General features: G+C 37.8%; 8 protein-coding genes across 12 annotated transcripts; 5 read left to right on the plus strand and 3 right to left on the minus strand.

Annotated features, from left to right (window-relative positions):
* Positions 1–1,656: 1,656 nt before the first annotated feature.
* On the plus strand, positions 1,657–11,365 carry LOC148311708 (uncharacterized). Of its 3 annotated transcripts, none has more exons than XM_088256215.1 (5): positions 1,657–1,980; positions 2,770–4,159; positions 5,587–5,979; positions 8,366–8,535; positions 10,439–11,365. In XM_088256215.1, exons 2-5 carry the CDS (start codon positions 2,804–2,806, stop codon positions 10,740–10,742), a joined length of 2,223 nt encoding a protein of 740 aa, XP_088112341.1. In that variant the 5' UTR covers positions 1,657–1,980; positions 2,770–2,803; the 3' UTR covers positions 10,743–11,365. The 3 variants fall into 3 exon arrangements, with proteins under 3 accessions (XP_088112341.1, XP_088112343.1, XP_088112342.1); XM_088256217.1 differs by having other exon boundaries at positions 1,665–1,829; XM_088256216.1 differs by having other exon boundaries at positions 1,665–1,820.
* A 4,109-nt stretch (positions 11,366–15,474) lies between these two features.
* On the plus strand, positions 15,475–18,630 carry LOC148311709 (uncharacterized). Its single transcript, XM_088256231.1, has 2 exons — positions 15,475–16,038; positions 17,440–18,630. Exons 1-2 carry the CDS (start codon positions 15,618–15,620, stop codon positions 18,480–18,482), a joined length of 1,464 nt encoding a protein of 487 aa, XP_088112357.1. The 5' UTR covers positions 15,475–15,617; the 3' UTR covers positions 18,483–18,630.
* A 3,917-nt stretch (positions 18,631–22,547) lies between these two features.
* Positions 22,548–36,790, plus strand: Pdcd4 (Programmed cell death 4). Its single transcript, XM_088256233.1, has 10 exons — positions 22,548–22,967; positions 25,773–25,930; positions 27,245–27,346; positions 28,139–28,256; positions 28,718–28,880; positions 29,792–29,881; positions 32,383–32,515; positions 33,255–33,365; positions 34,480–34,619; positions 36,542–36,790. Exons 1-10 carry the CDS (start codon positions 22,733–22,735, stop codon positions 36,612–36,614), a joined length of 1,323 nt encoding a protein of 440 aa, XP_088112359.1. The 5' UTR covers positions 22,548–22,732; the 3' UTR covers positions 36,615–36,790.
* Positions 36,791–49,801: 13,011 nt separating this feature from the next.
* Positions 49,802–51,770, plus strand: Nop60B (dyskerin pseudouridine synthase 1 Nop60B). The gene has a single exon (XM_088256185.1). It carries the CDS (start codon positions 49,996–49,998, stop codon positions 51,490–51,492), a length of 1,497 nt encoding a protein of 498 aa, XP_088112311.1. The 5' UTR covers positions 49,802–49,995; the 3' UTR covers positions 51,493–51,770.
* Positions 51,771–58,088: 6,318 nt separating this feature from the next.
* Positions 58,089–65,374, minus strand: LOC148311712 (uncharacterized). The gene is made up of 3 exons (XM_088256187.1): positions 65,171–65,374; positions 62,812–63,000; positions 58,089–59,842 (listed from the first exon to the last, which is right to left on the minus strand). The coding sequence occupies exons 1-3, from the start codon at positions 65,316–65,318 to the stop codon at positions 58,104–58,106; spliced, it is 2,076 nt and encodes a 691-aa protein (XP_088112313.1). The 5' UTR covers positions 65,319–65,374; the 3' UTR covers positions 58,089–58,103.
* A 3,047-nt stretch (positions 65,375–68,421) lies between these two features.
* On the plus strand, positions 68,422–86,518 carry LOC148311713 (trypsin 5G1-like). The gene is made up of 9 exons (XM_088256188.1): positions 68,422–68,573; positions 70,285–70,385; positions 71,366–71,489; positions 72,417–72,538; positions 76,045–76,178; positions 79,036–79,185; positions 80,285–80,414; positions 84,561–84,701; positions 86,027–86,518. The coding sequence occupies exons 1-9, from the start codon at positions 68,489–68,491 to the stop codon at positions 86,195–86,197; spliced, it is 1,158 nt and encodes a 385-aa protein (XP_088112314.1). The 5' UTR covers positions 68,422–68,488; the 3' UTR covers positions 86,198–86,518.
* A 4,248-nt stretch (positions 86,519–90,766) lies between these two features.
* LOC148311714 (uncharacterized) lies at positions 90,767–104,019 on the minus strand. Of its 3 annotated transcripts, XM_088256267.1 has the most exons (6): positions 103,033–103,405; positions 97,954–98,050; positions 95,667–95,843; positions 94,116–94,230; positions 91,386–92,266; positions 90,767–91,345 (listed from the first exon to the last, which is right to left on the minus strand). In XM_088256267.1, exons 2-6 carry the CDS (start codon positions 98,033–98,035, stop codon positions 91,317–91,319), a joined length of 1,284 nt encoding a protein of 427 aa, XP_088112393.1. In that variant the 5' UTR covers positions 98,036–98,050; positions 103,033–103,405; the 3' UTR covers positions 90,767–91,316. The 3 variants fall into 3 exon arrangements, with proteins under 3 accessions (XP_088112393.1, XP_088112392.1, XP_088112390.1); XM_088256266.1 differs by lacking the exon at positions 103,033–103,405 and adding an exon at positions 103,891–104,019 and having other exon boundaries at positions 90,882–92,266; XM_088256264.1 differs by having other exon boundaries at positions 90,882–92,266.
* Positions 104,020–105,252: 1,233 nt separating this feature from the next.
* Positions 105,253–121,459, minus strand: LOC148311715 (serine protease snk-like). Its single transcript, XM_088256238.1, has 9 exons — positions 121,311–121,459; positions 120,339–120,442; positions 117,012–117,171; positions 116,271–116,386; positions 112,042–112,151; positions 110,806–110,955; positions 107,208–107,346; positions 105,769–105,903; positions 105,253–105,532 (listed from the first exon to the last, which is right to left on the minus strand). Exons 1-9 carry the CDS (start codon positions 121,393–121,395, stop codon positions 105,362–105,364), a joined length of 1,170 nt encoding a protein of 389 aa, XP_088112364.1. The 5' UTR covers positions 121,396–121,459; the 3' UTR covers positions 105,253–105,361.
* Between the last annotated feature and the right edge of the window lie 437 nt (positions 121,460–121,896).

The raw sequence follows: 121,896 nt of genomic DNA on the forward strand, positions 1-121,896 counted from the left end.
TTCCCATTCCTATATACAGGAGCAACCTGCCGATGGTTATGCCTGTAGGAAGAGCTACCAGTTCCTCCAGGGTATGCTCGGCTACAACAGTCTAGAGACTAGAAGGAATGTGTATTTGATGAGGCATTTCTATCCATTGTTGCGCGGTATGATGGATAATCCTGAAACTATCTGGAGCATTGGTTTGTATGTTCCCGATAGTTAGCTAAGGACAGCGTGGGCATAGATAGTTTCCCATTCCTATATACAGGAGCAACCTGCCGATGGTTATGCCTGTAGGAAGATATGCTGGACAATACCTGTTCCATGTGCCTGAGGGGGTATTCCCATAAGGGATTCTTCTACATCTTTAACAAGAGTCTTCTTACTTACTTTTGAATTTTTCTTAATGTTTACCTTAAACTTTAGTTTCTAATGTATGTGTTAATTAAAATTGAATAAATTGAATTGAAATTGAAAACTAAAGCCAAGAGAAGTGTGTACTTGTTTATAGAATTCTTTGGGTGCCTATCTGAAATACATCTGATTTTGTAGCTGCTCATATAAACATAAATATCAGAAACTAAAATAAGAAACTGTCCGCCTCCGTAGTGTAATGGTCAGCATGCTCGCCTACCGTTCTGGAGGTCCCGGGTTCGATTCCCAGGGGGGTTCAATAAATATAAATGATTTTTTCACTCTAATATTTATTCAATATTACACTGGACTGGTACCTGAAGTGGAGGGCTAATCACCTTTCCTTCATGTGTAATCGATCGAGATAACACTGCGTTTATATGAAGCAGTGCCCTATGCACCATTGGGGTAAGGGATTTATTATTATTATTATTAAAATAAGAAACTAAAATCATACACCGATCAGTGACAAGAACTAAAATTATACACCTAAGTAACTTCACTGCTGACTTAAAATAAACTCATGCCTCTAGCGAGATAGCGAGTGTTTTTGCCTTCAATTTACCACTCATGAATTACATGAAATTAAAGTAACTTTAAACATAAAGAGTAAATCCACTCACGAGAAGGCATATGCTTTAAAACTTAAAAAGTTGAAGCCTGAGTAGGGTCATGATAAGCGGTATTGCATAAGCCATAGATAGATTTCAGAGTCACTTGGACGTTAGGTAATTCAAATGCACTCAAATATTCAAATACATACATAAAAGCCAAATCGCTCACTCCTTTCAAGAACGTCATAAATCAAAAATCGTCAATTTTCAGTTGTGCATGTTTTCGGAATGCCCAGAAAATGTACTATATCCCAGCGAAAGCGGCATATTTTTAACTTAATATTTACCCGCTACAGGGCAGAAAGTGTCGTTTTTGCATTTTGAAGAAAAGGTATTGTTTAATTGTTTTTTTAAATATCCTAAATGTTTTTCAAATGGTGAAAAAACCTTCAGGTTTTACCTAAAAAGATCTGTTGCACAGTAAAAAGTTCAATAAGTAGCTTGATATTTATTTTTAGTACATTGTTTTATATTTTTAAACCTTAAAAACGTTCTGCTGAAAAATCACGTTTTTTGATTTATGACGTTCTTGAAAGGAGTGAGCGAAATGTCCGCAGACAAACTGTGCTACCTACCTCGCTTAAACATTTTGTAACTGGCTGAGAAAAAAATACACAGATCAGCCTAATACAGAATTGAAAAAAACACTCGTTCGCCATTTTGCTTGCGTCCAGCTACTGTCGGCCGCTTTCTTATTTGAAGTTTGATTTTAAATCGTTTAAAATGGGTTTTTGCTTTTTAAAGATGTATAAGGGTCGCAGTTATTTATTGAAGTGAAAGTGTTTTATTACTTCTGAATGCAAACAAGGGGTATTTATGGTTATTTTCATTGATAATTTTACCTATTATTTCTGATGTTGCTTCTCTGTTGCCTCGAATGTACGCTAGTTGTCAAAAATGACAAACAAAATTGTAAATACACATTCGAATATCGTCGACTGGAGTTGTCCGTAAATATAATAATTTAAAGGTTAGTTTTTAAAACTGTAAGACATGTCGTCTTAATGGTTTTCATTGTTTTTTCCATGTTTTATTCACGAAAGGGAAGATTTTGTAAAGCTTATGGCCTAACCAGGCAAGGCCGGAGAGGGTGTAATCCAGTGGTTCTCAAACTTATTTCGTCTATCGCCCACTTTGAAAATCAATTATTTTTCAGCGCTCCCCATTTTTTTTACTCTACCACATTACTTCAGTTCTAAACGACACTTTTTTACCAGTGGGAGCAATTAAAACGCAACTTTATAATACTAAGAGTATCTTTTATTCAAATTAAACCATTTTTTACCGCAATGGCAGCGCCATCTATTGAACGTAACGGCAACTAACGTAATACTTAACATTTTCAATTCAATTCAATTCAATTTATTCAATAAAAAAATAATATATACATAATAAATAATATATACATTTCTCATGGCGGACAGCGTGCTTCTTGACGGCTGTTTATTTCACAGATTTTTCAATATTTTCATTGCTTCGCAAGATTGTGAAATGAAATATATCAGAAATGTGAGCTTTCTATTCGTTTCTTTTTCATTTAACCCGACTGGGCCACAGCAACGCGTATCCTATCACAGATTAAAACACCTGTTACATCTTATTCTTCTGTTTTTAAGAGGGATTAGCCTCCTATATATAAAAATAAAAATAAAAACGGGCATATTCGAATACAAGATTGTGTCAAAATTTCCATGTGAGCTGTAAAAAACTTTAGGAGATTTTAGACTTTGAATAAATGAACATTTTTATGCTATTTTAGATGTTGGAATCCTAGGAAAATTTGATCAAGAGAGATGGAATCGAATTTCAAAGACGTATTTTACGACAAAAGTTTTAATATAAAGAAGGAAGATGTTGTTTCTGATAATGTATTACATGTTAAGGACCTTCTTCACATTATAAAAGACACCAACAATTCAGACGATGACATTAGTATAGCAGCTTTAAAAAAGAGCAAGAGTTTCCAGAAGCAAATAAAGAATGAACTGGAAGATCAGGCAAACGATGAAATGTGCGTTAAAGTCAAGAAAAAACGGAAAAAATTGCGTAAAAAAAAGTGCAAAGAAGCAGAGGACAGTGTAAGTAATGATAAAGAAATAAACGAAGATCAGAATTTCAAACGAAAACGGAAAAAGAAATCAAAAAAGGTGAAGAAAGATAAAAGGGATGATGCTCAGGAAGTCTGGACGTGCGATATGTGCAGTAAGCCCTACAAAAATAAGCACGCTCTCAAGTTGCACATACGGATGCACACAGGCTGCGATCTCTTCGACTGTCCGCACTGCGATAAAAAATTCTCGGTCCGATCGAAGCTCAATTCTCATCTGAAGACTCACACCGGCGAGCGGCCGTTCCCCTGCGAGTATTGCGGCAAGCGATTCGCCGACCGCAGCACGCTCGTGAAACACGTGCGGATACACACGCAAGAGTTCCCGTACACGTGCGACTACTGCCAAAAACGCTTCATCCAAAAGTCCGGGTATCTGGCCCATGTGAAAATCCACACGGGGGAAGATCTGTTCCACTGCGAATACTGCGAGAAGAGGTTTAATAGAAAGTCCAGTCTGGTTTCGCATACAAAGATGCACACAGGGGAGAAGTTGTTCCATTGCACGATATGCGACAAGATGTTCGCGGTCCAAAGCAAGCTAGACTCGCACATGAAGATACACACGGGCGTAAAACCTTTCCAATGCGATATCTGCGACCGCCGATACACGGAAAGGCATTCTCTCATAAGCCATTATCGCTTGCACACCGAAGGCAAGCCGTTTTCCTGCGGCGTCTGCTCGAAAACCTTCAGCCGCAAGGTCTCTCTGAACCGCCACGTTTTGATCCACAGCGGGTTCAAGCCGTACCAGTGCGCGGAGTGCGATAAAAAATTCACTCAAAAAAGCCAGATGCAGGCGCACGCCAAAACTCACACCAGCGAGCGGCCGTTCCTGTGCGACGTTTGCGGGAAGCGGTTCCCGAGAAAGGACGCGTTGCTGGCCCACAGGAAGACGCACACGCTGGGAGACATTGTCAAGGGGAACAAGCAATTGGACACGAAGAGCGGCCAGTGCCAACTGCTCATCTGCGATTATAACGGAAAGCCGTTGTACCCAGACATTCCGGGAAAAGAAACTTCCAATAATGCAATGATCGATGTGAGTCATATCATAGTCACACAGGAGAAAGTGACCAAGTGCATTTTTTACAAAAACGTGATCATTGACTATTTGATATCTTACTAGCTTAATATTGCCCTGAAAACATCCCAAAGGATTTTAAACTTGGAAGTATAATATACGGACTTGTTAAAAATGACTAACTGCATTGATGTTTATTTTGTTGCCAAGCAAAAGTGACTTAAATGTCCCTCCTGAACATTTTACGTTTTGTCAGTTGGTCACTTTCTTCTGCACGACTATGATATATTCTTTTAAAACCAACTCCTATGCTACAACATTTTGAAATTTAACAGAACATTAACATCTTGTTAATTAAATTAAGTTAAATTAAAATTAACATTGTCCGCCTCCGTATTGTAATGGTCATCACGCTCGGCTACCGGTCTGGAGGTCCTGGGTTCCATTCCCAGGGGGGGTCAAATAAATATAAGTGATTTTGTCCCTCTTATTTTCACCCCGCCCCTGGGAATCGAACCTGGGACCTCCAGCATGGTAGCTAAACACGCTGACCATTACACCACGGAGGCGGACAAAATATCATTAACTCACAGACATTCTGGCCCGTATGATTCTAGTAGGCAGCTCCGTGGGCCACAATGTCTGGCCCACAGCAGGTATAACTTTAATCACTGATTTCTCTATCACCCGAGTATATTCTACCAACAAATATTTCAGATAAATGCGGTTAATCTTAATTGACATGGTCATACGAATTGCCAGACAGTGTCCCAAAATTAGGGACCAAAATATTTATTTTAATGGTAGAAAAACATTGCATTTTTTTTGATCAGAGTAGCTGATCAGTTATGAGAAAAAATGGTCAGAGTGGAAAGAGTTAAACGTAATATATATAAAAACCCTTATCCGCACCCCAGATGATGCATAGGGCACTGCGTCATATAAACGCAGTGTTATCTTGATCGTTTGCACATGAAAGAAAGGTGATCAGCCCTCCGCTTCAGGTACCAGTCCAGGGTAATAATAGATTTATATTATCCACTGACACTTCGTGATGGAATTGCATTTTTAATTTATTATTAGATTAAAACCAATATTTTTAGCTTTTCCACTTTTTTATTTGACCAGCGACCGGGTTTCGTCGTTACCGACATCGTCAGACCAGTCTGATGATGTCGGTAACGACGAAACCCGGTCGCTGGTCAAATAAAAAAGTGGAAAAGCTAAAAATATTGGTTTTAATCTAATAATAAATTAAAAAAACAGGGTAATAATATCGAATAAATATTACAGTGAAAAAATCACTTATATTTATTTTACCCCCCTTGGGAATCGAACCCGGGACCTCCAGAACGGTAGCCGAGCGTGCTGACCATTACACTACGGAGGCGGACAAAATATAAGCTAACTTAAAAAATAATAAAAATTAAAACTAAAATTTTCAGGCAGACTGTGGACTAAAGTCAGAGGCAATCACGTATGAAAGAGATGTGTTCAAAACTATCGACAGATCTTCATACAGCGTGGAGATTGACACGGACGCCCGGGATTGCGAAGACTACGTGTCGGACAGGGATTCCGCTTCGTCATCATCGAGCTCCGAGTCTTCGTCGGACGAAGACAGCTCCACGTCGGAGCTGCAGAGGGACGGGCCGGAGCCGGCGGACGACGGCGCCAAGGACTTCGAGGACTCGGAGACCAGAGTCAAGGATGAAGTCAAGTCGGAGCGGTTTGTCTGCGACATTTGCGGCAAGGATTACACTAATAACTGCGGCCTGATAATGCACATGCGGCTTCACACCGGGGAGAACATCATCGAATGCGACTACTGCTCAAAGGTGAGACGGCTTCTCTTTTGCAAAAACATTAGTATAATAATAATAATAATAATATTATTTTTTGGCATCTCATCCAAGATGAAGAAGAATATGGAAGTCTGGGCATTTACGGGGCTGACGACCGTCATAGGCTGGTTTAAGCGATCACTTTACACACGTGTAACATTCACCAATTCTACCCATTATTGACAACCATACCACTCAAATTCTTGGAAGTTCTATATATATGAACCAATTTAGAAACCTTGTTCTTGAATCACTAGAACCTCACTAGAGACATCTATTGGTGAGATGTAAAGATGTAATGTGTGTGATTGAAATCCAGGATTTGGACCTCACATACTAATATAAGAGTTTCTGCTTAATAAAGAGCTTCTTTACATCTCACCAATAGATGTCTTTAGTGAAGTTCTAGTGATTCAAGAATAAGGTTTCTAAATTGGTTCATATATATAGAACTTCCAAGAATTTGAGTGGTGTGGTTGTCAATAATGGGTAGAATTGTGATCGCTTAAACCAGCCTATGACGGTCGTCAGCCCCGTAAATGCCCAGACTTCCATATTCTTCTTCATCTTTGATGAGATGTCAAAAAATAATATGAAAATAACTCCTGTAATTGGAGATAATCCAGATTTTGTGAACAAGTATTTGGACACACTCAAAATGTTATAATAATAATAAATTTGGATAACTTATATAGCGGCATTTTCGTAAAATAATACCTCAAGGGCGCTTATGTCCAAATACTTGTTACAGATTAATACAAAGACATCTATTGGTGATATGAAAAGAAGCTTTTCATTGAGCAGAAACTCTTTTATTAGTACCGTAGAACGGGGCTACTTGAACTTTGATGTGTTACTTGAGCCCAGTACAAAAAAAATATTTAGATCTGTATTTGGTCTACAATAATGAACGTATGGACATGATTCATTGTTTCCCTGACGGGTGACACTTATTGTCACCATTCGTTCATTATTGTTTTTTGACAACATTTTGAGTGTGTCCAAATACTTGTTCACAAAATCTGGATTATCTCCAATTACAGGAGTTGTTTTCATATTATTTTTTGACATCTCATCAAAGATGAACAAGAATATGGAAGTCTGGGCATTTACGGGGCTTACGACCGTCATAGGCTGGTTTAAGTGATCACTTTACACACGTGTAACATTCACCAATTCTACCCATTATTGACAACCACAAGTATTTGGACACACTCAAAATGTTGTAAATAAATTATCTGGTCAAATTATAAGCTTAATAATAAAAATGAAATTGGTATTTTCTGGCGTTTCTCATGTGTGTGATTATAATCCAGGATTCGGATCTCACATACTAATATAAGAGTTTCTGCTTAATAAAAAGCTTCTTTACATCTCACCAATAGATGTCTCTAGTGATTCATGAACAAGGTTTCTAAATTGGTTCATATATATAGAACTTCCAAGAATTTGAGTAGTGTTGTTGTCAATAATGGGTAGAATTGGTGAATGTTACACGTGTGTAAAGTGATCACTTAAACCAGCCTATGACGGTCGTAAGCCCCGTAAATGCCCAGACTTCCATATTCTTCTTCATCTTTGATGAGATGTCAAAAAATAATTGTTTTTTGAATTATTGATTTGAATTTTTTTTTGTACTGGGCTCAAGTAACACATCAAAGTTCAAGTAGCCCAGTTCTACGGTATGTGAGGTCCGAATCCCGGATTATAATCACATACATGAGAAACACCAGAAAATATCATATTTATTGTAACTGCAGACAGTTGGTAGAATTCCACATTAAATTGTTGGGTAATATTTCCAAAATAAAACAAGTTTTTGTTGGATTGAATTCTACATTTATTTATGTATATCTTAATTGAGTGTTTGATAATGTCCTAAGAAGAGGAAACGCGTCACGTATTAAGATATACATAAATAAATGTAGAATTCAATCCAACAAAAACTTGTTTTATTTTGGATATATTACCCAACAAGAAAATACCTTTTTCATTTTTATTATTTTAGCTTATAATTTGACCAGTTAATTTATCTATAACATTTTGAGTGTGTCCAAACACTTGTTCGCAAACCTGGATTATCTCCAATTACAAGAGTAATTTTTATACTATTTTTTGACATCCCATCACTAAGTAGTTTCTTTTAATTATTACTACAATGTCCAAAATCAGCACAAAATGATTCCCTCTCGTATACCTGCTGTGGGCCAGACATTGTGGCCCACGGAGCTGCCTACTAGAATCATACGGGCCAGAATGTCTGGCCTACAGAGTGGTAAGAGTTAAGAATCGATTCCCTGTTTTTAGGTTCTTTCTGCTGGTGGAGCAGTTCGAGGCGCCATAAAGATGAACTACTGATTTTTTATTGTTTAATTTCCAGGTGTTTGTTTCACCGAGCAAGTACTTATCGCATATGAAGACGCACACGGGCATAAAGCCTTTCCAGTGTCACATCTGCGATCGTCGCTTCACGGAGCGCAACTCCTTGCTGACGCACTACCGCATCCACCTCGGAGTCCGCCCCTTTGGCTGCGACGTCTGCAACAAGAGGTAAGAACCCCCGCCTTATTTTTCTCTTGACCCTCATCCGCACTAAATACACTTAGGACGGGAACTCTATTTTTGTTTGATAATGTCTTATAAGATGAAATGCGTCACATATTTTCATTATATATATCGCTCACTGCTTTCAAGAACGTCATAAATCAAAAAACTTGATTTTTCAGGAGAACGTCTTTAAAGTTTAAAAATATAATACAATGTATTAAAAATAAATATCAAGCCACTTATTGAACTTTTTACTGTGCAACAGATCTTTTTAGGTAAAAACTGAAGGTTTTTTCTCAATTTGAAAAATATTTAGTATATTTAAAAATAATAATTAAACAATACCTTTTCTTCAAAATGCAAAAACAACACTTTCTGCCCTGTAGCGGGTAAATATTGAGTTAAAAATATGCCTCTTTTGCTGGGATATAGTACATTTTCTGGGCATTCTTAAAACATGCACAACTGAAAATTGACGATTTTTGATTTATGACGTTCTTGAAAGGAGTGAGCGATATATCGTAGTCATACAGGAGAAAGTGACCAAGTGCGTATTTTCACAAAAACGTAATCATTGACTATTTGATATCTCACTAGCTTAATATTGCCCTGAAAACATCCCAAAGGATTTTAAACTTGGAAGTATAATATATTGACTTGGTAAAAATGACTAACTGCATTGATGTTTATTTTGTTGCCAAGCAAAAGTGACTTAAATGGCCCTCCTGAACATTTTACGTTTTGGTAGTTGGTCACTTTCTCCTGTACAACTACGATACATGTAAATAAAAGTAGAATTCCATCCAATATATTTTTTTAAATTTTGGATGTACTATTAATATTTAAAACATCGGCTTTGTGGTTTGTCATTTTTACTTTTATATTAAAAAAAATATATATATGTACTAGTAATATTAGTATATTACCGTTCACTGTGGGTGGTTATATACTAATATTACTAACATTGTCGACTTGTAGTCCCGTGGTTAGTGTAGCGGACTCTTAAGTCAAAGTTTCTCGGTTGGAACCCACTCTACCACAATTTGATACCTCTTCTACTTCTTCTTTTTCTAGATCCTATGGATCTGTTTGTGCCTCCGCTTGTAGCTCTGGGGATGTTGACTCCCAGCTGTCTTTCCACCTTTTTGAAGGCCTGCCTGGGGGTCTACATCCTTCAGGGATTCCTCGAAGGGCGATACGTGGAAGTCTGTCTTCTGACATTCTGTTTAAATGATCATTCCAGTATCGCCTTCGTTGTCGTCCCCACCTCACGATATCCTCTGTCTTACACATGCTTCGGATGTCGGTATTTCTTACTCGGTCTCGCAATGTGTTTCCGGTTACGGATCGGAGAGTCTTCATCTCGGAGGTTCCAAGTCGAGATTTTGTTCTGAAAGTATCTGCTCTTGCTTCAATCCCATAAGTGGCTATTGGTCCAACACATGTTTTGTATAATTTGATACCTATTAGTAATAATGAGCCGCTTAGGCTCACAGAAATAGTATGAAACTGAAAAATACATAATATTTAATGTAATATTACACATATATTTCTCTTTAAATTTTTTTTTTGTAAAAGTCTTCTTTTCCGTCTTATTCCTCATTGCTGAGGGTTGTGACCCTTGCAGAAGCAATGGTTCTTCTCCAGTTATCCCTTGACTGCGCTGCACGTAGCGCTCCAACCACCGAGGTGCCTGCTGCTGCCTTAATTTGATCGGTCCATCGTGTGGGGGATCTTCCTCTCCCTCTCTTTCCCTCCAGGCTACCGATCACAACTAGTGTTTCCAGGCTATCCGCGTTGCCACGCGCAATGTGTCCAAAGAACGTTAAAGTAAATTTATTAAATGTTGGATATATTACCCAAGTAAATAAAAAATAAAAAATAAAAATTGTGTCTTAATTTGCAGGTTCACAAAGAAGATCTCCCTGGAGCGGCACAAGCTGATCCACTCGGGGGAGAAGCCCCACGCGTGCGGCACGTGCAAGAAGCGCTTCACGCAGAAGAGCCAGCTGGTGACGCACGGGCGCATCCACACGGGCGAGAAGCCCTTCCTCTGCACCTACTGCGGGCGCGGCTTCAACCGCAAGGACGCGCTGCACACGCACTGCCGCACGCACACGCTCAAGCACCTCATGGCGGAGGAGAGGTACAAGCGGGGGGGCGGCGCCACCGTGCGCGACAGGCCGGCCATCAGCGCCCCAGATGGCTAGTCAAGTGATCGCTCTACACGTCGCTCACTCCTTTCAACAAAACCATCAAGATAACACTGCGTTTAAATGATGCAGTGCCCTATGCACCATTGGGGTGCGGAAAAGGGTTGTGAGAGAGAGAATTATTAGCCGGCCACCTGCGTCCCGGATAGCTAGTCAACACCGCCATAGGCCGGTTCGAGTGATCACTTTACACGTCGCTCACTCCTTTCAACAAAACCATCAAGATACTTACTTACAACCCTTATTCGCACCCCAATAGTGCATAGGGCACTGCATTATATAAAAGCAGTGTTATATTAATCCTAAACTCATGAAGGAAAGGTCATCAGCCCTCCACTTCAGGTACCAGTCCAGGGTAACATTGAATAATTATTAAAGTTAAAAAATCACTTATATTTATTTGACCCGCCCCCTGGGAATCGAACCCGGGACCTCCTATCAAGATAACACTGCGTATATATGATGCAGTGCCCTATGCACCATTGGGGTACGGAAAAGGGTTGTGAGAGAGAGAATATAATAATATATAATAATAATATACATTTTGAAAAACAGACAATATTATGAAAAATAATTTGTCATCGTGTACTAAATACATAATGAAAAATTGTAAAATGTCATATATCGCTCACTCCTTTCAACGTCACATTCACAACGTCAATTGTGCATGTTTTCGGAATGCCCAGAAAATGTACTATATCCCAGCAAAAGAGGCATATTTTTAACTTAATATTTACCCGCTACAGGGCTGAAAGTGTTGTTTTTTGCATTTTGAAGAAAAGATATAGTTTAATTATTTTTTAAATATCCTAAATATTTTTCAAATGGAGAAAAAAACCTTCAGGATTTACCTAAAAAGATCTGTTAAAAAGCACAGTAGAAAGTTCAATAAGTGGCTTGGTATTTATTTTTAATACATTGTATCATATTTTTAAACTTTAAAAACGTTCTCCTGAAAAATCAAGTTTTTCGATATATGTTGTTGTTGAATGGAGTGAGCGACATGTGTAACATTCACCAATTCTACCCGTGATTGACAACCACACTAGGTACTCAAATTCTTGAAACTTCTGGAATATATCGCGCTTTTCAGCCACGTCATCCAGTATTGTAAAATGTGTCCTCGGCACGGGAAATAATGAGGACACATCATTGTAAATTTAAACTGTATATATATATGTATGATAAAAAGAAATAAATACTAACAAAATACAAACAATATTTTTAATATATGATAAATATTCAAGCAAATATAAGTATACAGGTTTTACACTTCAAATTGGACGCCTAACATTAATAAAATAAAATATACTACTACTACTACTACCATCAAGCCGTTTCCCCGCAGGGGTAGGGAAAGAGGATGGAACGCCACACTCTTCTGTCCTGACATACACTCCTCGCCTCCTTCACATCCATACATCTAGTCATACACGCCCTCTGATTACGCAGACTTTTGACACCGCCAGATTTTAGGTTCTGATTGATCTGATCGTGCCAAGTCTAAATAAAATATATATATATATATATATATATATATATATATATATATATATATATATGTAATAAAATAACTAGGTACCTACCTATACATTTTATTAAGTACTTACAAATAGTACCTACATAAAACAGTTCTACCACCAGATGTCGCATGCGTCGCACAGAATTAAACAAAAGAGATCCGATAGAAAAAATATAATATTATTAACTGTCAGAATCAGATAGATATAAAAATTATTGTAAAGATTAATTAAGAATAAACCATTCCATTCCCAATTTACAAAAGAAAAATATTACCACGTTATATATATATATATATATATATATATATATATATATATATATATATATATATATATATATATATATATATAAATTTCTTTTAAATAATAAACCATGTTACATATTTAACAAATTTATTTAACAAATTTGGAACCGTTCGCACTAAATTTGTATAAGAATAATGGATTCCTTGTACGGCTTTTCGCTTTGCGGCCAATATCCGTGGAATGTGCCGTAAAGCGAGGTATGGATGTATAATCCAAAGAGATCAGTTTTAATTTTCGATAATATCAATGTTACAGACATTCACTATTATTTGCTCTAAAATGCCTTCAGAATTGGTCAATTTAAACGACACATACGGCTTAAATAATTTTATGATCCAACCACATTTAAGTGTCATTCTTTTGATAAAATAGCTATTTAAAATTAGATAATATTCGTGATTTTCTCCGGAAAATGCGTCAACTCTCTCACCGTGTATTAAAAATACTCCATTTTGTTCCGAAACATTTTTAATTTTCAAATTGAACACCTCTTCCTTTACGGCAGGCAGCTGAAAACTGGAATTCGCAGCCAGGTAATTCTCGTGTTGCCGCACTGACAAAAAAGATTTTTGTTTTCTCAATAGTTTTTGCAGCCTACTGGCAACACCGCCGGGAGCAAGTTTTCTCTTCTTCCTTTTCACAGGCGACTCTATTTTGCCGCCTTTTTTTGACATGTCAAAAGTGATGGGGTCATTTTCTGCGGCGGATTTCGGGGAAATGTCCCGCGACGTTTGCAAACTTGCTATTTCCGCAAATTCGTCGCTCCTTTCTTTAGATAAACTGAAATTGAAACTAATCTTGCTCTGAAGATCGCTGGACTGAGTGCTCGGATTTAAAATCGATTCCATCCTTTCTAAAACTGGAGAATCGCTGAAATTTATTGAGACTTGTGACAGTTCATTCTCTAAATTTTTACTTAGTAATTTATCCCGAGGGAACAGATTTTTTTTCACAGAGAACAAGTGTGATCTGTCATTTTTGGCGTCAGAATCAGCGTTTGATTTGGTTATTTTGGAATTTAAATCAGCACTCAAATGATCAAATTTAACATCTAAATTTTTTTGATAAATTTTAGCGTAAAAATTTGATTCATTAGTATTACTATTAACACTGCTTTTATCAACCAAATTAGCTTTCAATTTATCGATTTTATCATCCAAATTGGAATCCTTAATTTTGGCAATCAAATTAGCACTAGATCCTTTTAATTGCCCATCAAAATTATCACTTAATTTATCTCTTTCAGCATCCAAATAAACACAAGATTGATTTAGTTTAGAATTCAAATTTGCCATTGACTTATCAAGGTTGGCATCTAAATTTGCACTTAAATATGGATGATTGATTTTAGCACCCAACTTATCACTTGAATTTGATTGATTCACTTTAGTATCGAAATTAGCACTTGATTTAGCTTTTAAACTTGGCTGATTGATTTTAGCATCCAAATCAGTACAAAACTTAATATTTTTTGCTTCCGAAATTGAATTTTGATCTTTAAAACATCGTTTCTTGTTCCTCAATCCCAAAATTGGACTCCCTTCACTTGGAGAGTGATCGTCTTTCACATCTGGTAACTCGCAGTTTTGCATAATATCTTGTTCTTTTTTATTGTCTATTGGGAATTTAATTTTTCTTTTGCATCTTAATATAGGAGACAGCTCCGCACTTTCGCTCGCAGAAATGGGAGTTTTATTTACGTTTTCACCGTAGATTTTAAAATCGAATTTCAATTGACTTCTTGGTATGATGGGAGATATTTCTTCGTCATTTTTTTCGATCTTAACCTCACAAATGTTGAGTTTAAATCTCTTACTTTTATGCTTCTTTTTGTTACTCTTTGTGAGAGATTTAGTAGATTTTTTAGATTGATTTAAAGTTGAATACTTATTTTTCATCCAATTGTCAACTTTTTCTTTCGCGTCGACAGGAGACGTCTTATTTTTGACAGTTGACTTTGAGTTTCCAAACACATCTTCACTGCTGCTGCTCCAAGAAATGTCGTCCGCTTTGTCGTCATTAGTGACGGTTGTACACGTTTTTTTAATGGTATTTATTTTCTCTAATATTTCGAAAGAACGCTGATGTGACCTTCTACGACAAGACATGTTTACGTTTAAAAATTGAACTTGTTTTGATGTCGTTTGACATTTTGGTTCCAAAACAAAGAAATAATTTACCTGGTTCGAAAACTCAATAATAAACGACAACTTTGGAATATAATAATGTTTCCTTTTTTTAAAATTACCTAACGTCCAAGTGACTCTGAAATCTAGCTGCGTCTTATGCAACACCACTTATCATGCCCCTACTTAGGCTTCAACTTTTTAAGTTTTATAGCCTATGCCTACTCGTGATTTACTCTTTATGTTTAAAGTTGATATAATTTCATGTAATTCATGAGTGTAAATTGTAGGCAAAAACACTCGCTATCTCGCTAGAGGCATGAGTTTATATATTTCATTGATTCCAAGTTAGCAGCGAAGTTACTAAGGTGTAATATATATATGTGTATATAAATATATATATCTCCTTCTTCTTCTTCATCTTGTTGTAGGCCTTATGGCCTGTTTTTAAGAGGGATTAGCCTCCTGCGATGTCGATTCCCATCATATTTACAATACGCCTAAGAATACCATATACAGTACTTTGAATAAACATAATATGTCTAGCGCATCACTGCGGAGGAAAAAAGGATCACTGTGTAAAAGGAAAAAAAAATTTACAGCGCCGTATTTGAAGTGTGTGTATTAATACATATTGACATTTATTTTTAATATATTGTTTATGACATTGATTATTGTCTGTGGATATCGTGAAAGTCACAATTGCCGTGTGAGGTTATGTTTCCACATAATATTTACTATCGTACTGTGAACTGAGTGGGCCCTCGTCGCTGTTCCAAGTGGAGGATGTAGTTCTGTAACTTAATATCGCTTTAAGGCAAACTATTATACTTTTATAATCCAACACAAAAAAATCCAATACATGTAGCTTTCGAAGTTAGTACGCTTAATTACGCTGGCGGTTGAGAAGTAAGAGGATGGAACGGCTCGAAACAGAACCAGAAGATGTAAAAGAAGTATATCTCAAGATTGAATCAGAGTCTAACAAAGTCATCGTTAATATTCCAGCATATTCCACTGTAAAGAATGAGACTGTCTGCCCATGGGATCTTGCTATCAAGGCAGAACCAAGAAGTGACGATAAATATGGTGATTATCTCAATAAAGTGGAAATACCACTCATAAATATACAAGAGTCTGATAAAGGCAGCTTAGATTTACCAATATCCGGGAGTTCGCGTCTAATTCCGATTATCAAGACTGAAATAAAGATAGAGGATGATTTCCAAACTGCGTCGGGAACTAGTTGTAAAGTAACTAGTGAGATGCATGTCGTTCCTTTTCTGGACACTGAACAGGAATGCTTGGAATCCTTGAGTACAGCTGAAGGGGATTCCAGTAAGTAACATTTAGTGTGTCGTATGAAGAAACGGAGTATGCAAACAGTTTTTTTTTTGAATTACCTAACGTCCAAGTGACTCTGAAATCTAGCTACGGCTTATGCAACACCGTTTATCATGTCCCTACTCAGGCTTCAACTTTAAAAGTTTCATAGCCTATGCCTACTTGTGATTGGATTTACTCTTTATGTTTAAAGTTACTATAATTTCATGTAATTCATGAGTGAAAATTCTAGGCAAAAACACTCGTATGCAAACCGTTGAAAAAAGAATGACTTATATAGTACCAACTCTCAAACAATAACGGCAAATGTTACAACTTTCCGTATTGTGTGAATATGGTATAATATATGGATATGAATATGGTATAGACAGGCGCCGAGGCGTAGTTGGGTAGACGCTCGACTGCCTAACTGGCGTCGCGGGTTTGATTCCCGCCGATTGCAAAATGAATTCAAGAAAGATTTATTTTCAATTTGTCTGGTGTATTTTTCAAATTAACCTTCCCTACCCTTACTATCCTACCTGCAGACTAGCATCTAAAATAGACGCTTTGCGGGTTAAATAAAAATACCGGTTAGCGCGTTAAACTACCGTGCTGATGGTCCCGATTTCTATTCCCGCGGGGTTAAAAGTAAATATACGTGATGTTTCACTCTAATATTTATTTCATATCCCCTGGACTGGTACCTGAAGCAAAATTTTAATTAAATATTATTAATATTCAAAGCATCGACTTTGTGGCCAGATATTTCAACAAAATGTTAGTTTTGAACAACAAACCGAGGTTTTAGGATACTGATTTCGAGATGAGCCGATCTCTTCATCAGGACAATCACTACATCAGACCCACTAGACAGTTACCTCTCTCTTTTTCCTATTAACACACCAAACCAATAATACTCGCACACTGACACAAAGACAAATGATTAACAACATGAGTTGTTATTCCTAAAACTAACTAACTAACTAACCATCACGCCGCTTCCCCGCAGGGGTAGGCAGAGAGAATAGAGCGCCACACCACTCTATCCTTGCAAACAGTCTTCGCCTCTTTCAGGTTCATGCATCTCCTCATACATACCCGCCGATTGTTACGACTCCTAACCTGACCACTTTAAAGTATTTGGCATATCTGATCGTGCCAGGTTTTCCTCTTCTTCTTTACCAACTAACATTCGCCTCATAAATTTGTTTTACCGTTCTTTCCTCACTCATTCGTTCTACATGTCCAAACCATCTCAACACACCTTTCTTAAATCAACTGCATAAATGTTTGAATAATGACCAAGAAACAAGAACCTCTCGAAATCGGCAGACTTAAACATCAGTTAGTGGTTATATGCTTATATTACTAATATTTATTTAATTTTTATAATAATTTTTGTTATTATTTCAGACTTGACTGAGAACGGATTAGTACCCGCAACTTCAAAGAACCCTACTAAAAAGAACTTTACTAAAAAGAACCCCACTAAAAAGAAACGTTCTCAAAACATGAACAAAGAAGATGTCTTCTACTGTTCTCTGTGTAATTTTAGAACTCCATATGAGAGTCATCTGAAGTTACACACGCTAACTCATACGGGTGAGAAACCATTCGCTTGTACAGAATGTGAATTCAAGTGCGCGAGGAAATATAATCTAAAGAGGCATATGACAATCCACGGTGGCGAGAAGCGCTTCTCTTGTTCGGAGTGTCAATACAAGTCCTTGAGTAATGGAGAATTAATAAAACACATATTGACTCATACCGGTGAGAAACCATTCTCTTGTGACCTGTGTCAGTATAAATGCTCCAAGAAAGAAACCTTGAAATCACACACGTCCACTCACACAGGCGAAATGCCTTTCTCTTGCAATACGTGTCAATTTAAATGCTCCTGGAGATCGCAACTTAAAAACCACGTTTTATCCCATACTGGAGAAAAACCATTGACATGTGAATTGTGTCAATTTAAATTCTCGAGTAAAGAAGCCCTGAAAAGACACACTTTTGCTCATACTGGTGTAAAACCGTTCTCTTGCGCTCTGTGTCAATATCGATGCCATAGAAAAAGTCTGCTCAGACATCATATGCTAACGCATACCAAGGAGAAATCATTTTTTTGTTCTGAATGTGACTATAAATGTCCTCGGAAGTCGTATCTGATCAGGCACATCTCGAATCACACTGGTGCGAAACCATTCTCTTGCAATTTGTGTCACTTTAAATGCTTTGATAAAAGTAAGCTGAAACGACACATGGTTACCCATAGCGAGGAAAAATTATTTTCATGCCCGGAATGCCAATTCAAAAGCTCATGGAAGGACAGTTTGAAATTTCACATGTTTACTCACACTGGTGAGAAACCGTTTTCATGTTCCGAGTGTCAATTTAAATGCTCAACGAGACTAACATTGAAACGACATATTTTGACTCATGTTGGTCACGTTCCTTAATCCATATCCTCTGAAAGAGAATTCTGAAAGCTTCGGCCACATTTTTGGGTCCGGTATTTTTTTTTTAAATGAGAAATATTTGTGTTTTTATTATTTACACAAATATTTCAATTTCATACTATTTCTGTGAGCCTAAGCGGCTCATTATTAGAAATAGGTATGAAATTGTGGTAGAGTGGATTCGAACCGAGAAACTCTGACTTAAGAGTCTGCGATACTAAGCACGGGACCACTACCCGACCGGTATTGACTGGGGGAAACTAGTTTTATTTTAATCTAATAAAACTTAACTAACCTAACCTAACCTAACCAACTGAAGATGGACCTCAAGAATTTTACGATGGAGACCTCGGGAGAACAAAAAAGGTGTCGGAAGACCCCAAAAGAGATGGTCTGACGATATAGTCGCTGTGGGGGGTAGAAACTGGCTGCAAGCAGCAACCAACCGCAGGAAATGGAAAGAAGGGGAAGAGGCCTATATCCAGCGATGGAGGTCAGAGGGCTCGTGAAGAAGAATAAAACTAACTATCTCGTAGGATGATACAGGCAGAGATAATAGAATGCCATCCCAATCTGTCTAAATGCTTTGATAAGAAATACAGGTGGAATATTCCTACCGGGAACTTTTATAATATTACCGATGTATTTTTAATTGTTCGAATTCATTTTCTTCTGATTCTATTGAGCTGTAATTACCTCTTCCCAATAATTATGAGTTTCCAGTATTATTACTTTCTTTAAAATAACTTAATCTTATTGTAAGAAAATATTATTTTTATAAATACACAATTTTTTTAAAATATACGCATTTTTTTTTAACCCTTTTTATGTTATTATGGTGTTTTTTTTTTAACCTTTTAATGGATCATTCTATGATGTGTTATTATTGGCTAATAAATTAATATAAAAAATCACAAGACTATCGGTAACGTTCTTATAGAAACCTGTAGAGAACCAAGGGAGATATGAAGGTTTAAACTTTAGATATTTGAATAAAACGAAAAACGGACAGCACTATGCGTCATCAAATTTTACGTCATCGGATGTGTTATGGGGCGTATCCATTTATGTATCTGCTTTATAGAGCTGTAATAGTAGTAGTGTGGATTCGTTTCTGTGACGTCATTCGTTACCAACGTACGAAAACAACGTTTTTACGAAGGTGAATTTTGCAAAACAAAATGATGAATGAAAATATTGATTATATCAGCTGTTATAAACACAAAACAAGTATTACACAGTACTTTATAGGTTGAGTATGTTAAATTAGATATTCCTCCCGAGTGAAAATACCCTATTATGTATGCGACGACTAAATAAAAAAAACTAAGTTTACATATTTTTTAGGATGCAAAAATTACCGCCTCCGCGGTGTAATGGTTAGCGTGTTTAGCTACTATTCTGAGGGTCCCGGGTTTGATTCCCAGGGGAGGGGGGTGAAAATAAGCATTGGTGATTTTACATAATAATATTTATTACCCTGGACTGGTCATGGAAGCGCAAGAGTGATCACCTTGCTTTCATGTAAGTATGTAACTATCAAGATAACATTGCGTCATACGATGCAGTTCCCTATGCACCATTGGGTGCGAATAACGGTTAGAAGAATAATAAATTATATTGTACGTACATATAAAAGTGACTTTTATAAAAAAATATGAATATAATTTTATGAATTATTTGTATAATTGAATAAATACGTTAAAATGATATTCATCGCCATTATTTGAAATTTTTTTGAAATTCTGGTCCGCCAACGATTTTTTAAATAAAAAACTAACTAACTAACCAGCACTGTCCGCCTCCATAGTGTAGTGGTTAGTGCGCTACGCTACCATGGAGGTCCCGGGTTCAAGAGGATAAAAATAAATATTAGTGATTTTGCAGTCTAATATTTATTTGAAAAATGAGACTGGACTGTTATCTGAAGCGGAAGGCTGATCACCTCTCATTTGAGTATTTCACGATCAAGATAACACTACTACTATACGTTGCAGTGCCCTATGCACCACTGGGTGCGGATAAGGGTTAGAAGAAAAACTAACCATCATAATTTTTTCGGATCGGTGCTCTTGATGATGCGTGAACACGTTGCGCGTAAATTCGATCACGCTAAACTGTCGTAGTCGCTTTCATTTTTCAAAACCGGACTGCCGGACGGTCAAATTCCGGGTAGTGGACAATCGCCCAAAGGGTAAGTATAATTCAATATAGTATTAGAAATATCCATGAAAATACTTTGAAAAAACTATGTTCAATCTTTGCCACAAACTTTTCTTGTACCTACCCACTAGTTTTTTGAATTTTCCGCCAAAATGAAACAAGTTTTGGAATAAAAATAAAGTTGCTGCGCAGCAGAACACGCATGCGCAGAATTGAAAATTAGAAAATTGCGCAACCTTACGCACCTAACTTCGCACTCTCTTTCATACAAAGCGCCAATAGGTACTCTAAGCTTAGTATAATAATTTACTGGAATTAGGCACAGCCGATCTCTCTATCTTTGTTCATCTTATGTGAATTGCCTGAGAGAAAAAAGAGACAAAGAGAAAATATTATTATTATTCTCGGCCATGCGTAAAATGATTAGTCATAAGTTTTAAGATCCTATCTTTTGAGATCCGATTCAATTTGTCACGAACTTTGCGATGCAGATCTTTTAACCAAAAATAACAAATATGTATATTAAATATGTATTAAATTTTGCTGAAAACAAAAACACGGCTTCTGAAATCTGAATATTTACTATAATTTGCATGCCATTGAATATTATTTAAAAAAGGGAATATCTTGTGACTCGAAATCAGATATCCTATACAACCCAAGTGGTGACTTCAATCGTTAATCATTAAAAACACCAGTTTTATGCGAAATTTTAACTCAATTATCAGAGTTTTAATTTTATTTTTATATTTTTATTTACATAGATGTTGCATAAAAATGGTCCCTTGTGTTGTCATGTTTTAAGATGTCAATAAACGGACATCAAACTATTCATAAACGACATAAATTTAATTTCATACTAGCGCTTTTTGCCAGTAAAAAAATAGTCAACGATTAAAAGTTGACAAGAGTTAAATCCAGTTATTTTTTATTGTTTCATTTTGGGTTATATTTTGATATTGGTCTAGGTATATGTAATAATAAATAATAACCATATCCGCTCCCTAGGTGGAGCATATGGAGTCCACAAACTATCTCCAGGCTTTTCTGTCGGCTGCCAGTTCCCTTGCATCCTCCCCAGTCAGTCCGCGTCCCGAAGTTCTGACGAGAACTGCCGACGAATTGTCAGCAGTGGTCGTCCTGGGCGGCGCGAACCTGATGCCTTGTAAAAGAGGCAAGCTTGATTAAGGCTCTCAGGAGGCATGCGGAGTACATGGTCAAGCCAACTGAATCGCCTTTTCTTGACGACAGTTGTGACCAAGATTTGCTGCGTCCTACGCCTTATCTCTTCATTCCTCTCAAAGTCAAACCACCGCCCGCCTAAGATTCTCCGCAAACACCTATTCTCAAAGCTTAGTACACGGCTGCTCTGGGCCCTTGTAAGGTGCCATGTTTCACAGGTATATATGTACTCAGTGAATTTCGTTGAAACATCTGAAATTCTCCCACGTCATGAAATGCGTGAAAGGGAATTCTAAGGATGGGTTCACTTAAGAGCGAAAATAACTATTACCCTCAAGAATATTATACGCGATCCGTTTAGAGCAATCCGCTTCGATCTGTTATGACAGCGAATGCATGGCGAACGCATAACAACTAACAACATCTCCATTGGAAGAATACAGTTGCGCGGGACAGTCCATATTCACTCTAAAGTGGGTATACACTTAATAAATATTAACACTCTTCAGTTATTTCTGTAGTTATCAAGATGACCGAAATGAGCTAGTTCAAAAAATGTAATGAGTAATGACCGATCCAGTTCGACCGTTTACTTTTGGCACCAATTCTTGAAAATCACCTCTATGAAGGTTAAAATACGACAGAGTTAATTTTGTAGCGCGCTATCTCTCTCATACATGCAAGGACACGAACGCCCCAAGTTCCGAGCTTGCCGTCTATACTCTACGTAATCTGTGGTTCATAACAAACCTCGTTCCTCCTCTTCGCTTCCGATTGTTTTGTTAGTACACAAGTCAAATGCGTAATTGATAATTTAATCGCGATCCATTCGTCAGATTAAAGTGTTTCAAATACCGTCGCGATAGCGGATTGACGGGTGCTGACAGTTTGGAGTCGAAATAGTCATGGAGGCGGAAAGTTTGGTTGACGGCGTGGCCGACGGCTCGATGCCGCCGCCGGCGAGTGTCCCCGCCAGGGCCATGGGAGATGGGTCCGAGAGGATCAGGAGAAAAGCCAAGAAGATCGTCAGACAGGGCAGCAGGGACAACGCTGTAGTCGTGGGTCCGATCCCGCAGCATCGCAGTTGGAAAAACAGCCGCCGACCGCGCAACGGCCATGGCCGGGGCCTTCCGAAGAAAGGTAACGCAAATTGCACAAAAAAGCTGATGTCAATACCTCACAATATCACGATAACATCAATCAGTCTTCCATTTATGATTTGGCAAAATTTTAACTTCTCCGCGTGCTTTTGAGCGCTTTAATTTCAATAATTCCGGTGACCCCTGTTTTCGAATCCTCCATTTTTTTCATGCAATTGGTCGAGACCTTCTCAAAAACGGATAAATAAAATGTATTTTAAAAAGTAATGGCAAAACTTTATTTTATCATAAAACATCGTTCAATCTTCTATCTTTGACGTGATGTAAAATTTAAACTAATCCGCGTGTTTATAAACGCGTTAATTACGGCGACCCGCATGGTCGAATCCTCCATTTTTCTGTTACTAATTTAATTTTTACTAGCCTTTATTTTAACCGATCAAATGATCGCAATAAACCCTAGACTTGTTGAATTTTAATCCTGAAAATATAATGATTCCCGATATAAAATTTCAATGTCATCACATCTCATATATGAGGATTTGTTTTTAGAAATACAATACACGTCAGCGGTTCCGATTTTTATGAATTTATTTCATATCCACGACATAATTTATAATATACCCAATAATAAAATAATAATTCGTGGGTGTGTACAGTAATCTTGATAAGCTTAAAATAGATTTCTCATTATTATTTTTGTTTTACGACCGAATTTTACTTTTATCAAACCTGTTTTTAAAGATAATACAACATACAGCCGAACGTCAACAATAATAAATAATAAACCCCAATATGTTATCGTTTAACTGTTGAAAACATAGGTTAAGAATTGATTAGATTTCGCTCGATTTTATTTAAAACTAATCAAGATGGCCGAATTTAAAAATATACCTTTTTTATTGTTACAATCATATAAAAATACACCTTGTTTAGACTAGCCGCATAGCCGCATAGCCGCCGGGGCTATCGAAGTAAAAGTTGATTTTTCTTACACGCACATATAGCAATGCCGCGGTCGTTCACTTTGGATTTTAAACCAAAACACGAGGCCTCCATTTATTTATTTACGTACGCAGAGAATTGCGCAACATCTGTTTACATTTTCCAATGTTTACAAATTTGCAACGCGGCGCCTCAAGGTCGCGGGACGCCGCCATTTGCAATTTTCTACATGGCAAATTAGCGATATGTTTTGATTGATCTGGTCATATTTATTGGTTTAATTGGCTGTTTTTAGGTTATTTTAGGTTAGATTCGGTTCTTTGTCTGTATTTAAAACGTGGCCGGGGTCACGTAGGCACGTTTTACGATGTCAACAGTGCTAGTGCGCGTGGCGCCCTACCAGATTTTCCCCTACCGGCAAAACTCCTTTCGACAACTGTTTGCTACCTACCCACGTACAATACGAATATTAATAATTAAAATTATTATTTTTGAACTTTAAACAGCGCAAATGTAAAAAGGTCCATTTATTTTGTCACTTATATTCGTACAACCAGAGTAGGCATTGATAATGAACGACTTGTATAATATATAAATAAAGCTAATCGCTTTGCGTCACCGAAAAGAAACACTGTTCTCGTATTTCGCGATGAAGCCGTAGAAGAAAATATCCAAGTAACCATCGCGCCGCTGCTCCGATGGGGTAGGCAGATAAAATATAACTCCATCCGTCTTTATTCGTTTATTGGGCAATTTATACAGCGCGGTTTTCGTGAGAAAACACATTAACAGTGCTTTACAATTTACAGTAATTGAAACATTTAAAAATGACATAACTAAATAAACTGCATCCTTATACTGACTATCTGTATTCTTATACTGACTATCTGTATTCTTATACTATCTGTATTCTTATACTGAATATCTGTATTCTTTTACTGAATACCTGTATTCTCATACTGACTATCTGTATTCTTATACTGAATACCTGTATTCTCATACTGACTATCTGTATCCTCATACTGACTATCTGTATCCTTATACTGACTCTGTATCCTTATACTGACTATCTGTATTCTTATACTGAATACCTGTATTCTCATACTGACTATCTGTATCCTCATACTGACTATCTGTATCCTTATACTGACTTCCTGTATCCTTATACTGACTTTGTATTCTTATACTGACTTCCTGTATTCTTATACTGACTTCCTGTATTCTTATACTGACTTCCTGTATTCTTATACTGACTTCCTGTATTCTTATACTGACTATCTGTTATTTTATACTATCTGTATCCTTATACTGTATATCTGTATTCTTATACTGACTATCTGTATTCTTATACTTACTATCTGTATTCTTATACTGAATACCTGTATTCTTATACTGACTTCTGTATTCTTATTCTATCTGTATTCTTATACAGACTATCTGTATTCTTATACTGACTCTCTGTATTCTTATACTGACTATCTGTATCCTTATACTGACTATCTGTATTCTAATACTATCTGTATTCTTATACTGACTATCTGTATTCTTATACTGACTATCTGTATCCTTATACTGACTATCTGTTTTCTTATACTGACTCTCTGTATCCTTATACTGACTATCTGTATTCTCGTACTGACTTCTGTATCCTTAAACTGACTGTATATACATCCTTTTACTGACTTTACCTGTATCTTTATACTGACTGTATCCTTATACTGACTATATCTGCCTTCTTATACCGACAGTATCTACATCTTTATACTGACTTTATCTGCCTTCTTATACCGACAGTATCTACATCCTTATACTGACAATATCTGCTTTCTTATACTGACTGTATCTGTATCCTTATACTGACCGTATCTGTATCCTTATACTGACTCTATATGTATTCCAGGCGGAGCGGGCGGCAAGGGGGTATGGGGCAAGCTGGGCTCCGAGCTGCTGGAGGAGTATGAGGACTTCAACGACCCCAACTACGACTCGGAGAACATGAACAGCGGAGACGTGGAGCTCAAGAGAGTCATCCCGGAGCTCGCAAAGGAGGACGTGCAGGTTTGTCCCGACTTTGGCTTTCTATCCTCATAAATTATGTTTTACTGGTCTTTCCTCGCTCATTGGTTCCACACGCCCAAACCATCCCAAGCCGCCTTCCTTAGTTTGCTGGATAGTGCTCATCTCAGCCTTGCACCCTTTCCTTATATCACCATTGGAACATCTACCATACATGGTCTTGCCGCACTGAGAGATGGCATCCCGACTGCATCCAGTCTACTCTCATCCTTCCCAAACCATCCCAAGCCGCCTTCCTTAGTTTGCTGGATAGTGCTCATCTCAGCCTTGCACCCTTTCCTTATATCACCATTGGAACATCTACCATACATGGTCTTGCCGCACTGAGAGATGGCATCCCGACTGCATCCAGTCTACTCTCATCCTTCCCAAACCATCCCAAGCCGCCTTCCTTAGTTTGCTGGATAGTGCTCATCTCAGCCTTGCACCCTTTCCTTATATCACCATTGGAACATCTACCATACATGGTCTTGCCGCAATGAGAGATGGCATCCCGACTGCATCCAGTCTACTCTCATCCTTCCCAAACCATCCCAAGCCGCCTTCCTTAGTTTGCTGGATAGTGCTCATCTCAGCCTTGCACCCTTTCCTTATATCACCATTGGAACATCTACCATACATGGTCTTGCCGCACTGAGAGATGGCATCCCGACTGCATCCAGTCTACTCTCATCCTTCCCAAACCATCCCAAGCCGCCTTCCTTAGTTTGCTGGATAGTGCTCATCTCAGCCTTGCACCCTTTCCTTATATCACCTACACCTATACATGGTCTTGCCGCACTGAGAGATGTCCCTGAAAATGCTCTGGTGATAATCCAGACTTGTGAACAAGTATTTGGACGGATGTGAGTCGTGGCACCTCACCAAAGCTCAAAGCAAGAAACTAGCAAGTTTTGGAAACCTGGTGCCTGAGGCGAATACTGGGTATAAAGTGGTATGACTTGGTCAGGAATGACGATGTGAGGAGAAGAACTCAACAGCCCCTCATACTGGAAGTCCTGAAGAGGAGAAGGCGGACATGGTTGGGACATGTCCTCAGAATGCCACCTGAGAGCATCAACCCCTCGTGTCTCTTCTTCCAACCCCGAGGGTTTCGGCGCCCATTCACCGACTATACTCAGCGGGACTTGGAGACGCCGGACTGACCTGGGAGGAAGCCAAGGAGATGGCGCGTGACAGAGTGACTTGGAGACGTCTCGTGTTGGCCATACGCTCCACCTAGGGAGCGAACATGGAAAGAAGAAGAATTTGGACACACTCAAAACGTTATTTAAACTATAATTGTTTTTTTTCCAGAAAAAGGCTGAACCTATAATTTTAGAGTATTTTGAGAATGGCGACACCAACGAAGCGATGGAGAGCTTCCTGGAGTTCATCCCTCCCAGCCAGAGGCACACGGTGAGTCAAGTCATGACCTCAGCCAGCGCGGGTCACGGTTCAATATCATACACTGAATTCAATTCAATTTATAATCAAAATGTAACTTTGTTTTAAAATCACTATAAATATTTTATTATAACTTAATTATAATGTCTACCGGTTTCCAAGCTAACCGCTTCTTTATCAAGACTGATTAATACTAAAACACTATCTAATTTCTCAGGAGATCATTTTTTACTACTACTACTACCATCACGCCGTTTCTCCGCAGGGGTAGGCAGAGAGGATGGAACGCCACACTCTTCTGTCCTGACATACACTCCTCGCCTCCTTCACATCCATACATCTAGTCATACATGCCCTACGATTACGCAGACTTTTGACACCGCCAGATTTTAGGTTCTGATTGATCTGATCGTGCCAAGTCTTTTTTAAATTTTTAAAATTTTAAAAATATAATAAAATGTATTAAAAATAAATATCAAGCCACTTATTGAACTTTTTACTGTGCAACAGATCTTTTTAGGTAAAACCTGAATGTTTTTTCTCCATTTAAAAAATATTTAGTACATTTAAAAAAATAATTAAGCAATACCCTTTCTTCAAAATGCAAAAACAACACTTTCTGCCCTGTAGCGGGTAAATATTAAGTTAAAAATATGCCACCTTTGCTGGGATATAGTACAGTTTCTGGGCATTCCGAAAACATGCACAACTGAAAATTGTCAATTTTTGATATACTACGTTCTTGAAAGGAGTGAGCGATATGAGGACTGTCCGATGTTTGATTTCTATCTCGTTTGTTTCCAGATATGCGAGATTATCGTGGAGATGGGTTTGGACCACAAGCCGTCCCATAGAGAAATGTGTTCTATCCTCATCTCCGACCTCTACGGCCATATGCTCTCGGAACGGGACATCGCTCAAGGTATTTGACATACAAGTCCTATTTTAATTTTTGGAAGTAAAAAATGTTTTTTTGATCATTATTTACATGAAGGCAAGGTGATCACTCTTGCGCTTCAGGACGACGGGACGGAGAAATATCTAATTTAACATACCCAACCTATAAAGGATTGTATTAGACTCGTGAAGTGTTTATAACAGCCGATGTAATCAATATTTTCGTTCGTCATTTTCTTTTGGAAAATTCGCCTTTGAAAAAACGTTATTTTCGTAAGTTGGCAATGAATGACGTCACAAAAACGTTGGATTTATTTTAATTTTGGTGTCATTGCTAAATTATTGGCGGCTCTATTTGTCGATGAACGACGTCGCAGCACCGATGGAGTTCCGGAGTCGTACTTTCCCGACCCATTTTTGTTCCCATTCATGTTTTCCTACTGCGGTCTCGGATGGATCTGGCTTACGCTTGTGATTGGTGTTTAGCCTTTGAGAACCTGCTGGGGAACCTAGATGACCTGACGCTGGACCAGCCCTCGGCGGCCGACCTGGTGGGCTGCTTCATGGCGCGGTGCGTCGGAGACGACTGCCTGCCTCCGCGCTTCATATCCTCGCAGCTGCTGGCCCTCGACCTGCATCCGCTGGCTAGGTAACCTGATCTGAGAATAGTCATAAAAGTTTTGTTGACCAATTTTTTTTTTTTTTTTATGATATTAATGATAGAATGAGACTGCCATTGTTGAAAAAACCAAGTCACAAAATTGTTTAACCGGATCCACGCGGCTCGCATAACCGTATGTGTTTTAACAAAAAATGCCCCATACGCGGCTGACATAAGCGTATGTGTTTTTACTTTGCTCCAAGTTTCCAACCTCAGTTCAACTTGGAGGGATTTCTTCATGGTGTGGAACTTTGGATAAAATAATACGTCAATCCTCGGCCTTATGACATCTGTTGAAATATCTGACTAATAATTTGTAACATCACAAGGATAAATAAAAGAACAGATCCCTGATTTTTCTTGCGGTCGGTAATTATTCCGCGCCATAATCATGCCCTATATCTGTCTCACTCTCGACGCTACGCATCGCCCTTGGGTAAGAGTGACACACGATGCGTGCTTTGATTTATTTATGTCACGATCTTATTTGTTTATATTACGATATATTTCAAGAATAATGTGACACACGTGTATTATAGAGTACCAAAAAGGCACAATGAATCCCATTGAACGTTTTTGTTTAGGGAAATAAATCGTTTCTTAACTAAATACATGATAAAAGTAATCATTTAAGAAACGGTGAAATACCGCCGCGCACAGGCGTCTCTCAGGAACAAAGTTAACGCGGATAAAAGTTTAATGTATAAGGGTTTGAAAATGTATGATGAGATGCCTGAATGTATGGAGAATGAAAAGAGTCTGAAAGAATTTTAAAATAAATGTTTTGTTTACTGTAAGCTCTTTTTTATAGATAACCAGTTGAGTTCTTCTCTCATTTTTTCTATATTATTATATCTATTTTTCCTATTACTTGATCTGTATTTCCAATTGATTTTCAGACAAGCCCTGGGCAAGGCCAACACCCTGCTGTCCATGAAGCATGGGCTTGTACGGCTGGACAGCATCTGGGGAGTGGGAGGGAGCCTCAGGTAATTGACTGTCTTTGCCTCTTCCACATTCATTCATCTCCTCATACGTACCTGCTGATTATTATCAATCCTGACCTGACCACGCTCAAGTATTTGAAATACTTGATCATGCCAAGTTTTCCCTAGACTTCTTCTATTTCTAACTACATTTACTTCGTAAATTTGTTCAACTGTTCTTTCTTCACTCATTCCAACGAATGGGGGCGTGGCTTAAACGGCGGCTGATTTGCACATGTAAAAAGATACCTACCGCCAACGGTTGGCAGCTGATAGGCCGATGGGTTAGTAAATAATGTAAAAAATTCAAAAGCTTAAATGATATTTTGTCTGATTTTTCAAAACTTTTTATGTCCGCCATTACTGATTATAATTCGCGTAACACCATTTATCCACTGAAATACAATATTTGCCCGCAATGCATTAGCATACATAATTGCACAGCCCTGTTTAACGCACCAACTATCCACTGGTATACTACAGTATTATCCTGCAATGCTCACGTAGAGATGTCTCATGGTGTCATTGCACAGCCCTGTTTAACGCACCAACTATCTACTGATATACAGTATTATCCCGCAATGCTTCGTTAGAGATGTCTCTCGGTGACATTGCACAGCCCTGTTTAACGCACCAACTATCCACTGGTATACTACAGTATTATCCCGCAATGCTTACGTAGAGATGTCTCATGGTGTCATTGCACAGCCCTGTTTAACGCACCAACTATCCACTGGTATACTACAGTATTATCCCGCAATGCTTACGTAGAGATGTCTCATGGTGTCATTGCACAGCCCTGTTTAACGCACCAACTATCTACTGATATACAGTATTATCCCGCAATGCTTCGTTAGAGATGTCTCTCGGTGACATTGCACAGCCCTGTTTAACGCACCAACTATCCACTGGTATACTACAGTATTATCCCGCAATGCTTACGTAGAGATGTCTCATGGTGTCATTGCACAGCCCTGTTTAACGCACCAACTATCCACTGGTATACTACAGTATTATCCCGCAATGCTTACGTAGAGATGTCTCATGGTGTCATTGCACAGCCCTGTTTAACGCACCAACTATCTACTGATATACAGTATTATCCCGCAATGCTTCGTTAGAGATGTCTCTCGGTGACATTGCACAGCCCTGTTTAACGCACCAACTATCCACTGGTATACTACAGTATTATCCCGCAATGCTTACGTAGAGATGTCTCATGGTGTCATTGCACAGCCCTGTTTAACGCACCAACTATCCACTGGTATACTACAGTATTATCCCGCAATGCTTACGTAGAGATGTCTCATGGTGTCATTGCACAGCCCTGTTTAACGCACCAACTATCTACTGATATACAGTATTATCCCGCAATGCTTCGTTAGAGATGTCTCTCGGTGACATTGCACAGCCCTGTTTAACGCACCAACTATCCACTGGTATACTACAGTATTATCCCGCAATGCTTACGTAGAGATGTCTCATGGTGTCATTGCACAGCCCTGTTTAACGCACCAACTATCCACTGGTATACTACAGTATTATCCCGCAATGCTTACGTAGAGATGTCTCATGGTGTCATTGCACAGCCCTGTTTAACGCACCAACTATCCACTGGTATACTACAGTATTATCCCGCAATGCTTACGTAGAGATGTCTCATGGTGTCATTGCACAGCCCTGTTTAACGCACCAACTATCCACTGGTATACTACAGTATTATCCCGCAATGCTCACGTAGAGATGTCTCATGGTGTCATTGCACAGCCCTGTTTAACGCACCAACTATCTACTGATATACAGTATTATCCCGCAATGCTTCGTTAGAGATGTCTCTCGGTGACATTGCACAGCCCTGTTTAACGCACCAACTATCCACTGGTATACTACAGTATTATCCCGCAATGCTTACGTAGAGATGTCTCATGGTGTCATTGCACAGCCCTGTTTAACGCACCAACTATCCACTGGTATACTACAGTATTATCCCGCAATGCTCACGTAGAGATGTCTCATGGTGTCATTGCACAGCCCTGTTTAACGCACCAACTATCCACTGGTATACTACAGTATTATCCCGCAATGCTTACGTAGAGATGTCTCATGGTGTCATTGCACAGCCCTGTTTAACGCACCAACTATCCACTGGTATACTACAGTATTATCCCGCAATGCTCACGTAGAGATGTCTCATGGTGTCATTGCACAGCCCTGTTTAACGCACCAACTATCCACTGGTATACTACAGTATTATCCCGCAATGCTTACGTAGAGATGTCTCATGGTGTCATTGCACAGCCCTGTTTAACGCACCAACTATCCACTGGTATACTACAGTATTATCCCGCAATGCTCACGTAGAGATGTCTCACGGTGACATTGCACAGCCCTGTTTAACGCACCAACTATCCACTGATATACAGTAGGCAATGCTTACATAGAAATGTCTCACAGTGACATTGCACAGCCCTGTTTACCGCCCTAACTCGGAGACTGTGTTGCAGGCCTGTCAAGTCGCTGGTGCGGCAAATGAACCTACTGCTGAAGGAGTTCCTGAGCTCCGGGGACGTGCGGGAGGCGCAGAGGTGTCTCCGCGACCTCGAGGTGCCGCACTTCCACCACGAGCTGGTCTACGAGGTCGGTGACTCTTCAAACTCCGCACTTAGTGCTAAAGCTGTGGATATTCTTCCAAAAGATACATTTTTACGTGTCATTAACCCTTCCCTAACGGTGCCAAAAACTTCCGCGCTCATAGGTGATACGTCGCTCGCTCCTTTCAAGAACGTCATAAATCAAAAATCGACAATTATCAGTTGTGCATGTTTTCAGAATGCCCAGGAAATGTGCTATATTCCAGCAAAAGCGGCATATTTTTAACTTAATATTTACCCGCTACAGGGCAGAAAGTGTTGTTTTTGCATTTTGAAGAAAAGGTATTGTTTAATAATTTTTTTAAATATACTAAATATTTTTCAAATGGAGAAAAAACCTTCAGGTTTTACCTAAAAAGATCTGTTGCACAGTAAAAAGTTCAGTAAGTGGCTTAATATTTATTTTTAATACATTTTATTATATTTTTAAACTTTAAAAACATTCTCCTGAAAAATCAAGTTTTTTGATTTATGACGTTCTTGAAAGGAGTGAGCGATGTATTTTGTACGCCATATGAAAATGGAAAAGACAGAAAAGCCTGGAGACGGTTTGTGGACTCCATATGCTCCACCTAGGGAGCGGATATGGTTATTATATGAAAATGTGGTTTAAAAACGGGAAAAATGTGTGTTATATTCTTAAATGTTGCTTTTATTGACCACCCTTCAAAGTAATTGAATTGTACAGAAATTTTGACTGTCTCTTTGTTTGTAAATGCATTCAGACTGTTGTGATGGCCCTGGAAGCTGTCAGCAGCACCGTGGAGCAGCAGCTGGTGGAGCTGCTGACGTCCTTCAGCGACAGCTGCCTGATCACCATGGACATGATGGAGCGGGTAACTGTTTTGCTCCTTTCAATTCAATTTATTAACCCGTATTGCATCTATTGCCGTTTTTTATAGAACTACCGTTGACTGCGCATCGCATGCATAGTCGTTTTTCAACTTTAATATAACAAAACCCTTACCGCACTCCAATGGTGCATAGGGCACTGCTTCATATAAACGCAGTGTTATCTCGATCGATTACACATGAAGGAAAGGTGATCAGCCCCTCCGCTTCAGGTACCAGTCCAGTGTAATATTGAATAAATATTAGAGTGAAAAAATCACTTATTAATTATTAAATCCCCCTGGGAATCGAACCTGGGACCTCGGGAACGGTAGCCGAGCATGCTGACCATTACACTACGGAGGCGGACAAAAACAACTCCACTTTACGTACTCATATCAACACCTATGGATAATTATTTGCACTTAAATTTGGTTTGAGGCATGGATGAATTAGTTCCCTTTGATCTAGTGTCATAAAATATCAAAATTATTTTAATTTAGTGTCAACTTTGTCGTGAATACTTCCGGTCGGCTGGTGCTGGGCGCGTGGTCTCAGTATTGTATAGTCTGTCCAATCGGTTTAGGCGATCTAAATTATTATTAACTATACTAAATTATACAGTAAGCAAGAAGACTCTTGTTACAGATGTAGAAGCATCCCTTATGGGAATACCCCCTCAGGCACATGGAACAGGTATTGTTCAGCATATCTTCCTACAGGCATAACCATCGGCAGGTTGCTCCTGTATATAGGAATGGGAAACTATCTATGCCCACGCTGTCCTTAGCTAACTATCGGGAACATACAGACCGATGCTCCGGATAGTTTCAGGATTATCCATCATACCGCGCAACAATGGATAGAAATGCCTTATCGAATACACATTCCTTCTAGTCTCTAGACTGTTGTAGGCCGAGCATACCCTGGAGGAACTGGGTCGGGTAGAGCCGAGGATAATAGCCGTACTCTCTCATGTAGAGAAACTTCTTTTGGACTTTCTCTGCCATAAGAGAGTACTTAGCTCGTGTAGCCCCCAAATACGCCATTGATAGCTTCGTCTCTCCCTCGGTGCAGGCGCCCTATGCACGTTGCGTGACACGAGTCCACATGTTTCAGGGCTTCCTGCGGGTGTTTGACGACATGGCGGACATCGTGCTGGACGTGCCGCTGGCGTACATCACACTGAACCGCTTCATGGAGCGCTGCCACGGCCGGAAGATACTCACGGACCGCGTGCACAGCAAGATGCCCACCAGGTGAGGAGAGCCGGGTGGATCCATTGTAGTGGGAGCGATAGAGATGGAACTGGGTGAATTAATGGGGAAGAGAGGAGGGGAATTAATTATAATGAGAGCGAGGGTGATTAATGGATATGAGAGTGGGTGAATGAATTATAATGAGAGTGAGAGTAATTATTAGATATGAGAGTGGGTCCGCCTCCGCAGTGTAATGGTCAGCACGGCCGGCTACCGTTCTGGAGGTCCCGGGTTCGATTCCCAGGTGGGGGTCAAATAAATACAAGTGTTTTTTTCACTCTAATATTTATTCAATATTACCCTGGACTGGTACCTGAAGCGGAGGGCTGATCACCTTTCCTTCGTGTGTTAACGATCAAGATAACCCTGTGTTTATATAATGCAGTGCCCTATGCACCATTGGGGTGCGGATAAGGGTTTGATGAGAGTGGGTAATTAATGAATTAATGGGGATGAGAGTGAGGGTGATTAATGGATATGAGAGTGAGTGAATGAATTAAAATGAGAGTGGGAATAATTATTGGATATGAGAGTGGGTAATTAATGAATTAATGGGGATGAGAGTGGGTGAATTAATTATAATGAGAGTGGGAATAATTATTGGATATGAAAGTGGGTAATTAATGGATTAATGGGGAAGAGAGTGGGTGAATTAATTGTAATGAGAGTGGGAGTAATTATTGGATATGAGAGTGGGTAATTAATGGATTCATGGGGATGAGAGTGGGTGAATTAATTGTAATGAGAGTGGGAGTAATTATTGGATATGAGAGTGGGTAATTAATGGATTCATGGGGATGAGAGTGGGTGAATTAATTGTAATGAGAGTGGGAGTAATTATTGGATATGAGAGTGGGTAATTAATGGATTCATGGGGATGAGAGTGGGTGAATTAATTGTAATGAGAGTGGGAGTAATTATTGGATATGAGAGTGGGTAATTAATGGATTCATGGGGATGAGAGTGGGTGAATTAATTGTAATGAGAGTGGGAGTAATTATTGGATATGAGAGTGGGTAATTAATGGATTCATGGGGATGAGAGTGGGTGAATTAATTGTAATGAGAGTGGGAGTAATTATTGGATATGAGAGTGGGTAATTAATGGATTCATGGGGATGAGAGTGGGTGAATTAATTGTAATGAGAGTGGGAGTAATTATTGGATATGAGAGTGGGTAATTAATGGATTCATGGGGATGAGAGTGGGTGAATTAATTGTAATGAGAGTGGGAGTAATTATTGGATATGAGAGTGGGTAATTAATGGATTCATGGGGATGAGAGTGGGTGAATTAATTGTAATGAGAGTGGGAGTAATTATTGGATATGAGAGTGGGTAATTAATGGATTCATGGGGATGAGAGTGGGTGAATTAATTGTAATGAGAGTGGGAGTAATTATTGGATATGAGAGTGGGTAATTAATGGATTCATGGGGATGAGAGTGGGTGAATTAATTGTAATGAGAGTGGGAGTAATTATTGGATATGAGAGTGGGTAATTAATGGATTCATGGGGATGAGAGTGGGTGAATTAATCATAATGAGAGTGGGAGTAATTATTGGATATGAGAGTGGGTAATTCATGAATTAATGGAGATGAGAGCAGGTGAATTGATTATAATGGGAGTGAGGGTGATTAATGGAGATGAGAGCAAGTGAATTAATGGGGATGAGAGTGGGATAAAAAGAACCCACAGTAGTCTGAATGCTGGCTGGAGTGATAGAGTGGGTAAAGGGTGATATAGAAATTAATGAAGATCAGAGTGATGGGAATGGAGTCGAGAGTGGGACAAATAGAGATCGGAGTAGATAGGACCTGTATACAGACAAGGTTTTAGAGTCTTATTTGAATATTTACTGAATAAGGCAAAAATCGAGGGAAAACAGTCGATAAGTAATGTTTATTTTCATTTTATTCTAGGGGGCGCAAACGCTTTGTGTCCGAAGGGGACGGCGGCGCCCTCAAGGACCACTCGCTGGTGCTGCGCGACTAGAGCGCAGCGCGACGCGCCCGCGGCCGGCGGCGGCGGCCCGCGGACTGAGCCGTCGCGATAGACTGCGCACCGGTGCCTCCTTACACACGGCAACGTCGACTCGTCAACTCGACGGAGAACAACGCAGCAACGGTCGCTCTCTACTCGACGGTTACCCATAAAAAATAAATGAAAAATGGCCGCCCAGATTTGTTATTCCAAAAATTTTTTATTTTTAATTTTTCAAAGCGTCGCTGGCGTTCCGAGCGCCAATACCATATGACTGTAGATGAGAGAAATATTCGTATGTATAATTTTTTATTTTGTTTTAATTTCTTTCTTTGTGTGTGTTCATTTTGGTAGAAGGATAGCTGAATTAGACTTTTTTTTTAATATATATAGCAGATATCGCGATCCCCTGTGCCGTAGCTTATGTCTCTCTCTCTCTCTTGATAACTCCGTTCAGTTGACATTAAAAATGACATTTCGTACGCTTCACGACGGACTGACGTGTTTCATAATTCGCAAAAATTAATCTGCGTATCTGTACACACATGTTTCTTGTAGCTCCTTCTATGTATCATCTTTTTCCTGACTCAATCCCAACTTATCGTCTTTGCAGACTGTTGGAGTCAGCTCTCCTCGTCTTTAGGTCCTTTTATCATGGACAACGTCACCTAGGCCACGCCTTCGGATCACGTAATCTTTCTGCAGCATCCGTGTATTATTTACCCACTAGATGCCTTTCTATGGCGATTGCCTGGTTCACAATATGATCAGGTTCTCTGCGCCCTATGTGCCCATACCACCTCCAATTGCCTTTCCCCTACCTTACTATTGATGCCTGTTACAGCCAGGCTCCCACTAATGCGTCAACTCTTTATCTGGTCTCCGAGGGACACTTCAGCTGACCATGTAAGCATTCGCATTTCAGCAGTTTCTAGTTGCCTAGAGTAGGTGTTGTACATCGTCCAGCATTCGGAGCCATAGAGGAGAATTGGAATCATGTATCATGTAGGGTCAGATCTCCTCGTCCTCAGGCTGTAGGTCCTTCTGTCATATACAGCGTCACCTAGGCCATGCCTTGGGATCATGTTATCTCTCTGCAGCATCCGTGAATTCTCTGGTCTTCCTCTAGATGCCTTTCGAGGAAGATCCAATGCGATTGCCTGGGTCCTTGTAACACTGTTGAAAATATCAAGCAGCATTGTCGTGTTATTTTGAGAAATAAAAAGACGCTTTTTGATCCACTCACATTTTAACTAACAACCAACTAGTTTCGGCAACAACCGGTCGCCCTCCTCAGGGCTTAATTTATGACTAAACATATATATATATATATATATATATATATATATATATATATATATATATATATATATATACATATATACATATATACATATATACATATATACATATATACATATATACATATATACATATATACATATACACATCATATACACATATACACATATACACATATACACATATACACATATACACATATACACATATACACATTAACACATTAACACATATACACATATACACATATACACATATACACATATACACATATACACATATACACATATACACATATACACATTAACACATTAACACATATACACATATACACATATACACATATACACATATACACATATACACATTAACACATTAACACATATACACATATACACATATACACATATACACATATACACATATACACATATACACATATACACATTAACACATTAACACATATACACATATACACATATACACATATACACATATACACATATACACATATACACATATACACATTAACACATTAACACATATACACATATACACATATACACATATACACATATACACATATACACATATACACATATACACATTAACACATTAACACATATACACATATACACATATACACATATACACATATACACATATACACATTAACACATTAACACATATACACATATACACATATACACATATACACATATACACATATACACATATACACATATACACATTAACACATTAACACATATACACATATACACATATACACATGTACACATATACACATATACACATATACACATATTTATATATATATTTATATATATTTATATATATATACATATGTTTAGTCATGAATTAAACCCTGAAGAGGGCAACAGGTTGTTGCCGAAACTAGTTGGTTAATAAAAATGTGAGTTGATCAAAAAAACAAAGTCTTTTTATTTCTCAAAATAATATATCAATATGATCCACAAGGTTAATACTTTCAATATTCAAACCGCAAAATTGTCGGTTCGTTTTCGCGGATTTCACGTCCAGTCCGCTGTCGGAGCGTGCGTTTCTATCGTTAGTACGGCATTTACTACGCAATTATTATATTAGCTTTTTTTTTTCGTCTTCTAAGTTTTAAAATTAATTTTAAAATTCATACACCCAAGTTGGCCGACTTGAAAGTTACGGTAGCTCAACGGTTAGAGCGTCCGCTTGTCGAGCGGCAGTTTCAGGTTCGAATCCTGATCGTAATTATTGTGTTATTATTCTAATGCAGAAGTTGTCCAATTTATTTTTGATTTTGATTTTTTTTAATGAACTGTGGAACCTCTTATAAGGAACATAATTAGTTATATAACAAGCCTTTGGGGCTTGTCCACTACTCGGAATTTGACCGTCCGGCAGTCGGGTATTGAAAAATGAAAGCGACTCCGACAGATTAATAATAATAATAAAACCCTTATCCGCACCCCAGTGATGCATAGGGCACTGCATCATATAAACGCAGTGTTATCTTGATCGCTAACATGTCTCTAGTGAAGTTCTAGTGATTCAAGAACAAGGTTTCTAAATTGGTTCATATATACAGAACTTCCAAGAATTTGAGTGGTGTGGTTGTCAACGATGGGTAGAATTGGTGAATGTTACACGTGTGTAAAGTGATCACTTAAACCAGCCTATGACGGTCGTCAGGCCCGTAAATGCCCAGACTTCCATATTCTTCTTCATCTTTGATGAGATGTCAAAAAATAATATGGTAAGAGTTAAATCGCTAACCGACGTGCCGGACGGTAAAATTCCGTTTAATTCCGTGTAGTGCACAAACGCCTTTTGGTTTTAAAATAAGTAACGCAAATTTTTTCCACCCAGCCTACCTAGAACGCGTCACTTTTTAGCTAATGTGCAAAGGCAAATAGCCGCAAGTTGAAAACAGTAGTTTTGAGATAAAATAGTTTATAGTCAACTTAAAATGATGCTTTTCGCCAACACATGTCGCTCACTCCTTTCAAGAACGTCATAAATCAAAAATCGTCAATTTTCAGTTGTGCACGTTTTCAGAATGCCCAGAAAATGTACTATATCCCAGCAAAAGAGGCATATTTTTAACTTAATATTTACCCGCTACAGGGCAGAAAGTGTTGTTTTTGCATTTTGAAGAAAAGGTATTGTTTAATTATTTTTTTTAATATACTAAATATTTTTCAAACGGAGAAAAAACCTTCAGGTTTTACCTAAAAAGATCTGTTGCACAGTAAAAAGTTCAATAAGTGGCTTGATATTTATTTTTAATACATTTCATTTTATTTTTAAACCTTAAAAACGTTCTCCTGAAAAATCAAGTTTTTTGATTTATGACGTTCTTGAAAGGGGTGAGCGATGTATCAAATTAATACAATTTTGCGGATATTTGGGTAGTGAATATCTCGGTAAAGGAAAGAGATGGAGCAGAATCTGTGATTGTATATGATAGAGGCCAGGTATAAGAACGCTTTGGGCCGTGTTACGCCAAACAGCCGCAACTTGAGTTACGGCTGGTTGCCTTTACACATTAGTGCAGTGTGCCATTCGATTTTATGTGTATTTTTTTTATGTTGCGTAAGAACAGAAAAAATATATATGCATTTTAACTGTTGGAATAGATGTGGGGAAATTTATATGGAGTAAACGTATATATCCGCCTCCGTAGTGTAATGGTCAGCACGCTCGGCTACCGTTCTGGAGGTCCCGGGTTCGACTCCCAAGGGGGGTAAAATAAATATTAGTGATTTTTTCACTGTCATATTTATTCAATATTACCCTGGACTGGTACCTGAAGCCGAGGGCTGATCACCTTTCCTTCATGTGTAAACGATCAAGATAACACTGCATTTATATGACGCAGTGCCCTATGCACCATTGGGGTGCGGATAAGGGTTTTATTAAACGTATATATTTTTTTAATGAATATGAAATATGATTGTTCCAATATTTACGTAGTTTGCACTCTAGGATACTATTATTAAAGCATAGAGCGTTTAAATGTCTTCTTCTTCTCTGTCAGCAGTATATTCTCGGCTTTGCAGACAATATTTTTTGTAGGGTTGTGGTCCCGTGGTTAGTGTCGCGGACTCTCGATTCAGAGTTTCTCGTTTCCTTTTTCCTCGGTTCTTTCCTTCATGTGTAAACGATTAAGATAACACTGCGTTTATATGACGCAGTGCCCTATGCACCATTGGGTGCGGATAAGGGTTTTATTATTATTATTATTTTTATTATACTACCACAATTTGATACCTATTTCTGATAATGAGCCGCCGAGGCTCACAGAAATAGTATGAAATTTAAATATTTGTGTAAATAATAAAAACACAGATATTTCTCTTTAATAATAAAAAATACATATACATAAAAAAAAAAAATTCAGTCACTTTATGGATAAATTGATCCATTTTTAATTTAAATTTTACTTAGTAAATACCACTATTTCTTAACCCTTTCGATGCCGGAAGGTATTATTAATATGGCCCCACCCAGCAGGCTGTGATATTTTTCAACAAAAATGTGACGGCTTTTAGAAAGACGACTGTAACTTTGATAATATCGGTAAATTATAATATTCTAGTATTTCTCCATCTTTCTAATAGATGTTTCTATATATTATAATTAAAACTGTCCGCCTCCGTAGTGTAATGGTCAGCACGCTCGGCTACCGTTCTGGAGGTCCCGGGTTCCATTCCCAAGGGGGGTAAAATAAATATAAGTGAATTTTTCACTGTAATATTTATTCAATATTATTACCCTGGACTGGTACCTGAGGCGGAGGGCTGATCACCTTTCCTTCATGTGTAAACGATCGAGATAACATTGCGTTTATATGACGCAGTGCCCTATGCACCATTTGGGTGCGGATAAGGGTTTTTAAAAAAAAAATAATAATAATAAATTATTATATTATCACCCTGGACTGGTACCTGAGGCGTAGGGCTGATCGCCTTTCCTTCATGTGTAAACGATCAAGATAACATTGCGTTTATATGACGCAGTGCCCTATGCATCATTGGGGTGCGGATAAGGGTTTTATTATAGTTAAAATAATATTTCGGTTGGATTTGGCACTGGCTTGCGATAAGCTCAAACGAGAAAATTAGCGCGTTTCGCGCTCGTGGCACCGAATCGGTTAAAATCTACTGTGACACGTGTTTAGATGCATTCTGCATCATTACAGTGTTTGAAAATTCAATTCAATTCAAATTTATTTATTCAACAAAAATATAATATATACATAACAAACAATATTCAAGGCGTATATATTAAAAGTAAAAGTAATCAAGAAGACTTAAAGGTGTAGAAGAATCCCGCTTCGGAAAACTCCTTCGGACACATGGAACAGATCAGTATCCAATGTGATATTGTTCAACATAGCGGTAGCTCTTCCTACAGGCATAACCATCGGCAGGCTGGTCCTGTGTATAGGAATGTGAAACAATCTATGCCGACGCTGTCTTAGGTAACTATCGGGAACATACAGACCGATGCTCCGGATAATTTCAGGATTATCGATCATACCGCGCAACATTCTATAAAAATGCGTAATCAAATACACATTCCTTCTAGTCTGTAGACTGTTGTAGCTGAGCATACCCTGGAGGAACTGGGTCGGGTAGAGCCGAGGATAATAGCCGTACTCTCTCATGTAGAGATACCTCAAACTTCTTTTGGACTTTCTCTACCATAAGAGAGTACTTGAGCTCGTGTGGCCCCCAAATCATGGAGCCACTCTCGAGTCTACTTTGCACCAAGGAGAAAATGATGCGGAATGCATCGAAACACGTGTCACAGTAGATTTTAAGAGATAGTGGTATTCACCAAGTAAAACTTTTTTTTTTGGCATCTGAATGTAAAAAAATTATGAAATATGTAAAATATTCAGTGTAATTCAAACCATGAATGAGGTAAATGGTGATAGAGAAACGATGGATGCGATCTATTTTTGTATGAAATGAATCCGGGGTAGGAGAAATGAACGACGCATCCGGGAAAACGATTATTCGAGGAACGATAGATTGAGGTTTCCACTGTAATTAGTGAAGCAAATCCATAATTTGCTAACTCCTTTCAAGAACGTCGTAAATCAAAATACTTGACTTTTCAGGAGAACGTTTTTAAACTTTAAAAATACAATACAATGTATTAAAAATAAATACCAAGCCACTTATTGAACTTTTTACTTTGCAACAGATCTTTTTAGGTAAAACCTGAAGGTTTTTTCTCCATTTGAAAAATATTTAGTATTTTTAAAAAAATAATTAAACAATACCTTTTCTTCAAAATGCAAAAACAACACTTTCTGCCCTGTAGCGGGTAAATATTAAGTTAAAAATATGCCACTTTTGCTGGGATATAGTACATTTTCTGGGCATTCCGAAAACACGCACAACTGAAATATGATGACGATTTTTGATTTACAACGTTGTTGAAAGGAGTGAGCGAATTTGTGACATACCGTAGAAGGGGGCTATTTAAACTTTGATGTGTTACTTGAGCCCAGTGCCAAAAAGAGATTTAACCCTTTCCGGTCCCCCAAATAATAAAAAATCTATGCAGACAGTTACATTCCAATTGGAAAATAATCCTTTGTCCTCTGCTCCACATACTGTTGTAATAGATACGAGTGACAAAAATGTAAGCTTGGAATTAAAATTTCTTCTCCGTCTTAATCCTCATTGCTAAGGGCTGTGACCCTTGCAGAAGCAATGACTCTTCTCCAGTTATCCCTTGACTGCGCTGCACGTAGCGCTCCAACCACCGAGGTGCCTGCTGCTGCCTTAATTTGATCGGTCCATCGTGTGGGGGATCTTCCTCTCCCTCTCTTTCCCTCCAGGCTACCGATCACAACTAGTCGAATTTAAATAGATAATACTAATGTCCGCCTCTGTAGTGTGATGGTCAGCACGCTCGGCTACCGTTCTGGAGGTCGCGGGCTCGATTCCCAGGGGGGTCAAATAAATATAAGTGATTTTTTCACTCTAATTCAATATTACCCTGGACTGGTTTGTACCTGAAGCGGAGGGCTGATCACCTTTCCTTCGTGTGTAAACGATCAAGATAACACTGTGTTCATATGAAGCAGTGCCCTATGCACCATTGGGGTGCGGATAAGGGTTTTATTATTATTATTATAATACAAATGATGAAAGAAATGTGGAATAACATCCGACATGGGACCTAAGAGGAAAAATTCCATGTCAAATGAGATTCCACATTGGACCAGTAAGGGTTTAATCTGTATTTGGTCTACAATAATGAACGTATGGTGACAATAAGTGTCACCTGTCAGGGAAACAATGAATCATGTCCATATGTTCATTATTGTAGACCGAATACAGATCTAAATTTATTTTTTTGTACTGGGCTCAAGTAACACATCAAAGTTCAAATAGCCCCGTTCTACGGTACTCAAAATATTACGATTTCGGTTTTTTCGCTGTGTGCTGAATGTTGAAAAAATATATGTATATAAATATATACTATGATTAAAGAAAACACAAAAGTTTTATTATAGACTACATGTTTCAGAAGTTAAACTTCCATCATTCAGGTCTGTATCATAGTTATCATAGTTATTATACAGACCTGAATGATGGAAGTTTAACTTCTGAAAAATGTAGTCTATAATAAAACTCAAGTGGTAAAAAACAAGTGTTTTCTTTAATCATTGTAACATATCTTACCACAAAGTTAATGCCGAAACAATAAATAAAATAAATATATACTGTTAATTTAAAATAACGTACATACTAAGAAATAACGTAAAGAAATAGATTTACAACCGCACAGGAGTATGTAAAAAAGTAGCAAAATTTGCACTGCCATACGTATTTTTCTTGCAACTTTCCGTACTATTAATAATAAGATTTTTTTTAGCTATCGTTCATTATCATAATGTGGGTATACTGGCAAAAAACCCTGTTATTTAAAGCCTTTAGCCTGAATAAAATCTCTCTAGATAAAATCTCTCAAGATAACACTGCCTTTATATGAAGCAGTGCCCTATGCACCATTTGGTGCGGATAAGGGTTTTTATTTATATTTTTTAAAATCTCTCTTACACCCAATGGTGCATAGGGCACTGCATCGTATTGACAGTGGAAAGCAAACACTAGATCTTGGATGACTGGAACACTCTTTTATGAGTACTTGAAGCTCTTTAACTCAAAAATGGAGACCGAAAATCGAAAGTATATAGTACTAATGATGAAAAAAATGTGGAATAACATCCGACACGGGGTCTAAGAGGAAAAATACCATGTCGAATGAGATTCCACATTGGTCCAGTAAGGGTCGAGTCGAAATTGCATATTTTCAAGTTGACGTTTTTTGCCAGTACACCTAGGATATGATCCTTGCGTACTATTTGTTCCTTAGTAAACGATAATTCATGCTTCCATTTTTAACTGATTTGGCACTTTGTGGAACAATGCAATGATTTAAATATAAAAATAAAACGCTTGTATAAGACCACTTTTGAGTTTGTTAATGTAAACGCGACTAGTTTTGAAAATTACATCAGCAAGTGAAAATACAACCTTTGTATTTTCAACGGTTGATAAACATTTGTAATTGTTGGGTAATATATCCAAAATTAAACACGGTTATTGGATTGGATTCTACTTTTATTTACATATATCGTAGTCGTACGGGAGAAAGTGACCAAGCGCATTTTTTTTTCCACAAAAACGTGATCATTGACTATTTGATATGTTACTAGCTTAATATTGCCCTGAAAAACATCCCAAAGCGATTTTAAACTTGGAAGTATAATATATTGACTTGGTAAAAATGACTAACTGCATTGATGTTATTTATGACCAAGCAAAAGTGACTTGAATGGATTTCCTGAACATTTTACCTTTTGTTAGTTGGTCACTTTCTCCTGCGATATATGATAATATGTTACGCGTTTCGTCTTATTAAGACATTATCAAACACTGACAGTGTTTGATAATGTCGTAGGAGGGATATTTTCATGGTGTGGAACTTTGGATAAAATAATACGTCAATCCTTGGCCTTATGACATCTGTTGAAATATCTGACTAATAATTTGTAACATCACAAGGATAAATAAAAGAACAGATCCCTGATTTTTCTTGCGATCGGTAATTAGTCCGCGCCATAATCATGCCCTATATCTGTCTCACTCTCGACGCTACGCTTCGCCAGTGGGTAAGAGTGACACACGATGTGTGCTTTGATTTATTTATGTTACGATCTTATTTGTTTATATTACGATATATTTCAAGAATAATGTGACTTAAGTGTATTATAGAGTACCAAAAAGGCACAATGAATCCCATTGAACAACACCTTTCCCGTGGTCCTATACAAGCGTTTCATTTTGATATTCAAATCAAAATGCTTCCTAACCATTCAAAGAGGCCCACTACCTTAGTATTTTTCTTTTCTTATCTTATATTTTTATAGAATTTTAAGTTTAAAATTTGAATTAAAAGGCTTGAGTAAAGGTCCGTTGACTTTTTAGTATTTAAGATATTCTGGAATATGTTTTCTAATACGCTATCGATCAACTGGTGAAAATAATTCGAGGAATTCACTTGGTGTCATGTGTGCGTGATTCCATGTACCTTCCTTCAGACCGTCATACGCACCCGATGGTGCATAGGGCACTGCGTCATATAAACGCAGTGTTATCTTGATGGTTAACACGTGAAGGAAAGGTGATCCAGCCCTCCGCTTCAGGCACCAGTCCAGGGTAATACTGAATAAATATTATATTAGTGAAAAAATAACTTAATATTTATTTGACTCTCCCCCATGGGAATCGCACCCGGGACCTCCAGTGCGGTAGCCAAGCGTGCTGTCCATTACACGGAAATTTGATGACGTACAGCGTTGTTCGTTTTATTAAAATATGTAAAGTTTAAACCTTCATATCTCCCTTAGTTCCCTACAGATGTCAATAATAATGTCACCGATAGTCTTGTGATTTTTCATATTAATTTTCTAGCCAATAAAAACGCATGAAATTGATCCATTGTGGGATATTTTGCTCGGGACTGGCATCTGTTGGGATCTTTGCGAAGTAATTTTGCTTTCTCCTTCGGAAGGGATAATTTTGAGTTGACTCATATTATATTATTTCGAGAAATAAAAATACTTTGTGTTCTGATCCACTCACATTTTTATTAACCAACTAGTTTCGGCACAACCTGTTGCCCTCTTCAGGGTTTCATTTATTACTGAAACCCTGAAGAGGGCAACAGGTTGTTGCGGAAACTAGTTGGTTAATAAAAATGTGAGTGGATCAGAACACAAAGTATTTTTATTTCTCGAAATAATATATCAATATGATCCACAAAGTTAATGCTTTCAATATTCAAAATTGTCCGCCTCCGTAGTGTAATGGTCAGCATGCTCGCCTACCGTTCTGGAGGTCCCGGGTTCGATTCCCAGGGGGGTTTAATAAACATAAGTGATTTTTTCACTCTTAATATTTATTCAATATTACACTGGACTGGTACCTGAAGCGGAGGGCTGATCACCTTTCCTTCATGTGTAATCGATCGAGATAACACTGCGTTTATATGAAGCAGTGCCCTATGCACCATTGGGGTGCGGTAAGGGTTTTATTATTATTATATTATTATATTCAAAACATGACTCATATTATACAGCGTTTGTTGGCAGAGATAGCCGTGTTAGCAGACATATTCGATTTAGAAGTAGATGTTAAGGATAGAGTGCGTGGTGAGTAAATACTATTGGAATGACGAAACTTGTTTATTTTGTGAAGAATTTGACTTGTCTACCATATTTTTAAACTGTAAACAGAAAGTCGATTAAAATATATTGAAAAAGTTATAAAAAAAATGTTTTATTTATTCTGTTTATTTATTTTTTTCTCCCTTTTTCTAAGTGACTTTGTGGTGAGTCATTTTTACAAAATTGTCTTCTTCTTCTTCTTACCTTGTGGCCTGTTTTAACCCTCCCTTCCCGGCAGTGGCGGTACTTCCCTAGAAGCCCAAAAACCCGGCTTGCCTAACAATTTCAAATAAAAATGACTAAATCTAGACCAAATGATTAAAAATACATAATTAATGTATGACTTTTTTTAATTATCGCGCGCTTATATGATTATTAAACACTATGCATGCCATTATATGGTGATGATTGATATCTGAGGAAGATATTTTGTTACAGTGAACATTTTCTTTATTGAAAGGTGATGGCTATACCTTACAAAAGTTACATGTATGCATATTTTTATATTGATTACAATTCATTGTTTATATTTATAATACTTTCTGGGTGCTTACTACACTGGGAACGATATGAGGTGAAGAAATTATAGGTACATCATGTATTCACGAATGTGAAAAATAATGGGCTTGCCTTACTGGTAAACCCTAGGCACGCCACTGCTTCCCGGTGTTGTGTACCTAGTACGGCTGTCCAAACTCAAAACACAGTAAGGAACATTTTTTTGTAGTAGGTTTTTTTTTGCATTTTTGGACCAAGTAGCGTTTACTCAGTCCGAAAATGCAAAAAAAACGTACTACAAAAAAATGTCCCTTACTGTGTTTTGAGTTTGGACAGCCGAGTACACATTGCTTCTAATAACCATAACATCTCAATAAATACAAGGGTAACATTTTAGGTATTCCTCCATAACATATTTACGCAATCATTTAAAAAATAATATCAATAATAATCACAATTTATCGGGTACATCGGAGGCATTTTGTGAATATCGGAAACAGATTCGCGCATAAACAGCGCGTGAAGAGTGTGCGGGAACCGCGACACTATATTCGCATCTCACTCTTGCATACGTGCACTGTGCAAGCGTGAGGAGCTCAAAGCTCAATGTTCTCTGGCTAGCGGCAGTAGCTTTTGGGCTTCCGACGAGAGTGGGCCTATGCTTGTTCCGTGAGCGGTGCCAGATGGTTTTTTAATGTTTTCAGCAAATAAATGTAAATTATTATAATTTTTGACTTAATTTATAATTAATTAAGGGGATTAGCTATGAACGTCCGTATTTTTCCGATTTAAAATCGCATTTTTTTTATTGTGTAGTGACTACCCAACACCGGGACGAGCGTTTTATTTTAGCACCGGAAGGGAAAGGTTAAAGAGTTTCCCAGTTGTCGAACCATCTCTTTGGTGGTTTGCCCGGGAGTCGTATACCTTGGGATTGGGCGTGCAGTGCAATGTGGGGGAGTCTGGATGGTTCCATTATCCTCACATGCGCATAACATTGTCTTCTTCCTTGCCTTCCCCACCTAACGACATATTCAAAAGTAATTTTTTTTCATATTTCAATAAAGTGCCTTCATGGGTGTTCCCGTGCCGAGGGCACATTTTACAATAATTATATTAAGTATATGAAAAATAATTTCATCAGTTGATTCGGCAGGCACTTTGTGGTAATTTCTATACATTTTAAATTAATATTTTACTTGGTAAATAACAGTATTTTTAAAATTCTATTGTGACACGTGTTTCGATGCATTTCACATCATTTTCGAATGGAATGCACCGGAATACGTGTCACAACGGATTTTAAGAAATATGAAGTAGTAGTAAGTATTACCCTAGTAAAAATTTTATTGAAATGAAAAGATATTGCCACAAAGTGACTAACGAATCAATTTATAAAATTCTCAAACTCTGAACTTGGTACAATTTCATTGGGGGAGAGATTGTATGTGTGATTCATAAATAATAAATTGTTTTCAATTTTATATTTCCGCGCTGCATTTTGATAGACGGCGTAGCACGAACATGTACCATAGACCAATGTTTTGTTTATTTCTCGAAGTTAGGTACTGAATATTATTATTTTTTATTTTGTCACAAACACAAATTGTCTCTGGTCGTTCATAACCTCATTTTTGTTTGCACGTGTGACTGCTGTTGTCTCACGGCGCGTGTCGCCTCGTGACTTGTTTTCTTCGTAAATACGCCGAGTCCGGTGTCAATATCGAAACGAGCGGGCAAGAGAAAGAATAATTAACGATCTACAGTGCGGCTGCGGCGGTGGTTTAATTATTTCCGTATTTTCGAGGCGCAATCGACATGACAGACGTCGCGATGGCCGAAACCTTCCCGGTTTCGGAGAAAAAAAAGAAGAAAGATAAAGGAGGGATCAGCGTGGGAGAGTTCCAGAAGGTGCGGGATTTCAAGATCGAGCCGACGGAGGCTGTCGCCAAACTGGACACGGCTTACTGGCCGCTTTTACTGAAGAAGTTCGATCATCTCAACGTGCGGACGGGACACTACACGCCGCTGCCTTTCGGCGCGTCTCCGCTAAAAAGAAGCATCGTGGATTACGTAAAGTCCGGATATATAAACCTCGACAAGCCCAGTAATCCCAGCTCCCACGAGGTCGTATCCTGGATAAAGCGCATTTTAAAAGTTGAAAAGACGGGGCATTCGGGGACATTGGATCCCAAAGTCACGGGGTGCTTGATCGTGTGCATCGAGCGCGCTACGAGGCTTGTAAAATCGCAGCAGAACGCCGGCAAGGAGTACGTGGCCGTGTTCGGACTGCATTCTGCCGTCGAGAGCGTCCAGAAAGTGCGTCAAGGCTTGGAAAAATTACGCGGAGCGTTGTTCCAGCGGCCGCCTCTCATATCCGCCGTCAAAAGGCAGTTAAGGGTGCGCACAGTGTACGAGAGCAATCTCTTGGAGTATGACGCGGAGAGGAACATGGGAGTCTTCTGGGTGAGCTGCGAGGCCGGCTCCTACATCAGGACCATGTGCGTCCATCTCGGCTTGATCCTGGGCGTCGGCGGGCAGATGCTCGAGCTGAGGCGCGTGCGCACCGGCTTCCAGGGAGAGAGCGACTGCATGGTGACCATGCACGACGTGCTGGACGCGCAGTGGGCGTACGAGAACCACAAAGACGAGACCTACCTGCGTAGGATCATACGCCCCCTAGAAGGCCTCCTTACAGGGCACAAGAGAATCTTCATGAAGGACAGCGCAGTCAACGCCGTGTGCTACGGCGCCAAGATCATGCTGCCCGGAGTGTTACGCTACGAAGACGGGATAGAAATGGACCAGGAGATCGTCATCGTGTCGACAAAAGGCGAAGCAATCGCACTAGCCATCGCTCTAATGACGACTTCCACGATGGCCTCCTGCGACCACGGAGTCGTCGCTAAGCTCAAGCGCGTGATAATGGAACGCGACACGTATCCCAGGCGCTGGGGCCTCGGCCCCAAGGCCTCCATGAAGAAGACCCTCATCAAAAACGGAAAACTGGACAAGTTCGGCAAACCCAATGAAAACACCCCCGCGGAGTGGCTGACGGGTTACGTGGACTACGCGGCCAAGGCGGAGCAGAACGGCGACGCGGACGAGTCGCGCAAGAGGAAGCTGAGCCTCAACGACACGGCCGAGGCGGCCGTCTCGCCCGACGCCACCTCCGAGAAGAAGAAGAAGAAGAAAAAGAAGCGCGACTCGGAGGCGCCCGAGGCCGCGGACGCCGCGGAGGACGTGACGGAGGACACGCCCAAGAAGCAGAAGAAAAAAAAGAAGAGCAAAGACCTGGAGAAGGAAGGGGAATGACGGGACGTAGAGATTAATAACTGGTTATAAACTGAGCGCTGTGAGAAGACTCTTGTGTTATATTTCGTATTTTAAAAGCATTGTTGACTTTGTGGTATTGTAATATAACGCTCTCCTTATCATTCGTTCTCCACTCTGTGTAATACCACTTAAAAACTCAATTATAAACTGTCTACAGTTGACCTGGTGATGGGATGGTTTTTAGGTGGTATTACACAAAGTGAACGATGAATGACTGAGTGATCCTGAATATAAATATTATAAGATTATTTTTTAAATATTCATTACTTTGCTATTTTTACCCTCTCCGTCTCTATTTTGCTCCTATTTGGTGACCCCGGTTATAGTAACTTGACCCTTCTTCTTCTTTTACTATGTACACTTCCTAGGTGAAGCGTATGGACATCACAGTCTCCTCCATAACATGTGCCATCTCCTTGTCTTGACTTGAACCCTAATACTCTTTAATAATTATATTTTTTTTATTGAGATTATTTATGCTGAAGGTTGGCAATCATCGTGTCAGTCTGCAGCCGCTCTGAGCAGCGCCCCAGTGCTGCAGCGGAGCCAGGATATACGCCTTCTTCCTACGCTGCGTTTACCTTCCACGCCGCCTTGTAATATAATACCTATTACTCGCTATTTCTCTCCCCTCATACAACGGCCCGAGTACTCCACGCTGAAGGTTGGCAATCATCGTGTCAGTCTGCAGCCGCTCTGAGCAGCGCCCCAGTGCTGCAGCGGAGCCAGGATATACGCCTTCTTCCTACGCTGCGTTTACCTTCCACGCCGCCTTGTAATATAATACCTATTACTCGCTATTTCTCTCCCCTCATACAACGGCCCGAGTACTCCACGCTGAAGGTTGGCAATCATCGTGTCAGTCTGCAGCCGCTCTGAGCAGCGCCCCAGTGCTGCAGCGGAGCCAGGATATACGCCTTCTTCCTACGCTGCGTTTACCTTCCACGCCGCCTTGTAATATAATACCTATTACTCGCTATTTCTCTCCCCTCATACAACGGCCCGAGTACTCCACGCTGAAGGTTGGCAATCATCGTGTCAGTCTGCAGCCGCTCTGAGCAGCGCCCCAGTGCTGCAGCGGAGCCAGGATATACGCCTTCTTCCTACGCTGCGTTTACCTTCCACGCCGCCTTGTAATATAATACCTATTACTCGCTATTTCTCTCCCCTCATACAACGGCCCGAGTACTCCACGCTGAAGGTTGGCAATCATCGTGTCAGTCTGCAGCCGCTCTGAGCAGCGCCCCAGTGCTGCAGCGGAGCCAGGATATACGCCTTCTTCCTACGCTGCGTTTACCTTCTACGCCGCCTTGTAATATAATACCTATTACTCGCTATTTCTCTCCCCTCATCAAATGCCCAGAGCATCATTTCTTTACAGTGTCTATAACTTCTTTCGCATTTCCCATGCGGCCTCAAACATCTTGGTTTGAAACTATTTCAACTCATGATATTTTGAACATTCAAAATGTAGCGCTACATTTAAAGAATAGACAAAAACGGGGTCCCATATTAGTTTTCTATTGGAAATTGAGTGTTTTTATCTGTATTACTTTAGAAATAGCACCATATAATGTTGAGCAAAACTCGATATAGGAGTTAGCGTAATAAATATTATGTGGAACCACACTACACATAGGAGTTGGTGTGATAAATGCTGTATTGAGTCACATTACGCATAGGAGTTGGTGTAATAAATACCATGTGAAGCCACACTCCGCATAGAAGCTGGTGTAATAAATGCCATGTTGAGCCACACTTCGCATAGGAGTTGGCGTGATAAATTCCATTTGGAGCCACACTCCGCATAGAAGCTGGTGTAATAAATGCCATGTTGAGCCACACTTCGCATAGGAGTTGGCTTGATAAATGCTGTATCCAGCCACACTCCACATAGGAATTACTGAGGATTTGCGGGTGTTTTCAGTCAATATTATGTACAACTAAACCAGTCACCATATTAATCTAATACAGTTTGCGTTGTGTACATGAACTATCGATTCATTTAAAAATATTTCTTGTTTTAAATGGTTTTGTTAACATTTTGTGATAGGAAAAGAATTGTTAGAAAAAAAAATCATCCTAGATATATTTTAAAATGATAAATGTATGTGTAATGTTTAAAATTGTGATAAGTAAAATAAATTAAGGAAATATATTATTTTCATTAATTGATTCGGCAGTCTCTTTTCGGTAAAATCTATCCATTTTTTAATTGAATTTCACTTGGTGAATACCACTATTTCTTAAAATTTATAGTACCGCATGTTTCCATGCATTTCACATCATCGTCAAACATCGTATGGTGTTTGATAATGATGCTAAATGCATCGGAATCCTGGTAACAACCGTAATGTATGGAAGTGAAGCATAGAAGGATGAGAGTAGACTGGATGCAGTCGGGATGCCATCTCTCAGTGCGGCAAGACCATGTATGGTAGATGTTCCAATGGTGATATAAGGAAAGGGTGCAAGGCTGAGATGAGCACTATCCAGCAAACTAAGGAAGGCGGCTCGGGATGGTTTGGGAAGGATGAGAGTAGACTGGATGCAGTCGGGATGCCATCTCTCAGAGCGGCAAGACCATGTATGGTAGATGTTCCAATGGTGATATAAGGAAAGGGTGCAAGGCTGAGATGAGCACTATCCAGCAAACTAAGGAAGGCGGCTCGGGATGGTTTGGGAAGGATGAGAGTAGACTGGATGCAGTCGGGATGCCATCTCTCAGAGCGGCAAGACCGTGTATGGTAGATGTTCCAATGGTGATATAAGGAAAGGGTGCAAGGCTGAGATGAGCACTATCCAGCAAACTAAGGAAGGCGGCTTGGGATGGTTTGGGAAGGATGAGAGTAGACTGGATGCAGTCGGGATGCCATCTCTCAGTGCGGCAAGACCATGTATGGTAGATGTTCCAATGGTGATATGAGGAAAGGGTGCAAGGCTGAGATGAGCACTATCCAGCAAACTAAGGAAGGCGGCTTGGGATGGTTTGGGAAGGATGAGAGTAGACTGGATGCAGTCGGGATGCCATCTCTCAGTGCGGCAAGACCATGTATGGTAGATGTTCCAATGGTGATATAAGGAAAGGGTGCAAGGCTGAGATGAGCACTATCCAGCAAACTAAGGAAGGCGGTTTGGGAAGGATGAGAGTAGACTGGATGCAGTCAGGATGCCATCTCTCAGTGCGGCAAGGCCATGTATGGTACATTTTTGCCGATTTAAAAGAATATTTTTCTTTGAATTTTTTTTCACAGATGTCAGTAGTGAAGAAATACCTTAATTTTTTCAATATAATCATTTGATATCCCATTTGAGCTTCTACTTCTACCTCGACTACCCAACACGGGAACGCATATTTTTAACTTAACATTTACCCGCTACAGGGCAGAAAGTGTTGTTTTTTCATTTTGAAGAAAAGGTATTGTTTAATTATTTTTTTAAATATACTAATATTTTTCAAATGGAGAAAAAACCTTAAGGCTTTACCTAAAAAGATCTGTTGCACACTGAAAAGTTCAACAAGTGGCTTGATATTTATTTTTAATACATTGTATTATATTTTTAAACTTTAAAAACGTTCTCCTGAAAAATCAAGTTTTTTTGATTTATGATGTTCTTGAAAGGAGTGAGCCTATATGAACCAATTTTTGAAACATTATTCTTGAATCACTAGAACTTCACTAGGGACATCTATTGGTGAGATGCAAAGAAGCTTTTTGATTTATGACGTTCTTGAAAGGAGTGAGCGATATGTATGTCATTATTTTTAGCACGTTTCTGGTTCTCGTCAATAAGACGATTTGTCAGTTTACTTCTGGTAAGGTTCACGCTTGAAAAAGATTGTTGGCGTGAATACGCAGAGTCGGAGAGCCTTCCCGCGGATATTTGTGCTGGATTCGCACTGAAAGGTCAAAGAGGGCTCTTTTGAGCCGGACTTAGCTGATCTATTATATGAATAAAACATACCTTAGCAGATATGATTGTAATACATAGATTATTTTCCATGTAAGCAAAGTGTGTAAGGTGAAAATATACTAAAAGAAATATTGGTTTTGAGGTAGCATCACGTTTTTAGATTTGTTAGTAAAGTAATAAAAATAATTTAAAAAAAAAAACAATGAATTTGTATTGTTGAAGATTGCTGTAAATATTTTTGAATAAAACTTTGATTTATAATACACATGGTGTTATTTCTTCATTGCACTGTGCGGTAGGTGTACCTGCAGTCGGAATGGGTGCAGAGTGTAAGGGAGCACTGCCCGCAGAATGGAGGTCAGACTACTCCCTGAATGGTAGAACAGTGTACGGTAGATGTACCCGCAGTCGGAATGGGTGCAGAGTGTAAGGGAGCACTGCCCGCAGAATGGAGGTCAGACTACTCCCTGAATGGTAGAACAGTGTACGGTAGATGTACCTGCAGTCGGAATGGGTGCAGAGTGTAAGGGAGCACTGCCCGCAGAATGGAGGTCAGACTACTCCCCGAATGGTAGAACAGTGTACGGTAGATGTACCTGCAGTCGGAATGGGTGCAGAGTGTAAGGGAGCACTGCCCGCAGAATGGAGGTCAGACTACTCCCTGAATGGTAGAACAGTGTACGGTAGATGTACCTGCAGTCGGAATGGGTGCAGAGTGTAAGGGAGCACTGCCCGCAGAATGGAGGTCAGACTACTCCCTGAATGGTAGAACAGTGTACGGTAGATGTACCCGCAGTCGGAATGGGTGCAGAGTGTAAGGGAGCACTGCCCGCAGAATGGAGGTCAGACTACTCCCTGAATGGTAGAACAGTGTACGGTAGATGTACCCGCAGTCGGAATGGGTGCAGAGTGTAAGGGAGCACTGCCCGCAGAATGGAGGTCAGACTACTCCCTGAATGGTAGAACAGTGTACGGTAGATGTACCCGCAGTCGGAATGGGTGCAGAGTGTAAGGGAGCACTGCCCGCAGAATGGAGGTCAGACTACTCCCTGAATGGTAGAACAGTGTACGGTAGATGTACCCGCAGTCGGAATGGGTGCAGAGTGTAAGGGAGCACTGCCCGCAGAATGGAGGTCAGACTACTCCCTGAATGGTAGAACAGTGTACGGTAGATGTACCTGCAGTCGGAATGGGTGCAGAGTGTAAGGGAGCACTGCCCGCAGAATGGAGGTCAGACTACTCCCTGAATGGTAGAACAGTGTACGGTAGATGTACCTGCAGTCGGAATGGGTGCAGAGTGTAAGGGAGCACTGCCCGCAGAATGGAGGTCAGACTACTCCCTGAATGGTAGAACAGTGTACGGTAGATGTACCTGCAGTCGGAATGGGTGCAGAGTGTAAGGGAGCACTGCCCGCAGAATGGAGGTCAGACTACTCCCTGAATGGTAGAACAGTGTACGGTAGATGTACCCGCAGTCGGAATGGGTGCAGAGTGTAAGGGAGCACTGCCCGCAGAATGGAGGTCAGACTACTCCCTGAATGGTAGAACAGTGTACGGTAGATGTACCTGCAGTCGGAATGGGTGCAGAGTGTAAGGGAGCACTGCCCGCAGAATGGAGGTCAGACTACTCCCTGAATGGTAGAACAGTGTACGGTAGATGTACCTGCAGTCGGAATGGGTGCAGAGTGTAAGGGAGCACTGCCCGCAGAATGGAGGTCAGACTACTCCCTGAATGGTAGAACAGTGTACGGTAGATGTACCTGCAGTCGGAATGGGTGCAGAGTGTAAGGGAGCACTGCCCGCAGAATGGAGGTCAGACTACTCCCTGAATGGTAGAACAGTGTACGGTAGATGTACCCGCAGTCGGAATGGGTGCAGAGTGTAAGGGAGCACTGCCCGCAGAATGGAGGTCAGACTACTCCCTGAATGGTAGAACAGTGTACGGTAGATGTACCTGCAGTCGGAATGGGTGCAGAGTGTAAGGGAGCACTGCCCGCAGAATGGAGGTCAGACTACTCCCTGAATGGTAGAACAGTGTACGGTAGATGTACCTGCAGTCGGAATGGGTGCAGAGTGTAAGGGAGCACTGCCCGCAGAATGGAGGTCAGACTACTCCCTGAATGGTAGAACAGTGTACGGTAGATGTACCTGCAGTCGGAATGGGTGCAGAGTGTAAGGGAGCACTGCCCGCAGAATGGAGGTCAGACTACTCCCTGAATGGTAGAACAGTGTACGGTAGATGTACCCGCAGTCGGAATGGGTGCAGAGTGTAAGGGAGCACTGCCCGCAGAATGGAGGTCAGACTACTCCCTGAATGGTAGAACAGTGTACGGTAGATGTACCCGCAGTCGGAATGGGTGCAGAGTGTAAGGGAGCACTGCCCGCAGAATGGAGGTCAGACTACTCCCCGAATGGTAGAACAGTGTACGGTAGATGTACCTGCAGTCGGAATGGGTGCAGAGTGTAAGGGAGCACTGCCCGCAGAATGGAGGTCAGACTACTCCCTGAATGGTAGAACAGTGTACGGTAGATGTACCTGCAGTCGGAATGGGTGCAGAGTGTAAGGGAGCACTGCCCGCAGAATGGAGGTCAGACTACTCCCTGAATGGTAGAACAGTGTACGGTAGATGTACCTGCAGTCGGAATGAAAAGAGTTTGAACAGTGTTAATCCAAATCATTTATTTTCTTTCCAATTACTTAGCATAAAGGGATTATCTGTTTCAGGTTTAAATCTTATATTAATTAAATATTCACCGGTTTTTTCAGGTTTAAAATAAGCTTCTTGTTCATTATATTCCATTTCATCTCTTCCACCAAAGCCTGTATAATCCGCATAATCCATCAACTTCAAACTCGGATCAGCTAAAAATTCCCCACCACTAATTTTCCATAGCGCGTCTTCATATTTGTCTTTTTTCTTTTTGTTTTCTTTTATTTCCGCTTTTGCATCGCTAAATATTTCTTCAAGACAATCGTCCATTGTTTTCAAAAGCGGATAAGTCAAAAATTCATCTGCTGATTGGCCGTCTACATAACTTGCAGTTTTTGGTTTGTGTCTGGCACCACCGAACATTAAGTTATTGTAATATTTAGCAAATTGCTCTTCTCTAGCTTCCGAGGGTTCGTCTTCGTAAGTTGCAGTGTCCTTGGCTGTATTTGTAGTGTCCTTTATTGTATTCGTCGTGTTCTTAGCTGTATTCGTCGTGTCCTTAGCTGTATTTGTCGTGTCCTTAGCTGTATTCGTCGTGTCCTTAGCTGTATTCGTCGTGTCCTTAGCCGTATTTGTCGTGTCCTTAGCCGTATTTGTCGTGTCCTTAGCTGTATTCGTCGTGTCCTTAGCTGTATTTGTCATGTCCTTAACTGTATTTGCTGTATCCTTAAGATTATTCGCTGTGTCTTTAATTATACTTGGGTTTTTAGTTATTTTAAATATATAGTTAATATAGTCTTCGGTAGTTTTTAATTTTGTATTTTTTGGGTCGTATTCTTCTTCATTTTCTGCGCCGGTTTCATCTTTTTTATTATTATTTTCATCTTGAGGATAATTTTCCGTGGTTTTAAAGACTGGGTAAAATTGATTTTCCTCTTCACCAATTTGGCTGATCGTGCCTTTATCAACTGGCTCGATTGTACGAGCTTCTTGTTCAAGATTGTACATATTATTTATAGTTTTGTTATTGATATCATGGCTATTTTGACCGTAAAACTTCGATTCTTTTTCATGAAGGTCCCATGAAGTTCTTCCTTGATCTTCAACTTCAGATGGTTCGACTTCGTAAGTGTTTTTGCCATCAATTGTATTCGGATTATTTGTTATTTTGAATATATAATTAATATAGTCTTCTGTGGTTTTTAATTTCGTATTTTTTGGGTCGTATTCTTCTCCATTTTCTTCGCCTCTTCCCCCTTCATTTTGTTTTTCTTCGCTTGGTCGGATCGTACTAGCTTCTTGATCTAGTTTCGTACTATGCGTATTGTCTGTGGTTTCACCATTGACAGCGGTGCTAAATTGACTTCCAAACTCGGATATATTTTTCGAAAAAAACTCCTTTATAAAAGTATCTAACGACGTCTCATTATTTTCCTTTGGTTTGTCATTCTTTTCACCTTGTTCAATAAAAGCAGATATGTTTATCCTCCGAGAATCATAAAACCTTTTAACTTCTTCGTCTATCATGTTGTCTCTCCTTTGAATGCCATCTATTTCATGTTTCGTAATAGATTTATTTAAACTCTCTTTGAGAGGGGTTCGATTTTCTTCATGCAATACACCTTCTTCGTCTTCGTTTGAATTATAACCGATATTTTTAGAATCCTGGACGTGTTTTTTCGCATCTTTTTCAGTTCCAACTTTTGATTGCTTTTCGTTGTTTGAAGAATCTTGCTTTATAGTCGAACTCTCTCGAGCATTGCCTAAAAAACAATAATGGATCATTTTCAGACGGGAGGAATATCTAATTTAACATATTCAACCTATAAAGGATTGTGTAAGACTCGTGAAGTGTTTATAACAGCCGATATTATCATAATTTTCATTTGGAAAATTTACCTTCGTAAAAACGTTGTTTTCGTAAGTTGGTAATTAATGACGTCACAGAAACGATGGACTTATTTTAATATTGATAGCATTGCTAAATTATTGGCGGCTCTATTTGTTGATGTCTATGGTCCCTTATCCGCACCCCAATGGTGCATAGGGCACTGCATCATATAAACGCAGTGTTATGTTGGTGGTGCATAGGGCATTGCATCATATAAACGCAGTGTTATGTTGATCGTTAATACATGAAGGAAAGGTGATCAGCCCTCCGCTTCAGGTGCCAGTCCAGGGTAGTATTGAATAAATATTTGAGTGAAAAAATCACTTATATTTATTTGACCCCCCCTGGGAATCGAACCCGGGACCCCCAGAACGGTAGCCGGCGTGCTGAACATTACGCTACGGAGGCGAACAAGGCGATTCTGAATACGGAACCAAAAAAATCCGAAAGCAAAAAACGCGCGTGTACGGCTACGCTAAATGAGTGATAGGTATGTTTTATTTTATTTTATTTGTCTTGTAATATAACTTGGAAATGTCAAAGGTCATGATAATGGTTGGTTTATTTTAAAACGGAGATAATGTTATTATTTAAGAGTAAATAAGACGCAATGCCTTAATTTGTTTATTCAGGGGGTCCTTTTTTTAAAGAGAAATATTTGTGTTTTTTTATTTATTTTTTATTTACACAAATATTTCAATTTCATACTATTTCTATGAACCTAAGCGGCTCATCATTAGAAATAGGTGTATCATATTGTGTTTTATTTTTATTTTTTATATTATATTTTTTGATATTTCAACATAGATGACGAAGCATATGGAAGTATGGACATTTACGGGGCTTACGTCCGTCATAAGCTGGTTCAAGTGATCACTTGTAACATTCCACAGGTGTAACATTCACCAATTCTACCCATGATTTACAACCACACTACTTAAATTCTTGGAACTTCTATATATGTCGCTCAAATTCGAAACATACTGCTTGAATTTTACTAGAGACATCCATTGGTGAGATGTTTTCTGGCGCTTTTCATGTATCGCTCACTCCTTTCAAGAACGTCATAAATCAAAAATCGTCATTTTTGAGTTGGACGTGTTTTCGGATTGCCCAAAAAATGTACTATATTCCAGCAAAAGAGGCATATTTTTAACTTAATATTTACCCGCTACAGGCCAGAAAATGTCGTTCTTGCATTTTAAAGAAAAGGTATTGTTTAATTATTTTTTTTAAATAAACTAAATATTTTTCAAATGGAGAAAAAACCTTCAGATTTTACCTAAAAAGATCTTTTGCACAGTAAAAAGTTCAATAAGTAGCTTGATATATTTTTTAATACAATGTGTTATATTTTTTAACTTTAAAAACGTTCTCCTGAAAAATCAAGTTTTTTGATTTATGACGTTCTTGAAAGGAGTGAGCGGTATGTGATTATAATCCAGGATTTTTTATTCATTTTTTCTTTATTTTAAATTCTTTTGTATTACATAGCATAAATTCAACTACAAAAAATATTCATAAAATATAAAATATAAAAATGAAAACTAAAAAAGATCCCACAAAGGCATGGCCTGTGTGTGGGTATACAAAATAAATAGTCATAGTACAGGGTATAAGGGTATAGGTTTCTAAGTAGAACTAGTAATACAAAATAACAAAAAAACTTAATATAAAATACAGAAAAATACTTAACTCTCAGACAACAATTTTTTTTAAAAATAAACTTGAAAACTTAAAAAAACAAAAAAAAATTAAAAGGAAAAAAGCAAAAAGCTAGAGTTCATGTGCTAAAAGAAAAAGCAGCTTAAATCTGTCTCTTCTATAAATAATCTAAGCATTTTTTTTTAATTTACACGAACTTAGGGAATTAAAATCTAACAAATGGTCTTTGTGGAATAAGTTAAACAGTTTTGGAGCTATAAAAAATGAGTGTCTTTGAGCAAGTCTGGATTTACAAAAAGGGATATTCGGACCCCATACTAATAAAAGAGTTTATATATATTAATAATCCAATATAAGAAAGGTGTGTTGAGATGGTTTGGACATGTAGAACGAATGAGTGAGGAAAGAACGGTAAAACAAATTTATGAGGCGAATGTTAGCGGGAAAAGAAGAGCAGAGGAAGACCGAGAAAAACATGGCACGATCAGGTATGCCAAATACTCGAAAGCGGTCAGGTCATTGTTGAAAGGAGTGAGCGACTAGTATGTATATATTTAAAGACCAGACTTCCATCTTCTTTCGCATTCCGAAAACATGCACAGCTGAAAATTGTCATTTTTTGACATATGACATTGTTGAAAAGAGTGAGCGACTAGTATGTATATATTTAAAGACCAGACTTCCATCTTCTTTCGCATAAAAACGATATCTTTCATCTCAAATAAAGATAATTATAATATGTTAATTAAAACATGGCACGATCAGGTATGCCAAATACTTGAAAGCGGTCAGGTTAGCAGTCGTAACAATCGGCGGGTATGTATGAGGAGATGCATGAACGTGGAAGAGGCGAAGAATGTTTGCAAGGACAGAGTGGTGTGGCGCTCTATTCTCTCTGCCTACCCCTGCGGGGAAGCGGCGTGATGGTTAGTTAGTTAGTTAGTTCTGAGACATTACTATCTATCATTAGAATCCTAACTGTCCATCAACTGATCAATCAGTCTTGATAAAGAAGCGGTTAGCTTGGAAACCGGTAGATATTATAATTAAGATATAATAAAATATTTATAGTGATTTTAAAACAAAGTTACATTTTTATTAAAATATGAATTTATTGCATTAATTAGTTAGTTAGTAATCAAATGTCCTGACACAGGCCTATTGGAGAGTACTTACATGGATTGATAAGAGGATACGAGTCATCTGGAAAGACGATCATGTCCGACACGTCAGCATTTTCGTTGCAATCTTTTATGTATGATGATATATATTTAGAAACGTATTTTTCAAAGATGTTTTCGTCATTTTTGACTGAATTGCCCTTTTCCGTTACTGCGCCATATGACTTGCCCGGTCCAAGATTATCTGCAAAAAAGAGTAATTTCATTGTTTACAACATTTAGAGTGTGTCCAAATACTTGTTCACAAAATCTGGATTATCTCCAATTACAGGAGTTATTTTCATATTATTTTTTGACATCTCATCAAAGATGAAGAAGAATATGGAAGTCTGGACATTTACGGGGCTTACGACCGTCATATGCTAGTCTAAGTGTCGGGTTGTGGTCCCGTGGTTAGTGTCGCGGCCTATACCCTTCCCGTCCTTAGGCATCAACTTCACTAGAGTTGAAGTTCTAGTGATTCATGAACAAGGTTTCTAAATTGGTTCATATATATAGAAATTCCAAGAATTTGAGTAGTGTGGTTGTCAATAATGGGTAGAATTGGTGAATGTTACACGTGTGTAAAGTGATCACTTAAATCAGCCTATGACGGTCGTAAGCCCCGTAAATGCCCAGACTTCCATATTCTTCTTCATCTTTGATGAGATGTCAAAAAATAATTTCATTGTTGGATAAAAATCACGATGTGTGATTATTGGCTAATACATTAATATGAAAAATCACAAGACTATCGGTGGCATTCTTATTGACATCTGTAGGGAACTAAGGGAGATATGAAGGTTTAAACTTTACATATTTTAATAAAACCAAAAACGTGCGTTCGCATACCGCTCACTCCTTTCAAGAACGTCATAAATCAAAAAACTTTATTTTTCAGTAGAACGTTTTTAAAGTTTAGCAATATAATACAATGTATTAAAAATGAATATCAAGGCACTTATTGAACTTTTTACTGTGCAACAGATCTTTTTAGGTAGAACCTGAATGTTTTTTCTCCATTTGAAAAATATTTAGTATATTTCAAAAAATACTTAAACAATACATTTTCTTCAAAATGTAAAAACAACACTTTCTCCCCTGTAGCGGGTAAATATTGAGTTAAAAATATGCCGCCTTTGCTGGGATATAGTACATTTTCTGGGCATTCCGAAAACATGCACAACTGAAAATTGACGATTTTAGATTTATGACGTTCTTGAAAGGAGTGAGCGATACGTCATCAAATTTCCGTCATTGAACGTTTTATGACGTCATATGGTTTATTGTCTATGGTTTTTAGAGCTGTAATAGTAGTAGTGTGGATTGTTTGTTTACCACTACACTACCATTTGTGTTATACAAATATGAGGGGAGGGGGGACCATAGACATCAACAAATAGAGCCGCCAATAATTTAGCAATGTTACAAATATTAAAATAAGTCCATCGTATCTGTGACGTCATTCATTGCCAACTTACGAAAATAACGTTTTTTCAAAGGCGAATTTTCGAAAAGAAAATGATGAATGAAAATATTGATTATATCGGGTGTTATAAACACTTCACGAGTCTAATACAATCCTTTATAGGTTGAGTATGTTAAATTAGATATTCCTCCCGTCTGAAATTGATGATTCCGAAAACATGCACAGCTGAAAATTGGCGATTTTTGATATATGACATTGTTGAAAAGAGTGAGCGACTAGTATGTATATATTTAAAGACCAGACTACCATCTTCTTTCGCATTCCGAAAACATGCACAGCTGAAAATTGTCATTTTTTGACAAATGACATTGTTGAAAAGAGTGAGCGACTAGTATGTATATATATTTAAAGACCAGACTTCCATCTTCTTTCGCATTCCGAAAACATGCACAGCTGAAAATTGTCATTTTTTGAAATATGACATTGTTGAAAAGAGTGAGCGACTAGTATGTATATATATTTAAAGACCAGACTTCCATCTTCTTTCGCATTCCGAAAACATGCACAGCTGAAAATTGTCATTTTTTGACATATGACATTGTTGAAAGGAGTGAGCGACTAGTATGTATATATTTAAAGACCAGACTTACATCTTCTTTCGCATTCCGAAAACATGCACAGCTGAAAATTGTCATTTTTTGAAATATGACATTGTTGAAAAGAGTGAGCGACTAGTATGTATATATTTAAAGACCAGACTTCCATCTTCTTTCGCATTCCGAAAACATGCACAGCTGAAAATTGTCATTTTTTGAAATATGACATTGTTGAAAAGAGTGAGCGACTAGTATGTATATATACAAAGACCAGACTTCCATCTTCTTTCGCATAAAAACGATATCTTTCATCTCAAATAAAGATAATTATAATATGTCATTTAATTTGCCTGAATGCGTGTTATCCATCCACCAAAATAGACCACTTTCTTGCGTCATTGTTGCCAGCGGAAGGCCCAGCAACATGATGAGGCATGTCGACAAACATGTCGATTGTAGGATGAGGCATGTCGACAAACTAATGGAGTGAGGCTTCATCTCTCAGGACACTGATGAAGGAACGGCGCGTATGTGAACGAGAGTCGTATTGCACTACGGACGTGTGTCACCAATTGGCGATATACATCATTCAACCCGTTGCACACGGAGTGATGTAACAAAAAAAAAACTAACTAACTAACCATCACGCCGCTTCCCCGCAGGGGTAGGCAGAGAGAATCGAACGCCACATCACTCTGTCTTTGCAAACATTCTTTGCCTCTTCTACATTCATGCATCTCCTCATACATACCCGACGATTATTACGACTCCTGACCCGGCCGCTTTCAAGTATTTGACATACCTGATTGTGCCAAGTTTTCCTCGGTCGTCCTCTGCTTCTTTTTCCTACTACATTCGCTCCATAAATTTGTTTAACCGTTCTTTCTTCGCTCATACGCTCCACATGTCCAAACCATCTCAACACACCTTTCTTAATTTTATCGATAATGCTTATCTCAGCCTTACATTCTTTCCTTATTTCATCATGTAACCATGTCGTAAAAAATAACAAAAATCAATGTCAGACGGGAGGAATATCTAATTTAACATACTCAACCTACAAAGGATTGTATTAGACTCGTGAAGTGTTTATAACACCCGATATAATCAATATTTTCATTCATCATTTTCTTTTGGAAAATTCGCCCTCGAAAAAACGTTATTTTCGTAAGTTGGCAATGAATGACGTCACAGAAACGATGGAGTTATTTTAATATCGGTAATATTGCTAAATTATTGGCGGCTCTATTTGTTGACGCTCCCGTCATATTTGTATAACACAATATATATATATATATATATATATATATATATATATATATATATATATATATATATATATATATATGTAGTGGTAAACAAACAATCCACACTACTGCTATTACAGCTCTATAGACCACAGACAGTGTAAACCATATGACGTCATAAAACGTTCGATGGCGGAAATTTGATGACGTATGCGAACGCACGTTTTTGGTTTTATTAAAATATGTAAAGTTTAAACCTTCATATCTCCCTTAGTTCCCTACAGATGTCAATAAGAATGCTACGGATAGTCTTGTGATTTTTCATATTAATTTATTAGCCAATAATCACACATCGTTATATTGATCCATATGAATTCGATATATCGCACACCTAGATCAAAACTGTATCAACTCAAAAATTATGATTTTTTTGTGAATAAAAGAGTTCGATTCTCTCTGCCTACCTCTTCGGGGAAACGGCATGGTGGTTAGTTAGTTAGTTTGAGAAGTGCTCACTGTATGTATCCAAATATATATATATATATATATATATATATATATATATATATATATATATATATATATATATATATATATGTATATATATTACTAAAATTTTGATTGGTGGTTTGATATTTTACAAGTTGGGCATGTTACTGAAAATTTTAATTATTTTATAGGTGTTTACATATCACTATCAAAGCCAAGGTAAAGAGGTTATACTTGACAGATAGAGATATATAAAAAAAAACTAGTGTATATATAAAAAAAATATCAACTAAACCCTTTCGCCACCGAGCGAATAGATTATATATATATATATATATATATATATATATATATATATATATATATATATATATATATATATATATATATATATATACACAGTGACATTTCACATCCCTGTTTAACACCTTTTAGATATGCCAAACCAAGGTGAAAATGAGTCACTTACTACTATTAAAAATAAAAAAAATAAAAATTCAATAAATATTAATACAATATGCGAGATCGAAGATGCCATTAGGTGGGGAAGGCAACGAAGGAGACAATGGTATGCGCATGCGAGGAGAATGGAACCATCCAGACTCCCCCGCATCACACTGTATGGCAGACCACATGGTAGACGACTCCCGGGCAGACCACCAAAGAGATGGGTATCTGGGAATCGACGTCGCAGGAGGCTAATCCCTCTTAAAAACAGGCCGCAAGGCCTACAATAAGAAGAAGAAGAAGAAGACAATCAATATAACGATAAGGATACTCGTATAAGGCTAAACTAGGAATAATTGAAAAGATTAGATTAACAGTTTTTTATGGTGGTATGGACATGTGGAGCGAATGGATAACTCTCGTTCTCTCGAATGACTAAGAAAATATATGTGGCAAATGTGAGCGGGAAAATAGAACGAGGACGACCGAAAAAGACTTGGCACGATCAGATCAATCAGAACCTAAAATCTGGCGGTGTCAAAAGTCTGCGTAATCGGAGGGCATGTATGACTAGATGTATGGATGTGAAGGAGTCGAGGAGTGTATGTCAGGACAGAAGAGTGTGGCGTTCCATCCTTTCTGCCTACCCCTGCGGAGAAACGGCGTGATGGTAGTAGAAGTAGTAGTAGTAGTAGACAGAAGGCTGAAAAAGAGTTCTTCATATCGCTCACTCCTTTCAAGAACGTCATAAATCAAAAATCGTCAATTTTCAGTTGTGCATGTTTTCGGAATGCCCAAAAAATGTACTATATCCCAGCAAAAGAGGCATATTTTTAACTTAATATTTACCCGCTACAGGGCAGAAAATGTTGTTTTTGCATTTTTAAGAAAAGGTATTGTTTAATTATTTTTTTAAATACATTAAATATTTTTCAAATGGAGAAAAAACCTTCAGGTTTTACCTTAAAAGATCTGTTGCACAGCAAAAAGTTCAATAATAAAAATAATAAAACCCTTATCCGTACCCCAATGGTGCATAGGGCACTGCTTCATATAAACGCAGTGTTATCTTGATCGTTTACACATGAAGGAAAGGTGATCAGCCCTCCGCTTCAGGTACCAGTCCAGGGTAATGTTGAATAAATATTACAGTGAAAAAATCACTTATATTTATTTGACCCCCCCCCTGGGAATCGAACCCGAGACCTCTAGAACGGTAGCCGAGCGTGCTGACCATTACGCTACGGAGGCGGACAAATGTCTTATATTATTAAACTTTAAAAACGTTCTCCTGAAATATTAAGTTTTTTGATTTGTGACGTTCTTGAAAGGAGTGAGCGATATGTGTTTCTCGGATGTAACGGGTTAAAACAGATAATGTTTTTAGGTATAAATTAAATTATTTTCACACAAACGACGTATATTTTATAATACGTAACTATACTATACAGAGTTTTGTTATCTCTGTCAAAGCTTACAAAAAAAATGGACGGCATCTTGACACTGAAACATATTTGGATTTTTTTCATTTTAATCGCATCCTCAGACGCGGTTCAAAATGGAAAAGAAGGTATTTATTTGTATGTTATTATGATATTTCTTTCCATTTCTTGCACAGATTTTGCATACTATCTTCTCACTGTCTCTCTCCAAGCTGAAGGTCAGCAATCATCGTCAATCAGCGTCCTAGTGCTGCAGCGGAGAAAATAGAAAATAGAAAATAAATCCTAGTTGGAGATAATCCAGATTTGTAGCTGATTTGTATTTGGACACACTCAAAATGTTGTGAATAAAATGAAGTCCAGTGTAGGAACAGCAAGTTTGGGTCAAGTGATGAGGAAAGCAGCAGACAGAAGAGGTAACAGGCCCCCAGGAAGACCACCTAAACGATGGAGAGACAGCTGGACTTCCACCTCCCAGGAGCAGATGAAGAAAAAGTCCAGTCTGAAGGAGAAGAAGTCCAGTCTACATACCTTTTAGATATTGTCCTTCGAGGAAGGCAGCGTGAGAATCGAACTGGGCCAGACATCGGAGAGCTCCGGTAGTCCCATAATACTGGTTGGATGGGTCTGCTGGACATTCTAGAACGATAGATAAGGAAAAGTATGTTAAAATACAGTTGGCAATCATCGTGTCCCTACAGCCGCTCTGAGCAGCGCCCCAGGTGCTGCAGCGGAGCCAGGATATACGCGGAGTCGCCGAGCCAGGATATACGCCTTCTTCCTACGCTGCGTTTACCTTCCACGCCGCCTTGTAATATAATACCTATTACTCGCTATTTCTCTCCCCTCATACAACGGCCCGAGTACTCCACGCTGAAGGTTGGCAATCATCGTGTCAGTCTGCAGCCGCTCTGAGCAGCGCCCCAGTGCTGCAGCGGAGCCAGGATATACGCGAAGTCGCCGAGCCAGGATATACGCCTTCTTCCTACGCTGGGTTTACCTTCCACGCCGCCTTGTAATATAATACCTATTACTCGCTATTTCTCTCCCCTCATACAACGGCCCGAGTACTCCACGCTGAAGGTTGGCAATCATCGTGTCAGTCTGCAGCCGCTCTGAGCAGCGCCCCAGTGCTGCAGCGGAGCCAGGATATACGCCTTCTTCCTACGCTGCGTTTACCTTCCACGCCGCCTTGTAATATAATACCTATTACTCGCTATTTCTCTCCCCTCATACAACGGCCCGAGTACTCCACGCTGAAGGTTGGCAATCATCGTGTCAGTCTGCAGCCGCTCTGAGCAGCGCCCCAGTGCTGCAGCGGAGCCAGGATATACGCCTTCTTCCTACGCTGCGTTTACCTTCCACGCCGCCTTGTAATATAATACCTATTACTCGCTATTTCTCTCCCCTCATACAACGGCCCGAGTACTCCACGCTGAAGGTTGGCAATCATCGTGTCAGTCTGCAGCCGCTCTGAGCAGCGCCCCAGTGCTGCAGCGGAGCCAGGATATACGCCTTCTTCCTACGCTGCGTTTACCTTCCACGCCGCCTTGTAATATAATACCTATTACTCGCTATTTCTCTCCCCTCATACAACGGCCCACAGCATCATTTCTTTACAGTGTCTATAACTTCTTTCGCATTTCACATGCGGCCTCAAACATCTTGGTTTGAAACTCTTTCAACTCATAATATTTTCCAGGATATACGCCGCCTTCCTCGGTATTGCTTGCCACTTTTCTCCTATGTCATGTTTATGGTCTTTGGGCACCATGGAGAAGCAGCCACAACTATTAATATGAACTTAAATGTTTTTTTAACATCTCACCTGAATTGTAGGTGATAGCTGCACATTGGAGTCCAGCGGATCCGGTACTTGCGTCCACATAAAGAACTGCCAAGCCGCACTGGATGGAGTGTATGAAGGAATCATTCCACAGGTAAGTGTACATTTATTTTGCATGACCTTATATTCTTCTTCTTCTTTATTTAGGACTATGTCCTGTTATTCTCCGGTCCGCTCCTGGGAGGTGGAAGACCAGCTGTCTCTCCATCGTTTAGGTGGTCTTCCTGAGGGTCTTTTACCTCTTCTGTAGGCTGTAATCTGACCACTCGTTTCAAACTTCCTTTTCCCATATGATTTCTCCAGAAACGTCCTCTTTCTTTTCCCCATCACACAAAATCTTTGACATCGCAGATTTTTCTTAATCCCAGGCAATAGCAACGCATTTTCCTCAAAAAATATCTGGAGGTGTATGTTGTGTTGAACAAATATGAGGCAGGGTTGACCGTAGACTTCAATAAAGCCGCCAATAATCTTGCAATGTTACCAATATTAAAATAACTCCATCGTTTCTGTAGCGGCAACTAGCCGTAACTCAAGTTCTGGCTGTTTGGCGTAACACAACCCAAAGCATTCTTATACCCGGCCTCTATCATATACAATCACAGATTTTGCTCCATCTCTTTACTTCACCGAGATATTCATAGTCCAAAGCTGCAAAATTGTATTAATTTGATACATCGCTCACTCCTTTCAACATCGTCATATATAAAAAAACTTGATTTTTCAGGAGATAGTTTTTAAAGTTTAAAAAAGTATTAAAAATAAATATCAAGCCACTAATTGAACTTTTTACTATACAACAGATCTTTTTGAATCTCCATTTGAAAAATATTTAGTATATTTAAAAAAATAATTAAACAATACCTTTTCTTAAAAATGCAAAAACAACACTTTCTGCCCTGTAGCGGGCAAATATTAAGTTAAAAATATGCTGCTTTTGCTGGGATATGGTACAGTTTCTGGGCATTCCGAAAACATGCACAACTGAAAATTGACAATGTTTTATTCATGACGTTCTTGAAAGGAGTGAGCGATATGTCAAAACAATAATATGGGTTTATTGTTGTGCTTCAGGTATGTTGGTATATAGGCACGGTGCCCGTAGTGTGCTGCACTCCGGAGCTGATCCCGAACCGGACTTGTCCGCTTCCGCCGCAAGCTGTCACCATCCAGAGAACTGGACAGAAAGCTAGGGACAGTGGGTACTTCTCAAACTAACTAAGTAGCTATCTTTATTTTAAAAAAACATTTGTTTTTAAATATTTTGAGTGTTCATTACTCAAATCATTTCAATTTAAGGAGTTGTTTTTCATATTCTTATTTTTATTAAAAAAAAAAACACCTATAATGGAGATAATCTTCTCTAATAACTTTTAAGGAACATCTGAGACATTACATTCAGTTATAGCAAATAAAAACCTATATAACCTGGCAGTGCACAACGGAGTCCCGGTTCCAACTCTAATGTATGGAAGTGAAACATGGAGTTGGCAAAAGAAGGTTGAAAGTAGACTGAATGCAGTCGAAATGCCATCTCTCAGAAGAATGTGCGATAAAACGATGTATGATAGATGTGCGAATAGTGAAATAAGGAAGGAATGCAAAGCTGAGATAAGCATTATCGATAAAATTAAGAAAGGTGCGTTGAGATGGTTTGGACATGTAGAACGAATGTGCGAGGAAAGAACGGTAAAACAAATTTATGAGGCGAATGTAATTGGAAAAAGGAGCAGAGGAAGACCGAGAAAAACATGGCACGATCAGGTATGCCAAATACTCGAAAGTGGTCAGGTTAGGAGTCGTAACAATCGACGGGTATGTATGAGGAGATGCATGAACGTGGAACAGGCGAAGAATGTTTGCAAGGACAGAGTGGTGTGGCGCTCTATTCTCTCTGCCTACCCCTGCGGGGAAGCGGCGTGATGGTTAGTTAGTTAGTTAGTTCTAAGAAATTACTATCTATCATTATAATCCTAACTGTCCATCAACTGATCAATCAGTCTCGATAAAGAAGCGGTTAGCTCGGAAACCGGTAGACATTATAATTAAGATATAATAAAATATTTATAGTGATTTTAAAACAAAGTTACATTTTAATTAAAATATGAATTTATTGCATTTGCAGAATGCATCGAGCTGGCCAACTCGGTGTACCCGTGCGAGGGCAGCGCTGTGCCGACGCAAGCCGCCTGTCAGATAGATGTCGGCAGCGGGCAATTTGCCTCTCCACACGAGTTCCCTTTCTTGGTAAGTGAATATCACTTTTTGGTCCTCAATTGCAAATAAAAATATATTTAACATGTCATCCCACAAAGTCAATGTCAAACCAATAAACAAAATGAATTTAATTCATATTTGCAGCACTAACTTTGTGATTTTCCATTTTATAATTAAAATGTAACTTTGTTTTATAATACAACATTTTGAGTGTGTCCAAATACTTCACAAAATCTGGATTATCTCCAATTACAGGGGTTATTTTCATATTATTTTTTTGACATCTCATCAAAGATGAAGAAGAATATGGAAGTCTGGGCATTTACGGGGCTGACGACCGTCATAGGCTGGTTTAAGTGATCACCTTATAATATAAATAAATATATAATAAGTATTTGAGTAGTGTGGTTGTCAATAATGGGTAGAATTGGTGAATGCTACACGTGTGTAAAGTGATCACTTAAACCAGCCTATGACGGTCGTCAGCCCCGTAAATGCCCAGACTTCCATATTCTTCTTCATCTTTGATGAGATGTCAAAAAAATAATATGAAAATAACCCCTGTAATTGGAGATAATCCAGATTTTGTGAACAAGTATTTGGACACACTCAAAATGTTGTATTATAAAGTGATTATTATATTAAGTGATAACTTTACACGCGTGTAACATTCACCAATTCTACCCATTATTGACAACCACACTACTCAAATTCTTGGAAGTTCTATATATATGAACCAATTTAGAAACATTGTTCTGGAATCGCTAGAACTTTACTAAAGACATCTATTGGTGTGATGAAAACAAGCTTTTTATTGAGCAGAACGTTCTGGAAGTTCGATTCCCAGGGGGGTCAAATATGTCAAATGTGTTTTTTTTTCACTCTAATATTTATTCAATATTACCCTGGACTGGTACCTGAAGCACAGGGCTAACTTCTATATAAATGAACCAATTAAAAAACCTTGTTCTTGAATCACTAAAGACATCTATTGGTGAGATGAAAACAAGCTTTTTATTGAGCAGAACGTTCTGGAAGTTCGATTCCCAGGAGGGTCAAATAAATATGTGTTTTTTTTCACTCTAATATTTATTCAATATTACCCTGGACTGGTACCTGAAGCGCAGGGCTAAGTTCTATATAAATGAACCAATTAAAAAACCTTGTTCTTGAATCACTAGAACTTCACTAAAGACATCTATTGGTGAGATGAAAATAAGCTTTTTATTGAACAGAACGTTCTGGAAGTTCGATCCCAGGGGGGTCAAATAAATATGTGTTTTTTTTCACTCTAGTATTTATTCAATATTACCCTGGACTGGTACCTGAAGCGCAGGGCTAAGTTCTATATAAATGAACCAATCAAAAAACATTGTTCTTGAATCACTAGAACTTCACTAGAGACATCTATTGGTGAGTTGTAAATGTATTGTTTTATAATCACTATAATTATTTTATTATAACTTAATTATAATGTCTACCGGTTTCCAAGCTAACCGCTTCTTTATCAAGACTGATCAATCAGTTGATGGACAGTTAGGATTCTAATGATAGATAGTAATGTCTCAGAACTAACTAACTAACTAACCATCACGCCGCTTCCCGCAGGGGTAGGCAGGAGGATAGAGCGCCACACCACTCTGTCCTTGCAAACATTCTTCGCCTCTTCCACGTTCATGCATCTCCTCATACATACCCGCCGATTGTTACGACTCCTAACCTGACCACTTTCAAGTATTTGGCATACCTGATCGTGCCATGTTTTTCTCGGTCTTTCTCTGCTTCTTTTCTTGTATAATTTATATAATTATAAGTTGTTTGTAATAATTGTTGCCTATAAGCCATGGAATGCCCCGACTTCCATCTTCTTTCACATAAAAATAATAAAAGCTGCATCCCAATCAAGACGAAGAAGAATCTTTACATATCGCTTAATCCTTTTAACAAATCCATGTATAAAAAATTGTCAATTTTCAGTTGTGCATGTTTTCGGAATGCCCAGAAAATGCACTATATCCCAGCGAAAGAGGCATATTTTTAACTTAATATTTACCCGCTACAGAGCAGAAAGCGTTGTTTTTGCATTTTGAAGAAAAGGTATTGTTTAATTATTTTTTTTAAATATACTAAATATTTTTCAAATGGACAAAAACAGTCAGGTTTTACCTAAAAAAATCTGTTGCACATTATAATGTTCAATAAGTGGCTTGATATCAATTTAATACATTGTATTATATTTTTAAACTTTAAAAACGTTCTCCTGAAAAATCAAGTTTTTTGATATATGACGTTGTTGAAAGGAGTGAGTGATATAAGTGATTTTTACTAATATTTATTTTTCTGGACTGGTACCTGAAGCGGAAGGCTGATCACCTTTCCTTCATGTGTTAACAATCAAGAAAACACTGCGTTTATGTATATTTCTTGATTGTTAACACATGAAGGAAAGGTGATCAGCCTTCCGCTTCAGGTACCAGTCCAGAAAAATAAATATTAGTAAAAATCACTTATATCACTCACTCCTTTCAACAACGTCATATATCAAAATACTTGATTTTTCAGGAGAACGTTTTTAAAGTTTAAAAATATAATACAATGTATTAAATTGATATCAAGCCACTTATTGAACATTATAATGTGCAACAGATCTTTTAAGGTAAAACCTGACTGTTTTTTCTCTATTTGAAAAATATTAAGTATATTTAATATATATATATTTAATTTATGATGCAGTGCCCTATGCACCATTGGGGTGCGGATAAGGTAAAGTTTTTTGATTTATGTCGTTGTTGAAAGGAGTGAATGATAAGCCCCTCATATTTAATGACTGATTTTAAAGTATATATATATATAACGTGATAATATTTTTCTTTGTAAATTGGGTGTAAATAATATGTAAAGTGGGTGTATAATAATAAAATAAACAATGTGTTTACAACATTTTGAGTGTGTCCAAATACTTGTTCACAAAATCTAATATAAGAGTTTCTGCTTAATAAAAAGCTTCTTTACATCTCACCAATAGATGTCTCTAGTGAAGTTCTAGTGATTCATGAACAAGGTTTCTAAATTGGTTCATATATATAGAACTTCCAAGAATTTGAGTAGTGTGGTTGTCAATAATGGGTAGAATTGGTGAATGTTACACGTGTGTAAAGTGATGACTTAAACCAGCCTATGACGGTCGTAAGCCCCGTAAATGCCCAGACTTCCATATTCTTCTTCATCTTTGATGAGATGTCAAAAAATAATATAAACAATGTGTTGCTTTGTAATTAAAGTTTATAATTAAAGTTTATTCTTAATTAATCTTTACAATATTTTTCTATCTATCTATCTATCTGATTCTGACAGTTCACAATATTATATTTTTTCTATCTGATGTCTTTTGTTTTATTCAGCGCGACGCATGCGACATCTGGTGGTAGATCTGTTTTATGTAGGTCCTATATGTAAGTACTTAATAAAATGTATAGGTAGGTACCTGGGTATTTTATTACAATAATATTTATTGATGTAATAAGTAAATGCTTTAGGTCCATTTAGGTTTCGGAAGAGTTGGAACTACTTGGAGTTGCTCAGGGACTCTGATATCTGAGCGATGGGTCATGTCCACGTGGCATTGCCGAGCAGCTGACCTCTCCAATGCTCAAATACTTCCAGTCGAATCGTAAGAATGTCTTATGTATTGATTTATACAAGAACAGAGTTTATATTGTACCCTTTGGGGAAAGCGTGCCCAGTGCAGTTGGTGAAGTAGTGGAGTGATGTGCACTCTACTGTTTGGTAGACCCGTGTATATACTGCTACATAATAACCATATTATGCATTGATTTACACACGAGCAGACAGAGTTTATACTGCAGCCTTTGGGGAAAGCGTGCCCAGTGCAGTTGGTGAAGTAGTGGAGTGATTGCAACTCTACTGTTTGGTAGACCCGTGTTTATACTGCTACATAATAACCATATCTTTAATTTATTTATTGAACGGCTGATACCTTTAACTCTTTCTGGCCCGTATGATTCTAGTAGGCAGCTCCGTGGGCCACAATGTCTGGCCCGGCGCAGGTATAACTTTAATCACTGATTTCTCTATCACCCTAGTATATTCTACCAACAAATATTTCAGATAAATACAGTTAATCTTAATTAACATGGTCATAAGAATTGCCAGACAGAGTGTCCCAAAATTAGGGGATCAAAATATTTATTTCAATGGTAGAAAAATGACGCATTTTTTAAAATCAGAGTAGCTGATCAGTTATGAGAAAAAATGGTCAGAGTGGAAAGGGTTAACATAATACATGCATACAGTATCAATTATAAAAATACACTAATGAATACACTAAAAGAGAAACAAAAATCATAAAATAATAATAAAATAACAAATAGTAAGCACTGGTCAATACACATCTCCTTCACACACTATCAGCGAGCAGCGAGAGAGAGTGAAACACAACGTTTACATTTATCCATTATATAATAACATGGAGAAGAAATGCTGAGAAAGTACAGACTGCATTAATATACACATGAGCAGACGGAGTTTATACTGTACCCTTTGGGGAAAGCGTGCCCAGTACAGTTGGTGAAGTAGTGCACTGATTGCAACTCTACTGTATGGTAGACCCGTGTATATACTGCTACATAATAACCATATTATGCATTGATTTACACACGAGCAGACAGAGTTTATACTGCAGCCTTTGGGGAAAGCGTGCCCAGTGCAGTTGGTGAAGTAGTGGAGTGATTGCAACTCTACTGTTTGGTAGACCCGTGTATATACTGCTACATAATAACCATATTATGCATTGATTTACACACGAGCAGACAGAGTTTATACTGTACCCTTTGGGGAAAGCGTGCCCAGTGCAGCTGGTGAAGTAGTGGAGTGATTGCAACTCTACTGTTTGGTAGACCCGTGTATATACTGCTACATAATAACCATATTATGCATTGATTTACACACGAGCAGACAGAGTTTATACTGTACCCTTTGGGGAAAGCGTGCCCAGTGCAGTTGGTGAAGTAGCGGAGTCAGTCACTCTACTGTTTGGTAGACCCGTGTATATACTGCTACATAATAACCATATAATGCATTGATTTACACACGAGCAGACAGAGTTTATACTGCAGCCTTTGGGGAAAGCGTGCCCAGTGCAGTTGGTGAAGTAGTGGAGTGATTGCAACTCTACTGTTTGGTAGACCCGTGTATATACTGCTACATAATAACCATATTATGCATTGATTTACACACGAGCAGACGGAGTTTATACTGTACCCTTTGGGGAAAGCGTGCCCAGTGCAGTTGGTGAAGTAGTGGAGTGATTGCGACTCTACTGTTTGGTAGACCCGTGTATATACTGCTACATAATAACCATATTATGCATTGATTTACACACGAGCAGACAGAGTTTATACTGCACCCTTTGGGGAAAGCGTGCCCAGTGCAGTTGGTGAAGTAGTGGAGTGATTGCAACTCTACTGTTTGGTAGACCCGTGTATATACCGCTACATAATAACCATATTATGCATTGATTTACACACGAGGAGACAGATTTTATACTGTACCCTTTGGGGAAAGCGTGCCCAGTGCAGTTGGTGAAGTAGTGGAGTGATTGCAACTCTACTGTTTGGTAGACCCGTGTATATACTGCTACATAATAACCATATTATGCATTGATTTACACACGAGCAGACGGAGTTTATACTGCGCCCTTTGGGGAAAGCGTGCCCAGTGCAGCTGGTGAAGTAGTGGAGTGATGGATACTACAAACGCTAATTGATGGGTGGTATCAACAAGCAGATTCTTGGGAATGATCTTAACCCACGATAATTAAACTATATTTGTAGATACATAGTAACTAAACTTTCGTCAGGCAGACTACTCAATTAAAAATATTAAAATTATCAAACATATTTATCAAAAATAGAAACTGGTTACTTGGTACTTAACTTTGGTTTATTAGGAATGAATGTAAGAGACATTTAACTATAAATCACTATTCTGCACAGCTCATATATATCGCTCACTCCTTTCAATAACGTCATATACAAAAAAACGTCAATTTTCAGCTGTGCATGTTTTCGGAATGCCAAGAAAATGTACTATATCCCAGCAAAAGCGGCATATTTTTAACTTAATATTTACCCGCTACAGGGCAGAAAGTGTTGTTTTTGCATTTCGAAGAAAAGGTATTGTTTAATTTTTTTTTTTTAAATATACTAAATATTTTTCAAATGGAGGAAAAATATTCAGGTTTTACATAAAAGATCTGTTGCACAGTAAAAAGTTCAATAAGTGGCTTGATATTTATTTTTAATACATTGTATTATAATTTTAAACTATAAAAACGATCTCCTGAAAAATCAACTTTTTTGATATTTGACGTTGTTGAAAGGAGTGAGCGATTTTTGTATTACATACTACATATGTTACTACATATATTACTACATATGTTACGTTGCTGAAAACGGTTCTAGATTATCGAATAACCATTTTTCTGTATAATTATGAAATATTTTCAGCGTTCCTACTCACGCCAAGGTCGGAGGAAGTGACGTAGCCAGTTTTTCTAACCCCGCCAATCTCTATAGCATTATCCGAGCAGTGAACCATCCGCAAGGTAACAAGGGCACACTCTACGACGACATCCAGCTGCTGCAGCTCGACAGGGAGTAAGTGCTTGCTGCAATCATACACCAAGTCTCTCCTGGTCCTACTCTCCCGGCTATATGATCAAACCATCCTCTATACATGGCCACACTATCTCATAGACCCTTGATCTTCCCAACTATACCCGCCTCAGCTGCACATATATACCTTCTGATTCCTCCACTCCTGGCCCTGGCATACAGTCCTAGCTTCTAGCCATACATGCTATGTAGACTCTCGGGCCTACTCTCCCATATATACTGCTCCAACCATTCTCTATACATGATCACACCATCTAATACACCCTTGATCTTGCCAACTATACCTGCCTCAGCTGCACATATATACCTCCTGACTCCTCCACTCCTGACCCTGGCATACAGTCCTAGCTTCTAGCCATACATGCTATGTAGACTCTCGGGCCTACTCTCCCATATATACTGCTCCAACCATTCTCTATACATGATCACACCATCTAATACACCCTTGATCTTCCCAACTATACCTGCCTCAGCTGCACATATATACCTCCTGACTCCTCCACTCCTGACCCTGGCATACAGTCCTAGCTTCTAGCCATACATGCTATGTAGACTCTCGGGCCTACTCTCCCATATATACTGCTCCAACCATTCTCTATACATGATCACACCATCTAATACACCCTTGATCTTGCCAACTATACCTGCCTCAGCTGCACATATATACCTCCTGACTCCTCCACTCCTGGCCCTGGCATACAGTCCTAGCTTCTAGCCATACATGCTATGTAGACTCTCGGGCCTACTCTCCCATATATACTGCTCCAACCATTCTCTATACATGATCACACCATCTAATACACCCTTGATCTTCCCAACTATACCTGCCTCAGCTGCACATATATACCTCCTGACTCCTCCACTCCTGACCCTGGCATACAGTCCTAGCTTCTAGCCATACATGCTATGTAGACTCTCGGGCCTACTCTCCCATATATACTGCTCCAACCATTCTCTATACATGATCACACCATCTAATACACCCTTGATCTTGCCAACTATACCTGCCTCAGCTGCACATATATACCTTCTGACTTCTATGTTTGTACTAAATATTGACCTTCGTCTTGACTTGTTTTAGTGTCATATTTTCGAGCACTGTACGACCTGCCTGCCTTCATACGGATGAACTGCCTCCACAGGGAACCAAGCTCTATGGACCTCGATTTAACAAGGAAACAACTAACGCTAATGCAATGAAAATTTTAAAGGTAGATACTTTTATCTGCGTTATTATCCTTTCCCTCCCGGTGATATGTATTTACTACAACAGGACTTTAAAAATAAAAAAAATAAAAAAATACAGCCCTTATCTGCAACCTAATGATGCATAAGGCACTGTGTCATATAAACGCAGTGTTATCTTGATCGTTTACACATGAAGGAAAGGTGATGAACCCTCCGCTTCAGGTACCAGTCCATGGTAATATTTAATAAATATTACAGTGGAAAAATCACTTATATTTATTTTATGTGTGTATATATATATATATATATATATATATATATATATATATATATATATATATATATATATATATATATATGCATATATATAAATATATATATATATATATATATATATATATATATATATATATATATATATATATATATATATATATATATATATATATATATATATATATATATATATATATATATATATATAAATATATATATATATATATATGTCCGCCTCCGTGGTGTAATGGTCAGCGTGTTTAGCTCTAGGTCCCGGGTTCAATTCCCAGGGGGGGCGAAAATAAATATTAGTGATTTTACACTGTAATATTTATTTAATATTACCCTGGACTGGTTCCTGAAGCGCAAGAGTGATCACCTAGCCTTCATGTAAGTAACGATCAAGATAACACTGCGTCAATTCGATGCAGTGCCCTATGCACCATTGGGTGTGTGGATAAGGGTTATAATATAACTAACACAAATATTTCAATTTCATACTATTTCTGTGAGCCTGAGCGGCTCCTTATTAGAAATAGGTATCAAATTGCGGTAGAGTGGGTTCCAACCGAGAAACTCTGACTTAAGAGTCCGCGACACTAACCACGGGACCACAACCCGACACCCAATATAAAATATAAAAGATATGATCTCATTTTCGTATTCCTCCGTAGTTACGTATTACATAAAAGTATTATACAGTAGAGTCTCGATTATTCGTCATAAAAAGGCCACGGCAAAGGTCAGATAACATGGAGAATGATAAGAACGACATGTGGCTCACTCCTTTCAACAACGTCATTTATAAAAAAACTTGATTTTTCAGGAGATGGTTTTTAAAGTTTAAAAATATAACAAAATGTATTAAAAATAAATATCAAGCCGCTTATTGAACTTTTTACTGTGCAACAGATCTTTTTAGGTAAAACCTGAAAGTCTTTTCTCCCTTTGAAAAATATTAAGTATATTTAAAAAAATAATTAAACAATTCTCTTTCAAATGCAAAAACAACACTTTCTGCCCTGTAGCGGGTAAATATTAAGTTAAAAATATGCCGCTTTTGCTGGGATATAGTAAATTTTCTGGGCATTCCGAAAACATGCAAAACTGAAAATTTATGATTTTTAATATGTGACGTTGTTGAAAGTAGTGAGCGAAAACTTTTTAAATATGTCCATGTAAGCTTTTTTTCATCTCACCAATAGATAAAGGTCTCTAGTGAAGTACTAATTATTCAAGAACAATATATGTATATATATATATATATATATATATGTATATATATATATATATATATATATATATATATATATATATATATATATATATATATATATATATATATATATATATATATATATATATATATATATATATATATATATATATATATATATATATAGCTTTGAGAACAGGTGTTTGCGGAGAATCTTAGGCGTGCGGTGGTTTGACTTTGTGAGGAATGAAGAGATAAGGCGTAGGACGCAGCAAATCTTGGTCACAACTGTCGTCAAAAAAAGGCGATTCAGTTGGCTTGGCCATGTACTCCGCATGCCTCCTGAGAGCCGCCATCAAGCTTGCCTCTTTTACAAGGCATCAGGTTCGCGTCGCCCAGGACGACCACTGCTGACAATTCGTCGGCAGTTCTCGTCAGAACTTCGGGACGCGGATCTGACTTGGGAGGATGCAAGGGAGCTGGCAGCCGACAGAAAAGCCTGGAGACAGTTTGTGGACTCCATATGCTCCACCTAGGGAGCGGATATGGTTATTAATATATATATATATATATATATATATATATATATATATATATATATATATATATATATATATATATATATATATATATATATATATACACCCCTGGACAAAAAAATTTACGAGTCCTCAAAAAAACTAAAATTGACACATAATGAATTATTCTTGAAATTTAATTAGTTTTTTTTGTATTGTTTTACATATGTGATGACTACTCGTTACTTCAAGGTTAAAATGAAAGATCTTACTCATGAATTGTACTTAGAAATTGCCATTATATACCAGGTATCAGATTATCCGAACCTTAGAGACCCATAACGGTTCATTTATGGTCGAGTGTTTGTGATGGAGTAATAAAAGACATGTAATTTTTTTATTCATATTTAAGAAGAAGGTTCTAATCGCTTTATTTTAAATTAAGGTATTTTACATTTAAACATATTTATAACATTTAAAAATATTTAATACTTAGTGAATTCACCTTTATTTTTTATAACATGTAAAATTCTATTATTTAACGAAGCGTAAAGCGAATCTTAAATTTCTGATGTTATTTCTTCTTCCTAAATTTGAATCAAGTTATTTTTTAATTCCTCAATGTTTTTTTATTTTTTTTTCCCAACTTTTTTATTCATAATCGCCCATAAATTTTCTATCGGGTTCAAATCAGGACTATTCCCGGGCCACGTCAACGATTTTAAGCCAATTTTATCCTTGTATTCAATGATCTGTAAGAAAAACAATAAATTATTTATCAAGTGGTCTACAAAGTGCATTAAAAAATAAATATTTGTACTCACAGTGCGGGCTCTATGGCACGGCGCCAAATCGTCCTGAAAAATCGGGTCCGCGGTATACTGCGTAATGTCCTCGATTGTTGGAATAAGATGGTTTTTCAGCACTTTTTTGTACTGGATGGCATTCATCGTACCCTGTATAAAATTTAAAGGTCCCAAACCGTACGCTGTCATGCACCCCCAAATCATGACGTAGGGTGAATGTTTAACGGTTCGAGGGACGCACGACGGATGGTATTTTTCCCCAAGTTTTCGTCGAACTATCTTTATGCCGTCTGGACCAAAAAGGTTGAATTTTGATTCATCGGAGAAAATAACATTTTGCCAATCCTCCAAGGTCCAATTCTGGTGCTCTTTCGCCCAATCCAGTCTAGCCTTCTGCATTTTGTTCGTCAGTAATGGTTTCTTTGCGGGACTTCGTGCTTGGAAACCATGCTCCAACTGCCGCCTGAACACTGTTTTTACTTAAAATGTTGATTAGCTAGTAGACTGCACCTCTGCGTGTATTTTAAGTGCCATTAAAAATCGATCGCGCATAACAATTTTTTTTATTAAGCGATCATCTCGGGCAGATGTCGCGCGCCCCCATCCGCTTCCTTTTTTCCGTTCTATGGATCCAGTTTGTTGGAATTTTTTAAATAAAAACCTCACTGCACCTTCTGAATACCCAACTCGACGAGATATTTTACAATTAGATATGTTTTGTTGCGACAGTGTGATTATTTTGGATTTTATCGCTATCGACATTTGCTTTGCACTTTCCATGATTATTGTGTTATGTTCCCTCAAAAGCGGGTAAAACAAAATTGTTGAGACATTTTAAAATGTAAATATTGTAGAAAGGTGACACAAAGTGTCTTTAATTTATTGAACAAAAGAAAGAGGTATCGATAAAGGATTTCTTAGAAAAAGAGTTCAGTAAAGTCAAGGCGTGCGGTAGCAAGTAAACTCGTAAATTTTTTTGTCCTGCGGTGTATATATATATATATATATATATATATATATATATATATATATATATATATATATATATATATATATATATATATATATATATATATATATATATATATATATATATATATATATATATATATATATATATATATATAGTGTGGTTGTCAATAATGGGTAGAATTGGTGAATGTTACACGTGTGTAAAGTGATGAAACCACTTAAACCAGCTTATGACGGTCGTCAGCCCCGTAAAGGCCCAGACTTCCATATTCCTCTTCATCTTTGATGAGCTGTCTGATATTGTGATTTGCTGCTTTGCTGAGAGGTGTGCTTTCTTGTGGCATGTTGTGGGTGTTATTTAAATTCAGGTCATATTTCCAGATAGAGGTTGTCATAGCGCAAATACCGGCTGATTCACCATCCTGTTACTCCAGAACAAGGACGACTTTTTATCCAAATTATTTGCACAATGAAACACAGTTCTGCGCGAGATTGGTTACAGGAGAACTGGGGAGATGTCAGGTATTAAATTGCAACTTACTTAAAACATATCCACTTGGTTCTTCCCAAGAAAGAACACTTTCCTTTCCTCGCCATAACTGATCATTCTTCAGTTATTCCTTCTCTGTCCAAGCGGCCAGACTATGGAATGAATTACCTCTCCGCGTGAACAAACGCACCTTCTCTAATAACTTTCAAGAAACGTCCGAGACATTACTATCTATCATCAGGATCCTAACTGTCCATCAAACCTCCTCCCTCTACCTCCTTCCCCAAACTCCATTCTTCCTTTGCCTTCCTTATTATCATCTTTTGTAATTTATGTCAATTTCCTCTAGATAACCTTCGAGGAAGATCCATTTCTATTGCCTGGTAAACTATTGTACATCCCTCACTCCTTTCAACAACGTCACATATCAAAAGACTTGATTTTTCAGGAGATCATTTTTAAAGATTAAAAATATAATAAAATGTATTAAAAATAAATATCAAGCCACTTATTGAACTTTTTACTTTGCAACAGATCTTTTTAGGTAAAACCTGAATGTTTTTTCTCAATTTGAAAAATATTTAGTAAATTTAAAAAAATAATTAAACAATACCTTTTCTTCAAAACGCAAAAACAAAAGTTTCTGCCCTGTAGCGGATAAATATTAAATTAAAAATATGCCTCTTTTGCTGGGATATAGTACATTTTTTTGGAGGAGGGCTAATCACCTTTCCTTCGTGTATAAACGATCAAGTTAACACTGCGTTTATATGGCAGTGCCCTATGCACCATTTTGGGTGCGAATAAGGGTTTTATATTATATTAGTTCCCATAGATTTCAATAAGAATGTTATCGATAGTCTTGTGATTTTTCATATTAATTTATTAGCCAATAATCCAACATCGTGACAATGAAAGCCTGTACACATCGCTCACTCCTTTCAAGAACGTCATAAATCAAAAATCGTCAATTTTCAGTTGCGCATGTTTTCGGAATGCCCAGAAAATGTACTATATCCCAGCGAAGAGGCATATTTTTAACTTGATATTTACCCGCTACAGAGCAGAGTGTTGTTTTTGCATTTTGAAGAAAAGGTATTGTTTAATTATTTTTTTAAATATACTAAATATTTTTCAAATGGAGAAAAAACCTTCAGGTTTTACCTAAAAAGATCTGTTGCACAGTAAAAAGTTCAATAAGTGGCTTGATATTTATTTTTAATACAATGTATTATATTTTTACACTTAAAAAACGTTCTCTTGAAAAATCAAGTTTTTTGATTTATGACGTTTTTGAAAGGAATGAGCGACATCTAAAAAAAAAATTGCCCAGTAAATAATCAGACATTTTTTTTAGCACCAGTCTGGAGCTCCCGTGGTCATGACCAACTCGGATAAAGTGGACTGCACCTACTCCGTGGTCGGCGTCGTGTCGTTGACCATCAGTTGCTTTGTTGGAGCAATCGGGTATCCGATTAACAGGGTGGCTGGATACGTCCCGTGGATCGAGAGTGTGGTGTGGCCGTAGGAACATCTCGGCTGTCCAAACTTAAAACACAGTAAGGTACATTTTTTTGTCTAAAATTGTAAAAAAACGTACTACAAAAATAATGTCCCTTACTGTGTTTTAAGTTTGGACAGACGATCTAGCCACACGTGCTCCAACAGCAATAAATATAAACTTATATTTATTTTTGACGTCAAAGATGAAGACAGGCGCCGTGGGCTGCAGGGAGCTCAGAGGGGCTCGCGCGAGCCTCTTGTTAAATTTGACTTGGGCCGGCGAGCCCCTTGTTAAATTAAGAGAAATAAATATTTTTTGAATAATAAAAATAGTATGTCATATCTATAATTTGTCATTTGATGTGCATAAATTGTATTTTATTTATATATATATATATATATATATATATATATATATATATATATATATATATATATATACATATACATGATTCAAATGTTATTATGTTATAAATAAAAATGTAAATATATTAAATGAATAAAAAAAAAAATATATATATATATATATATATATAATAATAAAACCCTTATCCGCACCCCAATGGTGCATAGGGCACTGTGTCATATAAACGCAGTGCTACCTTGATCGTTTACACATGAAGGAAAGGTGATCAGCCCTCCGCTTCAGGTACCAGTCCATGGTAATATTGAATAAATATTACAGTGAAAAAATCACTTATATTTATTTTACCCCCCTTGGGAATCGAACCCGGGACCTCCAGAACGGTAGCCGAGCGTGCTGACCATTACACTACGGAGGCGGACAATATATATAAGTATATATATATATATTTTTTTATTTTATTTATTTATTTATTTTTCTTCATAACTCTTATCCGCACCTAATGGTGCATAGGGCACTGCATCAAATTAACGCAGTGTTATCTTGATCATTACTTACATGACGGCAAGGTGATCACTCTTGCGCTTCAGGAACCAGTCCAGGGTAATATCAAATAAATATTACGGTGTTAAATTGCTAATATTTATTTTCACCTCCACCCCTGGGAATCGAACCCGGGACCTCCAGCACGGTAGCTAAACACGCTGACCATTACACCACGGAGGCGGACAAATATATTTTAAGTATAAAAATCGGGTTATGGGGATAATTAAAAAACCTTTGTAGCATAGTGTTGGTGCCTTTATTGCATATAATTTAATAAATATTTAATAATGTATTTAAAAACATATATTTTTAGGAAAATCTCCAACGCAGTTCCGGCATAAGATTCTAAAATATACATAATCAGTTTTGCATTTTACTATATTGTTATGGCGTAAAAATTGTAAAAACTAGTGAGATGGATACGAAGGGGACGCCACACACTTCGCTCACTCCTTTCAACAAAGTCACAAATCAAAAATCGCCAATTTTCAGTTGTGCACGTTTTTTAGAATGCCCAGAAAATGTACTATATCCCAGCAAAAGCGGCATATTTTTAACTTAATATTTACCCGCTACAGGGCAGAAAGTGATGTTTTTGCACTTTGAAGAAAAAGTATTGCTTAGCTATTTTTTAAATATAATAATAATAAATAAAATAAAACCCCTATCCGCACCCCAATGGTGCATAGGGCACTGCGTCATATAAACTCAGTGTTATCTTGATCGTTTACACATGAAGGAAAGGTGTTCAGCCCTCCGCTTCAGGTACCAGTCCAGGGTAATATTGAATAAATATGACAGTGGAAAAATCACTAACATTTTTTATTTTACCCCCCTTGGGAATCGAACCCGGGACCTCCAGAACGGTAGCCGAGCGTGCTGACCATTACACTACGGAGGCGGACAATATAAACAAACAAAAAAAAATATATAAAATAAATTACACCTAGTTTTCAGGCGTATAAGACGCTATCCACATCGAATTTTCTAAACGAACTGAACTCCGAAAACGCTAACTACTTAATTTTGACAAAGTATAAACTTTAAAATGATTTCAAAACATTATTTTATCGTGTTTTTGAATGAATAACACTAGTTTAGAATTTCAGATAAAACCGTTAATTAATTTAAAAAAACACATTGAAAAAATCTTCTAAGTTCGCTCCTGTAAAGTTACAGATTTGCAGATAGAGTACTTTACGTAGGGGCCGTCGATGTGAAAGGCTCTAAAATCGTTGCATATATACAAGTTTCAAAAATAAATGCAATATGGATGTTCAATGGACAAGATGGACTTCAAGAATTGTACGATAGAGACCTTGGGAGAACAAAAGAGGTGGTCTGACGATATTGTCGCTGTGGGGGGTAGAAACTGGCTGCAAGCAGCAACCGCCTGGAGGCAATGGAAAGAAGGGGGAGAAGCCTATATCCAGCAGTGAAGGTCATGAAGAAGAAGAAGAAGAAGAAGAAGAATATTCAACAATGGGCAGAATGGTGAACGTTACACAAGTGTACAAAGCGATCGCTTAAACCAGTCAAATGCCAGGTCGTTAGAGCCCTGAGACTCAGACTTCCTTCTGCTTCCAAATAAAGAGGTATGTTTCATCATATCAAGTTGAGATACTACACATTTTCTTCATCTTTGTTGAGATGATAATTTAAATAACTCTCAAGTGGAGAAAACCAGATTTGTGAACAATGATTTGGACACATTAAAAAATATCTTCTCTTCTTCATCTTGTGGCCTTGTGGCCTGTTTTTAAGAGGGATATTAGCCTCCTGCGATGTCGATTCCCAGCTGCCAATCCATCTCTTTGGTGGTCTGCCCGGGAGTCGTCTACTATGGGGTTGGCTGTATAGTGCGATGTGAGAGAGTCTGGATGGATACCATTGTCTCCTTCGTTGCCTTCCCCACCTAACGACATCTTCCATCTCGCATATTTCCCTGATCCTGGCGTGTCTTATTCTATCTCGAAGACTCTTGCCTGATATGCTTCTCAGAGTCTTCATTTCTGACACTCTAAGCGCGCTTTTTGTGGCAACGGTGTCCGCTCTACTTTCGATTCCATACGTCATGATGGGTAGGACACAAGTTTTGTAATTCTTAATCTCAAAAAGCTATAAAATACAAAGTGCCGGATTTGGAAACAAACTTTTGTAAAACATACAAACAAAATTACACAATGACATTTTTGGAAGACGTAAAATTGTGTTTTTGCTGTTTTTTTTTCGTAAATAAATAATATCTTTGTACTTAAAATGCCTGCATCGCTCCTGTTCTCTTATACGGCTGTGAAACATGGCACCTTACAAGGGCCCAGACCAGCCGCGTACTAAGCTTTGAGAATAGGTGTCTGCGGAGAATTTTAGGCGTGCGGTGGTTTGACTTTGAATGAAGAGATGAGGCGTAGGACGCGGCAAATCTTGGTCACAACTGTCGTCAAGAAGAGGCGATTCAGTTGGCTTGGCCATGTACTCCGCATGCCTCCCGAGAGCCGCCATCAAGCTCGCCTCCTTTACAAGGCATCAGGTTCCCGACCACTGCTGACAATCCGTCGGCAGTTCTCGTCAGAGCTTCGGGATGCGGATCTGACTTGGGAGGATGCAAGGGAGCTGGCAACCGACAGAATAGCCGGGAGACAGTTTGTGGACTCCATATGCTCCACCTAGGGAGCGGATATGTTTTAATGTAACCTCCGTTTTAATGTTTTAATATGCCTCCGTAGTGTAATGGACAGCACGCTCGGCTACCGTTCTGGAGGTCCCGGGTTCGATTCCCAAAGGGGGGTAAAATAAATATAAGTGATTTTTTCACTGTAATATTTATTCAATATTACCATGGACTGGTACCTGGAGCGGAGGGCTGATCACCTTTCCTTCATGTGTAAACGATCAAGATAACACTGCGTTTATACGACACAGTGCCCTATGCACCATTGGGGTGCAGATAAGGGTTTTATTATTATTATTATACATGAATCAATAATGGATCTTTGTCAGACAGGAGGAATATCTAATTTAACATACTCAACCTATAAAGGATTGTATTAGACTCGTGAAGTGTTTTTAACAGCCGATATAATCAATATTTTCATTCATTATTTTCTTGTGGAAAATTCTCCTTCGTAAATACGTTGTTTTCGTAAGTTGGCAATGAATGACGTCACAGAAACGATGGACTTATTTTAATATTGGTAATATTGCTAAATTATTGGCGGCTCTGTTTGTCGATGTCTATGGTCCCCCCTCCCCTCATATTTGTATAACACAAATGGTAAACAAAGAATGCTACCCCGATAGTCTTGTGATTTTTCATATTAATTTATAGCCAGTATCGTGACAAAAATCTATTCACATCTAGAAAATGTTTGCAAAGGACAGGGTAGTATGGCGTTCTATTTTCTCTGCCTACCCCTGCGGTAAGCGGCGTGATGGTGTTAGTTAGTTTAGAAGAATTGTTTAAAACTACAGTGTGATTGATATGTTGCAACTTAGTTTTGCATATATATATATATATATATATATATATATATATATATATATATATATATATATATATATATATATATATATATATATATATATATATATATATATATATATATATACTGCGTTTCTATGATGCTGTGCCCTATGCACCATTGGGGTGCGGATAAGGTCAAAGCTTTCAAAAGAGCCTTCTTCAAAAAGAAGTTTTATTCAAATATATATAATGTGTTAACACGATCAAAATAATACTGCGGTTATATGATGCAGTGCCCTATGCACCATTGGGTGCGGACAAGAGTTTGAAGAAGGTAAAAAAACAAGTGTTTTTCTTTTACAACTTCATCGTGTCAAACAATAATTTAAAAATTGATTTAGAGATAGTTACAATGTTCCCTGCACCTCCTGTTATCCCGGATGGCCCGGATGTCCCGGACGCGTTGTCGCTAGCTGTCTAGCCAACCTTTTCTACTCGCACCAAAGCGCATTCTGTAATCTCCAATATCCACGTAATAATTATTTTCTAGATGACTTTTGGAGTCGCAATCTTCGTCTCTATCGGACGACATTTGTTGGTCGTAAATTTTTCCGATTTTCGCATTTTTCGCCGGATGACTACAGCCGAAAATGGCGTCAGCATCGTTGACTCTTTTGCGTTTAACTGATTCTAGACATATGTGTGATCCTATAGCTCTGTCATCTGATCTTACATCTCTATCATCTGATTCTATACATCTGACACCTGATTCTATTTTTCTGTCATCTTGGTCTGTAATTCTGTCATCTGATTTTATATGTATTACACCTGTTTCCATACGTCTGTCATCTGATTCTATATGTCTGTCATCTGATCCTATAGCTCTGTCACCTGATCTTATAACTCTATCATCTGATTCTATACGTATGACACCTGATTCTATTTTTCTGTCATCTTGGTCTGTAATTCTGTCATCTGATTTTATATGTAATACACCTGTTTCAATACGTCTGTCATCTGATCCTTTAGCTCTGTCACCTGATATTATATCTCTATCATCTGATTCTATACGTCTGACACCTGATTCTATTTTTCTGTCATCTAGGTCTGTAATTCTGTCATCTGATCCTATAGCTCTGTCACCTGTTCTTATATCTCTATCATCTGATTCTATACGTCTGACACCTGATTCTATTTTTCTGTAATCTAGGTCCGTAATTCTGTCATCTGATCCTATAACTCTGTCACCTGATCTTATATCTCTATAATCTGATTCTATACTTCTGACACCTGATTCTATTGTTCTGTCATCTAGGTCTGTTATTCTGTCATCTGATTTTATATGTATTACACCTGTGTTCATACGTCTGTCATCTGATTCTATGTTTCTGTCGCCTGGTTCTGTAATTCTGTCATCTGATTCTATATTTCTTTCATCTGATTCAATACGTTTATCATGAGATTCTGTATTTCTATCATCTGCACAACAATTTTCTTTGAGCCTTTTATCTTCTTCGACCTTTTCTTTCTTGTTTCTCTTGATTCCTTCGCAGCTAAGTTCCTGGATGACCAGGATGTAGAGGACTGAGAAGAGTGTCACCAGGTTGGTGGTCGTGAGGCAACTAGACCAGGAAGGGTCTCGCCGCCGTGCCGACATCATTGGATTTCCAGAGTTACAGGCGTCAGCGTCGCTGCAGCTTTGGAGACACCCGTGGACATATCTGGACAGACAGCATGAAAACAATTAATGTAAGCGTGGAGTTGGCAAAAGAAGGATGAGAGTAGACTGGATGCAGTCGGGATGCCTTCTCTCAGTGCGGCGAGACCATGTATGGTAGATGTTCCAATGGTGATATAAGGAAAGGGTGCAAGGCTGAGATGAGCACTATCCAGCAAACTAAGGAAGGCGGCTTGGGATGGTTTGGGAAGGATGAGAGTAGACTGGATGCAGTCGGGATGCCTTCTCTCAGTGCGGCGAGACCATGTATGGTAGATGTTCCAATGGTGATATAAGGAAAGGGTGCAAGGCTGAGATGAGCACTATCCAGCAAACTAAGGAAGGCGGCTTGGGATGGTTTGGGAAGGATGAGAGTAGACTGGATGCAGTCGGGATGCCATCTCTCAGTGCGGCAAGACCATGTATGGTAGATGTTCCAATGGTGATATAAGGAAAGGGTGCAAGGCTGAGATGAGCACTATCCAGCAAACTAAGGAAGGCGGCTTGGGATGGTTTGGGAAGGATGAGAGTAGACTGGATGCAGTCGGGATGCCATCTCTCAGTGCGGCAAGACCATGTATGGTAGATGTTCCAATGGTGACATAAGGAAAGGGTGCAAGGCTGAGATGAGCACTATCCAGCAAACTAAGGAAGGAGGCTTGGGATGGTTTGGGAAGGATGAGAGTAGACTGGATGCAGTCGGGATGCCGTCTCTCAGTGCGGCAAGACCATGTATGGTAGATGTTCCAATGGTGATATAAGGAAAGGGTGCAAGGCTGAGATGAGCACTATCCAGCAAACTAAGGAAGGCGGCTTGGGATGGTTTGGGAAGGATGAGAGTAGACTGGATGCAGTCGGGATGCCATCTCTCAGTGCGGCAAGACCATGTATGGTAGATGTTCCAAACCTAGGCAGACCTGCAGATATCGTAGTCGTACAGGAGAAAGTGACCAACTAACAAAACGTTAAATGTTCAGGAGGGCTATTTAATTCACTTTTGCTTGGCAAAAAAATAAACATCAATGCAGTTAGTCATTTTTAACAAGTCAATATATTATACTTCCAAGTTTAAAATCGCTTTGGGATTTTTTTCAGGGCAATATTAAGCTAGTAAGATATCAAATAGTCAATAATCACGTTTTTGTAAAAAATTCACTTGGTCACTTCGGCTGTCCAAACTTAAAACACTGTAATGGCCCTGCCATTTCTCATTTGCACTTTTATTGTCCTTTTTTATAAAGTCGAGGGACTCGTCATTTGCTTGCAATATGTTTTCCGGCCTTTGGTTCGAGATGCGTTCCCATGGCCATAAATCGGTACAGCATTTTATGATTCCCTACCCTAAAGCAAGAGGGTTTTTAACTTAGTCTAATTTGGTACTTCGTGAGAGTCGGGTGTAACATAACTTAACAGAGCTGTTTGGAAGTACATGAGTATTGACTGCCGTATTGTTGTTTTTAAATAAACAAATATATAATTAGTCAATACCGTGCTTCAGTCCAACCTGCCTCCTGACAGAAGGGGATTTAAGTGTCCTGTTTAATAAGGACGTCATTGAGTGCACGCGTACGCTGATCACAAGGTGTCATCGCGCAAGCGACGCGTCCGTCATACTTTTACAACACAGTAAGGGACATTTTTTTTGCAGTACGTTTTTTTTGCATTTTTGGACTAAGTAGAATCTACTTAGTCCAAACTACAAAAATGTCCCTTACTGTGTTTTGAGTTTGGACAGCCGACTTTCTCCTGTATGAGTACGATATATTTCACTCTGGTATACGAGGGATCGCAAGCAGTGCCCTGCGCCACTATGTTGGCGCGGGCGGAGGTCTAGTGAGGAAGAGACCAGGTACCTGTCGTCGTAGTAGAAGCGACCGCAGTGGGACATCCTGATAATCTCCGTGTCCGTGGTCAGCGTGCCGGAGTCCAGCGCGCATCCACGCACGGTGATGCGTTCTCCTGTGTCGTCTGAAGATGTAAACAAAGAAATAGATTATAATAGATCATTGTCAGACGGGAGGAATATCTAATTTAACATACTCAACCTATAAAGGATTGTATTAGACTCGTGAAGTGTTTATAACAGCCGATAAAATCAATGTTTTCATTCCTCATTTTCTTTTCGCCTTCGTAAATACGTTGTTTTCGTAAGTTGGCAATGAATGACGTCACAGAAACGATGGCGTTATTTTAATATTAGCTACATTGCTAAATTATTGGCGGCTCTATTTGTTGATGTCTATGGTCCACGCGTGTTTGAAGCGTGAAAGGCGTTCAAATTCAACCGAGTTATAAAAATAAACTCTCATAAAATTATAACTTTTACTGTTTTACCAATAAATATGGTACATATAGCTATTAAGCAGTATTTTATCGTGTGTCTAGATCAGAAATGTGATAAATTAACCAGAAAATTTGAAAAAATCAATCAATAAAACATTATTGATTGATTTTTCAAATTAACCCGGGATGTAAAGTTTCGATTTCTAACTGATTTTAGTTGATATTCTAATCAAAAGGATAATTCTATCCTAACAGGGACATCTTTGGTCGAGTGTCGTCAGTAAATTTGTATAAAAATTATAAGAAATAATGCATTACAAAAAACTTTCTTTACTGATTAGTAGATATCACACTAAAGTATCTTTATAATATGAACTACCACGGATGTGTGCGTGGCTTAACCTGCGGCTGTTATTCAAATGTAAAAACATACCTACCGCCAACGTTTGGCGGCAGATAGGCCGATGGGTTAACCTTTTAACCGCGTTAACTTTGTTCCTGAGAGACGCCCGTGCGCGGCGGTATTTCACCGTTTTTTTAATGATTACTTTTATCATGTATTTAGTTAAGAAACGATTTATTTTCCTAAACAAAAACGTTCAATGGGATTCATCGTGCCTTTTTGGTACTCTATAATACACGTGTGTCACATTATTCTTGAAATATATCGTAATATAAACAAATAAGATCGTAACATAAATAAATCAAAGCGCGCATCGTGTGTCACTCTTACCCACTGGCGATGCATAGCGTCGAGAGTGAGACAGATATAGGGCATGATTATGGCGCGGACTAATTACCGACCTCGAGAAAAATCAGGGATCTGTTCTTTTATTTATCCTTGTGATGTTACAAATAATTAGTCAGATATTTCAACAGATGTCATAAGGCCAAGGATTGACTTATTATTTTATCCAAAGTTCCACACCATGAAAAAATCCCTCTGAGTTGAACTGAGGTTGGAAACTTGGAGCAAAGTAAAAATACATACGCTTATGTCAGCCGCGTATGGGGCATGTTTTGTGAAAACAAACACATACGGTTATGCGAGCCGCGTGGATCCGGTTAATATGAAAGGCTGATGCTGAAGATATTGAGGGCTGGAGTGGAAAGGGTCATACCGTAGACTCCGGCTATCTTGATGCACGACGTGGCGGGGAAGAGCCCGTCTCTCCCCTTGCGGCCGCCCATGCACGGGCTCTCCAGGATGTCCACGGAGTGGTTGTTGTGGAAGGGGTCGTCGCAGGCAGCGTTGGTCCCGTTCATGGACACGCACTTGAAGCAGTCTATGGCGCCGGCTGAAACGTACAACCGGTGCTGTATATCGGCACAAGAGTGAGGTTGGAACGTACAACCGGTGTTGTATATTGGCACAAGAGTGTAAGCTAAAGCGTACCAATGCACAAGAGTGTAGGCTGAAACATACCAGTATTGTATATCGGCACGAGAGAAACGTACAACCAGTATTGTATATTGGCACAAGAGTGTGAGCTGAAGCGTACAACCAGTATTGTATCAATATGTCTTGTGCCAATTCACAAGAGTGTAGACTGAAACATACAACCAGTGTTGTATATCGGCACGAGAGAAACGTACAACCAGTATTGTATATTGGCACAAGAGAAACGTACAACCAGTATTGTTTGTATATTGGCACAAGAGAAACGTACAACCAGTATTGTATATTGGCACAAAAGTGAGCTGAAGCGTACAACCAGTATTGTATCAATATGTCTTGTGCCAATTCACAAGAGTGTAGGCTGAAATATACAACCAGTAATGTATATTGTCACGAGAGAAACGTACAACCAGTATTGTATATTGGCACAAGAGAAACGTACAACCGGTATTGTATATTGGCACAAGAGAAACGTACAACCGATATTGTACATTGGCACAAGAGTGTGGGCTGAAGCGTACAACCAGTATTGTATCAGTATGTCTTGTGCCAATGCACAAGAGTGTAGGCTGAAACATACAACCAGTATTGTATATCGACACAACAGAAACATACAACCGGTATTGTATATTGGCACAAGAGTGTAGGCTGATGCGTACAACAATACATATTGGCAATTAGTACAACAGTATATTGGCACAAGAGTGTAGGCAGAAACGTACAACCGGTATTGTATATTGGCACAAGAATGTATGCTGAAGCTTACAACCAGTATTGTAAGTTTTGTGACCGAAAGAACTTTCCAAAGAAGAAGAGAATGAGAAAAAAGTTGTTTTGTGACCGAAGGAGTGGGAATAATCGGCGGGTATGTATGGGGCGATGCATGAACGTGGAAGAGGCGTAGACTGTTTGCAAAGACAGAGTGGTTCTATTCTCTCTGCCTACCCCTGCTTGTTCTAATATACATAGGCAAATAGCCGCAAGTTAACAGTAATTTTGAGATAAATGAGTTTATAGTTCATATTTTTTTTTTTTTGACATCTCATCAAAGATGAAGAAGAATATGGAAGTCTGGGCATTTACGGGGCTGACGACCGTCATAATATGAAAAATAACTCCTGTAATTGGAGATAATCCAGATTTTGTGAACAAGTATTTGGACACACTCAAAATGTTGAGTTTATAAATAACTATTTTAATTAAGGTTTTACTTAGTAAATACCACTATTTCTTAAAATCTACTGTGACACGTGTTTCGATGCATTCCGAATCATTTTCAAACACCGTATGTGCTTGAAAATGATGCGGAATGCATCGAAACACGTGTCACAGTGGATTTTAAGAAATAGTGGTATTTACTAAGTGAAAAATTAATTTAAAATGGATAGATTTTAACACAAAGTGACTGTCAACTTAAAATGATGCTTTTTGCCAACACATGTCGCTCACTCCTTTCAATAACGTCATATATCAATAATCGTCAATTTTCAGTTGTGCGTGTTTTCGGAATGCCCAGAAAATGTACTATATCCCAGCAAAGGCGGCATATTTTTAACTTAATATTTGCCCGCTACAGGGCAGAAAGTGTTGTTTTTGCATTTTGAAGAAAAGGTATTGTTTAAGTATTTTTTTAAATATACTAAATAATTTTCAAATGGAGAAAAAACATTCAGGGTTTACTTAAAAAGATCTGTTGCACAGTGAAAAGTTCAATAAGTGGCTTGACATTTATTTTTAATACATTTTATTATATTTTTAAACATTAAAAACGATCTCCTGAAAAATCTAGTTATTTGATATATGACGTTGTTGAAAGAAGTGAGCCATGTATCAAATTAATACAATTTTGCGGCTATTTGGATAATGAATATCTCGGTGAAGGAAAGAGATGGAGCAAAATCTGTGATTGTATATGATAGAGGCCAGGTATAAGAATGCTTTGAGCCGTGTTACGCCAAACAGCCGCGACTTGAGTTACGGCTAGTTGCCTTTACACAAAGTGTAGTTACCTGCGGGTAGCGCCGACGCAACTAACAGCCAACATATTGGGATAATGAAGGCGGTCGCTATTATGTGTGAATGTCGTGACATCTTCGGGCATTATTTCTGAAATAAATAAATATATATATATTAATTAACGATCAAGAGTTAAAGTTACTTCCGGTACGTGGAATATTGTGGATGAGTATCATCGTTGAACAACAAACTAGACAAAAGTATCCACATCTTCTAGTACACAGCCATGATACACCATTTACACACAACGAAGGTTTGATAGTCCCAAGACAGCCCTGAATATTTAAACTGTGTGTTTTCTGAGTAAGCGGCAGCTCAAACGCCACACGGTGTATATATTTGGCAAGGTTTCATAATATCCTTTATATCTACTAGACAAAAATATAGAAACCTTCTAGTACACAGCCATGATACACAATGTACCCACAACGGAGGTTTGATAGTCCCAAGAATTAACAGTAAATATGGGAGTCCAACACAGCAATATATCGTTACAAACATTTTTAATTTGTTGCCGACGGAGGTTAGAGGTCAAAATAAAATATGGAACAAAGGCAAAATAAAGGAATGGGGAAATGATCAAGAGTTAATTCTATGAAAATTGTAAAATAGTTTATATTGGTTAAAATGGATAAAAACAATAAAAAAATTTATGAAAAAAGAACTCCACCAACAAGACACACAAGGTGCGGGGCAAAAAGTATTTTAAATATGTTTATAATTATCAAACCCTTATCCGCACCCCAGTGGTGCATAGGGCACCGCATCATATAAACGCAGTGTTATCTTTGATCGTTAACACACGAAGGAAAGGTGATCAGCCCTCCGCCTTAGGTACCAGTCCAGGGTAATATTTGAATAAATATTAGAGTGAAAAAATACTTATATTTATTTGACCCACCCCTGGGAATCGATCCCGGGACCTCCAGAACGGTAGCCGAGCGTGCTGACCATTACACGACGAAAGTGGACTACATGTGTGTGTCCAAATACTTGGAAATGCTCTTACAATAAAAATCTATTATTTGACCCTTCCCTTACGATGCTAAAAACTACCGCGCGATATGTATTTTGTACACCATATGAAAATGTGGTTTGAAAACGTGAAAAATGTGAATATTCATAAATGTAGCTTTTACTGACCATAGTTGAAGGTAACAATTTTGCAATGTTAGCTCTGGTATTATCTGAAAACGAGAGAAAAATACATCGCAAATAACCGCAACCGTTGGCGTAGCGACGCGACCGTCGCGCAAGACGATCTGCGTGCTACTGGCGTGGTAAACACGTTACTTACAAAGCACGCCACGCGCGCACACACAGAAACGTTTGTGTATTGGTGAATTTATTCCCGATTTTATTCACGAATTATTTATTTCCGTCGCTGCAAATGAACAACTTTATATTATAATACTTTCATGTAATACATGATTATATTACGGAGGAATACACAAATTGTGAGCCCGTATCTATTATATTTTATATTGATATTTCCATTTTAAAAGTCGAGCTGTAGTAAATACATATCGCTCACTCCTTTCAAGAACGTCATTAATAAAAAAAACTTGATTTTTCAGGAGAACGTTTTTAAAGTTTAATAATATAATACAACGTATTAAAAATAAATATCAAGCCACTTATTGAACTTTTTACTGTGCAACAGATCTGTTTAGGTAAAACCAGAAGGTTTTTTCTCCATTTGAAAAATATTTAGTACATTTTAAAAAATAATTAAACAATACCTTTTCTTCAAAATGCAAAAACAACACTTTCTGCCCTGTAGCGGTTAATTATGAAGTTAAAAATATGCCGCTTTTGCTGGGATATAGTACATTTTCTGGGCATTCCGAAAACATGCATAACTGAACATTGACGATTTTTGATTTATGACGTTCTTGAAAGGAGTGAGCGATGTATCAAATTAATACAATTTTGCGGCTATTTGGATAATGAATATCTCGGTGAAGGAAAGAGATGGAGCAGAATCTGTGATTGTATATGATAGAGGCCAGTTATAAGAATGCTTTGAGCCATGTTAAGCCAAATAGCCCAGTCGCTAGGTAATTTTAATTCGTAATAATAATAATAATAAAACCCTTATCCGCACTCCAATGGTGCATAGGGCACTGCTTCATATAAACGCAGTGTTATCTTGATCGTTTACACATGAAGGAAAGGTGATCAGCCCTCCGCTTCAGGTACCAGTCCAGGGTAATATTGAATAAAATTACAGTGAAAAAATCACTTATATTTATTTGACGCCCCCTGGGAATCGAATCCGGGACCCCCAGAACGGTAGTCGAGCGTGCTGACAATTACACTACGGAGAATTATTACAAATTAATAATAATTAATATACATAAATATTACGAAATCAAATTACCTAGCGACTGGGCACTGCCCGTTGCTATTTTTGTAGACGTTGAATGTATGAAGGAGCTGAAATGTTTACTGGACTTTCCAAACATAGAGTTCTCATAAACAAAGATCTATATATATATATATATATATATATATATATATATATATATATATATATATATATATATATATATATATTTATATATATATATATATATATATATATATATATATATATATATATATATATATTATATATATATATATATATATATATATTATATATATATATATATATATATATATATATATATATATATATATATATATATATATATATATATATATATATATATATATATATATATATATATATATATATATATATATATATATATATATATATATATATATATATATATATATTTATATATATATATATATATATATATATATATATATATATATATATATATATATATATATATATATATATATATATATATATATATATATATATATATATATATATATATATATATATATATATATATATATATATATATATATATATATATATAAATATATATATATATATATATATATATGTATATATATATATATATATATATATATATATATATATATATATATATATATATATATATATATTTATATATATATATATTTATATATATATATATATATATATATATATATATATATATATATATATATATATATATATATATATATATATATATATATATATATATATATATATATATCTATATATATATATATATACATATATATATATATATCTATATATATATATATATATATATATATATATATATATATATATATATATATATATATATATATATATATATATATATATATATATATATATCAATATTTATAACATGGCGATTCCAAGATAAACTTTATCTTCCATCTGTCATATCGCTCACTCCTTTCAACAACGTCATATATCAAAAAATGGCAATTTTCAGTTGTGCATGTTTTCGAAATGCCCAGAAAATGTACTATATCCCGGCAAAAGCGGCATATTTTTAACTTAATATTTACCCGCTACAGGGCAGAAAGTGTCGTTTTTGCATTTTGAAGAAAAGGTATTGTTTAATTATTTTTTTAAATGTACTATTTAGTATATAAAAATATTTATTTTTCAAATGGAGAAAAAAACCTTCAGGTTTTACCTAAAAAGATCTGTTGCACAGTAAAAAGTTCTAGAAGTGGCTTGATATTTATTTTTAATACATTTTATTGTACATGTATTTATAAACTTCAAAAACGATCTCTCAAAAAAATCAAGTTTTTCGATATATGATGTTGTTGAAAGGAGTGAGCGAAATGTACAAGGTGGCGCAAAATTAATCACCGAATCAAAAGATGTTATAATTTTTGCAAATGGCGTCGTACGTCAATCATATTTGAGATTAGTGAACTAGACAGCTGCAGTATACAAACAGATTGATATAACGGGCACAAATGTGTGTCAACACCGGTGGCAGCCATATAGATAAAAAAAATATTTTTTCTTAAAATACTATCAACAGCTTCCTGGCTTCATAACAAATTATAATCTTTGTGGATTGTTGGTATCAGCTCTCCTCGTCTTCAGGCTGTAGGTCCATCTGTCCTGTACAACGTCACCTAGGCCATGCCTTGGGATCATGTTATCTCGCTGCAGCATCCGTGAATTCTTTAATCTTCCTTTAGATAATTCCTCTGCAGCTGTCCAGTTCACAAATCGCTCACTCCTTTCAACAACGTCAAATATCAAAAAACTTGATTTTTCAGGAGATCGTTTAGGAGATCGTTTTTCAAGTTAAAAAATATAATAAAATGAATTAAAAATAAATATCAAGCTACTTATTAAACTTTTTACTGTGCAAGAGATCTTTTTAGATAAAACCTGAAGGTTTTTTCTCCATTAAAAAAAAAAAAAAAATATATATATATATATATATATATATATATATATATATATATATATATATATATATATATATATATATATATATATATATATATATATATATATATATATATATATATATATATATATATATATATATATATATATAATATATATAAAACCCTTATCCGCACCTCAATGGAGCATAGGGCACTGCTTCATATAAACGCAGTGTTATCTTGATCGTTTACATATGAAGGAAAGGTGATCAGCCCTCCGCTTCATGTACCAGTCCAGGGTATTATTAAATAAATATTAGAATGAAAAAATCACTTATATTTATTTGACCCCCCCTGGGAATCGAACCCGGGACCTCCAGAGCGGTAGCCGAGCGTGCTGACCATTACACTACGGAGGCGGACAAATAGTGTATTCAATACCTTTTCTTCAAAATGCAAAAACAACACTTTCTGCCATGTAGCGGGTAAATATTAAGTTAAAAATACGCCTGGGATATAGTATAAAATATTTTCTGGGCAATCCGAAAACATGTACAGCTGAAAATTGACGATTTTTTATATACGACGTTGTTGAAAGGAGTGAACGAAATGTCAAAATGATTGACGTAAGACGCCATTTGCAAAAATTAAAACATCTTCCTATAGGGTGATTTTGATGCCAACCTTTTTTTTTTAAAAAAGTATAGTGTTGGAAAATAATCGATACTCCGGAGTAAAATGGCGTCTAAAATTTAAAATATAACTTACAAGGCAAGGGTTTATTAAATTTTTACAGCATCAAATTTGTAATTTCAACGTACATGTCAGCACGTTGACATATTATGAAGATTTTCGACAATTCTGACAGTTCAAAATCGAAACGCGAGGTGCAAAGAAGGGGGCGTGGAATTTGAAAGCAAAACGAGGCACTTTGAAGTCGGCTTGAAGCGGGGTTTTGCTGTGAAAGTTAGCCTTTGGAGTTTGGTGAGACTAGCCGCACGGCCTTGGCGCGGTTTTGTGTGTTTGGCTGTGCGGTTTTTGCGCGGTTTTTTGGGTTATTTGATCGATTTTCTTCACCAGCGGGCGGGCATAGTGTCTCGAAACACGCACGTCACAGTTCACGCTCGGATATCGACTGAAGACTTGTCTACTTATTGCGGATACTGCGCAGGCGCGGCTAAAATTTTCCGTTTTCAAAGCTAACCAACTATATGAATAATAAAACCCTTATCCGCACCCCGATGGTGCATAGGGCACTGCGCCATATAAACGCAGTGTTATCTTGATCATTAAACACATGAAGGAAAGGTGATCGGAAAGGAATATTGAATAAATATTATGGTAAAAAATTCACATATATTTATTTGACCCCTCCCCCTAGGAATCGAACCCGGGACTTCCAGTACGGTAGCCCAGCGTGCTGACCATTACACTGCAGAGGCGGACTAACAAACCAACCACCAACCCGTTTCCGCAGGGGTAGGCAGAACGCCACATCAATCTATCTTCGCAAACCTTTTTCGCCTCTTCCACATTCATACATAATCTCATACTGAACTCGAATCAATATTTGAATTTGTTAACTATTGAACTTGAATATAATATTTAACTGACTAACTTACCATCACGCCGCTTTCCGCAGGGGTAGGCAGAGAGGATTGAACGCCACACCGCTCTGTCTCTGCAAACGTTTTTCGCCTCTACCGCATTCTGGCATCCCCTCATATTGAGAACTTGAATTAATATTTTACCATCGCCCGCAGAGAGAAAATAGAACGCCACACCCGGGTCTTTGCAAACATCCTTTTCCCGTTCCACGTTCAAGCATCTCTTCACAAATATAACTAATCATTAACACAAATACGTTTCCATTAGGTATTTTTTTAGTTCATTCATTTTGGGTCCCTGACTGGGTTCTAGTTTACACATCGCTCACTCCTTTCAAGAACGTCATAAATCAAAAATCGTCAATTTTCAGTTGTGCATGTTTTCGGAATGCCCAGAAAATGTGCTATATCCCAGCAAAAGCGGCATATTTTTAACTTAATATTTACCCGCTACAGGACAGAAAATGTTGTTTTTGCATTTTGAAGAAAATGTATTGTTTGATTATTTTTATAAATAAATTAAATATTTTTCAAATGGAAAAAAAAGCCTTCAGGTTTTACCTAAAAAGATCTGTTGCACAGTAAAAAGTTTAATAAGTGTCTTGATATTTATTTTGAATACATTGTGTTATATTTTTAAACTTTAAAATCGTTCTCCTGAAAAATCAAGTATTTTGATTTATGACGTTCTTGAAAGGAGTGAGCGACATGTCAGTTGGTTAATTTATATATATATATATATATATATATATATATATATATATATATATATATATATATATATATATATATATATATATATATATATATATATATATATATATATATATATTTATAATAATAATAATAAATTCCTTACCGCACCCCAATGGTGCATAGGGCACTGCTTCATATAAACGCAGTATTATCTCGATCGTTTACACATGAAGGAAAGGTGATCAGCCCTCCACTTCAGGTACCAGTCCAGTGTAATATTGAATAAATATTAGAGTGAAAAAATCACTTATATTTATTTAACCCCCCTGGGAATCGAACCCGGGACCTCCAGAACGGTAGGCGAGCATGCTGACCATTACACTACGGAGGCGGTATATATATATATATATATATATATATATATATATATATATATATATATATATATATATATATAAATATATATATATATATACATATATATATATATATATATATATATATATATATATATATATATATATATATATATATATATATATATATATATATATATACATATATATATATATATATATACATATATATATATATATATATATATATATATATATATATATATATATATATATATATATGTTCATAATAAATTAAGAAGGTTAATCCCTAATCACAATACAATATTTGCAACAATAGTAAAAAATATATTTATTTTATTACACTACATTATTTTATGCGCAGTGAACATGATAAAAAATGTGCTACACACATTGTCTAATTTGAGAATAATTTAAGGCCACACGACACTCTCTATCCAAGATATGTATGGAGCGATCTTGGTATAAGCGTATGCATAATTGGGAATTTTGCCGCTAGTGCCAATTGACTGTACTCCAACCAGCGTGTGAGTGCAGTCCACATTGTCTGCGTTGCTCATCAGAAGAGGGGATCCAGAGATCGTCTGCAAGATCACAAAACAGGGTATAGATCAGTGGAAATAATACTCCTTCCGACTGCAGGTACATCTACCGTACACTGTTCTACCATTCAGGGAGTAGTCTGACCTCCATTCTGCGGGCAGTGCTCCCTTACACTCTGCACCCATTCCGACTGCGGGTACATCTACCGTACACTGTTCTACCATTCAGGGAGTAGTCTGACCTTTATTATTTTATATAAAAGCGGAAAATGACTTACATGATGGGCCCATATCTCTCCAACGCTGGGATATGCACAGATTTGAGTAGCATTATCATATTTTCGAGGATAGTATTGTTGATAAAAAACGCTTTTCACCGGACAATTGACATATTGGGGAACTTCGTATTGCATCTGAAAGAAAACAGTATACATTTTACCAAATATTAATATTGACTGGCGCTTTTCTTGCTCCCCATCATACCTGTTCTATGTATGTACATAACATTTTTCTAACTAACTCTGAAAGCTCCCAGGTATAGAAAAATAATCCGTGATCAAATATAGAAATATATATATATTTGATCCCGGATTATTTTTTGTATATTATTTGCTATATATATATATATGTAATAAAATACCTAGGTACCTACCTATCCATTTTATTAAGTACTTACATATAGTACCTACATAAAACAGATCTACCACCGGATGTCGCATGCGTCGCACTGAATAAAACAAAAGACATCAGATAGAAAAAATATAATATTGTGAACTGTCAGAATCAGATAGATAGATAGAAAAATATTGTAAAAATTAATTAAGAATAAACTTTAATTATAAACTTTAATTACAAAGCAACACATTGTTCATTTTATTATTATACACCCACTTTACATATTATTTACACCCAATTTACGAAGAAAAATATTACCACGTTATATATATATATATATATATATATATATATATATATATATATATATATATATATATATATATATATATATATATATATATATATATATATATATATATATATATATTATGTTCAAGTACTATCTACCCTCTGATTGCAAACAGCTATATATGGTATCAAACGTTTTGACCAATACCACTAGTCTGTTTTTGGTTGGTCGGAAGATATTGCTTTTTAGCAATAAGCCCACCTTTTCTTCAAAATGCAAAAACAACACTTTCTGCCCTGTAGCGGGTAAATATTAAGTTAAAAATATGCCGTTTTTGCTGGGATATAGTACATTTTCTGGGCATTCCGAAAACATGCACAACTGAAAATCGACATTTTTTTTATATTCATGATGTTGTTGAAAGGAGTGAGCGATATGTGTTCTGCAGTTCTAAGATGGGCAGCTGGAGTGTCCAAAGACCAAAGAATTCATGGATGCTACAGAAAGATACATGACTCCAATTCTCCTCTACGGCTCCGAACGCTGAACGATGTACAACACCTACTCTAGGCAACTAGAAACTGCTGAAATGCGAATGCTTACATGGTCAGCTGAAGTGTCCCTCGGAGACCAGATAAAGAGTTGACGCATTCGTCGAAGCCTGGCTGTAACAGGCGTCAATAGTAAGGTAGGGGAAAGGCAATTGGAGGTGGTATGGGCACATAGGGTGCAGAGAACCTGATTATATATTGTGAACCAGGCAATCGCCATAGAAAGACGTCTAGAGGAAGGCTAAAAAGTTAAAAATACCTTTAAAATTTTGAATGCGATGATGTTAGTGTTCTCACTGCTGTAGCGCACTCCATAGAGGGTTTTCCCAGGTCGGGGTAAGGTTTCATCTTCATTTGTATGAAGGCAAGCTGGTCTGATGGCGTTAGAGAACGTGACTCTATAAAAAACACAAAATTATCACTATTCATATACAACATTTTGACTGTCCAAATACTTGTAGGTACATAAATTATCTGGTCAAATTATAAGCTTAAATAATAAAAATGAAAATGGTATTTTCTGGCGTTTCTCATGTGCGTGATTATAATCCAGGATTCGGACCTCACATACTAATATCAGAGTTTCTGCTTAGTAAAAAGCTTCTTTACATCTCACCAATAGATGTCTCTAGTGAAGTTCTAGTGATCCAAGAACAAGGTTTCTAAATTGGTTCATATATATAGAACTTCCAAGAATTTGAGTAGTGTGGTTGTCAATAATGGGTAGAATTGGTGAATGTTACACGTGTGTAAAGTGATCACTTAAACCAGCCTATGACGGTCGTCAGCCCCGTAAATGCCCAGACTTCCGTATTCTTCTTCATCTTTGATGAAATGTCAAAAAAATAATACTATTTATATAATTTATATTCTCTTAGAATTATTAGAAATTAAAAAGACAATTCATAATAATTTCTTCTTCTTCTTCTTCATCTTGGTATAGGCCTTGTGGGCTGTTTTTAAGAGGGGTTAGCCACCTGCGATGTCGATTCCCAGCTATCGACCCATCTCTTTGGTGGTCTGCCATGGGGTTGGCCGTACAGTGCGATGTGGGGGAGCTGGATGGTTCCATTCTCCTCACACGCGCATACCTCTGTCTCCTTCGTTGCCTTCCCCACCTAAAGACATCTTCCATCTCGCACATTTCCCTGATCCTGGCGTTCCTTATTCTATCTCGAAGGCTCTTGCCTGATATGCTTCTTAGAGTCTTCATTTCTGACATTCTAAGCTAATAATTTGCAACTAATAAATACACAAGTAAATGATTTTGCTAAGAGTCCGTTATTAAATATGTTTCCAATCACTCATCATTCCTGATCCCTTTTGCCTGTGACTGCCAATAAACCCAAGCTCCTTTCTCTAGCCGCCAAAATGTTTAGAATATCGTTAAGTAGACAGTGTTTTAGTATTAATCAGGAAACATGGCACCTTACAAGGGCCCAGAGCAGCCGTGTACTAAGCTTTGAGAACAGGTGTTTGCGGAGAATCTTAGGCGTGCGGTGGTTTGACTTTGTGAGGAATGAAGAGATAAGGCGTAGGACGCAGCAAATCTCGGTCACAACTGTCGTCAAGAAAAGGCGATTCAGTTGGCTTGGCCATGCACTCCGCATGCCTCCTGAGAGCCTTAATCAAGCTCGCCTCTTTTACAAGGCATCAGGTTCCCGACCACTGCTGACAATCCGTCGGCAGTTCTCGTCAGATCTTCGGGACGCGGATCTGACTTGGGAGGATGCAAGGGAGCTGGCAGCAGACAGAAAAGCCTGGAGACAGTTTGTGGACTCCATATGCTCCACCTAGGGAGCGGATATGGTTATTATTAGCTTGGAAACCGGTAGACATTATAATTAACTTGTAATAAAATATTTATAGTGATTTTAAAACAGTTATTTTAGTGATTTTAAAAGTTATATTTTTAATATATTAAGATTAGTTACTTCATCCTAACAACATGTTCAAATACTTGATCACAAATCTGGATTATCTCCAATTAGGAGTTATTTTTATATATATTTTTCGATTTCTCCACATTGATGAAGAAGAGTATGGAAGTCTGGGCATTTACGGGGCTGACGACCGTCATACACTAGTTTAAGTGATTTAAGTAACACGTCAAAGTTCAATTTATATTTATGTACATATTATAATAAAAAATAATAAAACCCTTATCCGCACCCCAATGGTGCATAGGGCACTGCGTCATATAAACGCAGTGTCATCTTGATCGTTTACACATGAAGGAAAGGTGATCAGCCCTCCGCTTCAGGTAATATTGAATAAATATGACAGTGAAAAAATCACTTACATTTATTTTACCCCCCTTGGGAATCGAACCCGGGACCTCCAGAACGGTAGCCGAGCGTACTGACCATTACACTACGGAGGCGGATGTACATATTATACGGTACATAAATATAAATTGAACTTGCATAAATTGAAATGTGTGAACTGAGACATTGCACCCTCTGACTACCACTTTTTCAGATCTTAGGAGCATTCGCTTAAAAATATGATTTTTATTTCATCTGACAGTGTCAAAAATCACATAGAGTCATTATTTAATGAAAAATGAATATAATATATATATATATATATATATATTTATATATATATATATATATATATATATATATATATATATATATATATATATATATATATATATATATATATATATATATATATATATATATATATATATATATATATATATATATATATATATATATATATATATATATATATATATATATATATATATATATATATATATATATATATATATATATATATATATATAGATATATATAGATATATATAAATATATATATATATATATATATATATATATATATATATATATATATATATATATATATATATATATATATATATATATATATATATATATATATATATAACGTGGTAATATTCTTCTTTGTAATTAAAGTGGGTGTATAATAGTAAAATAAACAATGTGTTGCTTTTTAACTGAAGAAAAGACAGTAAAAGTTTATTCTTAATTAATCTTTTATAAATTAAATATAATATATGACAGTTCAACAAAACACAATATTTTTCTATCTATCTGATTCTCTTGTTTTATTCAGTGCGACATCTGGCGACATCTGGTGGTAGATTTTCGCGATCTGCTTTATGTAGGTACTTAATAAAATCCGTAGGTAGGACCTAGGTATTTTATACATATATATATATATATATAAATATATATATATATATATATATATATATGTATATACATATATATTTATATATTTTATCGATTTTAACCAATTGTAGAATAATTTAGAAAAAAATATATTTTCAATTGGTGTGTTTATGATGTGTTTTTCACATTTACCTTCCCTACCCTTACTATCCTACCTGCAGACAAGCATCTAAAAAAAGAGGCTTTGCGGGTTGTTCATTTAAAAAGAAAATAAAGAAAATGTTTTTAAAGAATCAGGTATGGTCAATAAGGAAGGAATGCAAAGCTGAGATAAGCATTATCCATAAAATTAAGAAAGGTGTGTTGAGATGGTTTGGATATGTGGAACGAATGAGTGAGGAAAGAACGGTAAAACAAATTTATGAGGCGAATATAAGTGGAAAAAAGAGCAGAGGAAGACCGAGAAAAACATGGCGCGATCAGGTATGCCAAATACTTGAAAGCGGCCAGGTCCCGAGTCGTAATAATCGTCGGGTATGTATGAGGAGATGCACGAATGTAGAAGAGGCGAAGAATGTTTGCAAAGATAGAGTGGTGTGGCGTTCAATTCTCTCTGCCTACCCCTGAGAAAGTGGCGTGATGGTTAGTTAGTTAGTTTTTATTTTTTCCTTGAAATTCCAAACACACTTACGGCCTTTCCAGTTTCAAAAGCTGCAGATCGTTGTAGAACGTTGATGTGTCTGAGGCTGGATGGGTGACCGATCTGACGATGGCAAACTTATTTGCGGGGTTCTGAATGCTTCCCAGATCATTTCCTCCGAGCCTGGCGTAGTTTGGGTTTCTGAAAATTAAATCACAAGCTTGCGCGTATCAAATAAGCGCAAGACGATTGCGACAGACAGAGTGACAGAGGAGACAACGTAGAAATCACGGTAAATTTAATGCCAAGAAAGAAAAATTGTCCGACGAGTAGTCCGGTGAATGAATGAAGTATGAATGAAGTATTGAAGAAATTAAACTCAGGTTCAATCATTAATACAGTCAGATATAAAAATAAAATTGGACCCCTTCCCCGCAGGGGTAGGCAGAGAGAATAGAGCGCCACACCACTCTGTCCTTGCAAACATTCTTCGCCTCTTCCACGTTCATGCATCTCCTCATACATACCCGCCGATTGTTAAGACTCCCTAACCTAACCTGACCACTTTCAAGTATTTGGCATACCTGATCGTGCCATGTTTTTCTCGGTCTTCCTCTGCTTCTTTTTCCGATAACATTCGCTTCATAAATTTGTTTTACCGTTCTTTCCTCACTCATTCGTTCCACATGTCCAAACCATCTCAACACACCTTTCTTAATTTTATGGATAATGCTTATCTCAGCTTTGCATTCCTTCCTTATTTCACTATTCGCACATCTATCATACATCGTTTTGTCGCACATTCTTCTGAGAGATGGCATTTCGACTGCATCCAGTCTACTTTCATCCTTCTTTTGGCAACTCCATGTTTCACTTCCACACATTAAAGTTGGAACCAGGACTCCGTTGTGCACTGCCAGTTTAGCTTCCGCTGATAGGTTTTTATTTGCTTTAACTGATTTCAGTGCACCATTAACTTTGTTCCCAGCATTCACTCTCCTTTGTAAGTCTTTATCAATCTTTCCATCCCTAGAAAACATACTACCCAAATACACATCATCTACCTGTTCCAAAATCTCTCCGTTTACCAATATTTCACATTCAGATCTGCATTCTTCTCTTTCAAAAGCCATAATCTTGGATTTGCTAACATTCATCAATAAATCACTAGCTGATTTGATTGTAAGGCTTTTAATTTAGTTTGTTTCTATCCCAAGGTATAGGTTTCTATAACAAGGTATATGCCCAAGGGCAGTTGAAGGGTTAAGAAGGTTTGTTGACACTTACGAACTGTCGACGCCCTTGCAGTGCCACGTTGAAATGATCCAAAGTTCGCTTATGAGCGTTCCGGTACATTCCCACATTATCCGCGAGGGCTGGCTGAAACCTAAATGAGCCTGAAACAGTTCAAATACAAGGGCCGTCTGAAAATTTCCAACTTCAACATGAAGATGGCACCCGTCCTCAATCAAAATTTGATAACAACATTTTGAGTGTGTCCAAATACATTGTGTGATTATATAGTCCAGGATTCGGACCTCACATACTAATATAAGAGTTTCTGCATGGTAAAAAGCTTCTTCACATCTCACCAATAGATGTCTCTAGTGAAGTTCTAGTGATTCAAGAACAAGCTAAATTGGTTCATACATATATCGCTCACTCCTTTCAAGAACGTCATAAATCAAAAAAATGATTTTTCAGGAGAACGTTTTTAAAGTTTAAAAATATAATACAATGTGTTAAAAATAAATGTCAAGCAACTTCTTGAACTTTTTACTGTGCAACAGATCTTTTTAGGTAAACCCTGAAGGTTTTTTCCCCATTTGAAAAATATTTAGTTTATTTGAAAAAAAAATTAAACAATACGTTTTCTTCAAAATGCAAAAACAACATTTTCTGCCCTGTAGCGGGTAAATATTAAGTTAAAAAATATGCCTCTTTTGCTGGGATATAGTACATTTTACGGGCATTCCGAAAACATGCACAACTGAAAATTGACGATTTTTGATTTATGACGTTCTTGAAAGGAGTGAGCGATATATAGAACTCGTTAGGTCACTATCGACCTTCTATCAAGAACATATTTCAATGACCCTTGACATCAGTTTTCCCAGAGCCTCTCAACATTTCACAGTTTCAGCGCCTTCGAAACTGTCGAGGCGCTATTTCAATTTCAATTTATTTGTTTCAAAATGAGTGTCCAAATACTTGTTCACAAAATCTGGATTATCTCCATGGTAATGGTATTTTCTAGCGTTTCTCATGTGTGTGATTATAATCCAGGATTCGGATCTCACATACTAATATAAGAGTTTTAGCTCAATAAAAAGCTTCTTTACATCTCACCAGTAGACGTCTCTAGTGAAGTTCTAGTGATTCAAGAACAAGGTTTCTAAATTGGTTTATACATATATATATAGAACTTCCGAGAATTAGTAAAAGTAGTGTGGTTGTCAATAATGGGTAGAATTGGTGAATGTTACACGTGTGTAAAGTGATCACTTTAACGTCAGTCCCGTAAATGCCCAGACTTCCATATTCTTCTTCATCTTTGATGAGATGTCAAAAAATAATATAAAAATTTGATTGATTGAGGACGAGTGACGTATTGAACTAAATACTAATCCCTTTCACTGCCTACACTGGGCAACTTCTAGAAAATTTGGTGATGGACTTACAGCCTTGTATTATTTAGATTGGCGGTGACAGGTATATTGAAAGCTTTTAAATGTAAATTCATAGCAAAATCGGGATACAATTTTATGTTGTTTCAAATTTTCAATAAATTTCACAACTCAGTTCAAAAAAAAAAATTGCTTAGCAAGAGGAGATCTGTCAGGAAGCCTAGATGCTTCTGTATCAGGTCTGGGCATGCAGTGGGACAGCTCTCAATGTACCTCGCTTATTATTATAGAGAAGGTCTGTCAGGAAGCCTAGATGCTTCTGTATCAGGTCTGGGAATGCGGTGGGACAGCTCTCAATGTACCTCGCTTATTATTATAGAGAAGGTCTGTCAGGAAGCCTAGATGCTTCTGTATCAGGTCTGGGAATGCGGTGGGACAGCTCTCAATGTACCTCGCTTATTATTATAGAGAAGGTCTGTCAGGAAGCCTAGATGCTTCTGTATCAGGTCTGGGAATGCGGTGGGACAGCTCTCAATGTACCTCGCTTATTATTATAGAGAAGGTCTGTCAGGAAGCCTAGATGCTTCTGTATCAGGTCTGGGAATGCGGTGGGACAGCTCTCAATGTACCTCGCTTATTATTATAGAGAAGGTCTGTCAGGAAGCCTAGACGCTTCTGTATCAGGTCTGGGCATGCGGTGGGACAGCTTTAAAAAAATCTAAATTTAAGCATGTGCTTGGGCATGTTTTGAAAGGTACTCACCAAAGTTTCGACCACTTTGAGCACACAGTTATTTTTTGACAGTCGTTTGAGTGAGTGTTTTTTCAAAAGTGGAAAAATTTAGTGGCAAGCAGTCATTAATATTTATTTTTTAACATGTTTATGCAAATTAAAGACGAGTTAGACGCTGTGTACGGAGACTCTTTTCCATCATTTAATATCATAATAAAACCCTTATCCGCACCCCAATGGTGCATAGGGCACTGCGTCATATAAACGCAGTGTTATCTTGATCGTTTACACATGAAGGAAAGGTGATCGGCCCTCCTCTTCAGGTACCAGTCCAGGGTAATATTGAATAAATATGACAATGAAAAAATCACTTATATTTATTTTACCCCCTTGGGAATCGAACCCGGGACCTCCAGAACGGTAGCCGAGCCGGACATCATTTACCACTGTAAAATTTTGGGCAGCAGAATTTAAACGTGGACGTACCAGCTAAAATGACGATGAACGTTTGGGACAGCCAAAAACTGCAACCATTGACGATAAAATCGCTAAAGTTTATCAAACGGAGTTGGAAACCAGTCAGATTAAAGTTTAAAATACACAGCAGAGTCTATGCAGATGAGAATGCTGCCCGCGCGGTGGCTGCCGCGTTTGCTCACTCCGGACCAAAAACTCGTTCGAATGAACGTTTGCACCGCTCTGTTGACGCTATTTAGGCGCAACGGGTCAGACTTTTTGGCACCGAATACTAATTGTGAAGAAACTGGATACACCATGCTACTCCAGAAACAAAAATACAGTCCAAACAGTGGACTGCGAAGGGGGAATCGGCTCCAAAAGAGGCAAAAACTGTTCCTTCGACTGGGAAAGTGATGGCGACTGTTTTCTGGGATAGTCACGGAGTTATTTTCATAGATTACCTAGAAAATGGTTAAACTATTACAGGAGCATACTATGCATTAATACTTGATAAGTTAAATTCAGAAGTTAGGGAAAAACGGCCGCATTTGCAAAAGAAAAAAATATTTTTCACGCTCGTATTTAGTGTGCGGTACTGGGACAAGGATGCAATGATTTTTATAAACTAGAATGTGTAACTTTCTACCTGAGAATGATACAAAAGGTTTGTTTTGGGGGCTGGCTCGGTACGCGTCACTCGGATGTCCGGCTACCGGCATCAGTTACACTCGACCCGTGTGGGCAGCAGCGATGACGATTCCATCCACAATAGCTTACGTCCATGGAAAAATCAGTCGTTTTGCATTGTACATATCGCTCACTCCTTTCAAGAACGTCATAAATAAAAAAACGTCAATTTTCAGTTGTGCATGTTTTCGGAATGCCCGGAAAATGTACTATATCCCAGCAAAGGGGCATATTTTTAACTTAATATTTACCCGCTACAGGGCACAAAATGTTGTTTTTGCATTTTGAAGAAAAAGTATTGTTTAATTATTTTTTTAAATAAACTAAATATTTTTCAAATGGAGAAAAAACCTTCAGGTTTTACCTAAAAAGATCTGTTGCACAGTAAAAAGTTTAATGAGTGGCTTGATATTTATTTTTAATACATTGCGTTTTATTTTTAAACTTTAAAAACGTTCTCCTGAAAAATCAAGTTTTTTGATTTATGACGTTCTTGAAAGGAGTGAGCGATATATTGTAAAGCTATCTTTTTCTTATTCTATTGAACTAACTAACTAACTAACCATCACGCCGCTTTCCGCAGGGGTAGGCAGAGAGAATAGAGCGCCACGCCACTCTGTCCTTGCAAACATTCTTCGCCTCTTCAACGTTCATGCATCTCCTCATACATACCCGCCGATTGTTACGACTCCTAACCTGACCGCTTTCTAGTATTTGGCATACCTGATCGTGCCATGTTTTTCTCGGTCTTCCTCTGAGGAGTCGCTCACTGACCGCCGAAGGGAACAGTCGCGTGCCGATACGCTCCGGGTTCCGCCCGCGTCACTATTAGTACGGGTTTTACCCATCATTACTCTATTGGATTATTTTATTAAATACAAATTATGGAAGGAGACATATATACATGTCCATGTCAGTCATGGCGTGTTAAATATCGCTCGGCTCAGGACTCACCGGGTTCGGATATTCTGAAATTAAATAATTTAGCATAGCGCGCCATCTGAGTCTTACCAGGTGAGGGTACTCTTGTGGCAAGGCGTATCCATCTCCGCTGCTTGCCCTGCTGCACGTGTCTACCGGCGTGTCGCCCACACATCTGTAGACGGAGGTGATCAGATCGATGCACTCTGAAAACACAGTGGCATTATATGAGCATTTTCTGCAAATCTCTTTGCACTGTTCCGTGTCTGTCTGCCGTGCTGGTCGTCTCCACAGCGTCTGTGTACCGGCCAGCGTCGGATTGGAATCGGATCCAGCTGACTATCTCAACTCTCTCTAACTCTCTATCCGCACCCCAATGGTGCATAGGGCACTGCATTATATAAACGCAGTGTTATCTTGATCGTTGACACACGAAGGAAAGGTGATCAGCCCTCCGCTTCAGGTACCAGTCCAGGGTAATATTGAATAAATATTAGAGTGAAAAGATCACTTATATTTATTTGACCCCACTGGAAATCAAACCCGGGACCTCCAGCACGGTAGCCGAGCGTGCTATTATTATTCAATATTACCCTGGACTGGTACCTGAGGCGGAGGGCTGATCACCTTTCCTTCATGTGTAAACCATCAAGATAACACTGCGTTTGTATGACGCAGTGCCCTATGCACCATTGGGGTGCGGATAAGGGTTTTATATTATATATATATAACCAGTTGAGTTCTTCTCTCATTTTTTCTATATTATTATATGTATTTTTCTTAAGCACCATTCTCATCGCTTAGTGAGGAGAAGAGATGATGAACACCTACTGTCTCTGGCTTTCTGCCCAGTTTTTTCGATGTTGAGTGCGTTTGGGGGCAGAGTACAAGTCATGTTGAGTTTGGGTCCTTCGGGCTTGGCTGTGGTCGTTGGAGGCAAGGCGGGTGACTGACAGCAAACAATTGGCACCGTGCCCTCCATGGAGCAAATCTGGACATACGAAATGGCGTCAATCATTAACATAGTCAAAAATTACAACATTTTGAGTGTGTCCAAATACTTGTTCACAAAATCTGGATTATCTCCAATTACAAGAGTTATTTTCATATTATTTTTTGACATCTCACATACTAATATAAGAGTTTCTGCTTAATAAAAAGCTTCTTTACATCTCACCAATAGATGTCTCTAGTGAAGTTCTAGTGATTCATGAACAAGGTTTCTAAATTGGTTCATATATATAGAACTTCCAAGAATTTGAGTAGTGTGGTTGTCAATAATGGGTAGAATTGGTGAATGTTACACGTGTGTAAAGTGATCACTTAAACCAGCCTATGACGGTCGTAAGCCCCGTAAATGCCCAGACTTCCATATTCTTCTTCATCTTTGATGAGATGTCAAAAAATAAAAGTCAAATATTGATTCATACAAAACATGTGTTGGACCAATAGCCACTTATGGGATTGAGGCAAGAGCAGATACTTCTAGAACGAAATCTCGACTTGGTACCTCCAAGATGAAGACTCTCCGATCCATAACCGGAAACACATTGCGAGACCGAGTAAGGAATACCGACATCCGGAGCATGTGTAAGACGGAGGATATCGTGAGGTGGGGACGACAACGAAGGCGATATGATCATGTAAACAGAATGTCAGAAGACAGACTTCCATCGCCCTTCAAAGAATGCCTGAAGGACGAGGCAGACCTCCGAACAGGTGAAAGACAGCTGGGAGTCAACATCCCAAGAGCGACATGCGGAGGCACAAAAAGGTCCTTAGGTTCTAGATAAAGAAGAAGAAGAAGAAGAAATATTGATCATAGTTCAATCATTGACAGAGCCAAATACATTAAATAATAATAAAATAATAAAACCCTTATCCGCACCCCAATGGTGCATAGGGCACTGCGTCATATAAACGCAGTGTTATCTTGATCGTTTACACATGAAGGAAAGGTGATCAGCCCTCCGCTTCAGGTACCAGTCCAGGGTAATATTGAATAAACATGACAGTGAAAAAATCACGTCTATTTATTTTACCCCCCTTGGAAATCGAAGCCGGGACCTCCAGAACGGTAGCCGAGCGTGCTGACCATTACACTACGGAGGCGGACAATACATTAAATACAAATACATAATAAGTAATTGCATAACATGCAAAAAAAGGGAAAAAAAATCTCCCTTGACGAACGACATTTCGCACGAGTTCAATTCAATTTATTTATTTATAATTTACATACATATTACAAACTAAAATTTAAAGCGTATAGATTAACAAAAAATCGAAAATAAGCAAGAAGACTGTTAAAGGTGTAGAAGAATCCGTTATGGGAATACCCCCTCAGGCACATGGAACAGGTATTGTTCAGCATATCTTCCTACAGGCATAACCATCGGCAGGTTGCTCCTGTATATAGGAATGGGAAACTATCTATGCCCACGCTGTCCTTAGCTAACTATCGGGAACATACAGACCGATGCTCCGGATAGTTTCAGGATTATCCATCATACCGCGCTACAATGGATAGAAATGCCTCATCAAATACACATTCCTTCTAGTCTCTAGGCTGTTGTAGCCGAGCATACCCTGGAGGAACTGGGTCGGGTAGAGCCGAGGATAATAGCCGTGCTCTCTCATGTAGAGATACCTCAGAAGCTTCTTTTGGACTTCCTCTGCCATAAGAGAGTATTAAGCTCGTGTGGACGTCAAATCATGGAGCCACTCTTGAGTCTACTTCGCACCAAGGAGTTATAAAGAGTTCTCAGCACGCGGGTATTTTGGAAAACCCTGGCAGTACGCAGAGCAAATCCTAGCATTTTCAATGTATTACCACTGACTGCCTCTATGTGATGGTGAAATGTCAGGGTGCTCACAAACCTAACATAGGCTGGTTGAAATGATCACTTTACACACATGTAACATTATATATATATATATATATATATATATATATATATATATATATATATATATATATATATATATACTACTACTACTACTACTACCATCACGCCGTTTCCCCGCAGGGGTAGGCAGAAAGGATGGAACGCCACACTCTTCTGTCCTGACATACACTCCTCGCCTCCTTCACATCCATACATCTAGTCATACACGCCCTCCGATTACGCAGACTTTTGACACCGCCAGATTTAAGGTTCTGATTGATCTGATCGTGCCAAGTCTTTTTCGGTCGTCCACGTTCTGTTTTCCCTCTCACATTCGCCACATATATTTTCTTAGTCATTCTCTCGCTATCCATTCGCTCCACATGTCCATACCACCGCAAAGAGCATCATGTCCATAGCACCGCAATATATATATATATATATATATATATATATATATATATATATATATATATATATATATATATATATATGTATATATATATATTTATATATATATATATATATATATATATATATATATATATATATATATATATATATATATATATGTATATATATATTTATATATATATATATATATATATATATATATATATATATATATATATATATATATATATATATATGTATATATATATTTATATATATATATATAGATTTATATTATCCACTGACACTTCGTGATGGAATTGCATTTTTAATTTATTATTAGATTAAAACCAATATTTTTAGCTTTTCCACTTTTTTATTTGACCAGCGACCGGGTTTCGTCGTTACCGACATCATCAGACTGGTGTGATGACCAGTCTGATGATGTCGGTAACGACGAAACCCGGTCGCTGGTCAAATAAAAAAGTGGAAAAGCTAAAAATATTGGTTTTAATCTAATAATAAATTTATATATATATATATATATATATATATATATATATATATATATATATATATATATATATATATATATATATATATATATATATATATATATATATATATATATATATATATATATATATATATATATATATATATATATATATATATATATATATATATATATATATATATATATATATATATATATATATATATATGTATATGTATATATATATTTATATATATATATATATATATATTATATATATATATATATATATATATATATATATATGAATTTTTGTACATTGTTTTGCTATCATTAACATGTAAATTTAGATTATAAAATACCTGTTCTTAACATTCTTACCTGTGGAATAACGCCATCAGTAGCGGCTTCTAGAGCGGCAATACAATATTTTATATGGACGCATGTTGCTGGCTTCCCCGTTTCAGTGAATATACAGGAACTTCCTGAGGAACAGGAGATGAACATGAACCTGACATACAACTATCACGGGTCGGGAGAGGCACACTCGTGTCCCTCAGGATGGGGACAGGTGTAGCAGCTGCAGCATACATAGCCGGGCTGTCGGCTCAGTGACCCGTGGGACCATTCCCGAGGGATCTAGGGCAGGATACAAATGGCCACATACTAACTAACCATCACGCCACTTCCCCGCAGGGGTAGGCAGAGAGTATAGAGCGCCACACCACTCTGTCCTTGCAAACATTCTTCGCCTCGTCCACGTTCATGCATCTCCTCATACATACCCGCCGATTGTTACGACTCCTAACCTGACCACTTTCAAGTATTTGGCATACCCGGTTGTGCCATGTTTTTCTCGGTCTTTCTCTGCTCCTTTTTCCAATTACATTCGCCTCATAAATTTGTTTTACCGTTCTTTCCTCACTCATTCGTTCTAAATGTCCAAACCATCTCAACACACCTTTCTTAATTTTATCGATAATGCTTGTCTCAGCCTTGCATTCCTTCCTTATTTCACTATTCGAACATCTATCATACATCGTTTTGTCGCACTTTCTTCTGAGAGATCGCATTTCGACTGCATTCGGTCTACTTTCATCTTTCCACAGAGTGCTTCTTGAAAATGCCCAAAGTCCTTACTAATAGTAATAGCGACTCCAGCCTCACACAACTGTACCACGCTGCTTCTCTGTGGCGCCCAGAGCCGACTTTTGGACTCATCCAAACTAGATGGGAGCATTCGCTGTAGAAGGACGCTCAAACTACCATGGGTTGGGAGAGGCACGCTCGTGTCCCTCAGGATGGGAACAGGTGTAGCGGAGATGGCGTGGATTAGGGAACTAAGTGACTTACCTTCCTGGCCGTGTATCCGGGTGAGAAAATTCACGATAATTAAACCACAGATGAGAGAAAAACATTTTTCGTCGATTTTGGACATTGTAGAATTATATGTAGATTAAAAGAAACTAAGTTATATAACTCATCAAAAGTTGGTAGGTACTAGCTAAATAAATGTAAAAAAAGTCTGTTTGCTTTGCAGGAACGGGAACATCAATGGTCTACGTCCAATTTGAAAACGCTAGAATTGGTCTCTAACATTTTTCAATGAGTCCAAATACTTCTTGTTACCGCCTCCGTAGTGTAATGGTCAGCACGCTCGGCTACCGTTCTGTAGGTCCCGGGTCGATTCCCAGGGGGGGGTAAAATAAATACGAGTGATTTTTTCACTGTAATATTTATTCAATATTACCCTGGACTGGTACCTGAAGCGGAGGGCTGATCACCTTTCCTTCATGTGTAAAACGATCAAGATAACACTGCGTTTATATGACGCAGTGCCCTATGCACCATTGAAGTGCGGATAAGGGTTTTATTATTAAATACTTGTTCTAGCATACGTCTTGCATTCATCCAAACAAAAGGGTCTCTGCTACATAAG

The sequence above is a fragment of the Brachycentrus maculatus genome, unplaced genomic scaffold (genome assembly GCF_059751285.1).
Source record: "Brachycentrus maculatus isolate JH-2025_06_01 unplaced genomic scaffold, ASM5975128v1 h1tg000059l, whole genome shotgun sequence".
NCBI lineage: Eukaryota > Metazoa > Arthropoda > Insecta > Trichoptera > Brachycentridae > Brachycentrus > Brachycentrus maculatus.

Excerpts from the sequence above, each read along its gene's own strand:
- LOC148311714 (XM_088256266.1), bottom strand. The coding sequence starts at position 98,035 with ATGTCACGACATTCACACATAATAGCGACCGCCTTCATTATCCCAATA. Across the intron at positions 94,231-95,666 it reads CAAGATAGCCGGAGTCTACG|ACGACACAGGAGAACGCATC; the intron begins GTATGACCCTTT and ends TTACATCTTCAG. Across the intron at positions 92,267-94,115 it reads CGCTTCTACTACGACGACAG|ATATGTCCACGGGTGTCTCC; the intron begins GTACCTGGTCTC and ends CTGTCTGTCCAG.
- Nop60B (XM_088256185.1), top strand. The coding sequence starts at position 49,996 with ATGACAGACGTCGCGATGGCCGAAACCTTCCCGGTTTCGGAGAAAAAA.
- LOC148311715 (XM_088256238.1), bottom strand. The coding sequence starts at position 121,395 with ATGTCCAAAATCGACGAAAAATGTTTTTCTCTCATCTGTGGTTTAATT. Across the intron at positions 112,152-116,270 it reads CACAAGAGTACCCTCACCTG|GCTCATTTAGGTTTCAGCCA; the intron begins GTAAGACTCAGA and ends GAACTGTTTCAG. Across the intron at positions 105,904-107,207 it reads TCGCATTCAAAATTTTAAAG|ATGCAATACGAAGTTCCCCA; the intron begins GTATTTTTAACT and ends GTTTTCTTTCAG.
- LOC148311712 (XM_088256187.1), bottom strand. The coding sequence starts at position 65,318 with ATGAAGCCTCACTCCATTAGTTTGTCGACATGCCTCATCCTACAATCG. Across the intron at positions 63,001-65,170 it reads GATGGATAACACGCATTCAG|ATAATCTTGGACCGGGCAAG; the intron begins GCAAATTAAATG and ends TCTTTTTTGCAG. Across the intron at positions 59,843-62,811 it reads GTATCCTCTTATCAATCCAT|GCAATGCTCGAGAGAGTTCG; the intron begins GTAAGTACTCTC and ends ATTGTTTTTTAG.
- Pdcd4 (XM_088256233.1), top strand. The coding sequence starts at position 22,733 with ATGGAGGCGGAAAGTTTGGTTGACGGCGTGGCCGACGGCTCGATGCCG. Across the intron at positions 28,881-29,791 it reads GACCTGCATCCGCTGGCTAG|ACAAGCCCTGGGCAAGGCCA; the intron begins GTAACCTGATCT and ends ATTGATTTTCAG. Across the intron at positions 29,882-32,382 it reads GGAGTGGGAGGGAGCCTCAG|GCCTGTCAAGTCGCTGGTGC; the intron begins GTAATTGACTGT and ends ACTGTGTTGCAG.
- LOC148311713 (XM_088256188.1), top strand. The coding sequence starts at position 68,489 with ATGGACGGCATCTTGACACTGAAACATATTTGGATTTTTTTCATTTTA. Across the intron at positions 68,574-70,284 it reads GGTTCAAAATGGAAAAGAAG|GTGATAGCTGCACATTGGAG; the intron begins GTATTTATTTGT and ends CCTGAATTGTAG. Across the intron at positions 71,490-72,416 it reads TGGACAGAAAGCTAGGGACA|AATGCATCGAGCTGGCCAAC; the intron begins GTGGGTACTTCT and ends TTGCATTTGCAG.
- LOC148311709 (XM_088256231.1), top strand. The coding sequence starts at position 15,618 with ATGGAACGGCTCGAAACAGAACCAGAAGATGTAAAAGAAGTATATCTC. Across the intron at positions 16,039-17,439 it reads TACAGCTGAAGGGGATTCCA|ACTTGACTGAGAACGGATTA; the intron begins GTAAGTAACATT and ends TTATTATTTCAG.
- LOC148311708 (XM_088256215.1), top strand. The coding sequence starts at position 2,804 with ATGGAATCGAATTTCAAAGACGTATTTTACGACAAAAGTTTTAATATA. Across the intron at positions 4,160-5,586 it reads CCAATAATGCAATGATCGAT|GCAGACTGTGGACTAAAGTC; the intron begins GTGAGTCATATC and ends TAAAATTTTCAG. Across the intron at positions 8,536-10,438 it reads TGCGACGTCTGCAACAAGAG|GTTCACAAAGAAGATCTCCC; the intron begins GTAAGAACCCCC and ends CTTAATTTGCAG.